This window comes from Carassius auratus, unplaced genomic scaffold, assembly GCF_003368295.1.
Source record: "Carassius auratus strain Wakin unplaced genomic scaffold, ASM336829v1 scaf_tig00017156, whole genome shotgun sequence".
Classification (NCBI taxonomy): domain Eukaryota; kingdom Metazoa; phylum Chordata; class Actinopteri; order Cypriniformes; family Cyprinidae; genus Carassius; species Carassius auratus.
The window spans coordinates 1-109,159 of record NW_020524747.1 but is presented as its reverse complement, the minus strand read 5'-3'; the positions used below and the strand labels follow the sequence as shown (position 1 = coordinate 109,159).

The window sequence follows — 109,159 nt, the reverse complement described above, 5'->3', positions numbered from 1 at the left end:
ATAAATTAGATGATAAACCAATCAAATCTGCACAATTTAATATACATTTACATAAATTTAATATTGTATGTTATATTTAATTTAATAGTGATAAATAATAAACAAACTGTCAATAAACAATAAAACAAAAATATTGCTTAACAAGCAAAATTGGTTTCTGAAATAAAAAACTTTAACCTGGGCAGGGTTGTGTGTTTGTTCGATGCAGTACCTTGGTGGCGGCTCCAGGCCTCTGGCACCAGAAGGGAGGAACCCAGAGTTGGCCCAATCAATCATCTGCTGCGTCTGCACTTCAACACTGTTCCCTGAGTCCGAGTCATCAGTGGACGCACACGCAGGGAACGGTTTCCCGGCACGCATACTCGCCGTCTGAACAGAGATCCAACATAAACAACATGTATACAACAACACACGATAGAGAAATATCACGACTTGCCTGTAAAACTTCATAGATGGCTTTTCTGTACATGGGCTGTTGTTGTAGGTGGGCTGGTGAAAAGATGTGCAAAATGTACTCAAGGGCAACAGCTTTTCCACACACACCTGAAAGAGAAGAGGATGTTTATGATAATGTCTGTTATAAGCACTCATAAAGGATCCTGATTGGTCAGAAGACTCACCACTGAGAATTTGCCATCTCCAAACCACATGACCCAGCGGGTGCCTTCAGCGGCGCGACTGCGGGCTTGTCATCCACCACGACACGATGCCGGCCAGGCCACCAGGAGAATCCCCGCAGCTTCCCCCAGACCAGCTCTCCGATCCCGAACCCACGGCCGTCCTGAGGAAACCCACAGAGACATCAGCTTCAGTGTCAGTGACAGTTAAAGGACAAGAAGAGGCACACAGCTGAATCTAATGAGTCATTATATAAGTCATTCATAAGTTATTCTTCTTTTTCAGCAAATAATCACTGAAAAAAAAGCAGCTGCATAACATTAAAACTAATAATCAACCTCAGGAAGTCAAACTATATTTAAGTTTTAATTTATATAATTTTATATGAGGTTTGCAGCAGGACTGCAAATTAATAAGAAAAAAAATCAATTAATCAATTTTAATCAATTTATTGTACAGTTTTCTGCGATTAATCGCAATATTTTTTATTTAATTTAAATTTACCATTAATTAATATTTTGAATATTATTATGCAGTTTTAAGTGAAACACAATATTAATTTTGTTATCTAATTAATAATTAATTTTAATTCATGTGCAGTAAATTCAATCATTATGCATAAAATAATAGTAAATAGTCAATATTATTTAATTTCTAAGAGTAGAGTTTAGCATGAAACATTAAATCCTCAAATTAATGTAGAGTCAAGAATTGAAGTATATTTTTAAACACTCCTTGTTTAATGGCAGCTTTTTAACCTAAACTTGAGATGTAAAGATTATCCTGATAAATGCACGCATCTACATCAGTTTTCATGTATTAGCTCTGGAACTGCACTGGCAATAAAGATTGAAACATGAAGCCACACAAATTGGGAAAAAACACATTTGTGTGTGTTTTAAAAATGATTTATCAATATTTATTTTATTAATTTATTTAAAAAATAAAAAAGTTAGAAATGTTTAACAGTTAATTCAACAGAAAAGTTTAACAGTCAATTAATTTTTACAGCCTTAGCTTCAGATATTAAATGGAAAATGTACAACTTTAAATCAATCTACTTTTAATTTTGTTTTAAATATTAGTTAATCTTGCTTATCTAATAATAGAAAAATAAAAATAACTCAGGTCAAGTCATAGAATACAAACGTGAACAGTATTTAAATCAATGAAGAGACATTATTTTTAGGAGCAATCCTTCAGGACAGGGATTCACCTCATACTCCAGATTCATCTCTGAGGATCTCGCCATCACTTTGTTGCCGCAGGCGACAGGAGGCGGCTCAGGTGTCGTGGCGACCGTTGGGGAGGCGGGGTCAGTGTGCTGCTGCTGAGGTGTGGGCATGGAAAGGAGATTGATGGCTGGCTCCTCCTCCTCCTTCTGAGAGCTGACAGTTGATTGGTCGTCCATCATGTCACTCATGATGGTCACCAGTTGGGCCTTATCCTCCTTAAAGACACGGAGGCACACAAACACCAAGGTGAAATACAGACACAAACACACAGGGTCTCAAAGGATTTTTACTAATATTGCTCAGGCAGAAACAACCTAGTGTATGTGTGTTCAGGTAAATATGGATTTGAAATCACTGTGGAAATGGAGCTGCAAGTTTTTACTGACATATGAGGACAAACTCTGAATTAACACGAGACAGGATGTGTCTCTCGGTGTATTAGACTTCTAAACCCTCAAGAATTATTGGTATCCTGGCAGGAAAGTCAGTGTTTGATGTTTGTTTACATGGATTGTAGAAATCCAATATAGAACCGCTACATTCATATTCCATATACTAAATCTAATAATAAGCCTGGCACTGTGGATCATGAATGTTGTTGGCTCTTTGACAAACTGCACTGGATAAAAGCATCTGCTAAATGTATAAATTTAAGTGTAAACATATGATTCTGAGTGGATCGCATCTTCATCACGTGGAGTTAGACTAGCATTCAAAAGCCTGCTGTCAGTACATTTTTTAATGTGAGAAAGAAGTCTCTTCTGCTCACCAAGGCTACATTTATTTGATCAAAAACAGTTAAAACAGCTAAATCGATAAATATTATATTGTTGAAATTTTTATTGAATTTTTTAGCATCATTACTCCAATCATAAGTGTCACACAATACTTTAGAAATCATTTTAATATGCTGATTTGCTGCTCAAGAAAAGATATGAAACCGTGATGCATTTTTTTTTCAGGATTCATTGATGAATAAAAAGTTCAAAATAACTTTTTTTGTTTGAAATAGAAATCTTTCGAAACAATTTAAATCTTTATTGTAATTTTTTTATCAATTTAATGCATTCTCACTGAATAAAAGTATAAATTTATTTCAAAAACATCCTACTGACCCCAAACTTTTTCAGTGGCAGTGTATATGTCTAGTCAAGATTCATTATGTGCAGATTTGAAGCAATGCTGTGAATTTGGCAGGAGACATCTACAGTATCTGATGAGACCACAATGTCAACAAGATTCTATTGTTTTCACCCTAGTAACTGTCTAGCAACACCCTAACAACCATTTACAGTAACCTAGCAGCCATTTGGCAGCATAAATAAAGCTCATCTCAGCACCAGAACATCATACAGACACAGGGATTGGCTCTAGTGTGACACACATCCAGTCTCTAAGTTTTGCCCTGGAAACCTTCTGGCCATGCTCTTCAAATCTGAATGTCTAAAGCCCCTTTCACACTGCACGTCGGACCCGGCATATTGCCAGAACATTGCCGGGTCGCCTTCTGTGTGAAAGCAAACGTGTCCCGGGATTGATTACCGCATTGAACCCGGGTCGGGGACATAGTAACATTGCCGGGTTCAGTCCCGGGATGAGCGCTGTGGGAACAAAAGCCAGATCTAATGGCGTATCGTAAAAATATAAATATGTGCAAACTGTAATGAAGCAGAGATCAGTTAGTTCCTCACTTTATGCGCTGATGCCGAGATCGTTCACTAGCTTCAGTGAAAGTATAACGTGCCTAGCGTTGTCGACTCGTACATTACACGTCACAACCTGATGTCACGTGTCTTTACGGGATCTTCAAGGGTTGTGTGTGAAAGCACGCACATATACCGGGTCATCACTGGCAGTGTGAAAGTGCAAAATATAACGACCCGGGAACAATTGCCGTAACACTTTACCTGTGTATTTGCCGGAATAGCAGTGTGAAAGGGGCTCTAGAGAATGTGAGTTGGTTTATATTGTTCATACCAGCAAGGAACATTTAGACTATCATTACTGGCAGCTACCAAGTCAATACCTAACAACCAAACTAAGTACCCTAGCAACAATTTAGCAATATCTTGTCATCAGAACATCATAGAGACATGGAACTTGGTTCTTTTGACTCATGCTGGCAAACAGGACTTCCAAAATGCTACACATGTTAGCAGTGAATAGCTACATGCTACCAGTGATTAGCCAAGGTGTTAATACATTCTTAAAAATCCTAACTAATTGTTAAAAGACCCTAGTAACTGCCCAGTGCTGAGTTTTGCCACGGGATGCACCACACACAGAATGTACAAAAGAGTACAAAAAGTAAATTTCCTCTTTTGATGATTAACATACTAAAGCACATCTAAAGTACTTGGACTGTAGTATGTTATTCGGTATTACATTTCAAATGTACAACAGCAACTTTATCATTAAAAATGTGTAATTACAAATATATTTAAATGCATGACATATGTTTCAATAGAAGTGATGTCCAAGTATATTTCCTTAATAATAAAGTTGTTAAAGATATTCTAAAGTGTAGTTTTTCACAAGGGTACACGATGTTCCTGACATTTGCACAGTTTCATTCTCAATGCTTCGGCTTCTTTTGTTACTATTGTATGTAAGACCGTGAAACCTTGATTCCTTCAAGCAGCTGTTGGTTTCTCTTGTGTGACCTTTTGCAGGAAGATCACAAGTGCCTCATATGACCTTCAACCCCACTAAACGGCCAACCGCAGAGCAGCTAATCACATGTAAAATACAGAAGACAGGCTTGTTTGACGGGTCAGTGGAGACACATAAACCCACTGCAGTCATACATATCACATGAGGGATGGAAACAGAAGATGGACCTGGCATTGACATCCGTCTCCAGTGCTCAGTGCTAAATACAGGTTTAAACAGAATGCAAATCATTTGGCGAGCTGAACACAAAGCTCAAATCAATAAATCACCACGTATGCAAATGTATGTCATGTTATTGGCGTCTGTCGTGCAGATTACAGACTTGTAGTTAGCTTTACAATTTTCAAGTTCAAGAACACTATCACACACACACATGCTCAAACACATTTATTATTTTTTTAAAGAAATCATTATCTTTATTTAGCAAAAGTGTCACATACTGTTAAAAATAAAATATATTTTTCAAATAAATTCAGCTCTTTTTAACTTTTGATTTAATAAGGAATCCTGCCAAAAAGTATCACAGTTTTCACAAAAATATGAAGCAGCATAACTGTTTTTCAGCATTGATGATAATAAAAATAGAATTTTTTTGGCAGCAAATCAGCATATTATACTGATTTCTGAAGGATCATGTGACACTGAAGACTGGAGTAATGATGCTGAAAATACAGCTTAGTCTAACAGCAATACATTAAATATTTAAATACATTAAAATAGAAAACAGTTATTTGAAATTGTAATAATGTTTCACAATATTACTCTTTTCGCTGTAGCCCTGGAAAACAGAGAGACTCAATAACATCTGACAATGCAATAATGTATTTTACGTCTCTATTACAAATTCATGGCTTTAAGTCATATTGGGCATTATGATTTCTTCCATCCATTTTTATATGATTGTTCTGTCTTCTTGAATCATCTCTGATAAAAGAGTTTGACATAAGCATGTTGCAACATAACCCATTTTCAATTAAATTCATCTGTTTTTTCAATCAGAAATGTTCAATGAGTAATGCATTCTGGGAGTGCATCATTCGTGATGAATACATGCGATGCTGCCTCAGAATTTGGCCAAAATTTTAGAAGGCAGCATAACCTTTTGGAACCTTTTCTTCATTCGAAATGGAACGCATCTTAAAATTCTGCTTAAATTGGCAGCTCACTAGGTTTTGGAACAGATCTAGTATTTGAATCAGATTGTCCATTTTCTTCTAGCAGTGTCTCCATGATGTTATAGTGGTTGTGTTGGTGGTTACCCAGCATCTCTTTGGCATATGGCCCAGTGCACCCTGGGAAATGCAGTCTTTAACAGATTTACTAATTTCCTGCGATAGTTCACTTCATTGGCGTGCTATAAATGGCGACAGTGTTTCTATGTGCCGATACATAGAAACTGTTTGCAGTCTTCTCACGTAGTGTGTGATCATCTCCCAGTTTGACCTGAATGCGCCCTCTGACCCCTCGGCCTCTGCGACGACCCTTAACTTTATGACAAGTTTCAAGAGCTGAGAGCTTTATGATCATGAACGACCTCTGACTCTGACCTCACCGTGACCCTAAAATCTCTCAGGCTCATTTCTATACAAACTTCACTCCTTTTCGTAAAGCATTCATATAATTTATCAAACACAGTTTGGGGTCAGTAAGAGTTTTTAATGTTTCTGTAAGAAGTCTCTTGTGTTTACCAAGGCTGCATTAAAAAAATAATAATAATCAAAAATACAGTTAAAACAGTAATATTGTGAAATTTGTACAATTTAATTAACAGTTTTTTTTATTTAAAAAACACCTTAAAATTTAATTTATTATGTAATGTAATTTATTTAAAATGTAATTTACAAATGTAATAATGTAAATTATTTAGTATGTAATTACAACATTATAACATTTTAAATGTTTTTTCTGTTACTTTTCATCACTTTGAGGCATCCTTGCTGAATGAAAGTAGTCATTTCTTTCACAAAATATAAAAATAAAATCTTACTGACCCCACAATTTTGAAGATTTTTATAGAATATGCATATATTTCTAACTATATATATATATATATGATTTTTCCAGGAAGGTCCCTTGAGGTAAACATGGTTTATTCATTACACACTGCAATACATTTTTAAAAGTATTCAAAGAAGGAATTGCTTCTAATGGAGTAATAATTTGAAATTCATTCCACAACCAAGAAGCACAGTAAGAGAAAGCTTATTTTCCGTACTCTGAATGTACCCCAGGTTCTTCTAATTGAATCCTATTTGATGATCTGGTGATATATTTCTATAAAAGACTAGCAATGTAACTTGGAAGCATACTCAGCAATGCCTTTACAGTATTCAATAGAATGTGATTTCCTTGAATGTGACCAATGTATAACATGTAACATTGTATGTGAGCAAGTATTTGTTCTAAATCACAATGCAGCCTCATAAACACCATCCAACCTCTATAGTAAATATAAAGATGAATCATGTATGCACATAACATTATAATAACACAGTACAAACAAAACCATGCAGCCAGTGTATACAGATCTATATTTCAATCAAGTCCAATAACACACAACCTCTCTCTCGATGTTCAAGATGGGATACTACTAGTACTGTTTCTTAAGTATGCAGTTTATATACAGTACTGTACGCAGTATGCAATTTTTACTACCGCATCCGTCAAAGTACACAGTATACAACAGATTGCCATATCATACAATGCAACATGTTCGACTTGACCTTCCATATCTATTGTGAAATGAATCGATTTTTGACATCTTGACACATTATTTGATCTGACTGCCAAAATGTATGATTATATGCAAAATTACATTCAAAATAAACATAGCAGCATGTATGTTAATATACTTAAGTCATTATTTAGCATGCTACAGTACTGTTTAAAATATCTATCAGTGATACACCCCTAAAAATATACAAATAAAGGTTCTTTATCGGCTTTAATGGTTCCATAAAGATCCTTTAACATCCATGGAAACTTTCCAAGACATAAAAGGTTCTTTATAGTGGAAGGTTTTTAAAATGTTTTTAAAACCTTTATTCCAATAGCACTGCACATGCTATTGTTTTTTTTAATAATAAGCAGTATATATTATACACACACATAAATGCAAACAGCCAAATCAGCATTTTCTACCTTCATTCTCAGTGTTACATACACACACACACACACACATACACAGAGACATCAGTAAATGTGTCTTTTCCACACAGTGCACACGTACCCACACACTCCGCTGTGTCTGATCAGCAGTCCCGCTCAGGTAGCTGTGTGTGTGCATGGGTTTTCTCAGGCTAAAAGACACTTTTAAAACAGAAAGGGGGGAGACACACACACACACACACAATGTCTTTGTTTGGGAATCGCGAGTCACATGACTCCGTGCTGATTGGTCACAGAGTGTTTGCATATATAGGGACCAGAAGGGCGTCCGCCATAAAACGAGATGCTAAACGAGAGCGAAAAGTGCCGACCAGAGAAAAGAGAGAAATATGTGTGTGTGTGTGTGTGTGTGTGTGTGTGTGTGTGTGTGTTGGGAGGGGGGGGGGGGGTAATGACTGAGAATAGGTAATGACTTTCTTCACCAGAAAGGATTTTACTAGACATTTTGACTGTCATTGTTACTGAGAAACATGGAAAGGTTCAATTAAGCCACAATTTAAATCCTTAGAATGAATGAAAGAGAGAGCAACACACACACACACACACAGAGGAAACTCCTTAAGCAATTTTAAACGAAAACACTATTACAAATAATTACATAATCCTTTATAGTGTCTTCATAAACTAGCCTGCTTCACACACCATGTGTGATTCTCTCAAACACACACACACACACACACACAGTTGTAATCAGGTCTTTGTGAAGCGCCATAGCAGCGCTGCGCCAGAGTTTGATGAGATCCAGAGGCTGCAGTGGGCGGGATCTCCGCGACCCAAGAGAAACAGCCCTCGCTGGGTGAGCCGAGGACACGACAGCCACTGAAAACCCCCGAGGCCCCGGATAAACACACGCTTTTATGCTTCATCACACAAAACCCTCATTCAGACAACCTTTGCTTTGAGCTGTTTTGGGCATTTTAACTAATATTACCCATTATCAGGTCACCATAACATGAGGAAAACAGAGCTAAGAGTAATACACTCTTAAAAACAAAGTGGTATTGATGGCTCCATGAGGAACCTTAAACATCCAAGGAACGTTTCCAGTCCACAAAAGTTTTTTTTTTTTTTTTATATATAAAAAAGGTTTTTTTTTTAGAATTCTAAACTGAAATTCTAAACATTTAGAAAAAAGTGATTATTTTTAGAACTGTTCACTGAAAGGTTCTTTAAGGTTCTTTTCTTCTATAACATCCACTGCAAAAACCCCATCTGAATACGTACCACTCAACATTGTCCTAAATAGTTTTTCCATTCCTTATAAACACACTCATTTGTATCGTTCAGCAGCTCTGACTGAACGATGTGAGTTTTCCATACGTCCTTAGCTCAACTCGTATCAAACTTCAACAGCAGCCACTGAACACATTCCCTCTTTGTCTCTAAAGGAATGTTCGGGATTCAACACAAGCGTTTGTGGCATAACATACATTACAACCGAAAATGATTTTGACTTGTTGCTTAAAAAAAAAGAAAAGCTAACTGTGGTTACAGTAATGCATTTACAGTGGAAGTACATAATGCAATGCAAAAAAAAAAAAAAAAACATAAAAATATATATTTTTTCAAATCTATAAACACAAGGAGTGGGGTTATGATTGGAGGAGTACAGCATACGTCATTAAAGTGAAGTCAGGAAATCGAGTTAGGATTTCAGAAGATTATAAGGTCAAAAATCTAACATCAAATTGAAACATGCACAGATGAATCTTTCATGATAAGATCTGTAGAAAATCTGTAGTGCATTTACATATCATGCCGACTCATAACCCTATTAACCCTTCCTGTTTCAAGTCACCTCATAAAGCAAGCAAATCTGTTAATGTTTGCACAATATTCATGCAATACTTCAAGAAATTTCAGATAGCTAAACATGACTCAAACACACACATTATGTGACACATAACCAGTTCATCCACTTGCTAAACGGATGATTTTCACAACCCTCCTCAAATAACACACCATTTTTAATTCAGAATTCATTCAAATACATAAAAAACCTCCATATTTCAGCATTTGAATGAGCTAGAAATAGTGCTAATTTGTTTCTTCACCATTTAATTATTTCCTCCGATTTTTTTTCTTGAGGTACAACATTATTTTCATATTTCTTCTCTAGTATTTTCTCTGGGGTTGGGGAAATAAAGTTGTAAAAGGGGAATATCATTTATCAACACATTTTCAGTGCTCCCTCCAATATAAATATTGAATATTTAAAAAAATCCTGAAGTGCACAGTACATTTACTTCCATTGCAAAAGTGCCATGATTTGAAATTTTAGTTTTAAGGCATAAATCAAAATGATTTAGCTCTAATTGTCTTTCCCACAAAAGCTGTTGATAGGCTGTATATTTATATATTTATTAGTTTATTTTTACTGCCATTCCATCATCTATGGCTATTTTCATGGCAAAATCAATGTATTTTAAAATACATTTATGCTAATAACATAGTAGTAATGAAAAATAACAATTGACGCCCAACTCAACATCAATGTAACAAACATGACATAAGATTCTGATAGAGTGTAAATAACTGTAGTGTACTTCTGGAGTCTCTCTAACCTTCTCTTTTTTCCAGCGGGCGAGCAACTCCTCTTTCTCTCTGCGGCTGATGTGGTAGGGGTCTCCGGCCTGGAAGGTCTCTCTTGGTACGGGACGTCTCCTCAGACTGATGTCCCAGCCCTGCCGGCCCCTCAGACGACCCCCGTCGCTCTACAAGACAAACACACACTCTCCGTGAACACACACTTGTGAAGAACAGAGTCAAAGAGCACATGCTTTCATGACCTTTACATGTTTTTTTGAGGTGATCTGTAGGCTTAAGAGTGCTGAAGTGATACCGAAACTCATTTAATGGATAAGAAAATGCCACGATTTCCAGCATAAACCAGTTTGTAGGTGGCTTTATTTATTCTGTATATGTTTGTGAATTATAGTGCATACGTAGCCCTAATAAAACACCTGTAACATGTTTAACAGCCTGTTAACACATATTTTGGCATGTTATGACTTACAGTACCATGCAGGCCAAGTTTTGGCTTTACACATTCATGTCTCTCACATAAACACAGCCTGAAACGTTCCTTCGGCATGTTCTCATACGCTGAGCGGGAAAAGATTAATCAATCACAGATGGTCAACTATGTGTGATGTATTAACTAGACCTTTCTGAACCACCCGAATGGTTCCAGATAACCCAATAGTTTAAGTTTAAACCAGTTCTCCAAGCAAGTCCTGCATACGAAATGAAACAAAATCGCGATATGACTTAGTTTGGTTTTCAAGTTGCAAAATATGCATCGCACGTATCAGAGGCAAGCGCAACACTGCGCTCATGATCCAGTCATTTCAGTTTCTTATTTCACAGTAAATTTGCTTCAAGAGTTCGGGTCAATTGTAACATTTGGGAACTCAATGTGCACTAACAATCTTTCCAAACTTGTATTAAGAAACACTTATATACTGTCTGTTGTCAGGAAGCTTTAAAGGCTTAATGCTTTAACATTTGAAAGCAAAGAAATTAAGAAATATTAGTATATTACATACTTAAACACTCCTTTTTAATTCACAGTGAAACATTATAATAGCAATATTTGTTATTTTGTTTCATATTTTTGTTTAGTAATAATAATGATAATAATTTTGTATTAATATTATATTTTTATTACCATTTTATAGCAATATTGATAATTAAATCACAAATTTTCAAAAATTGTGCAACCCTATAGCCTTGCAATCTTGAAAAAAAAAGTATAAATAAATGGCCAAATGGGTTGTAATTTTTCTGCGGTACTGTAAATATAATTTTGCGAAAAATCCTTTTTATTTTATTATTATAATAGCAGTATTTTTATTTAGTAATAATAAAAATTATTATAATTATATAATCACATTGAGATATAAACCACAATTACTTGGCCAAATTGCGTATCCCTACAAACAAGCGGAGCAAACCTGGAGTTTTCAAATAAATACCTAAATAAATTTATAAATATATAAAAATGCAATTAAATCTTTGCCTAAATGATGCCGCCCTAGTCCTATACATTTTTGAAATGTGATTCTCAAAATGTATTACCGTATTTTTCGGACTATATTTGTTGCACCTGAGTATGCATCAGTCCAAAAATATGTCATGATGAGAAAAAAAACATATATAAGTCGCACTGGAATATAAGTCGCATTTATTAATAACCAAGAACCAAGAGAAAACATTACCGTCTACAGCCGCGAGAGGGCGCTATATGCTGCTTAGTGTAGGCTACAGGAGCACTGAGCAGCATAGAGCGCCCTCTCGTGGCTGGATAAGGTAATGTTTTCTCTTGATTCATTTCTCTCGCTTCATGTCAAATTAATTTTGATAAATAAGTCGCACCTGACTATAAGTCGCAGGACCAGCCAAACTATGAAAAAAAGTGTGACTTGTAGTTCGGAAAATACGGTTTATTGTTTTTTGACTAAATTTGTGTTTTGATCCCTCACCTCTCCTCTGCTGGTGTCGCTGCTGGTGTCGTCCTCGTCAACGTCTGAAAGACAAACACAGAGGTCATTTAGAAGAAAACAGGGCTAAAAGAAAAAACGGGCACAGATGGAAAATGCTTGGCCAACACACTGATGCAAACCTTAAGACCCTAAGGGGGCAATATAGCTAATGTCAAATGTTTCTACCATTAAACCAAATATTTATTATTCAGCTAGCTAGTTATAAACGTTGACAGTTGAAGAGTGTTACTGCATTTACTAAATTGTTCCTGAAAGATGATTCTAAATGGAGATTTAATGTATGCACCTCGTGCCATTGCTTCATCGCATTCTGAATTGAATTTTCTGACACATTTCACATATGAAGTCATTCAGGCTGACTGAACTATAGACAGGTGACTCACGTAGCTCCGGCTGCTTAAGTTTCCGCCGCCCTCGTTTCTTCCGTGGAGTTGAAGGGGCGGAGTCTCCTTCCGCACTGGGGGGCGTGTCTGTGCCGTTCTGGTGGGTGGAGTCAGGGGAGGAGTCTTTCTGCTCAAGGTTTTTCTGTGAAACCGGACTCTCTGCTTCACCGTTACACCCCGCCTGTTTCATACAGGTCACGCCCTCAATCACACGCCCACAACTGTCCTCCTGTCAGAAGACAGAGAGAGAAAATTACTCGCTGCATGAACAGAAACGTACCTGTGTGAGATGTGTGCATTATAGAGGAAATAAGAGTAATTATTTATTATCCTAATAATAATTATTAAATTAAATAATTATAACAATTATTTAATAATTATTAGTGGTAATATTATACATCATTGGCTTTCGTATCATAAAATTTATGATACATTTATGTTTAATGTAAATGTGCACAGGCACATATATTGAGGTGCAATGAAACATTAGTGCTAATGGAGTCACGGATCAGCTAAAGATCACGGTCTATGCTTTCTGCATTGCTCTTTAAAGATGCATTGCAAATGCTTAATAAGCATTTACCTCTTTAAAAACACTTAATCAACATGAAACAGCATTCAAAACCATTTTACTGCCATAATGTGACGCAATTCTGAGTGAAACAGGATATTCAATGAGACAAAACATGATTTTATCTTACAGGAATTATTTCTTCAAAACAGGGTTGTGGCTGATTTTATGTCGACTTTATCAATGAACAAATTAAGCAGGAAATCACTAAAATGTTTGGGGGCTGCTGGGACGTTCCTACATCGTGACACTGTCTGTTAACTTTATGTCTGTGAGTTAATAGAAGCCAAACACACTTGCATGCACATATGAATCAGTGGAGTCGCACACACATTAGTGCCTTCATTAGCTCAATTGGCGACTGACTCTCTTTCAGGGCTGAGGTTTTTAATCAAGAGGTGAGAAACTCAACTCCAAACCCCAAGCGCACACACTTTCTGCACTCAACTTCATAGAATAAAGACTTCATAGAATATGCTTCTAGCCACAAAAGCTCAACCTCATTCATCCAAAATGGGTCAAAACACAAACTGAGCAGGTTGCAAGCGTCCATCAAAGCATTCATTGCGCTTGCGTACTTGTGTGGAGTGTTTCTGCCTGAAGCAGAATATATTACACAACTAAACTCCACGGTCAGGGAAAGATCCAGGAGATGAAATGGATCAAATCGTTCAGAGGAGCAACTGTACGCGAAGGAGTGTGTTCAGCATTCATTTAGGCCTACTGAATAAACACTGCAATTCCCATAAGCCTTCTGTGCACTTAGATCAAGATATGGCTATGGTAACTTTATTAGACATCTGTACATTTTATAGTGGCACTTTTTGTCCGGCACTTTCACGATTTTGTTATTAACGATAACATACAACCAGTCTGTTGATATGATAAATGCATATGTGAGTAGTATTACATTCATCAAAACAGATAGTTTTTCATTAAAACAACAAATATCTGCAAATGGCGTCAGAAAAATAACCTTTTCAATAGGAGAATAAGTTCATTTTTCTGACCCCGTTAGCAGATATTTGTTCTTGTTGTAAGCATAAACCCTCAAATGTTATATATATATATATATATATATATATATATATATATATATATATATATATATATATATATATATATAAAGGGTTCAAATACGCAAAAAAAAGAAGAAATCCTGGAAAACCAAAGAATTTTTGGGTCCTGAAGGATTTTTATGAGGAACAACAGGCAGTTTAATGGTTCAGGATAAACGAGGGACTCATTAACAACTATAAAAAAAACGGGGTCATTTTTATAAATTCAACTATTCTTTTATCTTGTGAACTATATGTAAATGTATTTTATCTGAAATATCTTATTCACGTCAGTACAAAATAAAAAATACCATGCATTTTGTATGATTCCTCTTATTTTGATAAAATAATTAACATTTGCAGATACTGAAAGTCTATTTAAAATTTTGACACGAGGGACAGTATATGAAGCTGATGAATTGAATGAAAAGTCCCTTTAAAGGTGACATAACACACAGCTTCTGCCAATCTCATGATACGCTTGAGTACCTAGAGAATTACTGCATTCTTCATATTTCCAAAGAGTCTTTAGTTTTATCAGATTTATAAAAGTCAAATAAAGCTTTAGGTTTCCCTCCGAAAGCATTCAAGCTCCTGGAGGCGTGCCGTGGGTGGAGCTGAAGAATCAAAAAAAAAAAAAAAAAAAAAAAGTGCAAAACCTTTGCATAGTGATCGTCTGCAAGCTGTGACATCGATATAAATAAAACAGGAACAAAAAGTTTACTGCCTTATTTTTTTTTTTTAAACAAACTCACAACCACAAAACACTTCTTTGGTGGCATTGTTGATTTTGTAGTCTAAAAACCAAAAGATAAATCCTTCTCAAGCAAGTCCTGTGCAGCGTTGCCGGCGACTCTTGTAACCCGAATGAAGCATGTTGCTGGGCTGCTCTTGCTCTCATGCTGGTTAATGTATCCCCACACAATGAATCCCCAGCCCTTTATGATGTAATACAGGGCCATAAGTCCGAATGCATGAAATAGTATTGGACCTTCACTTTAAGATCAAGAGAAACAAACTCAAGCATATCTGCACGTTTGACTGACTGTGTATGAGGATTTTTCCTTCCTATCAAACATTCAGCCTTGACACATTAATGCTCAAGCCTCGCAGATCAAACCCTGACAGTTGTGATTATGATCACCGTGATATTCATTTAAAACAATTAGCAAGACATTGTTGAGAACTTACCATCATCAGAGACCTGCAGGCTACAGCACCTCGTCTTTCTCTCTCTACCTCCCACTGAATCTGTCTGTCTCTGAAACTTCCGCCTGCTGCAACTGTAATTTCCTGTTCCTCAAATGTCAGAAATAGCTTTATTGCCAAGTAAGCTCATACATACATTGAATTTGTCTTGGTGACAGGAGCTTCCAGTGCAGAAGTGTACAGACACAGTGCAAACATACATTATAGTGAAAACATTCAAATAATTACACAGTAGACATGAAATATTACACTAATATAAGAAAAACTGAAATTTAAATAATGCAACATAATACAGAAGTAGAAATATAGAGAAAAACATATATATACAGGTGCATCTCAGTAAATTACTGTAGAATGTCGTGGAAAAGTAAATTTATTTCAGTAATTCAAATTGTGAAAATAAATTCAATGCACACAGACTGAAGTAGTTTAAGGCTTTGGTTATTTTAATTGTGATGATTTTGGCTCACATTTAACAAAAACCCACCAATTCACTATCTCAACAAATTTGAATACTTCATAAGAGCAATTGTTGGCCTTCTTGAAAGTATGTTAATTTACTGTATATGTACTCAATAACTGGTAGGGGCTTCATTTGCATTAATTATTACCTCAATTCAGCGTGGCGTGGAGGTGATCAGTTTGTGGCAGAGCTGAGGTAGCCTGGAAGCCCAGGATTCTTTGACAGTGGCCTTCAGCTCATCTGCATTTTTTGGTCTCTTGTTTCTCATTTTCCTCTTGACAATACCCCATTGATTCTCTCTGGGGTTCGGGTCTGGTGAGTTTGCTGGCCAGTCAAGCACACCAACACCATGGTCATTTAACCAACTTTTGGTGCTTTTGGCAGTGTGGGCAGGTGCCAAATCCTGCTGGAAAATTAAATCAGCATCTTCAAAAAGCTGGTCAGCAGAAAGAAGCACGAAGTGCTTAAAATTTATTGGTAAATGGGTGCAGTGATTTTGGTTTTCAAAAAACACAATGGACCAACACCAGCAGATGACATTGCACCCCAAATCATCACAGAGTGTGGAAACTTAACACTGGACTTGAAGCAACTTGGGGGATGAGCTTCTCCACCCTTCCTCCAGACTCTAGGACCTTGGTTTCCAAATGAAATACAAAACCTGCTCTCATCTGAAAAGAGGACTCAGGACCACTGGGCAACAGTCCAGTTCTTCTTCTCCTTAGCCCAGGTAAGACGCCTCTGACGTTGTCTGTGGTTCAGGAGTGGAGTTAACAAGAGGAATATGACAACTGTAGCCAAATCCCCTGACACGTCTGTATGTCTTGACCGCGGCCTCAGTCCATTCCTTGTGAAGTTCACTCAAATTCTTGAATCGATTTTGCTGGACAATCCTCATAAGGTTGCGGTTCTCTCGGTTGGTTGTGGATCTTTTGCCTTCCACTCAACATGCTTGGATACAGCACTCTGTGAACAGCCATCTTCTTTGGCAATTAATATTTGAGGCTTACCCTCCTTGAGAAGGATGTCAATGATTGTTTCGTGGACAGTCTTCCCCATGATTGTGTAGTCCAGTGAAGCAAACTGAGAGACCATTTTAAAGGCTCAGGAAACCTTTGCAGGTGTTTTAAGTTGATTAGCTGACTGGCTTGTCATATTATTCTAATTTTGTTGAGATAGAGAATCGGTGGGTTTTTGTTAAATGTGAGCCAAAATCATCACAATTAAAAGAACCAAAGACTTAAACTACTTCAGTCTGTGTACACTGATTTAATACATGAGTTTCACAATTTGAGTTGAATTACTGAAATGAACTTTTCCACGACATTCAAATCTACTGAGATGCACTTCTATAATTGTTTTAATGAATGTACAGATATGTTATTTACAAGTGTACTGTTTAATTAGTTTACAAATGTACAATTTTCAGATGGTATATATAATGTCAGTTGTAATAGACAATGTATGAAAGTTTTGGCCTGCAGGAAAAAAAACTCTTCTCGTGCCTGGCTGTTCTGGTGGTTGGTGCTCTGTAGCGCCGACCAGAAGGCAATAGTTCTAAGAGAGAGTGAGTTGGGTGTGTGGGGTCCAAAGTGATTTTCATAGCAGTTTTCCTCACTCTGGAGGTGTAAAGATCTTGGAAGTAAGGCAGGGGGAACCAATAATCCTCTCAGCAGTCCAGACTGTTCGCTGTTGTCTCCTGATGTCTGATTTGGAAGCTGAACCAAACCAGACAGCTTTGGATGAGCACAGGACAGACTCAATGATGGCAGAGTAGAACTGGTTCAGCAGCTCCTGTGTCAGGTTCAATTTCCTCAGCTGGTGAAGGAAGTACAGTCTTTGTTGGGCCTTTTTCACAATGGAGTCTATGTGAGTGTCCCACTTTCAGGTCCTGAAAGATGCCCAGAAACCTGAATGACTGTTCATGATGGTGAGTGGGGGGAGTGAAGGGGGGTCCACAATCATCTCCACAGCGTGTTGAGCTCCAGGTTGTTGTGACTGCACCAGGAAGCCAGCTCTTTAACCTCGTGTCTCTGATGATGGTAGTGTAATCTGCAAATTTCCAGAGCTTGACAGAGGGGTCTTTTGCAGTGCATTCATTCGCATACAGGGAGGGGAGAGCACACATGCATCGTGGTACTCTCATGAACGCGTGTTGAAGACTGACACGGAAAATAAATTGTTGGATAAAATCATTCAGCTATGTCTCTGATGATGCGCAAGCCAAAAATTGAGTTCTCTATTGCATCTAATGGCACTTGAACAGACAAATATACACATTCAAGAGATTTTAAAGTGTTCAAGTACAAGAAGACATGAATATCCACTCCATTCAGTGATCTGTGTACAGCGCACACATAGAGGTGCGGCACTTTAGGTTTATTCTGTTTTACGTCAGTGAAAAATATTCAATGTTATTTTCCATTTGATTATTTAGTTTCTGTGCCTGAACACATACACACCCAAAAACCTAAAGCACTGTTTCATTTGTATTTTTTTTCTGTTTATTAATTTGTTCTTATTTACTGACTGTTCACTTGTCTTTAATAATGTTTGAATTTGATATTTGTTAGGCTAGTAGTTTTGGCTGTAGTATCAAAACTGCCATCTAAAAGTTTGGTATCAAAAACAATTTTTTTTTTTTTTTTGTAGGGCGAGTGAAATTTTGAAACTCCAGCCCGAGAGATTCCATCTTTTCTTCTGTTGTTTGATTAACATCAATGGCGCAGCAGGTGTATTATATTAAGATCTAAATCCCAGATCTAACATGCTGTAAGACATACACATCTATGTTTACTCACCAAGACAGAAATGTTTTGAAGAAATTCAGTGCATGCTGTCTGAGAGGTGGCTTTCCGTGCGAGCGTTTCGGGAGGGTGCCAAACAGTGCGAGTAACACATTGAGATCTTTTTTGTGGCTTAGCCTACTTTTAACATACCGCATTATTTTTCTCATTCATGCATGTTCTTTTTGCATGCTCAACTGTGTTAAGAGTAAATTTCTTTATTAATTATAGTGTACTGTATTCAGATACTGCCAGGACTTGTTCTCCTAGGCCTGCATTAAAATATACCGTGAGCTTATTTTTTCAACAAATTTAAACTGACTTTCCACCATGTATTTAGCAGTTTTCTCTTTTGTGATCTGCTTTCATGCTTGGGAGCATTTGACTGATCCTTCTCACGCAGGACGTGCAACACCTGCACGTGCATTCAAAGCAAAGCCAGTGTGTACTTTTTTTTCCCTAAAAGTCACAGTAACTGATTATAAAATGTGGTTACAATATTTTCTGGCATCACCGGGTGGGGCCCCCTCATCCTGTAAGCTCGTGCATTAATGCAGCCCTAAGCATTGCAGGTTCAGTCATAGGTAGAGACTGCACAGCTTTTGTGGGCAGAGGGACTGTCCCTGACACTTCTGAAAAAATGTCATGAGTTAATATGTGTTTTGTGTTGGGTGTAACATAATTAACATCGTAACATGAATTAAATCATCTGAATTAGTAGAATTAAAACATACTTTTAACACTTATTATTATAGTCAAATACATGATGTGTGTGTCTCTGGTTGCTTTGGAACGACTGTAGTGAAACGATAATCATGAAAATACTTAAAGGGATAGTTCACCGGAAAAAATACATAAAAGAATTAAGATTAAATCTCATATAGGGGTGGAACAACTTGAGGGCGAGTAATAATTTTCACTTTAGAGTGAACTGTCCCTTTAAGACAAAGGCAAGTCTTGCCATTAAGGGAACATTTCAGCCAAAAATGGAAATTATTCATCGTTATGTCATTTGATAAGTATGTGACTTTCTTTTTTCCGTTATAGACAAAAGGCGTTTAGAATAAATTATTTAAATTAAAAAAAAAAAAAACTCATAGTGACCAAACTCACACACACACACACACACACACACACACACGGTATATATATATATATATATATATATATATATATATATACCATTGTGCTGCTTCATATTTTTGGTGGAAACATTTTTTCAGGATTATTTGAAGAGAAAGTTCAGAAGAACAGCATTTATTTGAAAAATAAATTTTTGTAACATTCAAAATGTATTTATTGTTACTTTTGATCAATTTAATGTGTGCTCGCGGAACAAAAGTATTAATTTCTTAAAGGGACAATAAGTAACTTTTTAGGTATTTTATTATTTAAAATCAATATTTTTATTCATAAATATGCCCTCAATGGTGTACAAATACCTATGCCAATGTTTAAACTAATCCTTGTAAATGAAGAATTTATTATCTTTATATACATGGGACAGGTAGGTCCACGGAGGCTTCCATGTAGTTCCACCATCTTGCAAAACTATAATAGCAGAGAGGGACAAAAAGTACTAAGCCAACGCGTTTCCACAGCGCGTTTTCGGTCAGAGCCAGAAACGCAGGTGCAGAGCAGTGAGAGGCGCTTGAAACTGCACCGGCAAGTTTAAAAGTCTGGATTGCATTCTTATTATGGACCACATGTGACCGCGCCACAGGAGAAGAAAACATCGTCGCCAAAACAGTCAAAAATAGAACGTAAAAGGAAACGTGACCGTAGATTACAGAAAACAAGAGTTAATGTCGGGGAAGCTTTTTCTAGGTGGAAAGAGCTAATGCTGGATAAAGATTTCAAAAGAGACGCTGAAGTGGCCAGTTTTCTTCTCGACAGGTAAGTCAGTGTTACAGTCTATATTATAATATTTTTTTTATATCTAACAATGCACATTATTCAGAAAATATAACGAATAAAGAAGACATAACTACTAATTACAATATTTCATGTTTTCCACAGTCAGTAATTCATACTGTAACATTCGTTTGTTAGTTGTCATGTTGCAGTTTGTTTGAAATAACACACCTGTTCACCTGAAGGAAAACTCGACGAAGTGCTATTAGAAGACATCCTGTCAAAGCTTTTTGGTACATATCGCCTACCGTAGATGCAACGCGCATTTGAAAAAGCGAGGCGCTGGCGAGCAAAATTAGTTTGATTTAATTGTTTAATTTCACCACTAGATGGGAGTAATTCCTACTTAGTGTCCCTTTAAAAATAATAATACATCATAATCATACTGGCCCCAAATTTTAGAACTCTAGTGTCTGGAAAAGAGCTTTGAAAATATAAAATCATGTAAGTTGAATGACATGAGGGTGAGTAAATGACAGAATTTTCATTTTTGGCTGAACCGTTCCTTTAAATCAGCACATGACGAGCACAGCCACATGAGACTGAAGCTGGTATCTCATGCAGTATTTGATCAGCTGCTCATTTATCAATCATGTCCCACAGACATTAAAATCAGCTTAGAAGCACACCAGTGAACTACTGCCATACAGAACATGCTATGCAAATACATTATTTATCCACTGAACACGCAAGTTTTCTAAAGTCCATGTGTGTGCCATAGATGTGCATATAGTATGTGCAGAAGTACTCACTCCTGGTGCTTTGCGTTTTCGAGCGGGTCGTCCAACTCTTCGTGTTGGTGTGTCTGTCACTCTCTCTTCGTGTGTGACCTCACACACTTCCTGTTCTGCCTCTGGACTCTAAAACAAACAAACAAACAAACACATCAACTTTGATATATAAGTGATATATAAAATAATATTAAATAATAGAGGAAAATTACTTTAATCTATAAGCATAACATAAAATAAAACAAACAAAAATAATTTTACTAAATTAAATTGAAGGAATTATGTTTATAAGCATATAATAAAATAAAACAAAGGAATTTGTATACGAATGACTGATCTATGAGTGCATAATAAAATAAAATAAAATAAATTAAATCAACACATTTAAGGACTTAAGCATATTTTCCAGTGTCAAATTCACACACACACACACACACGCATGCGTCCAGAGATGATCCGTCTGGAGAGCGGTTACTAAGGTGAAATTACTGCTTAGCAACTGTCTCCAGCAGGTCATGATGCTGCTCTCCTGGACAAAACCATGAGGTCATTTCCCTGGCAACAATCCTGGCAACCATGTGCCCACTAATGTTATTTATCCACTAGTGCGATCACACACCATGAACCATGAAACCACAACACACATTGTGCAGATCTAATTCATGAACTCTCCTGTCTCTCTCATAAACCGTTCTGTTGTAACCTTTGAAACAACATCAAGTTTAATCAGTCCCCAGGGGTCAGGGGTCACCAGGGGAGTAATTCTGCAAACCAGCGTGTGTGAAACTGCCTGAGTAGATGTTAGTAGTCATTAAACATTAACCTCAATCCATTAGAGATATGAAAACCACCGATAAACATGACGTGAACTCTGATCTCTACTGATCTGTGCTGATTCATATTAGTCGACTCAGAATGATAGCAGCCTCGATCAAGAAAGACGTGATGAACCGTCTGTGTGAGACATGCAAAATCATGCAAATGTCAGCTAGATACCAAATATATCTGACGAAACAGTGTGAAAACCAAAGGTAATTTTTTTTAATCGCTAGATTTTTTGTATTTATAATGTTACATAAGATTCCTGTTTCAAATAAAAGCTGTTTTCTCTATTCATCAAAGAATCCTGAGAAAGATGTAATGTTTGTTACTGTTTTTTAATATTGATAATATTAAGAAATGTTTATTAAGCATAAATTCTGCATATTAGAATGATTTCTGAAGGATCATGTGACACTGAAGACTGGAGTAATGATGCTGAAAATACAGCTTTGCATCACAGGAATAAATTACATTTTACAATATATTCAAAAAGAAATTAATAATATTGGAATAATTCACAATATTACAGTTTTTTACTGTAGTTTTGATCAAATAAAAGCAGCCTTGATTAGCAGAATTTATTTAATTTGTTTTATACGGTAATGTATAATTGCAACTAATATATATATATATAATATTTTTTTTCACACGTTACACATGACTCAGTACATCAGTGTTTAACAGTATAGCAGAATATTACATCAGAACATCAGAGCGCAGAGACATTTTGTGTCTGCTTTTGTCATCTTCAGATTATTTCGGTCATCAGCAGGTTATTTTGGGCCACTGCTGTTGCCAAGCGACGAGACTGGGCCGAGAACAAGAGGAAGTTCCCTGGTGTAACGAGTCTCTCTCTCTCTCTCAATCTCTCTCTCTCCCATCCACACACTCCACTCTCCATCTCCAGGTAGAGTACACACTCACACACATAGATAGATAGACAGAATATCTAATGTTCCATACAATACAGAACATACATGTTTAAATTAAATAATTAACCAGTATTAATATACAGACTAAAATATTGCACAAGGTCCCTTAGACTCAGAGTACAGTAATAAAAATAAAAATTAATAAATCAATAAAATAAAATAACTGAATATATAAAACATACAAAGCACATATAAAAAATATACAAAATACATATATAAAGGCTGAAATGACTGAAGAAAACACACCTGCACACTGTCCTATAGACACTAAATTAAATCAGTAAAAATATATTTACAAATATTCATAAATATAAAAAAATTATAATATTTAGAAATGTATCTTTGCTTTATCAAAAAATTGAAGTACCATAATTAAACAATTGCACAATGTTAAACATCCGATTTATAAAATGTTGATGTTAAGAGCCATGCATAAGAAATCTTTTCAATCTTCAAAATTCTCATGTGAAAACTTTTTATTAGGATTCACAATAAGAACAAATGTGTAAACTAATTTTTTTCAATAATAAAGCATATCGAGGACATACAATCACAATCATACAATCACAATCATGCAATCACAAGCATTTAAATGGGTCAATTTTCCTCGGCCAAAACAAACACTGATCTGATCACTGCCATAAATACTATATCAGCCAATAAACAATTTCAGCCGGGTTCACAGAGGACATCTGAATGAGCAGGGCAATAAAATCCATCACAAACAACACACACACACAACCAAGATCTCAAACACACCTTTTGCCCTGTTCAAGATCGATTACTAAACCTCAAGTAACTGATTCACCTGCTCAACAGACCAAAGTTGGTGCAAAGTTAATGAAAGCCAATGAAAACACTAGTTAACCAGCTCACCCCACTAACACAAACTGTAATAAAACGATTTTCAGTACACATTAACACAGATTTTTAGGCTGGAAATAGCTCATATGAGCACTTTTATCTAGATTTAGGTGTAAACTGACTTTCTTCACCACATAATACACAGTAAGAAAAAAAATTCACATTCACTAAGTTGCATGAAAATCTACCACTTGCCTCACCTCACATAATTCAGTTAGGCAAGGCTTTCTGAACACTGTAAGGCCAGCGTACATAAACTACCATACCAGAGTGCTGCTCCAATATCTGAAAACAGATTTATAATAACTGAACGGCCATTAAAGTGTAAGAGGAGCAGAGCAGGAAAATGAAGAGTTACGGAGAATTACTAGAGTGTTTCTACACACCCACAGTCGTAACCTCAATGACACTGCAGCGGTTCTCTTGAGATTCCTGAGGTCAGTAAGACTGTAAAATCTCTCTCTCGCTCTCTGATGGGCTCCAGGTTAATGCCCATCAGTGATTTTAACGAGTTTCTCTAATCATCCATGTGGTTATTTCACCTACTGAGTCCAAAGATGGCAGTTTCAGTTAAACAGAACATTTGACAAGCACAGAGGTGAGATTTGATGAGTTTAAATGTGTTAGTTCTGTCATTACAGGGCCCTACACGGGTTTAAAACAAACAAATGCTACAATAATATCAAATTAAAGCAATAACATTAGATTATACTATACTATACTGCTCTGCGACTGGTAGTGTGGATTGAAAAACTCAATCTCATTTTCTCCTCCAACTTCAAAATTGTCAGTCATCGTTGTTTTACCGTTTTTTTTTGTAAAGGGTGTTTGACTGCTTTCACATCTCTAGTTCGGTTCATTTTGTCCGAACCAAGAGCAAACAATTATACATTGTAGCATTTTTCAGCTTTTTTGGTTTCTTTTTACACCACACTGATTGCTTTGCTCCGAACCAGTTGAAACGAACCAAAATGCAGTCACATGACAAAATCCACATCACTCATTGGCCATGACGTATTTCCTAAACTGCTTTTCGATTGGTCAGAATTCACGTGTGGGAATATTCCAACATAAGTGGAAAAGCCAGCAAACAACACGGAGACAACACAACTATGGAGAGACGACTGCGTGGGTTGGTTTTGTCCCTGGCCATAATCTATTACATTGTTTGTATACACCACAATATGCAAACAATACATTTCTATAATGAAGCGCAGATGCGGCTTGAAAAGAATGTTCTAATGCACTGCAAACGGCGAGCGGGCATTGCTCGTAACTTCAAGCGGAGGCGTGTATTAATTCTTCTTAACTCTTGACATGCTCATGGTCATCAGACCAAATTTCCTTGAGGCTCTGATCCTCCTCACTACTTCAAGTTTGTCCACGAGCTCCAGAGTTCGTCTGTAAGCGTACCGAGACCACCTCTTCAAGCAGGTCTCGGTACGCTTGTTTAGTCTGCCTTTGGTGCGCACCTGAGTCCAATTGCTGCTTCACACCTGCCCAAACGAACAGCACCAAACGGTGAAACAAACTCTGGTACAATTCAACCGAACTAAATGAGGCAGGTGTGAAAGCACCCTTTGACTTTCTTTGCACATTCGCTTTGTAAACACTAGGTCGGTACGCGTGACCTTTCTAACATGATTACGTAACATGTTGAAGTCGAACTATAGTGCATTTGTGGGTAAAAAGTATATAATTTTTTTTTTCTTTTGAAGAAAATGACTCATCTTTTAGCTTTTAAAGCGATCCTTTAACACCGCATTTATTCTAAAAGCAAGTGACGTAAGTTACGTAAAAAAAGGCCCTGTTATAATCGACAAACTTCTTTGATTATTGTGCATCTTATATTGCTATAAAATCAAGATGTGTTCATATCATAATTAATAACATTTATTTATAAGATATAGCCTAAACACAGAAACTGAAGTATTTCGTTATATGTTGTGAATAAAGAATATTTGTTTTCTCAATAGTTCGTTTCTTAAACTATTTTATGCAGTCCTTTAGTGTAAAAACATTACAACGCTGCATGCCAGTGACGCGTCAGAAGTAGAACGACGCGTCATATTCAAATAATTCGGATTAATTCAATTCGATTCAAGTTTATTTATACAGCGCTTTTCACGATCTTTAATGCATAGTCTAAATAACTGGAGGGCTGTAGTTTAGTCTCTTCGATCTCGTAGACACGGTAAGGAGGCGTGTTTTACTCGCAGCCTGGTTTGTCCTTTTCACCTTGCACGTGTCTGGCTGCTTCGCGCGCACACACACACACACACACAACTTGTGACGAAATTAATGGCTCTTACCGTTTTGTTCGTCGCTGCGTCACAGTCCAGCTCGAGAGGCATGATGAAACAAAAACACACTACTGGCCTGATCGATGCATTTGAAATCAAACCATATGAAACAAAAGACATTAAGATGCTGAGGGACTTCTGTGGCGATGAAACTGATCCACCTTCAGACCATCAAATCCTCCTCCTCCCTGTGAAAACAAACACAACAACGACCGTATTCATTTATTTCTGGAGTGAAACAGATATTTATACACTGATAGCGTATGGTTGTTGGAAATATGATTATTTTATCCTAAGTCTATGAAAGGCGATACATTTTGAAAAAGCACAAGAGGAAACAAGTGTCTACAATGTTTCCCTCATTATAAAACGAGGCAATATTGTCTTATCGCATCAAGAGAATCAGTAAAAAGCCTTGATTTGTGTCCACAGAAGACAAACAGCAGCCAGTTTGTGGTTTAATGTGGAAAGTCTGTAACATGGCGGGCGTTTGAATCCCTGCCAGCTTGTCTTTGCGCTGTATAACGCGGCCGCGTCGCGTCCACACGCGTCAATTCCATGACGCACTCAAAAAATGAGCGCATTTCTCGTTTATTTATAACATCTCATTCATTTTCAGACATATCACTAGAAAATCAGTAAAATGAGCTTCTACTGATGAAGAGCGAAATGACTTTGCTGTCATCTTATTCACGGAAAAATTGATTTGAGGAGAAATTGGGAAGAAACTCTCGCACGCATGCAAAGTTGAATTTAAAATATGACGTTTTAATTAAATGAGATTCGCTGGTCATCTGTAAAAACTGCTCTTTGGTAGCCTTTCTTAACATGACCTATACAGACTCATATTTCTGCCAAGACTGATCTACAAGAAATCTTGAAATACATTTGATTGACCTCTAATGCTTGACTGATCATTGGTTGACAGAAATTAGTTACAAGTAGAAATATAACAAAATCTAAGACTAAAATACAAAAACAACAGGTTTAAATTACGTTTTTGATTTTTTTAAAAAATATTTTGTTATTTGATTCATTAATGACATCTATTTAAATTCAACTTAAGTACTGTATTTTTAAACACAATGAACCATTAGGAAAAGGGAAATTGGGCCTGACCTCTATTTTAGATCTATAGACACACAATCGGGTGTTTCTGATGTTAAACAATGAGATAGAAGAAATGAAAGGCATAATTTGGAAAATCCAGAGGTTTTGCAACACCTTCAGGTTCACCGCTCATTTCTTTATCAAAAAAAGAAGAAAAAAAATATAGGCCTATTTATATATTATATTTATTATATACTATATTTTACTCTTTGTAGACAAAGTTCTTTATGCTAATTTAAATGTTCTTCAGATCAACATTTTAAGCACCAGCTATACTTTCTGTTTTTTGTTCTCCTTTGCTGTCATTTATTTATTTAGCTTCTTTATTATTATTTGTATTTATTGAGACACCATTAGCCTAATACACAAATCTAAAGATATATTTAGAAAGCATGAAAGCTCTTGACCTATATATGAAGAGTTCAGATGCAAAAGCCTCTAAGTGCCATCTGACATTTTCATCTAAAATTTGGATTTTTACCAAGCTCCTATGCTTAGGTTGAGTCATTTCATTTTAATGGCAATGTGCAGGTCCTTTTCAAGGCTATTAAAGTAAAATAACTGAACATAAATATAGGAGCCTGAAAAAAAAATCCTAATTTTAGATAAAAAATTTCTGATGGCATTTAGAGGCTTTTGCATCTGAACTCTTCATATATAGGTCAAGAGCTTTCATGCTTTCTAAATATATCTTTAGATTTAAAACCCCAACAACATCAAAAACCAATGATTAGGCTATAACATATATCGCTATGTACATGATATTTGCATAAATATTCCTGAAGGAGGCCTTACTGAATTAACAACTGAAGATCATCCAGAAAAGCTTCGTCTTCCTCACAATAAAGGCTTAGATTATTTGTAACCTTTGATTTTCACGTAAGAGGAATAGTTGCAATCTAAGTTGCGATAAAGTGTAAGTTATTGATACATATTGCATTAAATCCTGATGATGATGAAGTGTAATGCCGGTTGACAGATTTCAGCTCGCTTCATTCACACATTCAACTGAATTAACATGTCATATGAACCCAAGCGAGCGGACAGATGGAAAACTCTTTAAAGGCAGCAGCTGCTGGATTTTAAAACGCACATCTGCGCAGATCTGAATGCATTATCTTCACCACCACCTCCACCATCCTCATCCTCATTTGTCAGAGAGAATCTCGGCGTGTATATATCTGTGTGAATTACCCGTTTGGCCATGCAGCCCCGGGCCTGAACCCTCCGGTGGTCGCGCACTGCCCGTCTTCCCTCCGCGTCTCTCCCCGTCCTGACCCTCCCCGGCACCGGCCTGCTCCGCTCCGCCGTCTCGGGCTCTCAGACGCCGCAGAGGCCCGTCAGCGGGAAGGAGTTCGCGGGGTCCTAGAGCCCGTAAATCTAAGCTCACCAGTGACGTCACAGGCAGATCGATTTATCACAAAAGCAGATTTTTTTCTTTCAGTCATCTTGAACTTGCTTCACCGTCTGATTAAATATATCGGTGTTATGTTCTTGTTTTACTTTCATGATGGTTGCAACAGCTTGATTTTTACAGCTAATGACTCTGTGAGGGAAGCACCATATAAGGTCATTTAGGGTCTTTTCGGCTATAACAAGCTATATAAGGATTGTTCCAATTAATTCAATAAAATATATAGTGTACCCAAATTCTTTTGTGAGTGTGTGCTTTAATTACAAAATTACTAGAAAAAAAGTAAATTAATAATAATATTGCCTAAATCTATCATTGTACATATAAATTACTATATCTATATCATTGCACCTATACATTCTATCTATCTATCTATCTATCTATCTATCTATCTATCTATCTATCTATCTATCTATCTATCTATGCCAAGGTTTTCCAGTTGCCAGATTTTGTATGAAACACATGCTTCTTACTAAATAGATACATTGAAGTTTGAACCCATTTGTCCCCTCAACTTGGCAACCTACAACAGTAATGACAGCGGGAAGGAAAGGATCACTGGTAGAAATGGGAGGAGAAAACTCAGGTGGTGAAAAAAATCTAATAAAAAATAAATATATATATATACACACACACACACACATGTAAATTGAAATATAACTTACATTTCAAAAGGCTATGGTTTTAATTGAATAAATATGAGCGCTGCAAGTTGCAAAATTGCAGTGCTCATATTTATTCAAGGAATGGTTTGCAACTTGCAGCACTCATATTTATTCAAGGAATCACTGTATATTTAATGATCCCTGATTCTGGATCTTGTAATTTTTTCAATAGTATACTATCAGAATCAGGGATTAAATACAGTATACAGTGATTCCTTGATGATTTACAGTTTGTGTGTACGTATATATATATATATATATATATATATATATATATATATATATATATATATATATATAATGCATAAACATCATTTAATTCAGATTTTCAATGCAATTTTATTGACATTTTTAGTAAAACTTTGCCTCTTTTTTTCAAAACCTTTCATACAAAACTTTGCACACACAAAATGCAAATTGACTCGTGAACGAGTCAGTCTATTGTTCGTTATCTGGCTCGGCTCCGTGTTCATCACAGCAGTTCATTCAATGTACTGTTTGAGTACATGAATTACTCCGAGATATTGGTTTGTTTGAACTCAGAGGGAGTGTCAGCCACATTAAAAAAGTTAACAGCTTTTTTATAATTTGTGGATTAATGCGTATTAGAGATGCGAACCGTTTAAAACGATTCAGTTCGATTTGGTGAACTGAATGATTTGTTCGCGAACCGGAAATCCAGCTGCTTTGATTTGAACTCTCTCTCACAAAGAGACGGAAGAGAAGACAATGCTGAATAAAGTCGTCGTTTTTGCTATTTTTGGACCAAAATGTATTTTCGATGCTTGAAAAAATTCCAACGGACCCTCTGATGTCACATAGACTACTTTGATGATGTTTTTCTTACCTTTCTGGACATGGACAGTATACCATACACACAGCTTCAATGGAGGGACTGAGAGCTCTCGGACTAAATCTAAAATATCTTAAACTGTGTTCCGAAGATAAAAGGAGGCCTTACATGTTTGGAACAGCATAAGGGTGAGTTATTAATGACATGATTTTCATTTTTGGGCGAACTAACCCTTTAAGCATTTGATAAAAACTGTAACATCCCTGAATCACTTCACATGTATTATTACAAATTGTAGCTGTATTTATATAAATCTGAAATGTAAATCTATATAATCCTACAGGAACAAATCTAGTCTACAGTCATATTATCTCTGCTGGTTTTATTAAAATTGAGTCCACAAAGGAAGGCCAGCGTTTATGAATGAAAAATAACCAAATCTTTTAAAGGTGGGAAGTCAAAATGAAGCAATAGCAGTCTGGTCAAAGATTTCTTAAAAGAGAATCAGACATAATTTAAACCTTGAAATAAACTGAAGTTGGATGAAACTAAACGCTGTTGTTTAAAACAAGTGAGAAAAGTAATTAAAACATCTACTTTGATATTACAGTAGAGTTCTGTTTCTCTACAGACATTAAAACACTGGCACATATGCGGGTTCGCGAATAATTTGAGTCAGTTCGAATTTGATTCGGAGTGGAATCGCGAATCATTTGAATAAGTTTGGGGATCGCAAATCATTTGAATCAGTTCGGGAGTTCGCAGCGGGATCGCGAATCATTTGAATAAGTTCGCGAGTTCAAATCGGGTTCGCGAATCATTTCAGTCAGTTCGGGAGTTCGGAGCGGGATCGCGAATCATTTGAATAAGTTTGGGGATCGCGAATCATTTGATTCAGTTTGGGAGTTCGTAGCGGGTTCGCGAATCATGTGAGTCAGTTCGGGAGTTCAAAGCGGGTTCGCGAATCATTTGAGTCAATTCCGGAGTTCAGAGCGGGATCGCGAATCATTTGAATAAGTTTGGGGTTCGCGAATCATGTGAGTCAGATCGGCAGTTCAAAGTGGGTTTGCAAATCATTTGAATCAGTTTGGGGTTCGCGAATCATAGCTGTATATGGATAGGTATTTTTAACTAATTTAGTAGCTAGTTCTAATTACGTTTTCCAAGCGCATTTAGGTGTGATATGTGAACTCGTTTTTTTGGTTTTAATGATGTGCCTTTTAACAGTATCAAGTATATTCAAAAACTAAACAAATTGTGCCTAAAAAGTGCGCGCATCTAGGCTAATGTAAAGTTAGTCATACTAGTGCGCATGTGCATTTTGAGTGCGTTCTTTCACTGCATTATTCTGTGTATTCTTAATGTATTTATGAATGCAAGTGAATGATCAAAAAAAATTCAAGGTATGGGGGTTAGAAAATGTATATATTTATATCATTTTGTAGTGAATCAATATCACAAGAAGAGTGCCATTTCAGTTTTTCTCCAAAAATCTTGGTATCTTTCTTGTCATTTTAGCATAAAAGGTTCTTTGGAGTTGAGTTAAGAACCCTATGGTTCTATATAGAACCCCAATGAACCCTTTTTTCTAAGAGCACTCTTATTGGAGTCTTATAAAGTATACTTTGTTTACTGCTGTTACTGGAGAAATGGCTACATTCCTTGCGAAAAGCTAAAGAATGAAGAGAGAATGAATTTGCAATTTTCAATAAGCCCTTCTGTGCTTTTGTATTAGTCCAAAGCCAAAAACGACCCTTATTTTTACTCAGAGAAAACAGTTTTATAAACACGTAGTTTAAATTAATATAATAAATCAATATAGCCTAAAAATATAATATAATAATTGATACTTCCCCCCCCCCCCCGCCCTAAGCCCAACCCCCTATATTAGAAAACCATTTTTTACTGTTTAATATATTTGTAAAATTCATTATACACTACCTTTCAAAAGTTTGTGGTAAGACATACACTCACACAAACACACACATTTTTCCACATTTATCACAGTGTTCTTTAAAATTACTTAAAAAATGCTAATTGTAGTACCACTGTATACATCAAAATATTAACATTTGATACCATCACTGTACTGGTAGTCCACTGTCCCTCACTGTAAGGGCCAAAACACCACTAATAGAACTGCAAGAGAGCGAGACAGACAGACGAGCAATGGTGTCCTTGAGTGAATCTCTGCAGCATCTTGTTCTGTCACACACAGATTTCCCCCAGAGTACACATCTGTTCATGTTGCTCTCATTAAAATTCACTCCACAGCATGCCTGCCCACGCTGGTAGAGTATCAAGACCCTCTTCCTGGCCGTCTCTGTCTGTCACACAGGTACTCAGGAGTTTACAGCTCTCAGATTTCACTTCTCTGTGACGAGAGAAGAACAAACGTGCAGGAAAAACTCATGCAAACAGGGAAGCATCTGGATCTTGGCATTCTGCCCTACAAATATTGTGTACATAAATGTATATATACGGTCCCATCCTCAGAGAAGCGCATGATTTTAGTGCATAGATGTAGTATGCAATTTTGGCCGAAAACCACTGAGAGCATCATATTACACTGAAGGCCTTTAAGGGACCTGAAGGGAAACTACACAAACAAAATTAAAGAAACAAATACAAAGTATGGCAAACCTCTGTTCTCACAATCTTGACTTCTCTGAATTTTCTTCTTATAATTATTATTAGAAGAAAAAACTAAAGTCTTTTTTTTTTTTTTATTCCATGGGGGAAACTGGCTTTTATATTAAAAGAAAACTTAAAAGAAAATACTCCAGTCTTTTTAATTTTTATTATAATATCATTTATTCTGAACACAACAAACCCTCACATTAAATCACATGCGTTTAAATCACAGCCTCATTTTTGCAAAATTTGCTTCTTAAAAAATATGAAAAATTAGTTTGGTGGAAAAAGCGAAACATTGCAGTTACCGGCACTGTAATGATCACATCCACCAAACCAGCCAGCTTTCACAGAAGAGCTCACAGGAAGTGATGTCATTAAGCCTTGTGTACCGCAGATAGAATCATACGACACAGAGGTCTAGAAACAGATGTGTCCAAGAATGGATTTGGCACGAACTAAAAACACAGCAAAATTTTATACGAGTAAATAACAAGATGAAAGACTTCAAACAAACTAAATCAACAAGTCATTTTTGGCAGATATCGAAGATTAAAATTAAATGAAGGCATCAATTTGATTTACATTCCAGCTTTGCACAAACACACAACTATAGAGAGGCACACAAATACACACACACACACCTCCAGAAAAACACAGCAGATCAGACGTGTGTGTGCAATGTTTGTAGCTAAGAAATGTCCGTTCACAGGAAATATTGACTACAAACACTGCTTCAAAATTAACAATGGGTAAAACTCCAGAAATAGGAGCACAGTTCATAATCTGCCTCTTTATTAAAGTACCTGTTCAAAAATCTATAAAACTAAATCAATTTGTTCTTAAATATATGCAAATGCTTTATTGGACTTGAAAATCTGAAATCAAATATTTGAAAATATTTCCTCAAATGTACACTGCTAATATGCGGTCCGCCTGCTGAAAATAAATAAAAATGTGAATCGAATATAAATTACAGTACTGAACTGGACACTTCTTTAATTTAGTTCCTTTAGAAGGTCATTTATACTATACCGCATTTGTGGCAACTGTGTCTTTGAATTCAACATGACCACACCCACACCGAACAAACCACGCCCACATACCTCAGCCAGCCAATCAACTCATCACACTTGTCCTTCAATCATGCATCACTTTCTATTGCATTCCGTTCCCACCTCAGTCTCGTTCTTGACACATCTGTCTTTCAAAAGCTTTCAAACTTGAACAAAATCAGCTACAAAATCAAACGAGCATAGCTAGTCAAATTAGCAGGTCTGCGACACAGACCCCTTAAAACGACAACTCTATCTCAAAACAAAGAAGCATAAAAAACACTTAAAAACAACAAAACATTTTCCTTCTCAAGCAACCCACAGGAACTCAAATCCCTGAACTCTCTCTGATTGGCTGAGTCTGGGTTCAGAGGTCATTGTCTTTGTGGTGATGATGCGTTTGCATAGTGACGCCACACCTGAAATAATGCAAGAAAAAAAATACTATTCAGTTGAATATTCAAAATGAACAAAGCAACACCTCTAATGGATATTATGCTGTGGAAAACTCACATAGCACGGCTTGCTTCATATTTGGTTTAACCTGGAAAACAAAAATACAACATTTTCATTTTCAAGTCAAAGACTCATTTTAACCCAGTAAAGCCTGACATATGAAATAATATTCTTAAAGATCTTGAAATCTAACAGTATATTAAACCTTTAGACTAAATAAAAAAATCTATAAAATCCATGTGTCAAAACCATTTTATGTCTTGTCATATTTAACACATCAGGCTTTTATGGCTCATATAATATGATGTAGTGAGAATATGGAGCGCAAACTCATGGAAGTGTGAAAAACAATCTCAGCAAATAAGGTGCTGATATTTAAATGCTAAAAAGTAACATGAAACTGACAGTTTGTAATGTAAATCAATGATCTTTACAACAGTATAACAGACTGCTTACATAAAATGCATTTAAATATCAGTTGCTGTTACTCTATATCTCCATATAATGTCTAACTGAGATGAAATTTAAAGGTTTAATTTTATGATCAAAGTGCTGCGGTTTTAAAACGTATCATGAAACTAAATCATTCACTATCCTTCTAACGTGCAGATCATGTACAACAGGTTTTTCAGAAGTTTTGAACATTTAAAGGCCTTAGAAATGTGCCTATATATGTAAATAAGATACAGTAGGCTTTAAAGACTTAATAAGAAATTATCTTGCATCAGACGTCTGCTAACATACTGTAAAAGCTGTAATATTTAGACACACAGACAGAGATCTCTGGTGATCCATTAATACTCTTACCTGGAATTAGTAAAGCTGCTTCAGCTCAGTACATAACTAACAGAGTAGATAATCTACCACCTTGTTTCCTAAACCTTTGTATAACCTACACACTGTTTTAATTAAACAGACCTACTACACTTTTTATGCAGCGTAGAACAATTGTGCATATAAAACAGCTGGCTTTTGTGTCCCTCGTTAGCATTTGCATAAATAATGACAAGAGTAAACTGCGGACACCAGCTTCATTAACCAAATACAGCAAAAATACAGTAACTTTTTTTCTTTACCTTTTTATGTTATCAACTGTGATTGCAGCAAATTTTGAGGTCAGAAAGATTTTTATGCTTTTAAAGAAATTATTTCTTTTCTTCATCAAGGACGCATTCAATTGATAAAAAAATGACAGTAAAGACATTTATAATTTTAAAAAATATATTTCTATTTCAAACAGATGCGGTTCTTTTAAACCCCAGCCAGCCATTTTCAATATTGATAATAATCAGAAATGTTTCTTAAGCGGTAAATCTGCATATTAGAATGATTTCTGAAGGTCATGTGACACTGAAGACTGGAGGAATGATGCTGAAAATACAGCTTTGATCAGAGATATTAATTACATTTTAATATAAATTCAAATTGAAAACTGTTATTTTAAATTGTAATAATTTTTCACAATATAACAGTTTTTACTGTATTTTTGGTCAAATAAATGCAGCCTTGATGAGCATCAGAGACATTTTTAAAAACATTACAAATCTTGAATGGCTGTCTGTGTGTGCATAAAATAACAACTGATAACTGCAAAATGGATATATCAAGTTTAAAGTCTCTATTAATTTTAGCTCGAGATGCTCCAATACAATTTTGTACTTTTTTTGCCTAGAGACATTTATTTCAAGTGAATGCTTTCAAAATAAAATGATCCTGGTGATGCAAGATACCGTAAGTATACATTAGGACATTTTACCATGACGCCTGTTTTAAGTGCTGCTCTCCAAAAAATATTCACTCAGGAAATGATTCCAGCTACAGCAAATTTAAGCAAAAGTCTGCTCAGTCTAATTTGACTGATGGCGTCTGAAACTAGAAGAAAGGCCATCAGAAGCAGACCAATAAAACACGAGCGGTGGAGCTGGATGGAGAGATGAATGAACACAGTGAAGAAAGAGAAAGAACGAGAGCGATAATGAAGGTGTTTCCCAGTACGGGTTCGGCTCATAAAGGTTCAGTGCGTAGGACCCCTCTGACCCTACAGGAAGTGGTTAAAAAAACATCCAGCACCCCTCCAAACACTCGTAAACAGCCTCCTTGTTAATACTAACGAGTAATTAAGCACTAACGAGCCCCCTCAGACAGCACAGACACACACACAAACACACCCCAGTAAAACATTATAAGCTTTGGTTGTGTGCAGAGAGGATTAATCTAATGAAATCATTGATGTTCATGTAACGAGAGCGACTGAAAGAGGTCTGCATTCAAGAGGACAGATGCATTCTGGGAAACGTAGTTCTGATGTGATGAGTTATACCTCTGTCTTTGCCATTCTGCAGCAGTCTCTCTTCCTCCTCTCCTCCATCTTCTACTGAAGACAACAGTAGAGAATATATACACATATCATGTTTGTATAAAAAATACATGAATTAAGAATCATTAAACACTCCAATACAGTTTTATAACAATTTTTTGTTTAGAGACCGTTTAAGTGTTGTTTTTGTTTACTTAAACTTAAGTTATTAAAACTAAAAACTGTCGTTTTAATATTTATTGTTTAATATTTTAGTTTATAATTTAATACAAACCGTTTTCATACATTTAAAAAAAGCTGGAAAAAAAATAGTATTTACATTTAAATATTAATTAGAAATGTTGCCTTGGCAACTTACTGAAATAAAATGAGTTTAATTAAGAAATACTAAAATTACTAAAACTAAAAAACAAACATATCTTTTGTTAAAAGATAAATATTTAAAAAATTCTTTAAAAATACAAAAGCACCTAAAAAAAATGTACTTAAATGTAAACTGTTGAAATGAAAACTGAAAATATATATAAAAATCAAAGCAGATAATTTTTTTTTTAAATATTATAATGGTGAATAAATAACACTAAATCGTATAAGTGATGTTTTAGTGTAATTCAGATACTTTCGTGGTTTTTTATTATGTTAATATCTTCTATATATTTTTTCAGCTTTCCTTTTAATTTTTGTTAAAGTTTGGTTGTATGTTGTAAGTTTTCTTAGTTTTTTTATGTCTATATATTTTATATTATTTCTTATTTCATTTTTTATCATTTTAATAAATCAAGTTAAACTAAATAAGAATGAGAAATGTTTGTTTGGCATGTAGCAGAAATAAAATCAATTTAAAATATATTTTCTGTCAGTTTAAAGCTTATTTTATTTTAAGGAACAACAGTTTTTTTAGGTAACCTGAAATTCTCACAGCATTTCTCTGTCACAGCTGTGAGAACACAAACTACCCACAATGCATCATGATCGTACCTGAGTTGAGCTCTTTGACCAGTGACGAGACGGTGTTTGTGATGGAGTCTGCTGCCACTAGGAGATCATTTCGCAGGTTTCTGCGAGGTCCTGTAGGATCCAAACAAACAGAATGTCCAAATTATGACAATGTTTTGTAGATTTAGAAGAGTTAATAAATGCTAAAAACTTGATAAAATCATTGAATTGCTACACCAAACACGTGTGAAGTGTTACATTTCAAGATATTTTCTCTTTCCACAATAAAACATCACCAAAATAACATATCTAATGTTTCATATGCAGACTATTTCAGTCTAATGAGATGTCAAAATGGGCGGGGCTACCTAGTTCAATCCCCCAACAATCTGAATAATGTGACCAACAAAAATTCTTGTTGCTCATCAGAAAAGAAAAAAAAACACAATAGTCTCTGTATTTAGTTGTAAATGAAGATGTTACCCTGAGCAAATGCTTCCTGAACATCTCCACCCACTCCAGCTAGAGAGTCCTGGGGCCCGTGGGTGGGGGTGTGGCCTGCGTATGTGGGGGTGGAGCCCGAGGAAGGAGAACGAATGGACATCGGCACAGAACGAGGGGAGGCGTGGCCGGGGGAGGAGCCAGCGGCTTGAGTCTGAAGAGAGAGAAGAAAAATTTCATATTGTACAAGATACACCTACTTAAGGTTTCTCCCAGCACTTAAAACTACTGACTAATTCACTACATGTTTACATGTAAACTCCTATTCACATAAAGAGAGAATTATCTCTGAGAAACTAAAGCCAGATTCATGAAAGAACGGAGACTGAGAGAAAAATACAGCTAATGGCAAAGATAATTGAAATTATCTAATTATTTAAAATAGTTTCTGAGAACAAAACAAGACACCTGTTAATGGGAAACTGAAGTCTTAAAATATGTGCTACTCCTAAAACGTGAAACGATGCATTATTATTTTGTGAGAACTTACAGCAGACACTGGAAGTTAAACATCGGGAGGAAAAGAAAGAGATAAAGACATCTAAATAAAAATAAATGAAAAACAATGGAAGAGAACTTTCATATAAACACTGAACAATTTCTCTCACATGCACAGTAACTCATATACACACACACACACACACACACACACAGACACAGTCAGTGCATTTTCATATCCCCATATTCATGTCCTGATTACAAATTACAAAAAATTACAAACATCATTTTGAAAGATTGAAATCATATTATGATTTTTTTCTCTCATAATATTACAAATAAGTGAGCATAAGTGTTATTTTATTATTATTTATATACTATGATAAATTTTACAATTAAATTTATGCATTTAGCAGACGCTTTTATCCAAAGCTAAAATTCAGGCTATCGATTTTCACCTATCATGATAATATAATTTAATATTTTGAATTAGCTTTTATTTTGATGTTTTCAGTTTTTATTTTAAATTTTGGTAATTTTATGTTGAATTTTTATTAGTTACACTCTTATTCATTTTTACATGCTTTTCTTATTTTTTATCAATTTCGGTTTTTGATAATTATATATATATTTTTTTTTTTATTTATTTCAGGTTTAGTTTTAGTAATTTTAGTAATTTTACTTTAACATATTTATTTCAGTTAGCTGCCAAGGCAACCTTTCTAATTAATTTTTTTAAGTAAATATTTATTTTTTATTTGAGCTTTATTTTTACTTAACCAAATTTTTTTTCATGTTTTAATTTTAGTTAAAAATAATAACACTGCCGAACATAAGCTGAGTTTTATTTTACTTCATTGGTTTGACTGGATGTTGTTATTTTTAAAATGTAAAATACAGTAGTAGATAATGGTAGATAATGATAAAAATAACTGGAAACAACCAAAATGTTTGAAAAGCTTTCTTATAGCTTTAATGAATGATCAGTTTGTACTTTAGGTGTCCTTCTTATAGTTCTTTTGAAAATATTAAAAAAGAAAATCAATTATTAAGTACTGTTGATCCTATACTTTTAGGCCAACACAGAATTTCCAGCTGATTTTTACAATATACATTTTTAATTTATGGCTACAACAATATCTGTGATTATTATATTATATGAAGAGAAGTCAAGTTAGAATTTTAGCCTTAGTTACTGTACATTATAGCATTGTGATTCTTTAGAAACTTATTACCAACTTTAACTTTTAAGAGCAATATGAGATTAATTCTGTAGAACCTTATAACCGTTCTATATATCTACATATTTATTTGTGCCAGAGACCTTTAAATCTGCAAAGCAAAATCACACAGTCATTTCTCTGACATGCACAGTGAAACACACACACACTCACAGCTTGTCTCTGCTCCTCATCCTGCAGGAACAGGACAGAGATGGAGGAAAAGAACAGAGGGAGGGAAAAACAGATAAGGAGAGCACGTATTAACACTATAATCTCTAATGCATAAAGAGATGAAATTAAAAGTGGAAAATTAGATCAAGTATGTAAAAAAAGACAGCTGCAAAGAGAGTGACGCCCTCCAGTGGCAGAAACATTACAATGCACTAGAAAGTCTCAGTAGTTAAAGGTCATGAACTTGCTTTTTTAAATAAATATTATATATATATATATATATATATATATATATATATATATATATATATATATATATATATATATATATATATATATATAGTTGTCTAATGTCCACTTATGACTTTCACATGGTTTTTTACATTAAAAAACATCAAAATCAATAAGTAATAGGCTATTTTTGTAGTGTGATCCGGTTTAGCACCACTTATGTTATTTCCCTGCTATGTCATGTGCCAATCAGTGGGCGGGGCTACAGAATAAGGAGGGGTGTTTAAGCTATCTATTACATCAAGCACATTGATGTACGTTTGCAGGGCCCGGTGTCAATAAAAGCTTTTATTTCAGTAACAAGGACATTTTCAGTGCCGCTTTTTTGGTACGATGACCTCTTATATGTCAAAAGCTCAAGTAAGAGTCTATTTCACAATTCATGACCCCTTTAAAGAGCGGTCTTGCTCTGTGTGTCTGGTGTACCTTCAGTAGTTTCATGAGTCCTTCCAGCTGCACCATGAGCTCTCTCCTGCTCTCCTGAAGAGACGACATCCTCTGCTCCAGCTCATCCTTCCTCTGCCTGAAACACACAAACACAGACCTCTCAGACACAACGATGAGGATGATTAGAGCCAAACCCTGAAGTCAAACAGATTTAAAACAGGATCTTTTGGAAGATCTTTTTTGACGTTGTGAGAAGTGTTTCAAATTGCCTTGTAAAGTAGTTTTTAGACATATTTGGCATTCATTAGACAAATGTTTTCAAAAATGTAAATCTCAAAACTTGCAGTAAAGTTAAAGACTTTTACACAATTTTGACAAGTTAAACTGGTATAATAAAATCTTGTATAACATTTAACAAGTTATCTTTTGTTGACATTAAAGAATTAACATGAACTAACAACCTTTGTTAATAAAAATACAACTGTTCATTGTACATGTTGATTCACAGTGCATTAATGTTAACAAACACTTCATTTTTACGTGAAAAAACATTAGCACATGCTCAAATTTGTTCAATTCAGTCGCTAAGGAAACTTTTCTAATTTCCATTAAGTTTAACTTGATGTAGGCTACTAAAACTAAAATTAAAATGAGCAAAAACTATGCAGAAAACATGCAACAAAAGTGCTACAACTAAAATTAAAACAAATTTGAATAAAAATAAAACTACAATCATATTTCAATTATACTAAAATAACACTGCTAATAGCCAAAGTAATAGCTAATAGCTAAACTAAAAAGGCATGCAGAGACTGAATCTGCGAACATCTGCGCTCAGTGTGTGTGTGTGTGTGTGTGTGGTTTGGATAAACCCTATGTTGTAAGGACCAAAGGTCGCCACAAGGATCACAAAACCTGAATTTTTTGACCTTGTGGAGACAATTCTTTGGTCCCTTTGAGCAAAACTACTTATAAATCACACCAAATTATATTTTTTAAAAAAATTTAAAAATGCAGAGTTTTCTGTGAGGGTTGCATTAATGGTAAGGGGATACAAATTACAGTTTGTACAGTATAAAAACCATTGTCTATGGAACGTCCCCATAAATGTGTGTGTGTGTGTGTGGGCATGTTTTTGTGTCATATCAGGACACAACTCTGTATAATGACATGGGTATGACACAGGTATTACAAGGAGAGGGTGACTTATGAGGACATAACCCATGTCCCTATTTTTCAAAACGCTTATAAATCATACAGAATGAGTTTTTTTGAGAAAGTAAAAATGCACAAAGTTTCCTGTGAGGGTTAGGGGTAGGGTTGGTGAATGGTGATAGAATATACAGTTTGTACAGAATAAAAACCATTACGCCTATGGAATGTCCCCACTTTTCACAAAAACAAACATGTGTGTGTGTGTGTGTGTGTGGTACCTGAGCTGTCTGAGTTCTGCCAGCAGGGTCGGGTTTTGTTGGACTCTCTCTGGAGTCGGCTGACATGCCTGTTCATGCTCCGCTCGCAAACGCTGGATCTCCTGCAAAATCTCCCTGAAAACACACACAGAGTTTTCCTTCACACGCTCACTGAGACTAAAATCCAAAAGCACTGGATGTAAATCTTCATGAAAACCTCTGCATATGCAGCTGTGAGCGAGTACCTGTTCTTGTTCTCCAGCTGCAGGATCAGTTCTCTCTGCTGTTTGTTCATGTTGTAGCTGAAGTCTGAAGGTCTCTGTGATTCACAAGAGCAGCAGGAACAAAGAAATATAACTGATCTACTGTGTGCATTTGCGTAGCTATAGTTTGGAGAAAAAACTGTCCTAAGAAGAAAGCTAAATCTGATTTATCTGTAGTGAGCATAATCTGAAAGGAGATAACGTGTGTTACTCACTCCTGTGTGTCCAGGATCCGTGGCCAGACGAGAGGCGTAACGAGCGATGAGTTTGTGCTCTTCATCTGTTCGGCTAGGACTATCTAACGTACTAAAAACACACACACAGAAAATGTTATTACATTAAAAAAAACACTAAATATCTTCAGCTGACACACACACACACACACACACTCACCGTGGGCTGCTCTGGAGCTTGTTCACATACGCCGCGATCAGAGCGTGCTCCTCATTCATACGCTGAGCAGTGGCTAAGGTCGGCGGTCTACACACACACACACACACAATTAAATACAACAGCAAATTACAGTTTCAAGTTCTGTAACACTGCCTAGTCCCTCATTTTTCAGTATATTTTGAGTAACAACACCTACCATTTTTTGTTTTTTATATTTAACAGTAAAATATTAGTGTTGTTGAGAAACTAAAAGACACTTAATATTACACTATAACTATACAAACACTATAAAATGACTGCTCTAAAAGGTCAAAGGTGAAGAGCAGGTGCTCACCTCTTCATGGGGCTGGGGCCTGCAGACGGGGGCAGAACTGGTTCATTCATGTTTCCTATTGGACGGGGAGGACTGGAGGAAAAAAAAGACACAATAATATTGTTACTACATGTAACAAAACAAAACCACCCTGCATCATATTTGCAATCCAATACTTGTTTCTCAGCAATTCGGAGGTGCTGAATTCAAAAATAGTATTTTTCACAAAATATGATCCATTTAGTACCTTTTTGTAACCATTTGTAAGGTGAAGAAGTTTTGTATTATCCCTTAAATCACCAGAAAAAAAACACTATATAGACCAAAAGACATAATTCCTAGGCCAGTTCACAAATATCTGTATATCTATTTAATTTCATTTTTTTCCACTCCTTTGCAAATTGCAGATTCAATTATACGTTATGAATGCTTCTTTTTGTCATTAAAATGGAAACATTTGACTGCTTGTTAATTTGTGTTGCTGATACATACACATATACATATACATACATAAATATATATATATATATATATATATATATATATATATATATGTATATATGTATGTATGTATGTATGTATGTATGTGTATATATATATATATATATATATATACACACACTAAATATTAACCAATTTAACTCATTTAATAATAATGATTTTTTTTATAATCTGAGAATGAAGACTTCTCATTCTTAGAGAGAAAGAGAAAGAAAAAGGAAAAAACAACAAAAACAACAAAAAACTATGCAATTCAAATATATAATTGAACTCAGCACCATCAAATTAGGTAATATTTAATAATATTAACATTAGTGATATTTTTTCAAGATGCACGTTGTAATATGTTATACCTACATAATTTAATATTAAGTAGTAATTCAAAATATAAGATAATATATGTCAATAACTATATTAAACAACATTTTGATAAAAAAAAATCATTATTAATGCATAGTTTCACATGAGAGATGGGAAATATGCAATAAAAAAAAATCATTATATTTGCAGTGAACTACAAAGCAGCTAAAAGATGATAAAAAATTTGAAAAGCATCAAATAATTATTAAATAGTCATAACACACACAGTCATTTTCCATTATATGTGCATGTACACTGTAACGTAAAATCTTGATTAATGTGAATAAAAGTTCATAAACACCTTGAAAACAATTTATACATACTCTCTCTCTCTCTCTCTCTCTCACACACACACACACACACACACACACAAATCCATGCGTTCATATTAAATTAAACATTATACTGTTCAACTGACCCAAACACACACACACAGGTCATTCAGTCATGCAAATCTAAGAGACTGGAGCAACACAGACAGAACAGAGAAAGACACAGAGCAGGATTCCTGGGAAAACAGACGATCAGATCAGATCGAGACAAACAGACAGCAGAATGAAGACAAAATCATAACTGACCTCACTTCTGAGGGCAGATAATGAAAGCAAACTCCTTCTCTGTCTCTGTCGAGTGTTTCTGTCTGACACTCATCAGTGTGTCAATGTGATCATGTGATGCTGGGAACCAATAGAAACAATCCCAACAGACAGACGACTGTGTGTGTGTGTGTGTGTGTGTGTGTGTGTGTGAGAGAGACTGTCTTACACTATATTGGACAGGTTGAGGGGTTTCTCGGGGTATTCTGGGTAGACGGGGTGGGACGGCTCTCTGCTCGGCACACAGCCAAAGGTTTTACTGATGGCACGACCCAGCTTCTTAGCTGGAGATTTCTGGAACAAACACACAGATATAATAAGGAACCAAAATTGAAAGCCCAAAGACATGAAAAGTTTCCGCTTGTATTCTGTTGCACTGTTTTTGGATTGAGTAACAGATCCATTTGCATAAAGAAATCAGTTTAGTATAGACATTTCAATGGTTTTCCAGCCTGTGGGAAACCTGCACAATATAAAGCACCATGAAAACATGAAAACAACCATAAAAGTTTGGGGTTAGTCAGATGTTTTTAAAGAAATTAATTATTTTATTCAGCAAGGATACATTCAATTGTGACAGTAAATACATTTATAATGTTACAAAACATATTTCACAAAAATATTAAGCAGCACAAATATTTTTAACACTAATAATAATAATAATAATAATAATAATAAATGTTTAGTGAGCAGCAAATCAGCATATTAGAATGACTTTTGAAGGATCATGTGACACTGAAGACTGGAGGAATGATGCTGAAAATACAGCTGCGTATCACAGGAATAAATTACTCTTTAAAATATACTGAAATCAACAATTGAGTCCAGGAGCTTTGGTATTTTTAGACTAGACAGAGTTTTGTACTCATATCATTCAACTCCTTGTGTTCCAAAACTAGTGCGATCTGTCTACCAGCTATCTTCTCCTTTCTCCTCTCGTTGTTCTTGTTGTTATGGAAATGACTCGCCACTCGCTTGTCATTGGTCAGCTGTTAAAAAGGCGCTTGACGAAAGTCTTTTTTTTTTTTAAGTTTAATTTTTTTTTTACTTGAAAAGATGCTCTGAGCTGCAGAAAAAAGACCCGGCAGTGGCGTTTTTAAAAGCACTCAAGACTTTTTTGAAAACACGATTTACTCCATAGGGTTCGAAAAGACGGCAAGTGTGTACATAGCATTTTGTGAACATTAGAGACTTTTTGGTAAAAATCCTACCATCCCCAAACCTTCGAACGGGACATTTTAACTTTTAAAAGAAAACTTTAATAATTTTATTAACTTTGTATAATTTCATTTTTCATCATCAACTTACTTTATAAAATTAAACTTCTTTTTTAATGAATTATATGCATCAGTAAAACAACATGTAAACTAGAGCTGCAAGATTCTGGATAAATTGAGAATCATGTTTTTATATATTTTTTATATGTTTTTATATATATATACACACGCACACACACACACACACACACATTCATTTGAACAAATAAAAAATAATAATAATGGAGTCAGTGTCTAGTTCATAAAGACCTGTTTCTCAATGAGAATCCTTTGAATGAACGGGCAGTTTGTCGCCACCTCGTGGCAGAGGAGGATATTTCGTTACAATCCATACGTGTTAAGATATTTTCGTTTTGATCGCTACTGTAGAGAGAATAAGTGTTTATATACAAACTTGTATACAAACTTTAATCCCATTACTTCTTTTATCTAAATGTATGAAACACAGAAATAATAATGTGTGGTTGAAAAAAAACTATTTGTCTTGCTCTTTGTCGTTCACTTGCAGCATTAATGATTTATTAACATGGGAAGCAAGAAAAGGTGCTTTTCACGCTCCACTCGCAATGTGAACCAGTCATAATAGACATAGCTGAATCATTGTCATTCAGGAATAAGATTGCTTGGGTGTCTGAATTGAGATCGCCATATTTAAATGATTAATCTATAATAATAATAATAATTAATAATAATTCTTTACATTTATATAGCGCTTTTCTAGATACTCAAAGCGCTTTACATAGACAGGGGGTATCTCCTCATCCACCACCAGTGTGCAGCATCCACCTGGATGATGCGACGGCAGCCATATTGCGCCAGAACGCCCACCACACACCAGCTTACTGGTGGAGAGGAGACAGAGTGATGAAGCCAATCAGTAGATATGGGGATTGTTAGGAGACCATGATGGTCAGAGACCAATGGGCGAATTTAGCCAGGATGCCGAGGTCACACCTCTACTCTTTCCGAAAGACATCCTGGGATTTTTAATGACCACAGAGAGTCAGGACCTCGGTTTAACGTCTCATCCGAAGGACGGTGCTTGTTGAGAGTATAGTGTCCCCATCACTACACTGGGGCGCTAGGACCCACACAGACCACAGGGTGAGCACCCCCTGCTGGCCTCACTAGCACCTCTTCCAGCTAGCAGCTTTTATGTAAAAATTGCCAGTCAGATCTCACAAGACACATCAGATCCCTCAGGTCTCATCACATCTTTAATATATATATAAATATACACACAAGTGTGACATGACAACTGTAGCTGATCCTCACCCAGGACGAATGCTCCTTCATCTCGTGCTGGTTGTTGTGGTTTCCACTTGCATGGCCTTGCCAAAAACAGTTCTGGCACAGCTGATAGTTAAAGCACTGCTTACAGCGATAACGGAATCCCGTCATGCCCTCCGACCGACAGAAAGAACACGCCACCCGATGATGGACTGAGAAAGACAGAGATTCAGTGTGCTGGAATAAATGTTCATGGAGTTAAATAAGTCGGAGTAATATGAATAATTGAAGCGTATATTATTCAGTGCGTGTTTGTTACCATTCTCCACGTTTGCCAGCCGATGAAGCAGAGGAAGCCAAATGAGACACTGAGGAGGAGAATCTGACATCAGAGTATCCAGAAACATGTTCAGCATCACCTTCTTCTGTTAACACACACACACACACAGATTTAAAAAAACATTGATGATAAACTATGGCACATTTACACATTCTGCATGTTCTGACAATCATTTAAGTGGTACTTTTCTTGTGCAAAACTTGCTGTCGCTAGTCGAGGGTTTTGCTATATGATAAAAGGTATTTTCTGAGAGTTAAGGACACTGCTATGCTGCAGCTAAGGCATCTCTACATGGTTGCTAAGATATTCTGGGCATTTTGGACACTATTATGCAGTTGCTTTTTAGTTGCTAAGATATTCTGAGTGTTTAAAGCACTGCTATGCTGTTGTTATGTAGTTGCTAAGGTGTTCTCAGTGTTTTGGGCACAGCTATGTTGTTGCTAGGGTGTTGCTAAGGTATTCCGAGTGTTTTGGGCACTGCTATGCTGTTGCTTTGGTGTTGCTAAGGTATTCTGAGTGTTTTGGACACTGCTATGCTGTTGCTAGGGTGTTGCTAAGGTATTCTCAGTGCTTTGGGCACTGCTATGCTGTTGCTATGGTATTCTGAGTGTTCTGGACACTGCTATGCTGTTGCTAGAGTGTTGCTGTGTGGTTGCTAAGGTATTCTCATTGTTTTGGGCACTGCTATGTTGTTGCTAGGGTGTTGCTAAGGTATTCTGAGTGTTCTGGACACTGCTATGCTGTAGCTAGGGTGTTGCTAAGGTATTCTGAGTGTTTTGGAAACTGCTTTGCTGTTGCTAGGGTGTTGCTAAGGTATTCTCAGTGTTCTGGACACTGCTATGCTGTAGCTAGGGTGTTGCTAAGGTATTCTGAGTGTTTTGGAAACTGCTTTGCTGTTGCTAGGGTGTTGCTAAGGTATTCTCAGTGTTTTGGACACTACTATGCTGTTGCTAGAGTGTTGCTGTGTGGTTGCTAAGGTATTCTCATTGTTTTGGGCACTGCTATGTTGTTGCTAGGGTGTTGCTAAGGTATTCGGAGTGTTTTGGGCACTGCTATGCTGTTGCTTTGGTGTTGCTAAGGTATTCTGAGTGTTTTGGACACTGCTATGCTGTTGCTAGGGTGTTGCTAAGGTATTCTCAGTGCTTTGGGCACTGCTATGCTGTTGCTATGGTATTCTGAGTGTTCTGGACACTGCTATGCTGTTGCTAGAGTGTTGCTGTGTGGTTGCTAAGGTATTCTCATTGTTTTGGGCACTGCTATGTTGTTGCTAGGGTGTTGCTAAGGTATTCTGAGTGTTCTGGACACTGCTATGCTGTAGCTAGGGTGTTGCTAAGGTATTCTGAGTGTTTTGGAAACTGCTTTGCTGTTGCTAGGGTGTTGCTAAGGTATTCTCAGTGTTCTGGACACTGCTATGCTGTAGCTAGGGTGTTGCTAAGGTATTCTGAGTGTTTTGGAAACTGCTTTGCTGTTGCTAGGGTGTTGCTAAGGTATTCTCAGTGTTTTGGACACTACTATGCTGTTGCTAGAGTGTTGCTGTGTGGTTGCTAAGGTATTCTCATTGTTTTGGGCACTGCTATGTTGTTGCTAGGGTGTTGCTAAGGTATTCGGAGTGTTTTGGGCACTGCTATGCTGTTGCTTTGGTGTTGCTAAGGTATTCTGAGTGTTTTGGACACTGCTATGCTGTTGCTAGGGTGTTGCTAAGGTATTCTCAGTGCTTTGGGCACTGCTATGCTGTTGCTATGGTATTCTGAGTGTTCTGGACACTGCTATGCTGTTGCTAGAGTGTTGCTGTGTGGTTGCTAAGGTATTCTCATTGTTTTGGGCACTGCTATGTTGTTGCTAGGGTGTTGCTAAGGTATTCTGAGTGTTCTGGACACTGCTATGCTGTAGCTAGGGTGTTGCTAAGGTATTCTGAGTGTTTTGGAAACTGCTTTGCTGTTGCTAGGGTGTTGCTAAGGTATTCTCAGTGTTCTGGACACTGCTATGCTGTAGCTAGGGTGTTGCTAAGGTATTCTGAGTGTTTTGGAAACTGCTTTGCTGTTGCTAGGGTGTTGCTAAGGTATTCTCAGTGTTTTGGACACTACTATGCTGTTGCTAGAGTGTTGCTGTGTGGTTGCTAAGGTATTCTCATTGTTTTGGGCACTGCTATGTTGTTGCTAGGATGTTGCTAAGGTATTCTGAGTGTTTTGGACACTGCTATGCTGTTGCTAGGGTGTTGCTAAGGTATTCTCAGTGTTTTGGACACTGCTATGCTGTTGCTAGGGTGTTGCTAAGGTATTCTCGGTGTTTTGGACACTGCTATGCTGTTGCTAAGATGTTGCAAAGGAATTCTGAGCATTAAAGGCATAATGTATTTGGATCTAATTTTGAAACTTTTTTTTTATTTGTTTTTCAGTTAAATTATAATTGACGTTCAAGTAAACCGACTGTTACAAAGACAATAAATTTTTTTTAATCCAAGTTAAATAAAGGCATGATCTGGCTTTCCAAAGTCAATGAGCAACTGTGTTAAATAACGCTTTATACTGACCAAAATAATTTGATTTTTGAAAATTATTTTTCCATAATTGAGAACCCGGCACCAGGTCAAAACTGTCAAAACTGATCACTTCATCAGGCTGCATGATCTGAAGTACTACTCCATTACTAATTCTGTAGCACAAATGATCAGTCGTGCAGTCTATCAGTCAATGTTCTGGGTTTGTCCAGATCACTAACACTATATGAGCAATAACAGTTTAGTAAGCACCACTAACTAGACAAAGTTTGGAAATGTCTGAAATTGTTACTTGTTGAGGAAAGCAGGATCTAGCAAAGTGATCCATGTAGCCGAACGACGGCCCCTCAAACACGGCAGTGGGCAGCTTCAGCCCCTCCTGCAGGAAGTGGTCAAACCTGGACATCACCATCGCACCATGTGTATCTGATATCTGAGAGAAAATATCTAACACACACACACAAACACACTTGTTATACAAGCCAAGAAATATGCATATAATTGTCAACATCCCTGCGCTGAATAATGACACTGTTGTCTTCTGTAGAGCAGAATATGAATCTGTCTCATATTTGAAGATGTGCATCATTGATTCTATTATTTTCATGTCTGTAACTGTGAAGCTGCTTTGGAACAATTTGTATTGTATAAAGCACTAAATAAATAAAGATGACTTGACTTGATTTAATTTGTCCACTAGTGGGAGACAGTGATGATATCGATGAATGAACTTACAGCGAAGTTTATCAACCAGTTTCCCTCCACACAGCACTGAGAGCATCACTTTCACTGAAAACACCATCAGCCTTCCCTGAGCATCACTGCAAAACACACAGATTCACCCTCAAATTATCTGAAGCTGATTTCTGATCGAGAAACATTATTATTATTATTATTATTATCATCATCAACAACGTTAAAAACAGTTGTGCTACTTCATATTTTTCGGAAACCATGACACATTAGTTCTGAATTCTTTAGTTCATAAGAACAGCATTTATTTGGAATAGAACTCTTTTGTAACATTCTAAATGTCTTCAATGTTACTTTTTGATAAATTTGTCCAAACTTTGGCAAACACAGCACACACACTTTCACCTGTTGTGTGCCGCCAGCATGAAGTTGAGCAGCAGGCTGGTGTTGTGCTGGACGTTGATCTGGTGTGTGGTGGGCAGCCGTTTGTTTAGCTGCTGGTAGATGCAGGTGATGATGGTCTCCAGCCGAGCCACACTGATCTCGGTGCAGACGTCCAGCGTGTTCAGACCGTTGTCACGAAACGCCTCGATCATGTTCCACACATCCACCAGATGCACTGAGAGAGAAAACACATGAAATAGAGAGAATTACATGGTAATAAAGCTTCCCACGTCAGTCCAGATTACTCTAAACGTGGAATGAAGAACTTACTTTAAAACTTCAAACTGGAGAACAATGTTATATTAAATGATGGGGTCAAGATTTTTAATGTTTATGAAAGATGTCTCTTCTGCTCACCAAGGCCTCATTTATGTAATCAAAATACAGTAAAAACTGTAATATTGTGAAACATTATCACTTTTTTTTGTTTTCTATTTGAATATATTTTAAAAGTTATTCCTGTGATCAAAGCTGTATTTTCAGCATCATTACTCTGATCTTCAGTGTCACATGATCCTCAGAAATCATTCTAATATAAAGATTTGCTGTTTAAGAAACATTTCTGATTTTTTTCGGGGTCCCTCGAGGAACAGAAAGTTCAAATGAACAGCATTTATTTGAAATAGATATCTTTTGCAACATTATAAATGTCATTACTGTCCCTCTTGATCTATTTAATTCATCCTTGTTTAAGAAAACTAAGAAAATCGGTTACTGACGCCCAACTTATGAACAGTAGTGTATTTCTGGCTTATCTTATGTTTCTTACTAGTTGTATAGAGCTTATATTTGCACTCGCAAACAACACTGAAAATGCATATTTTGCAACATCAGTCATTTGAGTTTTGATGTGACTAATACTCACGGTTGCATTTCTTCTGAATGAATCTGAGCTTGCAGGCGGTGCGGTACGTAGACAGCCGGATGGTGTCATAATTCTGTGTCTCTGAAGAATCAAAGTCATACATTTATATTCAGATGCACTAGCTAATGAACACATGCAATAGGGGTCAAAGGTCATGTGGTGGTTGTGTGGGTGGCACTCACTCATATCTGTGAAGATCTGCTTCCTGTCGGCCATGACATTCCCTTTCCACCTGTCCTCTATCATCCTAGAGACACACAGAGAGAAATTAACCACAGGCGGGCACTTCTGATATCTTGAAACAAATGATTGCTTTCAAACTTTTCTAGAATGTAAAACTGTCACATCAAGGCCTTGATCAACGTTGATCAAGAGGATTTTTTTGCAACTAAATTTACGGAGTGAATGAATGAGTGAACAAATTACTGAATGAAAAATCCATACATTTTTGCATGATATGTATGTAACAGTGTTAGGTTTTTGTAAACCATGCATGATGTTAATGAAATATGATGGTAATGAGATTCTTGTAACATAAAATAAAACATCAATTATTTATGAATGATCTCAAGTAAAACTAGTTTAGAAATGGCACCCAATAAAGCTGGATTAAGATGATGAAAAATGATTAATTACACATTCTGATCTTAACCAAACTGTAACTAAATATAAACAAATAAAATAAAAAATTTGAAAAGAAATGCACTGGATTTCCTCTAAAATGTAAAAATTAAAAAAATTAAAAAAATTCACAAATGCAAACAAACGTGAAATTAATTGAAAATTCATATACATTTTTTTCTTTTAAACAATGATTTTTTTATTATTATTACTCAATTTAACACTATTTTATATTTAATTGTTAAATTATTATAGATTGGAAGTTAAAAAATCTGAATGGGAAAAAAGTCAAAACAGAGAAACTTTGGCAAATGCCAGATTTCAGCCCTCTTAATAATTAGAAAACACAGTGAGTTAAATATTTGCAGAGCAAGTACCAACCACCCAGAATACCCCAGGAACCAGATGTGCCAAAAACCTGTTAAAAATGACTTCTTGTGACACTCATTGACAGCTGCCACACAACTGAATTTCAGTTTCATCTTTAAGAACAGAACCACATTTCTCTCTGCTTACTGCAAAGCATTGAAGCATGTGTACACACATTCCTGCAGGGATTTGAGGGTCTCCGGAGACTTACCCATAATCCCCTGGGACACTGACAACAGATAAGTTTAACAACTCAACTAAAGCTGACATCCAAACACTCTGTAAGAAGTCATTATGTTCTTCATTCACTGTCTTCTTCAACTGTTCTGTCTTCATTAACTTTAAATCCTTTTATTTGAACGGTTTTCTGTGTGAACTCACACTCAAGTGGGAATCATTTCTCAAACAAGTCGATCCGGACGCACAGCACCTCACTGCTAAAACATTCCAGAGTCCTGAACTCACATTAACACTCATCACACAGACACACTAAAGATTATCAACACACACAAACACACCGACTTCAGCAGAAGACTGAAACTTTCATAAACAGTTTTAATCACAATGACCTTTAATGAAGAAATACAGCATCACAGGCTGTGACTTTTTTAACGTTATTTTGTGATGTTGCTGTCTAAGCATTAACAATATCTGCACTGAAAGTTGCACTGAAAGTTCGATGCAAATGGAGATTTGTCTTTTAAAATTCTGGCAATTTAATACCCACAAAAACGGTGTGTGGGGACTACAACAAGTTACTTCCCAGGTTTGTGACATAACAAACCCTGATAAACCCCGCCCCCAGGAACATGCAACAAAGTGGAACATGCAACCATGCTGCACTGCTTTAAAGAAGAGGAAGAAAAATGGACATTGGAGTGCACATCAAAATTTATTTATAAAAGAATCACGATTCTGTCTTCTAACAATTCTAATGGATTCAAAAGATTCAAAATCAATCTTCTAAAACAGCGGTTCTTTAATACTGTTCCTCACATCGCATCGCACAGTTCAATTTATACACGTATTTTCTCATAGCTATGAGGAGTGTTAAACACGGACGTGCGTGCCATTGCAGTACTGTATTAAAGGTTAAATCAGGATAAAACCATATATTAAAAGCAAACAGAAGCAGTAGCATTTACAAATAACAGCGTGTCTAAAAGTTTGAACAATACAATACAACCAGAGCACATGCCGCTGAGGTAAGGGACAGGATATTTAGACGCGCACTAGATGTGGTTGAGCCAATCACAAAACACTGGGCTAAGCTAACCAATCAGGGCCCATCGTGTATTTCTGAGGGAGGGGCTTCATAAAAGCAGGAAATGATCAGTGCGTTTATAGGAGAAGGGAGAGAACGGTGTGGAAAGGTAAATTATGTGAAAAATAATGTTTATTTTTTTAAACTAAGCCCCTTTCACACTGAGATTTTGGATAATACATGGGTAATGCGTCCCAGCAATTGTTCCCGGATCATTAGATTTTGGTTCATTCACACTGCCAGTGATTTCCCAGAATCTGTGCATGCGTTCACACACAACCCGTAAAGGGGATGTGACTTGTAATGCACGAGTTAAAAACGCTGGGCATGTTAATTTTCACTTAAGCTAGCGAACGATCTCAGCTTCAGTGCGGATAGTGAGGAGCTTCATTACAGTTTGCACTTTAATATTTTCATTGCGAATGTTGATCTTTCTTCAAAATACCCGGTAAAAGAGTCACACAATAATGCGACACACCCTTCACGGCATTGGTTTGGGCTTTTGTTCACACAGAGCTTGTTACGGGACTGAACCCAGCAATATTACTAGGTCCACAACGCAGGATCAATCCCAGGATGTGTTTGTGTTCACACAGAAGGCAATCCGGCAATGTTCCGGCAATTTTCCTAGAAAATCAAGCCTAGAAAAAAAAATAGCCAACCACCCCTTTAAGAGGAAACAACAGGCATTAATGTCACATTAATCACACATTAATCAAAGCAATAGTCCAATACATCTGACTCCTACACGGTTTAAAAATCTAGGTGCAGAAAATAAAAAATAAAAATAAAAAACTAATATGTAATATATAATATAATATCTAAAATATATAAATATAATATATAAAATTAGTTTACAATATTTCAAATAATACAAACATATATATATATATATATATATATATATATATATATATTTTTTTTTTTTTTTTAGGCCTTGATACACACACAAATATATATTTGCATTTTATAAAATGTTTTAATTATATATAATAGCATTTATGCAGATGCTAATATTTAGTAGTTTTTTTGTGCAGACACTTTTAAGTAACTTTTAGATCCATGCATTTTATGCACTCAGTGGGAAACTGGTGTTGAAGCCTGGTGTTGCCATACATGAGATACAGGGAAGAGATGATTCTATTTCTATTTTAAGGCGAATGACTAAACTGACATTTGATGCATGACTCCACAAACAGCACACAATTCTCATGAGAAATGGGTTGAGGTGAAGAAACCAAGCCATAATGCCAGGTGATGCATCACAGAAACACACCCCAGATGTCTAATTTATTTTTTAATTATTTGATCCATTTCAGCTTCACTTCAGTATTAAACAGCGGCTGGAGTTTACTATTAATTAACTCACCGTCTCTGTCTCTGCACAAGCACAAACACAAACACCCTCAAAGTGGAAGTAGAGGAGGAGTCACACAGGCGGGTGGCAGTGACTATTCCTGTCAGCCGCCCAAACACATGACCTTTCACTCACACACTATAAGTGGAAAACAATTATGTAAAGGCACCATATGAGGCGTGTGTGTGTGGTCAGACAGATTTTAGCTTGTGCTGATGCAGTTCATTCTCGAACCTCCATTCATACCTGCATTCAGTTCAGAATCGAAGCCAGAGTTGTGCTGCTCAGCTCACTTCAGACATCACGGCCCCTTCGAGACCAAACCAGAACAGAATGCTGCTATACTCACACTGACTAATGCTCTCAGATATTAATATTACAGCCAGATATTAATAATACAGCCAGATTGATACTATTGGTTCCCTGCTGTGAGCAGTTATGAAACAACAGCTACAGTCCAAAGCTCAACAAAAATGTTTTTTACTTGACATGCCAACATTAATAGAGCCAACACACACAAAAAAAAAAATATTATGTTTATATAACTATAACACATTTCCTTATTTGTATCAGAAATATATACTGAAAATAAATGTAAAACAATTATTGTACATAATATTATAACTTGCTCCACATTGGGTGGTTTCTTTGTCTCCATGTCGTGCATATACCTTACATTTATATATATATATATATATATATATATATATATATATGTGTGTGTGTGTGTGTGTATATACATTTGTATGCATATATTATGTACCAATTATGTTTTCAATATTTAAAAAACATTTTAAATAACTGCATGACTGTGTGTGTGTGTGTATATATATATATATATATATATATATATATATATTTTTTTTTTTTTTTTACTGCACAAAAATATAAGATAACAATCTGAATACATTCATTTTTAAATATTTAATACATATAAAAAATCCAATACATTATATTGTTTACAAGTTGCAAAACCTCCATGACAGATGTAAATTCGTAAATGTTGCTTCACAAAAAAATGCAAGTGGTGCAAAACATTACTGATTTAAAAAAAATGATCAAACCATCTTAATTGATGCTTGCAAGGCTTGCACAACAATTTTTTAGCAATCTCAAAACCTCATCTTGCAGCTAGATAACATTACATTGGTGTCAAACTGTCTTCAGATTAGTGGTTTACCGATATATTGCCAAGGCCGATATACCGGCAGACATCTGGCCAAAGTTCAAGGGACTTTTATTTTGATGGTCCATAGTAATTGAATGCTTTAACTCGTAATTTCAAATTATGCTGCGCTTTATGCATTTGCCCACTGTCATATTAATGTCATTTTCTCTGTGTTCTGTGTGTAAAATGAGTGTTACATTGGCTTTAATTGAAAAATATGATTCCCAATGCACAAAAACTATCCAGAATATCAAGCGCCCTGTTGGTTAGAGTTTACTTCCTTTTTAATTATATTTTTATTAAATATTTTATTTGTGAAAAATACTTTGTCATCTAAAGTATGTTTATTTTACACATTTATTTTTAATTAATTGTCAAAGGATTAGAAAAATTTATTAAATATTAATAAAAAAATTTTTTTAATTATATCAGCTTTATATCCGTTGTCGGCCCCCTGCTTTGCAAAATATTGGCATCGGCAGTCAAGAAAAAAAAAAAAAAAAACAATATCGGTCGACAACTACTTCAGATGACTGTAGTAATGTTGAAGACACCACAGAACACCAAATGTTTAAGTTAGCAATAAAAACACATTTTCATAATCAATAAAACTTTGGAAAGCAAAAACGCAAACGCTCGCCCGACATTAATTTTTCAACCTGCCTGAAACAGGTTTCCACCTGTTAGAGTAAGTGTGTGTGGCACAATATTTAAAAGGAATAATTACTATTAATTTATCAGCTGGTTTGTAACTCTTTGCAGTAGCAGCAGAGTATGACTGTGTTATGGAAACATTTACCACAGTAACATTTTCTATGACGACCACAACTGACAGCACCATCTGCCTGTTTAAACACCACACATGCTTAAATACTGTGTGTATATTTAGCATCTTTTAAGTGTCTTAATTAATCATCTGAAGATATTTTTTATTCGTTTATTTAGGAGTTTGTGTTCTTTTCTTCGTCTGCCAGCTCATATCAGTTTCTCTCTGGCGTGATGTGAGGCAAATGATTGAATATCTACACTAGGGAGATCAACAAAGCCTTCGGACGGTTCCCGCAGACAGCAGCCTTAATCTCTCTTTCAGACACTCCTCTGTTCTCCATCAGCGTCTTTCTCTCATGCAGCTCAATGTCTTTGTGCACAAAAATAAGATCAAACTCAGCAGAGACATGACAGAGCACAGGAGAGACTGTGTGTTTGTGTTTCACAGGACTGGCATCAGCTCTGTTTGCATTTTGTACAGAGACAAATAAAGCCGACGAGCCCAGAAGTTAAACACACTGAAATGCAGGATAACTAATGAAAGCTGTCAAGAACACATCCGGCTCTATTTCACCACAAAGTCAGATAAGAATAAGAAGCTGATATTTTTTGGTTAACACTGGTAATATGCATGCTGATTTAAATTACATAAACAACATTTTTTGCTTAAAAAAAAAATAAGAAGAAAATCCAAAAAGTTAAGTAAAACATCCAGATCCATTACAATAATGCGAAATTGTCATGAAAGTAATGCCATAAAAGCAAAAATAAGTAAATAAAAGCACAATAAATGAATAAGTGTATACACACAAACACATATATGTATGTAATTTATCAAAGCAAATCCATTCATTTTTACGATACAATTGATTTCTAAGCTGTTTAGTTTAGTTCAAGTGTTTCTGTAAGAAAGATTTGAAAATCCTGTAAATAGAATAAATGGAAAATATGCTTCCAGTACCAAGCACACTAAAAAAAGAACATGATCCCAACATCATCTTCATAAATAAATAAATAAACTGTTGTAAATAAAGGCCAACAGTTCTTTCTGAGGAGGTCATCAACAGGTGCATCTGGATTAAACCTATTCGACCTAGTAAAATTTCATTAGTGTGTTAAGGTGGTCACGAACTGAGAAATCAAAATCCCCTTGATCTTTTGACATTTTAGAGGTCATTGTACTATAAAAACATCCTGAAATTTTAGAACTCAAAACTAAATTGGTTTAAAAACCGCTTATATTGAAGTTGATCTGCCAAACGACAGCTTGTGGAATGTGCCACTTCATGATCTAACAGTGTTTCTAAACCCCGCCTCCGCAGACGGTGGTCAAAGCCTGCTTCTACATCACTGTCTGTTTAGCCCCGCCCACCAATTCTACATCACTGCCTGTTTAGCCCCACCCACGGATTAACACATGTAGTGTAAATAACGAGAGCAGCGAATGCAGGCCTACACAGAAACCAAACGATAAAGATGCTCTGAAGAAAACAAGCTGAGAAAAAAGTCTTTGCATCTCCTTCCTTCTGAAAGAGTGGATAAACTTTCGTTCAAATGAAGATCTAGATTGTGTCAGTAAGAACTTAGTCTTTTGTTCCCCTCATTTTTCTGTGGATTTGTTTACAAACAAAGCACAATTCAACACAGGATTTTCTGAAAAATTTAAACAAAAAGAGGATGCTGTGGCGAATATAACGTATCGGAGTCATCTGACAGTAATGTAGCAAGACAGAAAATAGCCTATTTGGGGGGCTTGAAAATGCTTGAAACAGGTTTCAAAGGGCATGTTTTTGAAAACAATAAGATTATCCTCTCATGTAAACTATAAAATGCAAATGTGAATATGAATATGGTGACAAAAAAAAGAAGTCTTGATATTTTCTTTCATTTTGTTGATAATTAGACAGTAGATATTTTGTTTGTGTGTGTTACTGTGCTTGCCATGGACAGCTGACTCCCAAAGCTTTTGATATTTTTCAAATTCTCTGCATTGGTTAGTTTGCAGGAGTAACAGAAATTAACTATTCCAATGAGTTTAAATATTTTTTACCTTTTATTCTTAAATATGATCAATAAATTCAAGCAGTAAAACGCAATAAAGCTTTTACCAATCAAATGTAATTAGAATCTGAAGCTTTATTTAGATGCATTCACAGCCTGTATAATCACTGCATGAGTGAGTCATTGAATCATTCATTCAACTGATTTGTTCAAACGGCTGATTGATTCAGTAAAGAAACACTTTCGTGTGTCGCTTAGAGATGAAAAACAATTCTACTGCGGCTTTGTTTGGAACTATTTTTGTTGTAGAAATACAGAAAAAAACAAGAACTCTTGTGTGTAAAATGTAAGTCACTTAATATGAACTTTTCATTTATTAAGCTGTTCATCAAATCAATATCACATTTGCAATAATGCTGATATTTGGATTAAAACATCACTCTTTGTGTGCCTGTTAACTGTCACCCCGTCCCGAGTACGGGACGCCTATGTTGACTATACTATATTACAATCAAATCTAATCTAATCTTGACAAACTATATATTGTTGGAAAGGTGTAAGACTCCCAAATATATATTTTACCAATATTTTTTGTTAACAATTGTGTAGGAAAAGTAATATATTAATTTATGACAAGAGTGCACCCTTAGAAATCTACATTACAAAAGGAGCTTTGACCTTTGTTTAAAAAAAAGACTTGCTAGTTGCCTTTTTCTCTATCACTTTTTAGAAATCATCAGAAGTTATACATCACTTGAAAACATAAAATCTCAAAATTCATCCTTTAAAACCCATTGTAAAATCAGACATTGCATTACCATGTAAATGGTACATCAAAATCATGTTACAAAATGTTTTCAGTCATGAATTATAAAAATTTTGGTTTATATCATGCACATTCAAGTCTATCTTCAAAAACGTGAGTGACAGTTAAGGGGTTTTAAGTCAGATGATATAAATATAAAAGAAGGGCATTCTTGCCCCCTTATCTTGACTTTTAGGGGAATTTTAAGACAGGATTAGGCCATTGTTCAATGAGGACATTTAAATATTTTTTATAAATGTGCCTTACAAAAAAAAACATTACTCGTGTGAATCTTGAGGTAAGATCAGTAAGTGCACGTTTCTTTCAAGCCCCTTTCACACTGCGATTCCGGCAAATACACGGGTAAAGTGTTCCGGCAATTGTTCCCGGTCACTAGGTTTTGCACTTTCACAATGCCAGTGATTACACGGTATATGTGCATGCTTTCACACACAACCCGTGAAGATCCCGTAACGACACGTGACATCAGGGTGTGACGTGTAATGTACGAGTTGAAAACGTTAGGCACGTTATACTTTCGCTGAAGCTAAAACTAACTGATCTCTGCTTCATTACAGTTTGCACATATTTATATTTTTTGTTGCGAATGTTGACCTTCCTTCAAAACAGCCGGTAAAAGAGTCGCGCGATAACGTGCGTCATCACTACAATACGGCATTAGATCTGGCTTTTGTTCACACAGCGCTCGTCCCGGGACTGAACCCGGCAATGTTACTATGTCCCCGACCCGGGTTCAATGCCGGAATCAATCCCGGGACGTGTTTGCTTTCACACAGAAGGCGACCCAGCAATGTTCCAGCAATTTGCCGGGTCCGACGTGCAGTGTGAAAGGGGCTTTTCAGTCGAAACAGCTCAGACGTAAATTTTAGTCTATGACTAGGCTTAGGCCTTTTCTGTGAAACTGGGGGTAAATGTATTTTAATAGACTAAATGAGTGAACTCTAAATGTGCTCGCGCAGTAGTCTAATCTACATCATGTGGTGTATGTGTGCGTTCTATGGTTGTACTAACGTACTAGATAATATAAAATCGCACTTTGTTTAACAATATTTACAATATTATTGTAGACCAGTGGTACTCCAGGACTGGAATTGAGAACAGTTGTTGTAAACCAGGGGCGTCAAACTCTATTCCTGGTTCCGACCCTGCTCCAACACACATACCATGTAGTTTTCAAATAATCCTGAATGGCTTGATTAGTTAAATCAGGTGTGTTTAGTTAGGGTTGAATCTAAACCCTGCATGGCTCTGGCCCTCCAGGAGTTGAGTTTGACACCCCTGTTGTAGATGATTTGCATCGCACTGGCATGCATTATACAGTGTTTTAGACTTTTTCACGGATCAGTGTGAATAAGGGATTGTTTTGACAACATTGTTATCTATGCACAAAACTTTTCAGAAAATGGAAATAAAAAAACTATTCAGTTCTATAGTAAATAATTGTCAGAGAAACATACCCTAAATGAGGACAGGATTTTCATTTTTGGCTGAACTGACCCTTTAAAGGTTCAAGACGTTCTGCAGACTGTACAATGACGTCACAATCAATATAAATGAACACACACCTTTTAGGGTCTGCTGGTTTGTATGATTCATTTATTAAGTCCTAATTCTGGAAAAGGCCATCGGTATGTCTGAATGCCACTGTAAATATGGACATGCATGCATCTGTGTGTGTGTGTGTGTGGCAGGTAGGCAGAATATTCTATGAAGGGGACAAACATTCCAAGGATTCCGGATCTCAAACCTCCGTTAACCTCCATGTGTGTGTATGTCAGTGTGTGTGTGTGTGCGTGTGTGTGTGTGAGGGAGCTTTTACTCAGGTCACTTGAATAAATGGATTTCAAACACTTTGTTATAAGAAGCAGCAGGGGGGCATTCACTCACTCACACACACACACACACACACACACACACACACTCTGAAGCATGAAGACACACTATGGCTATTTTTGCCTCGGTGACGACTTCAGCTTTCTCTGGTCTGGTATAAACATGCACAAACATGATCTTTTAAACTCACAGATAACGTCACTTTCAACTTTTTCTGGTCTTATTGTGTCTGAATCCAAAGAGAAACACCGTCTGTTATCTTCTGTTAAAAGTTAATAACTTGCTCGGTCTTATATTGTATTTCACTAGAGCATGTTACAGCCCCTCACAAAAAGTACCATGGCATTACCATGCTATTTAGGACACCATCATTATGGTAGCAGCATCGATTTCTTCCAAGTATCACATAAATAACTTTAGGTTAATACTTTATGTACACTATGGTCTCACTGTATATTAATAAAGAGGTTTAATTTCTTTTAATTTTTTTTTTTTTTTTTTGGACATGGCACCATGGTATTTTTGGAAATATCCCAGAATAGCACCAGGTAAATACATAAGATGAATTTCAGCACCAATGGATAAGGTATATCGTGGTCTACAATAGTACTTTTTTGTAAACAATGTAACTATTACAAAGTAATTAAAAGAAACGAGTGGTAAAACTACGCTGTTTTTTTGCCAAAGCCTTTTACTGTCGTTTTTGAGTTTCTCAATCTGACTTCCTGCGGAAACACAAGAAAACACACATATACTAGCAGCAAAATTTCCCATAAACACACAAGTACAGAAGAAGAGCTCAAATCTCTGTGAACCCCTGAAGTTGCAGTTTCAAGATGTTTCACGTTTGTTGTTTTCGCTGAACGGAAACGGTTTCGACTGCAGGAACAGACGCCTTTCTTTTCTAAATCGATCCACACTGAAACAGACCCCGAATCTACACGTGCATGTGTGTTACAGGACTTAGCAAACACCAAGACTTTATTTCTTTAAGTTAGAATAATGAAGAGATGAAAGCGAGCAGCCATGTTGTTAAACATTAACTCCATCTTCACCTCAGTCACTCTTTCCTGCATATACGAGTACTTTTTTTTTACGGTTTATAGTGTTACATTATTATTTAAAGCGTTGTATTGTCGTGTATAGTTGTAGGTTTTGGTTTGTAGCTGTGTGTTTAGTGAAGTGAAGAACAGAAGTTCGGTTTTGACTCACCGGAGCGAATTTCCGCCGCTGTGATACCGTTAAAACCCTCCCAAATTCAGACTCTCATCTCAGCCTGTGGATTCTCGTTAGATTGTATCATTGTATCCGATGATTCAGTGCAGTTGAGTCACGATTCATTCACGAGATCTCCGGTGTAACGACAGACCGGCTCTGTGTGATATCGCCATACTGGAGTAAGTCAGAGTCAAGGAACTCTCTCTCTCTCTCTCTCTCTCTCTCTCTCTCTCTCTCTCTCTCTCTCTCTCCCTCTCTCTGCAAAAGCACGACACTATGTTGCACTCAGCACAGTATTTACACATAATATTACCACATTGGAGAAATTATACATAATATAATATCATAAACAATAATAATAAAAATTTTGATTTTGTAAATATTGTATATATATATATATATATATATATATATATATATATATATATATATATATATAAACTATTTTATATGTAAATAGCCTGTATATATTTATCATCTTATATTATGTAACATTTATAATAATACAATTTATTTAAATGTTTGTAAATAATTAATTATTAAATTTGCATTCTTATTTTATGAAATAATTTTTTTATTTTAAATATTGTAAATATAAATTATAATATTATATATGATATGTTGTACAATAATAATATTATCTATCTATCTATCTATCTATCTATCTATCTATCTATCTATCTATCTATCTATTGTAAATAATGTTGTTTGTTATTTTATTAAATTATTTATTTATTAACTATTATTTATTACATTTACATTTTTATTTTATTAAATGTTTAATTTTTAAATGCTGTAAACATAAATTATTATACATAATACTTATAAAACAATAATAAAAAATACAGTTCAATCTATCTATCTATCTATACATTGTTTTACAAGTTTTAATTTATTTTATTAAAATCATATAAAATGTAATATTTATTTCTTGAAACAGTTGTTTATTTATTTTATATATGTATATATATAATATACGTGTGTGTGTGTGTGTGTGTGTGTGTGTGTGTGTGTGTAATTCAGTAATTCAGTCTATCTATATTGTATCTATTTTACTTTTATTAAATTTTAAGTTTTTTCATTACATTTTTAATTTTATTTAATTTTAAATTAAATTGATATTTGAAATATTATAATATTTATTTATAAATTGTATAATATATCATCAAATATAATCAATCAATGTTTATACAAATATATTTGGAGCTATTGAAAATGTTGGCAGTTCATGTGAAAATTATTATTTTTATTTTTGTTGATCCCATTTTTGTAGCCCCATGCACCTTCATAACTCCTCACAACGGTGAACCAGTAATATATTATTAATATCAGACAGTATTAATACTAATATCTGATATTATCCTGTTCTGCTTTAGTTTTCGAGAGGCTTATAATGTAAGCAGATATACCAGAAGTTGCAATCCATTATGCAAAATAATTGTATTACAAACCTGCTCTCATTTGCATTCTTTTATGAAAATCAAATGCATGTTATTTGGAATGTCCATGATTCATAGATCATATTTACACAATTTTTCAACAAGTCTGAAGCCATACACTAGTTTAAAAGTACCATTTTTGCTGAACACAAGAGTGAATGACATGAGAACTACAGCGGATGGGAAGATTATTAGGGAATTAATATAATGCTATCATAGGCCTTGAAAAATAGCAAACAAGTCAATGCTTATACAGTGTATAGCATTCGTTACTGCCTAAGGACATGTTTCCTAGAATCTACCTTTGTGTTTCACAGGAGAAAGAACATAAAACAGGGTTGGAGCAACATGAGAGTATTTTGTGGTGAACTCTTCCTCTCTGTGTGTAAAGCATGATGTCAGAGCTCACCCACCCGTGAGATATGTTTAGATTCAAGGACCAGACTAATGACTGAGGTGACAGAGACATCCATGTTTAACAAACTTATATCTGAACTTATGTTTATCAGACCACCTGAGACACAGGACACAGCGAAACAGCCTCAGAATAACACAAATCAAACATCTGAGGATCTAGAGGACACCGAACACAACTGTTCCTTCTGTTATGAAAACAAATTCCTCGTATGTGTGAACATACCTGCCAATAAAGCTCATTCTGATTCTGATTCTGAAAACAGTGGAGAGTTACTTCATTATTATTTCATTTATTTGATAAAATTACATATTTTATATGTAAATACTTATTTAATAATATTTATAACATTTATTATCAAACATCTTCTGATACAAATAAGCAAATATGCTGTCAAAATCTAAAATATTAAATGTGTATGTACTATATATATATATATATATATATATATATATATATATATATATATATATATATATATATATATATTTTTTTTTTTTTTTTTTTTATTATTATTATTATTATTATTATTTTGGGGTGCTGTTCAATTTGTTTTGTCAAGCCCTTTTTATGTAGTCACTCTATTGTGAACCAATAGTATATTATTAATATATCTTTCTCTCTCACTCTCTCTATATCTATATATATATCCTTGTAGTCTTTTAATTTTTTTATTCATTCATCTGACTGAGAGCCTGCTTGATTATTATTTATTATTTGGGTAATATAAATAAGTAAATAGAGTTTTAAAATATATAATTTATTTTAAAATAATATATAATCCCCTTTATCCATTTTGGAAAAATGAAATCATGAAAGATTGTAATAGTAAATGTTTGATTTCACTTTTATATAACATGTTTGTCGGATCTCAGGAGTCTATTTAGAGGCATGGATGAAGGACCTCAATGAGGAGATTTCAATGAATGATTGCAGAGCTACATGTTAAAGGGGGGGTGAAATGCTCGTTTTCACTCAATATCATGTTAATCCTCTAATCCTATAGAGTAGTACTGCATCCTTCATAACTCCAAAAAGTCTTTGGTTTTATTATATTCATAAGAGAAAGATAGTCTGTACCGATTTTACCCGGAAAAACACGACCGGCTGGAGGCGTGACGTGTGGGCGGAGCTAAAGAATCACGAGCGCGAATATGCTTTTGCGTTGAGAGCATGTGGAAGCTGTGACATTACCGTGAGGGAAAAAAACATCCAAAACAAACCATGGCTAACAGTCAGATTCTGCATATATTTATGATCCAGAATCAGATCCAGAGGCTGAAATTTAACAAGAGCAGCATCAGCAACAGCGTCTCTATGTGGTATGTACTGAAACTGTATATATTTGCTTAGCGGTTTTGGAAAATGACTAAGTTCCACTTTGTCGTCTTTTTAAAAAAAAAAACATTTTAAGGTGTACATGTGGAAAGTGCAGTTTGATGACAACATCGCATGTTGTTTACTTGATGTGCTTACGCACTGATAGCTAAGTTAACAACACAGAGATATTTGAAGCAGTTTTACTCACCGCCTGCGGTTCCAACACACGATCGTGACCCTTTTTCGTTGGGATTGCATCATCCTTAAGAAATAAACGATGTGCAAATCCGTCGTCAAACTGGGCCTTGTTTGTAAAACAAGCATCTTCGAAATGCAGGGAACAAACACTTGCACAACTCCGTTGATGCTCTGTAAAAATAAAATCCATCCACTGGTCCCTTTAATTCTTTTTCTCTTTTGGTAATCTGTGCAGGGTTGTCTTGCCCTGGCAACCAAAAACACACTTCTTTTGTGACATTTCGCGACACTCTCGCTCTGATCAGTGAATGTCTTCCGGCAGAAGTGCGTCAGGACCCATATAAGGAAATTCCGCTCCATCAAACGTCACACAGACCCATACTCGACTTTCCAAAACTTGTGACAAAGCAGAAGGAGTATTTTTGGAACAGAAATACTCCTTCAAACGTACAACTTAATTTTTGAAACTTTGTCCATGTTTAGCATGGGAATCCAACTCTTTAACAGTGTAAAAAACTCAGTATGCATGAAATAGCATTTCACCCCCCCCTTTAAAATATAGCTACATTTTGAAAGTGGGCAGTAGCCACACCCACCAGCATTAGGCACAGGCTTAAGGATTGGCCACACCCCTAATGTACATCAATGGTTGAAACCTGACCGGTGAAAATAACTGTGTGTCTTTTGCTCCTCCTTCTCTGAGGTTTCACCATTCATTCTGTGATACATGATATTACTACTTTTGAACACAGGTCATTAATCACAGTCCTCCTGCCTTTATTCTCTCCGTGGCCCAGCACACAATCTCTCTCTTGTGTGTTTTCTTGCTGTTGTGTCTCACTGTCTCTTCCTGTCTCTCTCTCTCTCTCTCTCTCTCTCTCTAGTGAATCATTATCTCAGTACCCACAAAATACATCAACACAAAATAAGATTTCTGCATAAATAAAAAATTATTTATTTACAGAAATCTTTCTCCAGAGAGTAGTGCTTTATTTAAAAGAACTGTAAGCTTGATGTCCCCGGAGGAGTTTATTTCTGTGTGTCCGTGACATATTAGAAGGCCGGGAACTCTTGTAGTGTTAAACCTGTGATCAGGTGGACAGAGATATAAACAGTTTCCCAGAGGAGTTGAACATTAACTGTCCCGCTGCCCATAAATCGATGATTTCCAAGGGTTTGGTGCAGTAAACTTTGACTCTTCAAGGAACTCTCTTGCAGACGCTCTTGTGCAGAAAGGGCTTTAGCTTCACAAATGAAGCTGGAGATGCAAACATGTTATCTACTTGGAGTATAAATACAGTACTACTGTAAGCAAATAAACAGTGGTTTACATTATTATAATGATAGATGATCAGCTGTAAATTAGTTCGTAATGTACTGATTGGGACCCTAAATATTCTGTTTTGTCCACCATACAATCCTGATTAACTTGAAGATGTATAATATGCGCAGCCAAAGACATTAATTCGCTTGTTGTTAGCCAATAAACTTCAATATAACTAGTTTCATCATTTTTAAAGAAAGGAGTGTGAACTGGTACTTAATGCGCTTTAATTTAAATGCTAAATTTTGAATTAAAATTTATTAATTCTTTGTATTTTATTATTATTATTATTATTATTATTATTATTAAATAATTGTAAAATAATTCTTTATTTTTAAATTCTAAATATAAATACAAAATTTAAATTTTCAAATATATTCATTATTTTTAAATAATTATAGATTACTAGTTTCCTCGTGTTTATAGAAAGGAGTGTGTACTGGTATAATGCACTTAAATTTTAAATGTAAATTTTGAATTTTCAATGAAAAATATACTAATTATTTTAAATAATAATAAATACCAGCTAAACCAGATGAACAGCAGGCCTTTTTACACCAGCAAACCAGTTAAGGCTTGTTAAAGATTTTATTTTCAACAAGATATATAAACTTAATTAATAAACAGTATTAATAAATTAAGAAATTCCTAGTTTTATGTTGGAAATCTATATATATACATATATATATATATATATATATATATATATATATATATATATATATATATGTGTGTGTGTGTGTGTGTGTGTGTGTGTGTGTGTGTGTGTGTTACAGATCTGTGTCTGAAAGCAAAAACAGGCGAGAATCTCTTCATGAACAGCAGTCGGTGTGTTTTATCCAGCAGGGGGCGCTGTGATTTACAGTAAAAGTAAACACACCACACTCTCAGCCCATTACTATAAAATTATTACGTGATCTTTCAAATTAAAATTACAATAAAACAGGGCCTGAAGTGTGAAATTGAGCATTTCCGGTGTGAGTGCACTCCTTTCTAAAGAGTCGATCATGAAACCAACCTGCACAAGTGTTTAGTGAGCGATCCTTTAGTTGCTGAAGTGAGACTGATGAAAGGGAAATGACCTGCATGTAGGTTAAACAGAACTCAACACCAGCACACCACACACAACCTCCAGCCTCCCCGGTTAACCGTAACGGAAGGTGCCGTGTTTAATATTCAGCCATATACTGTAAACCTCCATCAGACTGAGAGAGAGGGAAACTGTCTTACCCGTGCCCTCAATCTGACAACCGATGTGACTACAAAACACTTGAGCCGAAATCACTTCAAAGGTCTGCCTAAGATTTCTTTAGTTTTAGTTTTTGTGACAGTAAAAACATTTATTTCTATTTTGTACTTTCTATTTATTATTCTGGAAAAACATCACATTTTCAGCAAAAACTGTGCCTGTCTTAAGAGCAGCTTCAAGTTTCAATGCAAGAAAATATGATAGAGACCCATACTCAGAATTTGTGCTCTGCATTTAACCCATCCAAAGTGCACACACACAGCAGTGAACACACACACCTGGAGCAGTGGGCAGCCATTTATGCTGTATCACCCGGGGAGCAGTTTGGGGTTCGGTGCCTTGCTCATAGGCACCTCAGTCATGGTATTGCCGGCCAGAGACTCGAACCCACAACCCTAGGGTTGAGAGTCAAACTCTCTTCCCCGAAGTAATCGAGCCAGCCAGGAGTCGAACCTAGAATCTTCTGATCTGTAGTCAGATGCGTTATCCATTGCGCCAACGCCAAGGCCGGCTAAGTAGGTGAATTGATCGTTGTTAGTACAGATACCTGTGGACTGAATCACTGGCCATCACCATCTCAGTCAAGCAGAACTGAGCCACGTTCTCCAGGATATGATCAGCAGACTTACTCAGTACCGTCAGCAGATCTCCAGTGACACAGTCATCCATGAGCAGAAGACCAGAGACACACAACGAGAATGAACAGACAGCACTGTACATCTGACAAACACCAGATCACTGATCCATGAGCACTGGAACACAACAGACTACAGAACTGAATCATGTGTCAAGAATCATTCTGAATTCATCTTTTCACCTGTTTTGTTCATCTGCTTCTCCAATTTGCTCTTTTACATTTACATTTGATCTATAGCATATCACAAACTATTTATAATATAGTGAATTAAGCTACAAACTTGATCATAATGCACAGTTTCCATGTAACATGCATTTGGAGCTTGTAATATCCATTAATACTACAGCTTGTAATATTAATGGAGTGTTTTCTCTAGTTGACTCACCTGAATAGGTTCGCAGATTTGTTTGTAGACATTTGTTGTTCTTAGACATGGAAACCAGTTATCCTTCTATTTGTAAACATCATACTTTGTTCATTCATTTAGTTAAATAAGACCCACTGATTCAGTTTTACTTGCAAAGAGAGAAACTGTCTCAAAATCAATCATCTTTTGCCAGAGAACTTCCTTTTATTCCATCCAGTGAGAGCAGCTCCATAATCACACAGGTCTAACACACGTGAACACGCTGATCTCCTGTACATAACTGAACTCCACATATGTTCATAATTACAGGAGAGGGGCTTTCGGCTGGAGACCGTGGCTGCTGCTTTGAGGAAATCAAGTTAGCAAGGCATACAGCGTGTGTGTGTGTGTGTGTGTGTGAGTGTCCTTGTCAATGCCATCTCATTGCTAGAAGTCAGTGCAGCGGTTTAAAAGTCTAAAGCCCAGCTCAGAGTAACAAGTTCTTCTAGAGCCAGGGTTCCCACAACCTTTAAACCTATAGGTTACAGAAATTAATACTTTTATTCAGCAAGGCTGCATTACATTGTTCAAACGAGACGTTTATAAGGTTACAAAAGGTTTCTTTTTCAAATAAATGCTGTTCTTTTGAACTTTCATCAAAGAACCCTGAAAAATGCATCAGTTTCCAAAAAAATATGAAGCAACTGAAGGATCATGTAAAACAACAAGGTAATGATGCTGAAAATTCAGCTTTGCGTCACAGCAATAAATTAAGTTGTAAAATATTCTTAAATATAAAACATTTAATTTAAAATAGTAATGCCATTACTGAAATTTTGATCAAATAAATGCAGCCTTGCATTTCAAAAACACTGAAAAAAAAACGTACTGACCCCATTTGAATGTATATATATATATATACACACACACATAATTTTTATGCATTTTTCTGACAGCTGTTGTAATTGTTTTACAATACATGTTTTTCTTTTTTTTACAATTCTGTTTTCACTCATGTTTATATTTATTTATATTATATTGTGTTTATATTTATATTTAAAAAATGCCAACATGAAATCTCCATTACTAACATTCTATTCATTTCCATGACCCTTCCAGGCCTGGAAAACCAATCAAATTCCCAGACAATTCCAGGTTTTCCATGAGCCATTGGGAACCCTGTAGATCCTTCCTCCAGCCGATCAGCCGCCTCCCGTCCAGAACCCTGATCAGAATCACAAAGACACACACGTACAGTAAGACATGCAGATAGAAAGAGAGACGTCCCTCTTGCTCAGCTCTTGTCTTGAAAGCTCAGGCTGAGCGATCAGAAAGTCCCGCTCTTTTGGCTTCCATCATTTGAGGTTTGTGGCTCTACTCCTGGATCGGACCCGTGCAGGTCAGTACGTAAACACTAAGGTTGACCGATGGTTTTTGGAAGCAGCAAAATGAATGAAAATAACTAGCCTCAAGTTATTCAGTGTTGTTGATGGCAGTTTTCAAAGTGTCTTCACTGTCCTGAGGAGCAGAGAGCTAGAGAGAGAGCAAGGGCGAATCATTTTCAGAATACTGATTGTTTAATTGGTCCTCCTGATAAGTTGCTGGGACTAGTCCTGCGTTCAGTATTTGTCAGATCACGGGCATGTTTTCATCTGGTTTCATCAGTCTTGGTTAGTAATGACGGACGGTTCATCTTCCCCCGTCTTCATTGGTCTATTTAGGATTGATTGACTACTGTGTATCCCTTACGGGGGCGGGAATATAGAAGTTCCAAGTCTCATTCCTGGGCTGTTGCCATGGTGAAGTTCTGTGGGTGTGGCATGCTGTGGTACCCTGAGGATGCCAGAGAGAGGGCGGAGCTTGAGGAGGAAATGACTTGCTGAGACTGACACCTGCGAACACAAATGATGTTCCACTGTTGTTTAAAAATAGTATTTAAAATAGTTTGGAGTGATTTAAAGTGAATTATGCAACACTCTGGTCTCATGAAGTGCATGTTTAATGCAGCTAGTGGCAGCATCAAAGAGTTTGTTTTATTTTTAATACAGTTTTTAGTCAAAATGTCTTTATTTTGGCAGTCCGATCAAATTGCAATTCCACTGGAAATGAGAGGTCAAGTCAGGAACACTGAATTGTGTAGTAGGTCTTCCTAGTATTTTATGCACAGAAAAATGTATAAACTGCAGAAATGGTATGAGAAATACACTCATACATATTCCATTCCAAAAATAGCCCATAAACATATGATAAATCTGCACTTTCAACTATGTGCACATGAGCACTATGTTATAGAGATTATGAGTTAATCTTGAATTACCATAAAGGCCATCACACTATAATTCTAATTTAATCAAATCACACAAAACATTAAAAAAAATTACTTTGGTTCATGAAATTATATTCAATATAATAATAATAATGTGTGTGTGTGTGTGTGTGTGTGTGTGTGTGTAAAATTATATTTAAACCTATTTCATTATTTATAGAATTATAATATTTTAATATATTCAACTATAATTTGCCAAATATAAATATAACTTTGTTGTTTATTGTATCTTATAAATTTTACTGACCATGACTGAGATTTTCTGACCAGTCCAGACGCTGATTTCTCTCTGTAACTGGTGTTGTCCAACAGATTATCTCGAGATGATTCCACCTCTGATCCAAACTTTGGGAGGTCCAGTTGAAACATGACAGGAGGAGTCGTGTCCAGTTCCATAACCATTATATTCTCTGCCTATGGAGGTACACGTGGGACAAAAGATACAAAAAAACAATCACTTAAACTGCTCACTGCAAAAAAAATACAAATGTTTGAAATTAATATTTGTGCTTTTACGTTTATAAACAACATCCTCAACATATTTTTGCAGTGCACATAATCACGCAGCTCCAGCACATGAATGAATTCATCCATTTGATTTGACATCCTCTGGCCATGTTCCACTTTTTCTTCCTACTCTTCCATCTCTCTCTCTCTCTGTAAACATACCCTGTATCTGGAATGAGGTCCCATCGCTATGGCAATCCTGGCGAACTGGCTGATTGGTCGCTTGTATCCCACAGCAGAGGTGGGTCTTCTCTTCATTTGTGTGAATTTACTGCGTGAACACAAACAGACAAGAAGATCAAGATTCACTCTCGGTGTGCGCTGTTCTGCTCAGTAAAACAATCAATCACAATGTCAGATCAGAGTTATTTTACTATCATTGAAATAGTTTTAGAGTTTTTGTTACTATATTTAATTAGATATTATTTTTTCTGTTTCATTTTAATTTTAAAGTTTTTTTAATTTTGTTTTTGTGCCATTTTTATTATTATTTTATTTAAATATGTTTGCATAGATTATTAAATTTTAGTTTAATTATTTAAGTTCTTAAACTAAATGTAAATTAGAAATGTTGACTTGAAAATGAGCTGAAATAAAATAAGTGTTAAGTTTTTTAATATTTTATTTCAGTTAACATTTTTTTTTAAATCATTTTAAATGAATTAATTTTTTTTTATGGTTTTAGTTAATGAAAATAAAGTCTGCATCAGATCATGCTGTTACTTATATAAATACTATGGCATAATACCATGGTATTCTGTAAAGAACCTAGTAAGTACAGTGGTATTTATGTTTTCCATCAACAGAAGAACTTTTGTTCTAAAGGGTCTAAAAACCAAAAATGTTGTTAGAAAACTTAAAATATGTTTCCATATGTGCTATTTCATCATTTTGATGACTTTACTATTATTCTAAAATGTGCAAAACATTGAGTTTTGATATTTGATGTGTTTCATCTGGCAGTGTAACTCTAAGTGCTGTGATATTAGCATCTGATGGAGGTTCACTCACTTCTCAGCAGGAACGAGAGGCTGAAACTTCCACTGGTCTTCCTCAGCATCAAACTGAAGTCTGTTCATGATTTTATTCTTCTCTTCAGGAGGTATAAAGTTCTCTATAATCAGATATCTACAGAGATACAGACACGTTAGCTGTGTGATTGTTCTTAAACCTCAGGCAAATCCTCCCTTTAAAGACGTCAGCAATGGTAAAATGATGCATAGATGGAGCTCAGACTCACTTGAATTTGAGTTCTCTGGTCAGTTCATTCTGTGTTTGCTCCAGCTCCTGCCGGCTCCTCACATGCTCATCATTTACATCCTGAATGTCTGCCTTCAGAGACTGAAGCTTCGCATACAGCTGCACAGACAGAGAGAGAGAGAGAGAGAGAGAGAGAGAGAGAGAGAGTGATCATCCGTCATCTGCAGCATCTGTCCTTCATCATAATCATCATCACCTTCATCCATACATCCTTCATCTCATCATCCATCCATCCATCCTTCATCACATCATCCATCCATCCATCCTTCATCACATCATCCATCCTTCATCACATCATCCATCCATCATCATCATCATCCATCCATCCTTAATCTTCATCCTTCCATCCTTCATCACCATAATCACCCATCCATGCATCATCCATCCTTCATCTTCATTTCCTTCATCCATCCATTTTTCATCTTCATTTCCTTCATCCATCCATCCTTCATCACCATCCATCCTTCATCACATCATCTGTCCATCCTTCATCACCATCATCCATCCGCCCTTCATCTTCATCCATCATCAACATCGTCCATCCATTCTTCATCACCATCATCCCTCCATCCTTCATCACCATCGTCCATCCATCCTTAATCACCATCATCCATCCATCCTTAATCACCATCATCCATCCATCCTTCATCACATCATCTATCCATCCTTCATCACCATCATCCATCCGCCCTTCATCTTCATCTTCATCCATCATCAACATCGTCCATCCATTCTTCATCACCATCATCCCTCCATCCTTCATCACCATCCATCCTTAATCACCATCATCCATCCATCCTTCATCACCATCCATCCTTAATCCCCATCATCCATCCATCCTTCATCACCATCCATCCTTCATCACCATCCATCCTTCATCACATCATCTATCCATCCTTCATCACCATCATCCATCCGACCCTTCATCTTCATCTTCATCCATCATCAACATCGTCCATCCATTCTTCATCACCATCATCCCTCCATCCTTCATCACCATCATCCATCCATCCTGCATCATCACCATCATCAACATCTATCCTTCATCACCCTTATCTACCCATCCTTCATCATCCATCCTTTATCTTCATCATCCTTCCATCCTTCATCTTCATTATTCTTCCATCCTTCATCAACATCCATCCATCCTACAACATCATCATAATTCCATCCATTATACTTCATCAGCCATCATCATCAACATTCATCCATCATCATCATTATCCATCCTTCATTTTCTTTTCATCACCTTCATCCACCTATATTTCATCATCCTTCATCACCCTCATGCTGTAATCAGTGCTCAGTCAGTGTTAGTGTGAGAGGACAGCAGGGGTTAAAGGTGAAGGTCAGGAAGGAGAAGGTAAGGGCTCTACAACAGGAAGTGATGTGTTCTGGCAGGAAGTGGTGTGCAGATTAATGTGGGAACAGTGGAGCTCAGTCCTGTTTTGCCTGTCTACTATTGAGAATGAATCTCTGAAGTCATCATAGCTTGAGGAAGAGGGTTTTGGTGGTTAGCATGCTAGCAGTAGCTGTAAAGATGAATGCAGGTTGGCTAGAATTAGTTGCTGTAAAAGCGTTGTTCTTTTCATAATGCTTTAATGCCAAGACTAGCATTTAGCATTAGCCTCATCGTAGCCTCTGACAGTCAGTGACCGAGCAAGTGTAAAACAAACTAACCTTCTTGTACTGATAAAAGGTGTTTTATTTTCACAGGGATTGGGGGCAGGGGTGATCCAGGGGTCAAATGTCAAAGGTCCAGAATTAAGGGGGAGCAAGAGGAACAGGAGTCAGGGAACTCAGAGGCTTTAGATTTATATTTACTATCAGTCTTTTCAGTGGTTGCTAAAGAGGGTTGATGTTTGTAAGATTAAAGTTTTTGAAAAAGTATCTTCTGCTCACCAATGCTGTATTTATTTGATTAAAAATAAAGTAAATTTTTGTAATATTATAGAAATATTATTCCAATATAAAATAATTGTTTTTAGGTGAATTTATTCTTGTGATCAAAGCTGTATTTTCAGTATCATTCCTCCAGTCTTCAGTGTCACATGATCCTTCAGAAATCATTCTAATATACCGATTTGCTGCATAAGAAACATTTATTTGTATTATCAATGTTGAAAATATATGTTTTAATAATTGAGATTTATTGATACTTTATTTTCAGGATTTTTTGATTAATAGAAAGATCAATAGAACAACATATATTTGAAACCGAGATATTTCATAGCACTTTTGATCAATTTAATGCATCCATTCAGAATAGACTTAAGCTGACTTAAAATTAATAAAAAATTATAGATATAATAAAAAAAAGAATAAAAATGACAAAGATACACAAATATATACATACAATTTATACTCCATTAGCTATTTATGTGTGAGGAAAACCAGTTTAGATTTTTTTTACATGTGTAAGCGATAAATCAATTTTGAAAATGCAATATGGGACTTTCATTTGTCATTAATCTTTGCTTTGCCTCCATCAAGTTCCAAAAAATAAAAAAATAATCAAAAGAAATTAAGTTTCATAATTACTTAATATTGGGAACCACTGGTCACCAAAACAGTGACATTCTCTTCATTAGCAACCTCTGAATGTGACACCATCACCACAGTTTCCCTCTCTTCAGGTGTGTGTGTGTGTGTGTGTGTGTGTATCTCACCTTTTTGAGTTTCTTGGTCTTTGCTTCCACTTCCTGTTGCAGTGAGGAGAATGTTTCTCTGAGTTCTAGTGTTTCCTCATCCTGAGAAAACATTTGCTGCTGTATTTCTCTCTCTCTGCGTGTCTGCAAACACACACAGATTCACACACTCCGTTACATGTTGTGCACGAGCACAGTATGTCATATGGATGCTGAAGGTGAAGTGTGTAGTCTTTTTTGTCACTAGTAATTGCAAATATTGAAACGGTGTTTGTTACCTGTTCTGCAATCTCATGTCTTTTCTGTTCAAGCATCTTCTGTTGCTCATTAGTATGATCAATAATGTTCTTCCCACCAACCAGCAGCTTGCTCTCCATTGCCTAGCAACCACAAGAAACCGTCAACATCAGCAGCGGATCACATGTAGAGGTCACACTCATTAGGATATATCAAATTACTTTTCAATAAAGCCTATAATTATTATTGACATTTCATTTTTCATTTTATATACACAACTTTTCAAAATATTTTGGCATTTTATGTGCTTTTGTCATTTTAACTTTTGTAATTTTGTTATGTGCAGGTCATTTGTTTCAGTTTTTGTTTTTCAAATATTTGTATTACATTTTTTATTTAAATTTTTGGCTTTAGTAATGTTGGTATCAGAACAATTGAAATATATATTAAATTATATTATTTTATTATTTGTAAAATAAATATATATATATATATATATATATATATATATATATATATATATATATATATATATATATATATATATATATATATATTTATTTATATATTTGGGTAAACAAACTTAACCAGCCCAAAACCTCTGAACAATAGTGTATGATATAAAAACATATTTTCAATTAAGGTGCAGTGGAAATCTGAACCAATGAGATTTAGTTGTGGGCGGGGCTTCCCAGTGTGATCCTGCACAAATAGAAAACGGTTTATTTTGTTGCATCGCAAAGGATTTCTGTCACTCGAGTAGCCTGAAATCACAAACTCTCATTGAATAAGGATGACTTCTGGTTTCTTTCTCACTACAAATCGATGTGAGTGCCAGCGACCTTTTCGAAGGCACGATGAAAATCAGCTCTGAATCTCCTCCCCCACTCGACACAGAGCTCTCTTTGTGGACAGCAGCAGCTCGTGGCTTTAGCGACACACAAAGATTATTGTCAAAGGGCCACAACAGAAACAAGGACAAAGCCTGAGCCCAGAACTACAGCTGACCCGCACGGCCCATCAGACCGGCTCATAACATCCAAAACACCCTGTCAGAACCCATCAGACTCCACAGCACACGTCTCTCTGATTCACACACACAATTCATCTCTCTGGCTATGTGATCACAGGACTGGAACGGATGGAATGAGAGGAGAGATAACGCAGAGACATGGAAAGATGGAGAGAAAGGGCTTTTTGTCCCAAGGGATGAAACCAAACCCTTCTCGGGTTAATGTACAGCCAAGCAGAAGGGCGGAGACAAGTACAAACCTTATCAGCATGGTCATGAATATCAATTAGGTGACATAACTGCTCTTAAAGAAACACCCCAATTTTTTTGAAAATAGGCTAATTTTAAGAGTTAAACAGTTGAGTTTTACTGTTTTCAAATCCATTCAGCCGATATCCGGATCTGGTGAATGGATGGATTCGAAAATGGTAAAACTCAACTGTTTAACTCTAGGGGAGTTGGAAAATTTGCCTATTTTGTTTTTTAAAAAGTGTATTTTTCCTTTAAAGCAGGTTTTACCTTGCAGTGTGACCAACAGAAACAATTAAAATAGACCCCCCCCCCCAAGCAATTAAACTACATATATACATACATGCACATATACATACACACACACACATACACACACACTTATATATATGTAATATTACATTATCATCATAGTTATGAATATTAATTAGGTGATGTCACATTCGGCCAATTGCACCTAACTGGTCATAATGCAGTTTTTATGTGGACTGCTACAAAATAAAATTCCCAACATAAACAATTAAAATATATTCAATTATATTGTAGTATAATATATAATTTAATAAAATGACAGTAATTAAAATTTTGAATGAACTTTTAATATTTCATTTTTTATTTTAATTTTAGACATTTTAATTATTTTATTATTTTTTCTTTTTAATTGTTTATTTAAAACATTATAAAATAAATAAATAGATAAATAAGAAATGTGGTTCTAAATTTAATATGGTACCCTTTAGACACTCATATTTTTAATTAGCTTTATAAATATGTGTGTGTGTGTGTGTGTGTGTGTGTGTGATTTTAGTTTTAGTCATTTTATGTGCTTTTGTCATTTTTACATTTTACATATTTATTTTAAATATTTCTATATAACTTTTTTCTATTTTAATAATGTTAGAACAACAACAATTAAAATATAATGCATTTATTTCACAAAAAAAGAAATTCAAATAAAATGGCGCAAAACCTTTACACACCCAGGTCTTAATATTAAAAGTAATTAATATTTTTAATTAGCTTTTTTATTTTTTTATTTTATATTTTATTCTTAGTCATATTTTTTAAGCTTATTATTATTATTTCTATGTAACTTCATTTTTATTGGTAACAAAGTAGTAATGTTAGTAATTAAATATAAAATATAGAAATATACAAATAGTACAAAACTCTTTTCACACTCACATCTTCGGTTGGAGTAATATTTTGACTGATTTTATATTGTATACAATAAACTGTTACAGTAGTGAAGGAAAAAAAGATCAGAGAGAGAGAGAAACAGAGAGATGGTTTAAAATAGACGTGGGCCTCTTAGGAAGCACCAGCAGGACGCTCAGTCATCACACACACACACACACACACACACACACACACACTCAGCAGGAAAGATGAGCTCGTCTAACAGAGACCTTTCCATCCAGGCCCCTTACATTCCCATCACCATGGCAACAGAGCTCAGGACCAGTCTGGCTCATTATCTATTCACCTATTCACACTGCTGAGGAGTTCATTGGCCAGGAGCTCCGAACACAAGCTCCGCCCACCTACACAATGAAGCTGACACATCATTATTTAAGCAAAGGATCCTGGGAGAACTGTCAGCACATACAGGCTACGTTTGGAAATAGCATACATTACATAACAATATACTGTGAAACAATTACGTTGAATGTTTAATTCAGCAAGTTGCGTTCAGTTATAATGGTTACAAAATGGCTTTTTTGCATCTTTTAGTTCATCATCTTGGGATTCCATGTGTACAAAAGTACAGTATAAATCAGTCTCATTTCAGTATTATGTAATTTTGTAGTATTTACTAATATTATGAATAATTTTAGTTTTATATTTTCAGTTTTTATTTTAATATCAGTTTTAATACGCCTTTTAGTAGTTGTGTTATATGCTTGACATTGTTATTTATTTATTTAATATTTCTATTTAGCTTTAGTTTTATTTAAGCTTTTTAATTTTAGTACTTAACTTTAGTTTTTTAATTTAGAGATTGTATGTATACAAATATAAAATATGAATCCATTATTATTTCAGTGTTGTTTACATAATGTTACAGCATTTAATAATATTTTGAGTTTCTATTTTTACATTTCCAGTTTTCATTTTAAAATGCGTTTTAATGTAAGTTTGAGTAATTTTATGTGCTTTTGTCATTTTTTATTAGTTATATATATATATTTAGCTTTGACTTGTTTTTATTTCAGTAATTTTAGCACTTTAGATCATTTACTTAGCTTAGCTGCCAAAGCAACAGTTTACTTTTTCCATCCAGTATTTATATATATATTTTTTTTTAATTTCAGGTATATTTATTTTATTTCATTGCACATAGTTTTGGTTTGTTGTTAACAATACCTACACTGGTATACAGTACATTCAACACACTGTGAAAACAGTATGATTATACTAGTAGTATACAGTATTACAGTACGCTACTCCAAATATACAGTCACACACACAAACAAATCCAAAAGACACTATATAATTATGTTTCTTCCTGTATGTCTCTCTCGCCACCACATCCTTTCTTTAAATGACAGTATAATTAAACTAGAAAACAGTTGTGTAAACAGATATTAAAGGCTAAAAGTGTGTGTGAAGTGGTGGTAAAACAGGCACATGAGCACTGGGACTTCACAACTAAACACTCAGTTCACTCTAGTAGCAGCACAATGAATCTGAGTCATGTGCTGAGTTTAGAACAACACCATACTACTTCTACTATGTGTGCAGCACATATAGTATGCAAAATATTCTGTATGCATGTTTATGTTCTTACTGTACATTTTTGTAGATATTCACTGAAAACAAAAATGTGTGTGTGTTTGTATATATATTAGGGCCGGGACTTTAACGCGTTAATTGAGATGAATTAATTACACAAAAAATAATGTGTTAACTAAGATTAATTAATTACAGAAAAAAATTCCCGCATTTTTAATAACTTAGTTTTTGCACCGCGGAACGTTTCTCACTGGATGAGTTTCGGCGGGACCGATTATACTGGAGCACCAACTAGCCTTCGCATATCACTGCAGCACATCTACGAGCCTCAAGTATCACCTCAACGCAAAACATATAGCAGCTAGCGTGGACTTTACACTTTATGTTGAACTATGTATTATTTTGTTGGTGCAATTGGCAGTTTATGTTGAACTCTTTATTGTTTTGGCCAAGGTTTTCTAATAGTCAGTGTTTCCAATGTTATATATATATATATACCTATAAGCTTTCTGAATTTCTGAAATGTACTATTTCTAAATTGTTTCTAAATAATATTCTATTGCTACACTTCAGGGCAAAAATTGCACTGGTCTGCTAGACTTGGTTGAACAAAAATAAACAATATTTTGTTGCTTAAGCTTATGTATTCAGTCATTATTCAATGGTATACTATAAATCCATGTGAAAAAAAATTACTTCTCACTGTTCTCAGGTCAAATATTTATATGCGATTAAAATGCGATTAATTTCGATTAATTAATTACAAAGCCTCTAATTAATTAGATTAATTTTATTAATCGAGTCCCGGCCCTTATATATATATATGTATATATGACAAATCTATTTAAATATATTGAAATTTACAATGAGTAGCGAGCCAGTATGTGACTGTGAACAGTATGTGAATGTGTTTATAATCAGACATTCAGTGATGTGCTTCCTGTGTTGCTGTTATTGTTTGAGATCTAGTGATGTGATTGGCTCACAGCACAGGGAACAGGATGAGGTCGTGATGAATCATCGCCTGTCAGGAAATGACCCACCAATAATCAGGGTTATTTATAAATCTGAAGCCCCTCTCTCATCTTGCATCAGGCCAGAACCACCACAAACACCTCCTATATGAGAATGAAGAGTTATATACTATATATTTCCAGCAGCCTGCTTTGCTATCACATGCACTCAGAATAATGCACAAGCACATGTGAAAATATGATGTCATGCATTAGGTCATCACAAGATGCATCAGATCACATGACTTGAATTTCAGAAAAAATACGGTGTTATTTAGTATTGTTGATGTTAAAGGGTTAGTTCACCCCAAAATGAAAATTAGCCCATTAATAACTCACCTTGAAGTCATCCTAGGTGTATATGACTTTCCTCTTTTATACGAGTCCAGTCGGGGTTATTTAAAAAATTATCTTTGATCTTTCAAGCTGTTTGATGGCACTCAGGAGGTGTTTATTCACCCACAGAGCTGTGCGACACTTATTTTTAATGGATGCACTTTTTATTAAACTTCTCATGGACCGATGCAGTGCAACACCCGCTGAGTGACATCAAACAGCTTGAATGATCAAAAACAATTTTTTAAATAACTCCAACTGGATTAGTCTGAAAGAAGTACTATACACCAAGGATTAGTCATTTATGGCTTAACTTTCATTTTTGGGTTAACTAACCCTTAATGTTAGTTTTCAGTTCATTTAAAGTTTTCAGAATTTTGATTTGTCATTTATTGTCATTTTTACTATTTGTTTTATATAAAATATTTCTAAATTATTTTATTAAGTTTTTTTTATTTATTATATAAATTTAATTTTATATTTTCTGTTGTTATTGTTATTAGTTTTTTATGTAAAATTAAGTTTTAGTTGATTTAGTTTTAGTTAACTAAATAAACAAACTAAATAAAAATAAGAAATATTGCCTAGGAAACTAGCTGAAATTAAATGTTTTATTAATTTAAATAAATTAAATAAAGTCAATTTTATATATTTTTACATTTTATTTAGATTAAGGTGTATTTTAAAAATAATTAATAAAATATTGTTTTATATATTGTTACAGTTTATTAAAAAAAACAGTATAGCTATTATAGTTAAAAAAATAGTGTGTTATAAATAATAGTTTTTTATGGTTTTAGTTTTAGTTAATAATATATATATATATATCAGAGTGTGATATCTATTAATTACATATTTCCATACAACAATATTTAAGGAACTTTTTTGTAATATATCATTTAAACTTACATGCACAACATACTGACCTTAAACTTGGCTGTGAGAAGATCTGTGGCCTCCTGCTCCTTCTTCAGATGCCTCATCATCCTCTCTTTCTCCTCCAGGAGTCTCTGTTTCTCCTCGGCCACCAGTGAATGATCATCTCTGATGGCCTCCTTCTCTCTCTCCAGCTTCTCCTGCTGCTCCTTCATGTACTCCTGCGCCTCCTTCTCCACGCTTTCTTCATCATCATCTTCAACATCCTCCTCCTCTACCTCTTCCTCTCCTCCTTCTCCGGTCTTCTTCAGTCTCCTGCTCCTACTCTTCCTCTTGGTGAGCATGCCGCGTTTATCCAGCTGCGATTTCAGCCGGGCGATCTCCTCCTGGAACTCCCTCAGGAGGGCGTCTTTGGGTCTTCATTGACACGAGGCTTGTTCTTGATGTTCTTGGCGCGGTTGGCGTAGCGCAGGGTGGTCAGGGTCTCCTCGTAATTGTAGGAGGCTGGTCCTAAAGTAGCCACCATGATGGTCTTGGCGTTCCCGCCCAATGAGTCCTGCAGCAACCGTGTGAGTTTTGAGTCACGGTATGGAACGTGAGAACTTCGTCCATCCACCAACGCAGAGATTACATTTCCTAGAGCGGAGAGGGACAGGTTGATCTTGGTGGCCTCCTTCAGACGTTCTCCTTGGACGCCAGTCTTGGTCTGTCTCTCGCTGCCCGCCAGGTCAACCAGGTTGAGTTTGCCAACGCGGATGTGGTTCTGTCCGTCTGGTCCAAGCTGGCTGCACTCCACCGTGATGATGAAGATGGCGTGTGACCTCGAGCTATGCTCGTTCATGTTGGTGAAGCCCACCGATCTAGTCTGGTTACCCACGTTCATCACGTGCTCGATCTCCTTCACGTTCTTGGTGACGAAGGAGGACAGATCTTTGATGTAGACCCCTGAGTCTGCACTCTCCTTCAGCTCCAGCTTCTTGCTGTGGTCTTTGGTGAGCAGGTCACGGATCTCCTCCTGGTAGATCTCCAAATAAGAGGCCCGGACCAGGTACTGCTGGTTCTGAGAGCGCGAGATGTGCGTGAAGATGTGCTCGAACGAGTTCGGGATGATGCCGCGGCGCTCGGCGTCCAGCCACTGGCCTTGCATGGTGTACGTCTTCCCGGTTCCCGTCTGTCCGTACGCGAAGATGGTGCCGTTGAAGCCGCGCAGAACCGAGTCGATGAGCGGTCGCACCGTCTCGTCATACAGGTCGCTCTGTTTGGAACAAGCGTCGTAAACCGCGTCGAACGTGAAGGTCTTGAGCAGCTCTCCCGGACCCGCCTTGGGGTTCCGCAGGGCCACCTGGCCCAGTTTCACATCCATCTGCACGCTATTCTCATACCCCATCGATTCCTCTTTACGGTTGAGCGGGCGACACCGAACCACCACCTTCACCGCCTCGCCGATTTTGGCCTTCATGGACATGTTGAATCCGTCTATACGAGATGAATGGATCACGAATGAGCGTAGTATTCCCGTTAAAGCAGATGGATGATGGACGATGTCAGCATCAGCATCAGCCGGTCACCGAGCGCATGATGTCAGTCCCGCTGCAAATCTCTGCGGTCTCCACAAATGAATAAATGATAAAGGCGGCTCCGTCATAAACACGGATGGATGAAATCATAAACTCAGAATATCTCACCGATTTACACCGAAACACAAGAAGATCCGAAATATAAGCGCGTCTGGCAGAAAATCACACACATCAACTGCGCTTCACTGCAGCCCTGCCCAAACACACACACACACACACACACACACACACACACATATCAGGGTTGCCAGGTCTGGCAAGAGAAATAAGCAATCTGAAATTCGAATTGGATTTTTAAGCAATAATGGCTCTCCTATATTAAATCAATTTCATATGACTTAAATGTGACTCAGTGACTTAAAATAAAAAAAGTATATTTTCTAATAGAAATTACCATGGTTATTATTAAACAGATAAGCTAATTGAGTCTAACCGCTAGGCTACCTATATATAGGCTATTTAATAAAATAAATAATAGACCCACTGAACCAGTGAATAGTTTCTGTATCTGATGCATACATAATCCCCTTTAAATCATTTGAAACTATTAGATAGTTTATAGTTTTATAAACCACTTTATGAAAATCAAGGGCAAAATCGTTTAAAAAGGCGAACATGGCAACATTGTAACACACACACACACACACACACACACACACACACACACACACAGTTATTATCTCCTTCGGTGTAATCATTGCAGAAATGCCCCAGAGAGGTGTTTGGGATTTAGACAGTGCTTTAAGTGGCCCAAAAGAGGTGCCGGTACTCTATTAATTTTTTTTGATGACTGCCCTCATCCCCTTGAGGTAACAACAACTATATTGAAGGGGTTTTATATACAGCAGTCAACAGGCGACCTTAATAATAAATCCTTTTATTAGTTTGTGGATTTGCTTGAGCTAGAAAGAACTACTGAACATAAATAAAATGTGCAAAAGGATTTTGAAAAAAAAATACCCTTAGAAAGAGGTACTTCATTCAAACTTCCAAACTGACTCAAATGATTCGCGAACCCGCTTTGAACTCCCGAACTGACTCCAATGATTAGCGAACCCGCTACGAACTCCCGAACTGATTCAAATGATTCGTGATCACCAAACTGACTCAAATGATTCGCGAACCCGCTCCGAACTCCCGAACTGACTCAAATGATTCGTGATCACCAAACTGACTCAAATGATTCGTGATCACCAAACTGACTCAAATGATTCGCGAACCCGCTACGAACTCCCGAACTGATTCAAATGATTCGTGATCACCAAATTGACTCAAATGATTCGCGAACCCGCTACGAACTCCCGATCTGACTCAAATGATTCGCGAACCCGCTCCGAACTCCTGAACTGGTTCAAATGATTCACGCTCCATACTCCGAACTAGGAAGAATTAGGAAGTGTGCATTGTGAAGGGCGTTCTGAAAAGCAGCAGCACAGGCAAAGGATTAAAACCTCTATTAAAACAAATGTCCAAATGAGCGTATGGGTACACTAAAAGCATGTTCTGGGTGCACGGAGAGGTGGAGGTATGCTCAAGAACTATATTTGGAAGTGCCGGTACTGAGTACCGGTGCATACCAGCCCACTTAAAGCACTGGATTTAGAGTTAAATTGTTAAAGCTGATTCAACTGTATTAAATATGGATCAGATCAGTGTTTGATAAAATGCTAATTATTGAAATACAGATAGGCTAAAAAAAAGATGCAAAAAAATAATAATAATGCAATAATAATAATATAAAATAAAACATTCAAAACATAATATTTTGTAACAATTTAATATAGTATTTTAAAATATTTGTTTTATTGTTAATTTTATAAGCTAACACCCTACTTAAAGCTAAAATGTGCAAACATTAATGAAAAAGGTGAAGGCCCAAGATATAGCCAAATATTAAAGACCACTACTAAAATTTAGTGTAATAGTCCTGCTGCATTTTTTACTACAGTTGTAAATTAGATTTATTATTGTGCTTAGGGTTGGTTAATTGTACATCAATGGCACCATCTAGTGGATTTGTAATATACACAGTTTTATTTTCTGCCTCTACATTTAAATTACATCTTTTTTCAAATTAATTTGTGCTGTGGTAAATTATTAATCTCATCCCTGGCTATATATAATTCCTTTTCAGGACCCATACAGAGGATGCTTAGACAACCAGTGCAGATGACACTAGGATATGACCAGACTAACTCTTGGGTTTCAAAAAAGGGAAGGAGGTCTATCAGAGTGAGCCAAAGCACTTAGTGAAACATCATGGATGAAATCAATCCACCCTGAAATGAACAATTAGCTGATAGTGAGGTCTTTAATGCAGCTGTTGGCTACAGATGCTTCCTTTCAAGATGATACACTTAGCAGTAAGAGTAAAAATAAAATAAAAATAGCCTTGAAACGTTAAGCAATAACACTGTGGGCCTATATGTATTCAATCAATATAAATAATGCTGTGTAACTCCAGTGTTTATAAGACACCCCTTTTTACAAAACAATATGGAAAAATATGCATTGTGAAAAGTGCTGATATAAATATTTGCTTATAAAAATATTTAATAGAAAAATTATCTGCAAATATTATACAGCTATTATAAATATATTACATAAAAAATAACCGCTGGGCTACAGATAAATAGCTAGAAGTGCAGTAAACAGTAAAACTATTTTGCGCTACAAATCGGTGTGCTTATGACAATAATACGTCTAAATTATATGATAACAAATAGCAGTTTGCAATATCAAGCAGTTTAATGGACTGTTTATGACAGGGAAAATAACAGGAGGCAAATGACACCGGAAGTCTCGCACATTCAAGTTAAACATGGTGGATAATATTTATATTATAAAATGATCTGCATGATTAAATATACTGTAAATGGCAGTTTAATAAAATGAATACATTTTGTCAAAGATACGTTAAATGGTTGACCATTTGCATGCTGTGACTCAATCTCTGAATGACATCCGGTGGATTTAACAGAACCAGATGTTTAACTCCACTGTGAGTCACATAGCAGCAGATTCACTTACAACCCTCAGCTACGCCTCTGCTGACTGTGTGTGTGTGTTTTAACTAATTTGTCAGATGGCTTAAAACCCAGTCAAAAGATATGTAGAAATGGAGCTCCTGAAGTGACTCACTGACAGACAGAAGTAAAGGAATACAACCTCCAGCAGCTCTGATGCTTGTCTGAGTCACTGCAGGTTTCTGCATGTTTACAGCTGTATTAGGGAAAATGTTGTCCAGTGACTTACAATGGACTTATTTTGTATTATGTAGATGTAGGTGAAACTATTTTCATTATTTATGAGATTTTTTTAAATGGTTGGTGTTTTAAGGTTGATTTGTACATTTAAAGCCGTGAATATTTGAAATTACAGTAGCATTCTTTCAGTAATAGTAATTATTTTTGTTAATATAAATACTATTACTGAAAGAATGCTACTGTAATTTCAAATATTCAAGGCTTTAAATGTACAAATCAACCTTAAAACACCAACCATTTAAAAAATATCATAATGACAATAGTTTCACCTATCTACATATTACAAAATAAGTCTATTACAAAATACATTAATCTCTCACTAATAAATAATGCAAATATACAGATTCTGGAGAGTTTAAACAGGTATTGCCCAACAAAACTCATCATGTGAGTGATTTGCTTGGGGTATTCCACACTGAATATGAAATAAGTAGCAAAGAGGCACTCCATTGCCTCCATCATAGAAGTAACATAGCACAAATAACTGAAAATCAATTATCAGTAGAATTAAAGCATTCATTCACCCCCCACCAAAAAACAAATTCTGTCACCATCTACCTGTTCCAAACCCACATGACTTTTATTCATGGATGTCAAGAATAATAAAAAACTTGATTTGGCCGTCTCATACTGCTGGATTGTATGGCTGTTCTGTTCTGCAGGGCTGTTCTTCATTACCATTTGAGTGTGCGGTCAAAAACTATCTTAGAGTACTATCTGCAGTTAAAAACTAAGCTTAGGATCAGAAAACACAAAGTTTAACAGTTTGAAACAAGCACAACAAAACTTACCGATGTAAGGCAACTTGTGACACTGTCACGGTTCAGGCTCTTTCGTGTTTTAGTGTAAATCCGCTGTAGAAACATGAATTGCTAATGGGTTCGGTAGTTTGGAGCGGGTTCGCGAATCATTTGAGTCTGTTCGGCAGCTCGGAGCGGGATCGCAAATTTATTTTTCGTCTGTTCGGAGCAGGTTCGCGAATAATTTGAGTCAGTTTGGGGATCGCAAATCATTTGAGTCAGTTTGGGAGTTCGGAGCGGGATCGCGAATCATTTGAGTCAGTTTGTGGATCGCGAATCATTTGAGTCAGTTTGGGAGTTCGGAGCGGGATCGCAAATCATTTGAGTCAGTTCGAGAGTTCGTAGCGGTTCGCGAATCATTTGAGTCAGTTCGGGAGTTCCAGGCCCGTCGTCAAGGGGGGCATCAGGGGGCAGTGCCCCCCCAAATGACTTTTTGTGCCCCCCTAAACGTAACGCACAGAACAATTAACCAAACTTGCATTACTGTGCATTCACACCGCCGGCGTCGAGAGCGTCAAAGTGGCCGGAAGTCATTCATTTTCAATGTGAGCCGGCGTCGAGGAGCGGCGCGGCGCGACTTGGCCTTTGAGAGCGTCGAGCAGAGTTGAAATCAAGGCAACTTTATGGTAATGAGCTATGACGCGGTTGGGCAGCAACCAATCGGAACGTAGACGTCTTCCGCTTGAGAGGATTCCAGAGGACGCAGCTCCGATCAAATTAGTTCCCAAGCAAACTAGAGGGCAGGTTGATTATTGCTGTTTCGCGTTTGCAGTAATCTATGATGTGTCCCTGTTTGCGTACAGGGACATAAAAAAATAATTAAAAGTGATACGTGGACCAAGGTGTCTGAGATCGTTCATTTTAAGTAAAGGATCTTAATATTTCGTCCACAAAAACATTTAATGAGATTAATTAATAACGTTAACCTCCTTGTGGTTAGTCTGCATAAGAGCAACAAGTCTGTTCGCTTTACGGCCACTTTCAACACAAATAAAGCAGTCTGTCAACGTCAGAGCGTTCAAGAATCTTTCTGCAGTGTCGTGAGAAGAGCGACAAGAGCGATTTTTGACGCTCCCGACGCCGCCGGTGTAAACGCGCAGTTAGACGTTTAATGTTGAATGTCATTGATTTACATTATTGCATTACTAACGTTGTTTCAGCAGAACTTGGCTCACAGGAACAGTAATCACTACAACGGTAACACTAGAAATGCATAACACATTACCTTCAGAAATGATTCAGACGATTCATTATTCAACACATTATTACACAGAACATAATTTTAAATATAATTATATTCATAAATGACTGTTGAAACATCCCAAAACAGCACCCAAACCTTGCAAATACCTACCCCATTAATTATTAATATATAGCAGACCTTTCAATATGTTATTTTTGTGTTAGTAGTTTTATTAATTCAAATTACAATATGCAGTTTGTGTGTAAGTATATGTATATATAAATCATGTAATTCATTTAGTTAAGCATACAGTATTGTATTGTTTATACGCAATTCCTTTGCGCAGCTGAGCTGCGCGTTGCATGCCATCTCAGAATAAATTTTTGGCGGTTTTGGAAATGTTAAGAGACAATAAACAGAGACGTTGAGATCAAACGGTGACGTATTTTATTTGAATAATTGAACAAAACAAGACTATTGTGGTCTATTTTAGTTATAGCCTAATATGGGTTTATGTTATGGTCCGTCTCAGATCATGTAAAAAAGTGTGCCCCCCTATGAAAATTAAATGCCCCCCCATTTGGTTTGTTCTGGCGACGGTCCTGGGGAGTTCGGAGCTGCTTCGCGGATCATTTGAATCAGTTCGAGAGTTCGGACCGGGTTCTCGAATTATTTGAGTCAGTTTGGGAGTTCGAAGCGGGTTCGCGAATCATTTGAGTCAGTTTGGGAGTTCGGAGCGTGATTCATTTGAGTCATTTCGGGAGTTCGAAGCTGGTTCGCGAATCATTTGAGTCAGTTCTAATTACGTTTTCCACGCGTATTTAGGTGTGATATGTGAACTCGTATTTTTTGTTTTAATTATGTGCCTTTTCACAGTATCAAATGTATTAAAAAACTAAACAAACTAAACAAATGCCTAAAAAGTGCATCCATCTAGGCTAATGTAAAGTTACATGATGAAGTCATACTAGTGCGTGTGGCGCTTGTGCATTTTGAGTGCGTTCTTTCACTGCATTATTCGGTGTATTCAAATGCATCTATGAATGCATGTGAATGATCACAAAATTTAAGATATGGGGGTTAGAAAATGTATATATTTGTATCATTTTATGTCAATATCAATATCACACGAAGAGTGCCATTTAAGTTTTTCACCAAAAATCAGTTACTACAAATAATAATTTAATTACAAATAGAAAATGTTGTATATATAATGTAATATATGATTCAATAATAGCCTAAATAACCTTTGTGCCAAAAGGGTTCTTTCTTAGCAGAAAAGGTTCTTTGGAGTTGAGTAAAGAACCCTATGGTTCTACATAGAACCCCACTGAACCATTTTTTCTAAGAGTGTACAGTAGGCTTCACCTAGAAAAGTGTGTTATAAGCAAAGGACATGGTAACATCATGTTTTTGTAAGTGTATGATCGTTTGGACATATACCATGACTGTTAAATGTACAACAGTTCCATGTTTCAGCAGGATTACATTCATAAAGGCATAATCTTTTGTCGAGGACATTATATTTTAGTGGATTTCTCTGAGACCATACATATAAATCTGTATGTCCTATAGCACATTCAGGGATTATTGATGTCAAATGTTTGCAGGTTTGATCATAAACATACCCTCTCCTTGTTCTCTAAATATGACTGATGTTCACAGAAAGATCTAATTGTAGTACTCTTAGGGAAATGTTATCATGTTTTGTAATTAGCATTTAAATCTGGCAAATTGTCATAAACAAACATCTCAGAAATGTTTTTAATGTTGTTTTAAATCAGAATATATGATATATTTTTGTTACAAAACAGGGCATAGTTTTCATACGTCTTCTGTAGATTACACCAGAACAAACATCATGTAAATCAAGTATTTTGAGAAAACACAACAAAGAAATGATAGATCATTATTCATATGAAATATGTCATATTCTTATGAAAATGTTGCCAAGTTATTACTCCCGTTATAACACTTCTTTTTTCATTATGTTTACCCCCCCAAAGAATACATTAATGTGCAAATTGGATGCAATGTATAGATACATATAAACTGAGAATACAAATCTTCACACATATTCCAAGTACAGTAGGCTAGTATATCAAATAATTATGTTATATATTTTATAACATAGTAGAGAATCTTTGTAAAAAGTTTTGCTGAAAATATAACGAAACCTAAAAACTCATTTGTGAATAATTTTTTTAATTTAATTTTAGTTATAACTTTTTAGTCCTGGCGTCCTCTACATATAATAAAATAATAGTAAAAATATATTTTTTTTTTTCAAGAAAGTGTTTTTTCTCCATGTGTTTCTTATTCTCCAACAAATGTTATGACATAACAAAGCAACAAATATTCACAACTTTTTTTTTCTCAGGAGGATGTTGAAATATTCTTAAAGTACCACGCCCGAACTGACATCATCGGGTTCGACTTAACATCTGGATTCATCACAGTGACCCAATCACACCCAGCAGCGCTGCTCCGGGCTGACGGAAACCAACTGTAGGGCCACGAAGTGTCGTTTCGGGCCAGATTCTGGGCTGCGCCAAGCTGTATTCACCCTCCCCGATAAGCTACGTCAATGATTCCCTCATGTCTCCGGACAGCTAGCGCTCTATCCAATCAGCGTCCGAGATAGGTTTGATAAACGGCCATTTCGGCCAATCGCAAAGCCAGAAGCTGACGTGGGGGCGGGAAGAGAGGCGTGGCTCTGAAATCTAGGGTGTCGCCGTGGTGGCTCCATTCGAAGGCGACGGCGGTTGTTCGGTCGTCTCTGTGTCAGTCCTCTTCTAAACTCCTCAAACGGACCTGGTACATACTGTCGGTTCGGAATCCAGTCGTCAAGCGAGATCTGTGTGGTTCAGCGTCGCTGGTATGAAGCGGAATATCTTTCATTTGAATCAGATCGCTGGTGTAACGATAGTTTGAAGACAGAGAGTCGGGCGGAGGAGCCATTTTGTCCCGACAGTGTGAGAGAAAAGAAAGACAGAGACATTAAAAACAGCAGACTTTTCAGAGGAAACATACATCTTAAATATCGCCTTCGGGGTTAAAAAAAGAGTCTTAACCTACAGAGCAAATCAAAACAGCTGCGAAGAAGGAGACTGTCCGGTGTGTGTTTTCGGATAACACACACACACACACACACTTTCCCTTTAACACACTCTCAGCATCTATCGGTTTCTCATCCGTGTGTTTATAAGAGCTCAGATGGCGAAGAAGACCTATGATCTGCTCTTTAAGCTGCTCTTGATTGGTGATTCTGGGGTGGGAAAGACCTGCGTGCTGTTCAGATTTTCAGACGACGCCTTCAACACCACCTTCATCTCCACTATAGGTCAGTATCACACTCGAACCTACCCGCTCCCAGGGTTTTATTCATTGTTTTAAATGAGAAATGCTGTTAAATATGTGAGGATGTGCTGACTAGGCCTTGATTCTGGGTTTTAGCATGCTAACCGGCTAACTGATTCATATCAGCTGAGTGAATCAACTGAAATTGGTTCATTCGGAATCATATTCCAGAGTTCCGAAGGTTGATTTGGTCGTCTAATACTTTGTTGCCGTTCTGTTCATCTTTATATTTGGATCAGTTTTATTGAGGTTATTCGACTAAAGTTTTGCGTTAACATGTGGGTTGGCAGACTAATAATATTTTGATGCCAGATGAGTCAAACTAATGACTTTGTCAGCGTTTAATATGGTATTACTAACGTTACTTCATCCAGATGAGATGATCGATGCTTTGTTTATGGTTTAAGTTAAGATAAACGTTTAATGTTCAAGTGGCCTGTTACATCCAGTAACCCCAAAATTCATCACTCTAAGGGTGAAACCGGTTAACAGACTGGAGCAACACATTTTTACTGTATTACTAGTGGTTTTAAGCAGCGAGTTATTTTTTTTAAACCATAAACAATTCATTACTGTGGCGTCATTGGGTGCGCCACTGCGCATGCGCGAGTCGGCTCATGCCAACAGAGTCCTTGCCTAACTGTGTTCTCTATACTAAATCTGTTATTACACTACCTCGTGGGTGCTTTCTGTATGATATCATCATGGGAAAGGCACATTTGAAATGGGATTTTCATTGTCTGCGTATATGTGTATATTTTGGGTTATGGCCAGGTGTAAGAGTGGCAAACAATTTCTCCACCCTTCTATAAAAAAAAAAACGTGTGTTACTTTGGAGCTGCCAGTGTACTGAGTAAGCGCTATATTATTATACCAGGGTTTTTCCACGGTACTTTTTGAGTATTTGGTGTCTAGAATCCATAGTAATACCATGGTACTTTTTGTAAGGAGATGAGCTTCCTAAATAGACCATGTTTAAATCGAAAGACATCAATCTGAATATAAAGTTGATAGTCTTTTCCTTTAGTTCATTTGACCCTATCATCATTTGTAACCTGACAAACATCAGTGTGCATGTAAATGGAAGAAAGACCGCTAGCTGGTTCGGATTGAGACAGATGTTTGGACGCCATTGTTGCAATATATGTACTTCCTGTCTTTACTTTTTCTTTGTGTTCAGATGCCCGGAAGGTAAATTCAGTGAGTTAAAATGAGAAGTATGCTGTACCTGTTAGATCTCAGGAAACGCATGAACATATTCACTGAGAACAGCAAGGGTAGATGTCATTTAACAGATCTGCTCTTGAACTCGGTTTACGTACGGCAGGGACATTTCTCTAGGGGTAACTGGAGATCTCAGTGCTAGGCCGGTTCATGGGGCAAATTTAGACACAGCCGGCCCTGTCCCTTTATCTTAAGGAACTGATCCTAAATGCTCTTTCGTTGACCTTTTGTTCGATTTAAAAGAAGAAATGTCCAACGTTTGAAGATCTTTGGTTGTTGGTGTATTCAAGTTCACATTAAATAAAAATTATTAGGTAATATTATTATTTTGCATTAACTGTTCTGTATTTTCATTATTATTATTAAATGTTTTAGGTAGGGGCGTAAGAAAATATCGATACACATGTGTATCGCAATATTTAGTTTGGCGATACTGTATCGATACTCAAAAACAAAATATTAGGGATGCACCGGTTGACCGGCCATAAGTCGGAACCGGCCGATTTTTGCTTAAAATACGCAATCGGCCGGTTTTTGGTCTTCTTTAGGCTGATTTTTCCGGAAGTGCGGCCGCGTGCACAGTCTACATTGTAATCATTCGCTATGTCATTTGTGTGGAAGTATTTCGAAATCTGTGCGCAGGACACGGGCAGCCGATCAGTACTGGAAATGCAGAGCTACATGTCTGAGGCACAGATAGCAGGAAGCGATCAGCAGTTGGTGTACTGGCGCACAAATAAGAGTCCCTTTTTCTGCACGCACTAAAGCTGTGCGAGCTTACCGTTACCGGTCCGAGCCCTGAACACGAGTAGACCGTGAAGAGATGCTCAGATCAACTTCTCATGTGTTGGATGAGAAACGAAACGGACTAAACTGTGACAAAACTTTTTTTTTTTTGTAAAGTGGAACTTGCATACACGTTTGAAAAGCCAGAAGTAAACGACAGTTGATTATTTTTATTTTACCTTAAAATTACATTGACTTAATTTGATTTAAAAATCACCTGCTGTAGCACACTGAGAAAAAGTGTTTCATTCATCCAATTAAAAAAAATTATGGTAATGATTCACATTCACAAAGCCAGTTTGGCCTATTAAATACCAAATAAACATCTTGTTTATGAACACTTTCCTTCTTTCTTGTTTGTTGCTTAAAGATGAAAAAATTAATAAAAAAATTGGAAATCGGAATCGGCCAGTTTGTTTGTAAAAAATCGGTATCGGAATCGGCCATGAAAAATCATGATCGGTGCATCCCTACAAAATATTGATATTTAAAAAAATCATACAATATTCATGGCAGTTGTTTCGTTTTGAGTTTATTTCCTGACCACTAGATAGCAGATGCAGTTTTCTCTCATTTTTGGGGCGTTTTGTGCAGTTGTTGCGGTGCTCGCGTCACAGATTTTGCGAGAAAATTTTTGGGCTTTTGAAAAACCTGTGAAATCCAAATGGAAAGGTTCAACATCTGTATTTATTTTATTGTTTTACGATTGTTTTGATTTCTTTAAGAATCATGTTAGCACTTAATTTTTTATTGATATTAAGCAGATGTGATTATTTTGTTTAGATCAAAATGTTATTACATTGTATATTACAATTGAAAACTTAAACTGTGAACCTTTAAAGTAGGGTCTAAAAAATAAATATGGTCTTTTTATAAAATACATTTTATACATATTATAAATTTAACTAAAGGATCCTGCTAGCACTTTAATTTTCCCCCTTTACCCGTACGGCACAAAAAGTGGTTCAGTAACATTGAATGTTACAGGAACTGATTATTGCAAATACAGATCCCACTTTGTTCCGGTTAAAATTTTTTATTGATTTATTTATTGCTAAGGTTTGCATATGGTGGCGTGTTCTTAATGACAGCTTTCCTTACTATATATATATATATATATATATATATATATATACTATTCCTAAAATAAGAAGTATCCCAATATATCACCTTGCTTACAGTATCGAAGTGTATCACAACATATCGTATCGCAACCCCAGTATCATGATACGTATCATATCGTCAGATTCTTGGCAATACACAGCCCTAGTTTTAGGTTATTTTCTTTATATTCTATTTATGTATATTGTTTGTTAGGTTTTTGATGGAAAGTGGAAAGTCGTGGTCCAGTGGTTAGAGAGTTTGACTCCTAACCCTAGGGTTGTGGGCTCGAGTCTTGGGCCTGCAATACCACGACTGAGGTGCCCTTGAGCAAGGCATCGAACCCCCAACTGCTCTCCGGGTGCCGCAGCATAAATGGCTGCCCACTGCTCAGGGTGTGTGTTCAAGGTGAGTGTGTGTTCATTGCTGTGTGTGTGCACTTTGGATGGGTTAAATGTAGAGCACGAATTCTGAGTATGGGTCACCATTAGGGCTGAAACGATTCCTCGAGTAATTTGATTACAAAAAATGAAAGAGGCAAATTCCTCTGCCTCGAAGCATCTTTTAATTTATTATTTTTTAATGTGACACAATGCGTTTACGTCACCCACAAAGTGGAAGGAGACACAAGCACTGCATCCGAAATCACATACTGCAAGCAGTCAGCAGTGTTTTGATTTGAGGGCGCGGGCAAACATAAAGAGACCGTCGTGGCGTGTGTCCATTACAAGATAGTGCTGGCATACCACAACTAGGGCCCTATGATTTCCGCGATGCAGAAAACGTGGAGGGAATCGCGGAATCCAGTCATAAAAACGTTCTGTTCTGCGTGTCTCTCTTAATGAATTTGCAGCTCCATTCTTTGTTTATTTACACACACTGAAGTGCACATGATGCTCGCGTTGATTTCAGCGTCTGCTGTCACAATAAAAAAAGGACGTGAATACATTAACAACATCTCCAGAACTGCTCTGACAGACACTTCATGAGCATTTGAACGTTTGATTTGAGTAAATCTAGCGTCACATGATACACAGAACTGTAAAGGTACGTCAACCCATCAAAATAAAAGTCCGGTTTAGATTAAAGTCAAGTATTTGCCAGAGATGTATTACTATTGTTCAGCAGAATGTACATAGCCTACTACTACTACAAAAAAAATCAAACATTATTTTTTTTAAGGTTTAATCACACAATATTTATTCCATGTTTTATTTTTAATAGTAAATCCCCTTTGTTTACCAAAAAGTTAAGTTTGCTTAATTTTCAATAATTAAAAGATAAATTAAATTAATGTTTTATGTTTTTAATGTGCATCTCAGAAAATGCTTTATTTAAAACCCCAATTGAATGGCACTTAAATGCACTTAATTCATCTGTCAACTTTATTGTCATTGTTCACAGTACAAGTACAGACAGAGAAACAATGGGTAATAATTAAATGGTTATTTTTGATGTATGCATTGCATTCTATGCATTTAAAAAAGTAAACATAGTTGCTCATTTTAAGAGACCCAGGAGTCTTATTTTCTCTTGCATAATTAATATTGCACTTTAAGCAAAAACACATTTTATCCGATTACTCGATTAATTGATGGAATTTTTGGTAGAATACTCGATTACTAAAATACTTAATAGCTACAGCCCTAGTCACCATACTTGGCTGACTAGTACAGTACAGACCAAAAGTTTGGACACACCTTCTCATTCAAAGAGTTTTCTTTATTTTCATGACTATGAAAATTGTAGATTCACACTGAAGGCATCAAAACTATGAATTAACACATGTGGAATTATATATGGAATTATATACATGACAAAAAAGTGTGAAACAACTGAAAATATGTCATATTGTAGGTTCGTCAAAGTAGCCACCTTTTGCTTTGATTACTGCTTTGCACACTCTTGGCGTTCTCTTGATGAGCTTCAAGAGGTAGTCACCTGAAATGGTCTTCCAACAGTCTTGAAGGAGTTCCCCTAGAGATGTTTAGCACTTGTTGACCCTTTTGCCTTCTGTCTGCGGTCCAGCTCGCCCCTAAACCATCTGGATTGGGTTCAGGTCCGGTGACTGTGGAGGCCAGGTCATCTGGCGCAGCACCCCATCACTCTCCTTCTTGCTCAAATAGCCCTTGATGCCTTCAGTGTGACTCTACAATTTTCATAGTCTTGAAAATAAAGAAAACTCTTTGAATGAGAAGGTGTGTCCAAACTTGGTCTGTACTGTATGTCACATCACTTGATAATTTTTGATTAAGGGGTCATATGATGCAGATTTACATTTTTCCTTTTTCTTTGGAATGTTACAACTCTTAGTGCATGAAGAAGATCTGTAAAGTTGCTAAGACTAAAGTCTCAAATCCGAAGAGATATTCATTATAGAAGTTAAGAGGTAACCTGTCCTTCCTAAAACGGTTCGTTTTAACTGCCCCCATGTCTCTGTCATGATGTGTGAAGATTTGCATAACGCTGCCCAAATGTTCTCGCAAAGAAACAAGGTGTAACTTTTATTCTTATTCTCGCAGGCGCCATATCGTGGAGACACTGTTTCTCATTGTCAAAGCGAAGCTACTTTGTTTGATCTTCCAAAAGAGAACACACCTAGAAATCAGTGGTAAAGTTGTATTAACAACACTGTTCCAGAACACTTTAATCCAAATATTCAGATGTGTGCAGCGCATTTTGCAGAGGACAAAAACTGTTTCCTGGGAGAGTTGCCTACAATGTTTCTATAAAGTTGGGCAATTCTAACTTTGCAAGGACAGTCTGGCGCTTCTGACACAGTCTGTAAGTACATTTTCATATGCAAAGAATTTGACACTGATGATCCAAATGCAAGTTTTGAGCAGTATAGAGTAACTGTTAGACATTGTTTTTTTTCGTTTCTCTGATTACAAATGCAGACATGGTTTTATGTTTATGCAATGCGATATGCAATGCATAAAAATACAGTACAAGTCATCATAATCAGTAATTATGTCCCGCTGGATGCAAGAAATGCCTTGTTTGTAATGGGTTTTATTGGTTTTGTCTCATAACATTTGTCACGTAACATTTTTGTCATGCACTTGAGGGATTCGACCAATCACAATTTAGTGAATAGCACACTCAAATTCACATGATGCCAAAGAGCTCTTGTGCATTCGGCTGAGTCATGTAATTTCACTTCATCTTAAATGCTTTTATGATGCAAGATTAATGTTAACAGCCCACTGTGAACACGTTTGTAATTCACTTCAAGCAGAGTACGGTTGATTCTAAAGCATGCAGTGACATCAGCTGTTCAAAACTAAGCTCAGAATCGATTCAATAAAGAATCATGATGCATTTGGAAAATCTATGAATCTATGCGGAATCATTTTCCCAGCCCTAGTTTCAGAACCTTAAACCACAATAAGCACATTGCATTACACCAAATACACAAAATAATGTTATTTATAGCGACGTCATATGACCCCTTTAATAGTTAATGTTTATATAAGCATGTTGGGCTGTTAACAAATGTTAGAACACTTTTATGTGATGCATGTTCCTAAAAAGAAAAAAAATCCTTTTTTCATAATGCATGTCCCTGGTTCTTCAAGGTTATTGTGAATGATTCCTCAGAGCATGTTATTACAAAGAAAAAGTTTTTTGTTATAAAATTGTGCTGCTTCTGGAATTAATGTTGACATCCTGTGGTTTATTGAGTATTAGTCACTTTAAAGTGGTTTAATCTATGAAATAATCTGCTTTGATGGCATATGAAAGTTGAATAAAGTTGCCGTCACTGATTATGTTTCAGAATGACAAAACCTGGAAATGATCATGATTAGGAATTAAAACAAATATTAACCCGGTTTCTGGACAGACAAGGGTGTGTGCGCCGTGACCTTTACAACTGTGTTTTTATCTCTGTGCTGTGAGTCACATGACTGCTCATGGAGTGTCAGGTGACCACATCACACCTGTGGCTTCCTGTTGCGATCAGGTGGAAGTTGTGAACTATGTCAACATGGAAACAGTGGTTTAAGTGATCAGATGAGTGAGAATTTGGATTTGTATTAATTTATCTTCTAATCAAGATATTCCATTTTATTTCAATTTTAATATTTCTTTTTTTAAATCAACACACAATCAATATTGACTACTTAAGGCCCGTTCATACCAAGCACGGTAACTTTACAAATAATGATAGATATATTTCTAAAAATTGTTCTCAAGATTAAAGAATAGCAGAATCCACACTACAGCTATGACGATAAAGGCACAGAGAAATGATATGGTTGGAATCATTTTCAGATCAATTTTTTTTCCAGCTGATGAACGATACAAACATTGACAGCCAATCAGATTCCATCCTATAACAAGCTCGAGAATTCAAAACAGCAGACGCAAGTGTGCTTAGAATAAACAGACGGTAGTGTTCGCTTGTGTGGGGCTAATTTTTTATGGACTAATTTTATTATTCTCCATGTTGTTCCAAATAGTACTCTATATTTATTTTTCTTGGCAGTCTATAATAAACAGGTAACAAATGCTACATCACTGAAACAACATTATATTATTGATTAGGGCTGGGTATCGATTCAGATGTTCCAGATCGATTCGATTTCGATTCACAAGCTCTCAAATCGATTCGATTCTCGATTCGATTTTCTATTAGAGCTGTAATCGGGCCTTAAAAGTTAAGCCCGACATGTCCAGAGCCCGACACGTACATTTTGATTGACAGCTTTTTAAAAGCCCGAACCCATTTACAACCCGACATTATTCAAATGTATGCAGCACACAGCTCTTTTGCTTTTTGTCAGGAATGAGTCATTTATACGTGGTTTAACATAATTTATACATGACTAACGTAATAGGCCACTAGGAAGTTTGAACAAAGAAATAAAATAAGTCCTCTGTAACATCGTAACATCTCATCACTCTATAAATAGCCCTAGGTATAGGCTCATTTAGCATATACATAGGCCAATGCACCAATAAAGTCTTTCTTAAAAAATTTAATTAAGAAAAATTCTGAATTAAGATGGGTATTTGGCGATAACGAAATTAATTAAGATAAAGGCTCTGCCGGATTTGCTTCGCCATAGCAGCTGACATAATAAAATAATAATGCCAACATTAGCTTATATAGCCTACTCTGTCTGCATTATGCATTTAAGACTCAAATAATATTTAGTTATTATTTGAAAAACATTTACTCACCAAGATTAGGGAAGGCCTAAGTGTTTTTGTGGAGGAAAATGATTGAACTTTTCCAAACCTCAGACTTTGCTTTAGTTGCTGGTGCTACCAAAACGTAATCGTTAGAAGCAAGCCTCCGTTTCAACTACTCAGCATACATTTTCGCATCTTTCTCGCGCTAATCGAAACACATCACATGACCGCTCATTTACCGCACAAGCCCGGCCCGATTGGTTCGATTGGCAATGGGCTTCTTCATACTGCCCGAACACGTGCAATTGTGCTTTTGAAGACAACTGACCATGCGCACCTGTCCGCGCGGTTGTCTGCTCAGACTCGGTACACACTCTCCGATGGCGATGTTTACATCAAGCCTGCATAGCGTTCCATAGTGGACTCGCGGACGCAGAAAGTATAAGAGGCTTTAAGATGCAGTCTGTAAGACGCGAACGGGAGCATGACCTGACGCACATTGCAGAAAATGTGTTCAGCATATGGTGAGCCGCATTTGAATTCGTGACGGAACCACTGCTTTAAACTGAATGAATGAATGATAGGTTCGTTGGTAACATCGCACAAGGCACATAAGAGGGTGACATCTAGTGGAGAAGATTTGTAATTAGATTAACGCTAATCTTACGTTTAATGTCTGCGGAAATAAATATGGAAAAAAATCGATTCATGGCCTTTGAGAATCGATTTTGAATCGACCACATTTTAAAAAACGATTAATCGAAAAATCTATTTTTTTTTACCCAGCCCTATTATTGATGATGTCATCAAGGCCACTTAAGTTTCGACCAATGAGAGATTTGTTTCATAAAGCTAGTAGCCCTTAACATTTGACTATGAAATGTAATTCCTGATGGATAAAATAAAGCCCCCCCCTTCCATTTTGTTTGACATCTTGTCACTTTGTGGAAATAATATGGATTATGAATTTTATTTCATGTTGACTTGAAGTGCATCTCTCTCTATCTCTCTCCTTCTCCTTCTTTCTATAGTTCGGAGCCTTCAAATACTCACCGGAAACTCCCTGCAGTCCCAAGAGAAAGCTTACACACTCACACACGCACCTTAACTATATTTGCTTTATTAAACTTTTAATTTAATCTATTATAAACCTTTAAACGCATAAAAAAAGAGACTAATGGGGCATTTTCTTGCTTTTCTCTTCCTGTCTGGCACTAGTGCATTCTCTTTTTGTTTGATTGACAGGATCTTGGCTCAGTTGGGTGGTGATTCAGTCTGGACCCTTGAGGGGCCCCACAGCTGCAGAGGCTCATGGGAAGGGGTCTGATTGGCTGCCCATCAGGAACCCTTCTATGGCCTTTGTTTTCAGAACCAGTATAACCCAAGTTTTAAACCAGCCTCACATTTAGTGGCCAAATCCAGGTTTCTCAAACCGTTACAGAAATCATTTACTCACCCTTGTGTCACTTTAAACCAGAGAATCCCTTTCCTCTGTTGATGTTGGGCAGAATATCCAGGCTGCCCTTTTATTATCAATGTATTGGCCCCAAAAAAGACAGCCTTAGCCCTTATTGTTTTAAATGGAGTAGCAAAATATTTTATTTAGCATTCCAGTCATGCAGGTTTGTAACGACATGACGGTTAAGATAACCGATAACAGAGTTGTCATATTTTGTGAATTGTTCCTTTTAAAGCCATATGTGGCATTAACTTGGCTCAAACTTTCTGCTTTCAAAGCCCAAAATACCCGACTGCAGTGTGAGGGTGAGGGTCCAGTCAAAAATCCTTTCACATGTTTCCAGGGTTAATCTATGAGTGTGTGTCCTCCACTTTAACTTTTGCACTGTTTTTATGAGTTTTCTGGTTTTATACTCTCCGTATCTCTTTCTAGCTCTGTTCTGTTTCTGCGGTGGCCTGTGTGTATTGTGTGAGAGTGACTCAGTCTTTGGCTGCTCATTTGTGGATCATTTCAGAAAGCGGCTCCCACCCATAGTGCAGCTGTGTGTGTTTATGGTTGGAGTTCTGCTCAGCATTAATGCTAAATATGTTGGTCAGTCTTTGTGCAGTCTTGGTACACGTGTTCACATTTTGGTTCGGCATACATGTCAGGGAAATAATGCAGGACAGAGATAAGCTGCTGTGTGAAAACTACATGATTTAAGTTGTCCTATACATGCGGTGTACTTTATATTAAGGGCTTCAAAGTAACTCATACGCACAAGTGGCTTGCCCTCCTGTCAGATGTGTTTGCTGCTTAATGCATTTGAACGTTTTTTTTTAGTGCATATCTTGCATCTTATGTATCTATATCTCTACATGTTAGAAAGTCAAGCTAGTATTTCCGTTTTGCATAAAGGATCATCCTGACACTAAGTGAAGAACCAGACGCATACACTAATAACAGATGGTTTGCAATAATTCTGAGTAAAATATACATTTTGTCTAAATATGGAAGCACTTGAGATCTCTTTTCTAATATACAACAGCAGAATTAAGAGTGTGTTGCAGCAGCATTGTTTTTACATTTATAGACCGAGACATAATCTGTTCAATAAATTGCTGTTAAATATAAAAACAAGCAATTTGAAAATTTTCGAACATACCAAACTAAGCCTCAAAATTGAGGAACATACTGAATCATAATTTGTGTGTATCGTTACACCCCTAGTTACACCATACTATGTTGTTCCTAAATGCTTTGAGCAGTTTAGGTTGTTACTGACACTTACTAGTCCAAGTCTCTCTGTAAACCTCACTAATAAAGCTGTGCAGCAGGACAAACGCGGTATCTAACCAGCGATCAGTTCAGGACATTTTCCAGCATTCGTTTCTGTCTGAATGCTTTTACTGTGCCGTTGGACCATTAAACTCTCAGTAGTTTCACAGATGAACCTTTCCATTCGGCCTGTCCTGTCCGTGTTGGGCTGTGCTAGTCTCAACAACACACGCTGCTAGTGAGAGATCTCTCTACCCTACATCATCTTCATGAGCAAACACTGTGACCCTGCGTTCAGCCGCCCGAGTCTCTGCAGAAACTCATGTTCTCTGGTTTATTTTGTTGCTTTTAAAATAAAAAAAAATGGTAGAAATGTAGCGGTTTCTTGTCTCCTAAATAGTGCCTCAGGAGGACCGTAGATCCCCGACAATCCACTGCAAACTCTCATTCAGATCTGACTTCATTCTAGTATGGAAAAGCATAGGTGGATCCGATCAGTTACCACTGAACAAAATTCCAGTGATTCAACTTTTTCTTTTCTCATTGAATATTCAGTTTCACTCACAGAATTAAAATTTGATTGTGAATGCTGTTTATTTTAAGTGTCTGTCTTCAACTGTCTTTCTGTTCTGCCTTTTTTAGGAATCGATTTTAAGATCAAAACAGTTGAATTGCAAGGAAAGAAGATAAAGCTACAGATATGGTAAGTGCTGGATGTGTGTTTGCGTGAGTTCATATTTATAAAATGCATTATACAAAATGGTGCTTTGCGATTTATAACCATGTTTTTGTGTAAAATCAGTTTAGGTTTAAATATAAGTTATATAAAAATTTAATTATATTTGAATGAATATATTTAAAAACGGAAAATGATATAACAAACATATAACATATACGTGTACTTTCAAGGAAAAACAACACTATAACTTAAAAAAAAAAGGAGTTTACTGTAGTATTACATAAGTCACAAATCTGACAATATAATTTTAACTTCAATGTAAACGGTTTAAATACCACAAATTCTTTGCACAACCCAAACATTACCCCATGAGTTACTCCCCTCAAGCCATCCTAGGTGTATATGACTTTCTTCTTTCAGACAAAAACAATCACAGTTCTATTTAAAAATGTCCTGGCTTTTCCAAGCTTTATAATGGCACTGAATGGTGGTCAAGATTTTGAAGCAAAATAAAGTGCATATTGTTATTTGTACATTTGTGATATTTCGATAATTTCTATATGCTATATAGCCCTCGTTTATATGCAGGATACAAAATTACCACTTGTCACACGCCAAAAGCCTGTAAATGGCTGTAGTTAGAAAATAAAACAAGGTATTGACAGGTAACCTGGAAAGTAACACCTCATGTAATGACAGTGTTGTTCCTCATAGTTTCATTTGTTAGCTTGTGGCCAGGAGTGTGTTACCATTCCGGAGTAATGAAAATAAAAAAAGACGTTTTTTTGGCTTTGTCTCAGTGATACATTTATTTTTTTAAGACACAGTTTACTGCCAAATATTAAACCGAAAATCGACCAATAGTTACACTCTCATTGGGAGAAAAATGTCTTCAATGAAATTACATTTGCATGTTATGGAACATTGTGGCATTTGGCTCCATTGTTTCCCAGTTTGGAATCATCTTGAAATGAAATTATGTTTTACGAGGTTTGGTGGATTTTCATGGAATTATGGCATCAAGTATTTCATGGTTTATCACCCGCAAAACAGTTTTTTTGTTTTTTTTTTTTTCCATTTTGGATACTTTCTGTGAAATTGGCTTGTAGCCTATTGAAACGCAATTATGTTCCAACAGTAAAGCAGAAGGCAACAGCAGCTGTGGTCACCAGCTATTGCCAATCGAAGTGAAATTGGATCCATTGGGTCCCTGAGCGTCTGGGCTGCTGTAGTGTCTGATTGTGGTTGTTGATGGTGTTTGTGCAGGGATACAGCGGGACAGGAACGTTTTCACACCATCACTACCTCTTACTACAGAGGGGCATGGGAATCATGCTCGTATATGACATACACCTAAACGCCAAGAGCTTCGAAAACATCAGCAAATGGCTCAAAATATTGATGAGTCAGTCTCCACACAAACCGTACTGTAACCCTCAGACAACAGCCATTCAGGAAGGGTATAGTTGCCTGGCAAAAATGAAAATTCTGCCATGTACTCAACAAGATTTTCCAAACCTTTGTTTGTTCTTTTGTTGAACGTTACAGAAGATATTTTGAAGAATGTGTTAACGAAACTATTGCTGGTTCCCATTGACTTCCAAATAATATGGAAAAATAAATAACATAAATACTGTAGAAGTCAATGGGAAACCAAAAAACTGTTTGTTTACCACCATTCTTCAAAATATCATCCTTTTGTGTTCAACAGAAAGAAAGAAAGTCATACAAGTTTGGAAACAACACGAGGGCAAGGAAAATGATGACACAATTTAAATTTTTGGGTGACCTATCCCTTTAATAGGATTGTGCAAGTCTGAACAGAAATGTTGTGATTGTAGATCAGTTAAACTGGAAAAGTAGTTTTGCCCTAAGACCCGGATTTTACACTTGACATTTCACAATAGTTACAAAGGTGTGCTGAAAATTAAACTTCAAAATGTATATCACTATGAAAATGCAGTGTTATTTTATTATCAATTGATAATACTGTTAAGATTTAGATTCAATTTTTTATTACATTCGGTTCTCATTTTAATTTATTTTGTGTGTAGCAAAAGTTGAAATGTTGCCTTGGCTACCGTGTGGAATATTAAAAAGACATAATTTATTTAAAATCTCTCATTTTAAAATATTTGCATGACTTGAAATGAATATTTATTGAAAAAAAAATATAAAAAACCTTGTAAACATGTTAAAATGATTGTGACATGGGCTGAATAGGGAAATGTTGGCCAGTAATTGACTGCCCAGAACACATTCTGCTCTAGTGAAACCAAATTGCATGAAGTTTTTTTTTATGCATAGTTTTTTTTCATGGTTTTTGAGACACATTAATTTCTACCTAAATACAGAGTTTCTTTGAACAAGCATCTTTTGACGTCAATGAAGAAAACATAATGGGAAGTGTTTTCTCTTCCCTTTTAAAAAAATATTAAGCCATTTATTTTTAGTTGCCGTACTATGCATGATCATATGGTTCGTTTTTTTTTTTTTTTTTTTTTATTATTGTTGTTATAAATAGAACAGACATTTTTGAGTTAAGAACCGCTGGTGTCTGACTTTTGAAGTTCCAGTCCTGCAAAAACACCAACTTACAGACACATAGTCATGGAGTGAAACTGCTGACTGTTAGATTTTCAGTCTGATGAGTTATACAGGATTTCCCAACAATCAGCAATTTTCAAGAGAACTTGTATAAACATGAGAATCCAGGAGGGATGTGGTTGTGTGTTTGGTGGCATGACTGATGCAAACTCAGTTCTTCAAGTACTTGTTTCTTCTGTGACCTCTGGAGCCACTTTAAGCGAACTATCAGTCTGGACATCAGGATTTAGTGAGAATGCATCATCTCAAAAGTGTGTATGTTTGTTGCAAGCACGCTAACGAGGATGTGGGAGAGGATGCTGCTAGGCAACAAGTGTGACATGGAGGACAAACGTATCGTACCAAAAGCCAAGGGGAACAGGTGAGAGACTGGATGAGTTAAAATTCAGGCTGGGTTGAAAATATGCATTTTATTTACAGATGTAATGATGCATTGTGAGCCGGTAACCAAGAAAACGTGGTATCACTGCTGTTCCAATAAGCGCCACCTGCTGTCAGGGAGTGAATTTGCATCTCATTCTGCCCATCTGCTGCTTTTGTTTCATGCAGTTATGTTTTATGTAGTATAGTTTCACAAACTGAAAGTCTCAGAGCGTTATATTTTTGGTATAAAATTTCTAATTATATTTCCATTTCTAATTTATATCTAATTTAGATAAAAGAAAACTGCTCATGCTGTGTAATGCGCAGCGTCTTTGTTTATATTGTGGATTCAGATGAAGTGGTTGCCTCTAATTTTAAATGGAAAAAGCTCAAGCAAATCTGTTTATATGAAGAGATTTCTTTTTATTTGTATTTATTTGATTTGAGATCTGTTTTAAAAATTTCAGTTTAGTTTTGTTGTTTAACACATTTAAATATCACAAAAAATGTGCAGCATTTATACAAGTAATAATAAAAAGATCCCTTTTCATTTATAATTTGTCTTAAATCTAATTCTTGTTTAAAAAAAAAACATGACAAAATTGTATTGTGAAATCAGTATCGTGAATCGTATCACATTGATTGAAAACTGCGCTATCTGCAATTTAAATGTTTGTTTTTTTAAAATTACATTAATGTACCCACTGACATGATTTATTGTAGTTTACAGCATTAGTTGAGACATTTCTCCTTGGGGAAAAAAATAACATACTACCCCTGATTGCATACATATCTAAATTAATCGATACTGAATCGAGATCAAGATTGAATCAAATCACAAGCTTGTGAATCAAAATTGAATCGAATCATGACATTTATCTTAATACCCAGGCCTAGTCAGGATGGGCATTTTGTCACTAGTTAAGACTTTGGTTGACTATTTTTTTTTTCAGTATACTATGAGTCAATTCATTTGTTGAATATTTGTCAGA

The 109,159-nt window shown here is 36.1% G+C and overlaps 2 protein-coding genes and 2 pseudogenes across 5 annotated transcripts; 1 reads left to right on the top strand and 3 right to left on the bottom strand.

Annotated features, from left to right (window-relative positions):
• Window positions 1-211: 211 nt before the first annotated feature.
• Window positions 212-28,704, bottom strand: LOC113075546 (DNA (cytosine-5)-methyltransferase 3A-like; the record flags this gene model as incomplete). Its single annotated transcript, XM_026248225.1, is given in 12 exon segments — window positions 212-369; window positions 433-543; window positions 621-686; window positions 688-708; window positions 710-781; window positions 1,835-2,068; window positions 10,259-10,408; window positions 12,179-12,222; window positions 12,583-12,811; window positions 21,336-21,443; window positions 26,245-26,423; window positions 28,540-28,704. Coding segments are annotated over 11 exon segments (1,304 nt in total), but the record flags the coding sequence as incomplete, so codon positions are not given.
• Window positions 28,705-33,005: 4,301 nt separating this feature from the next.
• On the bottom strand, window positions 33,006-63,451 carry LOC113075545 (dystrobrevin beta-like). 4 transcript variants are annotated; one of them, XM_026248221.1, is made up of 21 exons: window positions 63,230-63,451; window positions 51,993-52,057; window positions 51,811-51,891; window positions 50,907-51,120; window positions 50,544-50,629; window positions 50,101-50,255; window positions 47,291-47,396; window positions 47,017-47,183; window positions 44,634-44,758; window positions 43,029-43,100; window positions 42,695-42,781; window positions 42,517-42,607; window positions 42,284-42,357; window positions 42,060-42,173; window positions 40,666-40,762; window positions 39,949-39,969; window positions 38,099-38,270; window positions 37,658-37,747; window positions 36,683-36,736; window positions 34,420-34,450; window positions 33,006-34,325 (listed from the first exon to the last, which is right to left on the bottom strand). In XM_026248221.1, exons 2-20 carry the CDS (start codon window positions 52,054-52,056, stop codon window positions 34,446-34,448), a joined length of 1,875 nt encoding a protein of 624 aa, XP_026104006.1. In that variant the 5' UTR covers window position 52,057; window positions 63,230-63,451; the 3' UTR covers window positions 33,006-34,325; window positions 34,420-34,445. The 4 variants fall into 4 exon arrangements, with proteins under 4 accessions (XP_026104006.1, XP_026104007.1, XP_026104008.1 ...); XM_026248222.1 differs by having other exon boundaries at window positions 36,683-36,733; XM_026248223.1 differs by lacking the exon at window positions 39,949-39,969.
• A 7,577-nt stretch (window positions 63,452-71,028) lies between these two features.
• On the bottom strand, window positions 71,029-85,166 carry LOC113075544 (kinesin-like protein KIF3C; annotated as a pseudogene).
• Window positions 85,167-92,910: 7,744 nt separating this feature from the next.
• On the top strand, window positions 92,911-108,165 carry LOC113075543 (ras-related protein Rab-10-like; annotated as a pseudogene).
• The last annotated feature ends 994 nt before the right edge of the window (window positions 108,166-109,159 follow it).

What these genes read in the sequence shown, in the direction of transcription:
- LOC113075545 (XM_026248221.1), bottom strand. Translation starts at nt 52,056, where the DNA reads ATGATAGAGGACAGGTGGAAAGGGAATGTCATGGCCGACAGGAAGCAG. An exon ending in AAGCTCCAGAGCAGCCCACG is followed by an intron (nt 42,608 to 42,694) that starts GTGAGTGTGTGT and finishes GTGTGTTTTTAG; the next exon opens with TACGTTAGATAGTCCTAGCC. An exon ending in CAGCTGGAGAACAAGAACAG is followed by an intron (nt 42,174 to 42,283) that starts GTACTCGCTCAC and finishes GTGTGTTTTCAG; the next exon opens with GGAGATTTTGCAGGAGATCC.